This window comes from Dipodomys merriami, unplaced genomic scaffold (assembly GCF_024711535.1).
Source record: "Dipodomys merriami isolate MVZ:Mamm:240054 unplaced genomic scaffold, mDipMer1.0.p SCAF_49, whole genome shotgun sequence".
Lineage (NCBI taxonomy): Eukaryota > Metazoa > Chordata > Mammalia > Rodentia > Heteromyidae > Dipodomys > Dipodomys merriami.
Window position 1 is genome coordinate 1,521,019 of NW_027206057.1, and position 144,179 is coordinate 1,665,197.

Below are 144,179 nucleotides of genomic sequence, written 5' to 3' on the forward strand. Positions count from 1 at the left end.
AGAATGGAAATAGCATTGCCTATACCAATAGAATTATGGCAAAGCTTATCATACTTGAATGTTATGTAATAAACATTAATAAATGTTCCACCATTTCTGCCTTTGGCAGAATGAACCCTAAACTCTGAGGTCAGGATCTGGTATTTCCTGGAGCCCATTACATGCACCAAGAATACTTGTTGCATGAATACTTCACACCATCACTCTCTCCATCCTCTTTTGCATGTTTAACCAAATATGCAACTTGATTCTTGATGCACAAGCTGAGTTACCTCTTCCTTAAAGCGCCATGCGCTCTCTCTGGCCTTGTTAAGCAGGAGTAAGCTGTTAACTTCATTGTACCCAAGTCCTGCCCGGTGACACCTTCCCCTTCGAGCTCACCAAGAGGTTTATCTCCTTCCTCTAGCCCCTTCCTTTCTCAGAGTCAACTGAGGATAGGCCCAGGAGGCCAGACTAGCTGCACAGAGATAAGGCATTAGTAGCATCCGCTGCTTTGTGTCTGGCACCTGCGAGCCCATTAGATGACAGTTATTGCTATTCCATAGTAACCCTCTTTACCTACTCCTAAGCAGATCAGCATTTTTTTAAAAGCCAGTGGAAGAAGAGGCAGGTGTAGAGAGGTGTGTGTGTGTGTGTGTGTGTGTGTGTGTGTGTGTGTGTGTGTGTGTGTGTGTGTGTGTTGGGCTGGGGGAGATGAGGTGGGGTGCAACATCACCAACTGTTCTCCCTTCTCCGCGCGCTTCCCGAGCTACGCTAGGTGCAGGAGTCCCCGGGGCCCCGGGGCGGGCGGGAGGTCTGGAGGCTGGAAGAAGGGCCGGGAGAGAGGCCGAGAGAGGCGGCGGACGCATCCGCCGCCACCGCCGCAGGAGGCGGAGCGCTGCACCTGGCGGCGGGTCCACGGCGCTCAACCCTGAAACGGGTCCAGCCGGTCGTGAGCTGGGACCGCGCGGGTGAGGCCTGGGCCGGGAGAGAGGAGGAAGGACGGGAGGAGGAGCGGGAGACAAGGTCGCGCGGGCGGGTGCGCGCTCGGCTCCCCGCCGTGGGCCGCCCCACCCGGCCGCATCCGTCGTCCACGCCGCGCCCCGCCCCGCCCCGCGCCGCTCCCCGGGGGAACGAACGAGCCCGCCGCGCGCGATGGTGCGCCCGGGCCCGACAGCCGCCGCCCCGCGCCCCGAGGAGAGGGCGCCCCGCGCCCCGCGCTGCTGAGCGCCGCCGCAGCAGGTGAGCCAGGCCTGGGTGCCCGGGGAAGGGGCGCTTGTGCGGCGGCCCCACCCCAACCTCCCGGCCCGCGGCCTCCCCGCCCCGGCTTCCCGCGGGGGACGGGCGGCGCACACCTGCCGTCCCGGAGGGGGCTCCCGGGAAAGGGCCGTGGCGGGGAGGGGGGGCCTGTCTTCGCCCCGCGTCTCGCTCGCCTTCGCTCCCTTCTTCCCCTTGGCCCTCCCTTGGGCTCGGGGGGCTGTTGTCATCTTTGTGGGGTGCCTGGGGGAGGCTGTCGCCGGCGCCCCCGGCGTGCCGGGCTCGGGCAGCACTTCCGCAAACGTAATTGGAGTCGGGGAAAACAAAGGCGCTACCCCGGGATCTGTGACGGACGCCAGCCACTGCTGCCCAAGGTGGGAGATGGGGGGCGGGGGGGGGGTTGGATCCACAAAGTCCAGGCCCCTCTGGGCCCCCACCCGTCTGGCGCCCTCGCAGTAAACATCCCTGGGCAGGGGAGGGGGGCGGTGAGACTCTCCACGTAGCCCCAGTGACAAGGACATGGCCACTTGTGTGGGAGAAGGAAATTGACGTGGGCCCCTGTCCAGGTGAATAAATGCCTCTTGCTGTGGCCTGCCGCCATCGGAGGAGAAATGCTGCACCTTGTGCTTGTGTGCTTGAACTTGGTGATCTGTCCTGGAGCTCATTTGAAGATAGTGATTGGGGGTGGGGTACGGGGAGGTTGTTGTTAATCCTTCTGGGTCCTATCGATTTCATAGACAGTCATTTGAAGTCGGAGAGTGAAAAATCCCATACACAACTTTCCCTCTCCTCCTCCGGCTCCCATGAGGCCACGCAGGTGGATTGATTACCTTTGAGGCTGGTACACAGTGCTTTTGGTCTCTCCCACACACATTGGAAACCACAAACATTTCCTTCCATCTCAGAGCATTCAGTGAGCACCTCACAGAACCACTGAATATCTGGCGTCTTAGGAGAGAACCTTACCGAGTTGAAGTTCCTATTTCAACTGGTGTCTAGTTTTGTGTCTTGGGTTTGTCGCATGGACCTGGACTCCAGTTTTCTCTAATGTCAAAAAAAAAAAAAAGATGGCTGGATGGTGTAAGACCCAATTTCCCCTTGACCTTTCTAAGAAGTCCGTGATACTGCGTAAATCTAACCTCTTTCATGCAGATAAATGTGAAGAGTGGGTGGGCGCAGAGTTTAGGGATGACAAGCAACGTGTAATAAAAGGAAATGAATATTTGTACGTCTGTAGTTTGGGCAGAACATTCCTACAGGGCACTAGCCAGCGAAAGGTGCATGCATTATGGATGACCTTCTTAAGTAAAAAGAGAGGGTAGAATCATTCGCCTTGGGAAGCTTGGCTTTTGACACTTCAAGCTGCTGGTCATTAGCAGACATGGATGGTATTTTCAGTTATTAGTGGCAATAGGATGGATGGCGATGGTGGTTATCGCAGGTTGTAAGTAAAATTTTGTGTTTTGCTGAGGAAAAGGTGGGACTATTGTTAAGGCCCCTATCTTTTTGCAAGACATACTTGAAGAGTACAAGAGTACAAGAGTACAAGAGTACATATTTCAATAATTCATTAAAGTTACAAAGTGTGTATATATATTTATATATACTAATTTATTTCTAAGGTGTTTTCCATGTCTATCCAAGTAAGGTAAATATAAAAACATGAAGGCAAACTGAAACACAAAGACAAAACAATACGGTTTGCATGTATTTGGTGGGGTACGGAATCACCAATGACAGCTTATATAATTTCTGCAGTATTAACAGGAATAAAGCACTTTTTGAACATTTACTATGTTTAAGACACTGTCTTAAATGAGTTAATTTCTAAATCTCTGTGAGTTGTCATTCTCCTAATTTTGTGCCTGATATAAAGGAAACTCAGAAAGGTTAAGCAACTTACCCAAACCCTGTAATCAGTAAGAAGTGGAATTAGATTTGACTCTGTCTCTGGCTCCAAAGCACAGGAAATTTCCACATGGTGTCCCTTCCTGTTCAGTACCCATTAAGCCTCACCACCTACACAGATGCTTTCCTTTGCTATTTGCCCTTGAAAATGAAAACTTCCACATAACATGCATTTCATATGGTGGCATTTATCCATGTAAGATAATCTCTATGCTTATGCATGTGTACTTTCATTTTTCTTCCATTTATAGATGACAAGCAATATAAAAGCTAATACCACAAAAGATAAATTTTATATTAGGCTAATGATGGACTTCTTTGTTTACTTCCTCTGATACTAAGTAAATCTTGATTTAACATTCTTATTGTGGGGAAAGGGAAATATTTTAATCTATATATGATTGCTAGAAATCAAGTATATTAGGTAAAAAAGAGCAAGTTGCAGAAGAGATGTATGTACATTTACTCAAGTCTTCAGGCATATAGCTCCAGTCCCTCAACTATTCAAAGTTACCACCCTAAAAAAGTTTGGGCTTAAAAAATTGGAACAAGTTTATGTTCTTTTATCATATAAACTAAAAAGAAAAAGAAAAAGGGTTGGGAAGGTGGCTCAGTGGTGGAGCGCTTGCCTTGCATGCCTGAGGCCCTGGGTTCGATTCCTCAGCACCACATTAGCAAAAAGAAAAAAGCCAGAAGTGGTGCTGTGGCTCAAGTGGTAGTGTGCTAGCCTTGAGCTGAAGAGCTGAGGGACAATGCCCAGGCCCAGAGTTCAGGCCCCACGACTGGAACAAGAAGAAGAAGAAGAGGAAGAGGAACAGGAAGAGGAGGAAGAGGAAGAGGAGGAAGAAGAGGAAGAAGAGGAAGAAGAATAGAATTAATTCACTTTTTAAAGAGCTCCAGCCTTAAGTGAAAAAGCTAAGGGGAAGAGCTCCAAGGCCCTGAATTCAAGCCCAGTACTACTATGCATGTACACATATACACGCGTGTGTGCGTGCGCACACACACACACATACACAAAATAATTCAAATTGAATGAGCCTAACTTCTGTAGTGTCATTAAGGAAATAAAACTGAAGAGTTCAAAGAGAAAGTTGGTGTTCAGGGAAAAGTTGATGTTCAAAAAATAGTCTCAAATGACTGACTTTTACCCTTCTAGCATATTATGCTGCTCATTAGTGTTCCTTCTCAATGAGAATACTTTGGTGCATAGCAGAGTTTGTGTTGAATAAGAGTCCTTTTTTCTTGGTCTGGCTTGTGTGTAGAAGCATGGAAACATTTTTCTTTGCAAAGCCATCTGTAGCATGTAGGAGTCAGAACAGTCAGTTTACCTGCTGTGCCATCTCTGATGACTTCAGCTGTAATTATTTTTAGAAGTTTAATTTCAGGAACAGCAAATGATCAAGCCAATCTAGTCTGATGCATATCTATTAAATATAATACCATTGTTCTCCCTAGATCTATGTAAAATTAACAAACATCAATGCTTAGAATCTTCACATCCTAAAATTAATCCAGTTTACTGTTCAGATTTAGAACTCCAGAGCCAAATATATCCAGGCTTTTTGGAATCAAGAAAACACGCTTTTCTTGTATTTTTTTTACATGAAGGAAATCCAAATGAACTTGATTTATAATAAATGTGGTAGGGAATCCAAAAGGAGGTCATTATGAAGTTTTTGTATAGGAGATATTCTGACAATTTTAAGTGTCATCCCACATGTCATTATATATTTCATTTATATTATTTTCAAGTTATGTTTCAGATAGAAAAAAATAACATGGGCTGGGAAGGTGGCTCAGTGGTAGAGTGCTTGCCTTGCATGCATGAGGTCCTGGGTTCAATTCCTCAACACCACATAAGCAAAAAAGCCATAAGTGGCACTGTGGCTCAAGTGGTAGAGTGCTGGCCTTGAGCTGAAGAGCTCAGGGACAGTGCCAGACCCAGAGTTGAGACCCCACAACTGGCAAAGAAACAAAACAAAACAAAACAAAAACCTCAGTCCTTTAATTAGGAAGCTCTATTAAGTCAAGTTCAAAACCCTACCCTAGTACAAAGCCAGGTTTTATGAAATAAAACAAAACTGTCTTCTTCAAAGAAATAGCATTTTCTAGAGCACATCATTTTGCATTGCTGGGAGAAGAAAGCATGTCTGATGTGAATTCTCTGTAGAACAATGAAAACAACTTATTTTCTCTACCTAGAATAGCCCATTTGGCATCGTAATTCCTTCATGGTTAGTTACTCAACAGAAGCTGTCTGTGGCCATTTACTGGGCTGACATTTAAGGATGAATGGGACTTATGTCAGTCTGATATGTTTTCCTAAATCCTGAATGACACACTATCCAGTACATGGCCCTCTCGGTGGGCTCGGTACCTTTTGCTTTGTACCTGTTTAGATCCTCTGTTTAGAAGGCATTTATTTACTGTTTTGAAAAGTAGAATTATCTCAGGTTCACTGGTTGGCCAGCTTTTGGAAACTACTGAAGTCCTTTACTAAAGTTTGATTTGTTGGTTCAGAGGCCAAAACAGTAATTAAAAAAAATTAAAAAGTCAAGAAATTCATTCTTGAGTGTAGGTGACATACATTGGAATGTGTCTGCTGTCAGCCTTAAAAACTAGTTGTTATTTGGATCAGTAAAAAAAAAAATGCATGCACACCCCATCTCCCAAACACATACACACATGCATGTCTACCTCAGCATCAACAAAAGCCTGTTCGTCTGTGCTGTGTTCATGGCAGTGGCCATAAGTTTTGGCACAATGCAATGTAAATGTGGCTAAGCCATGATAAACTAATGAGTGTTTGAAGGCATGTTAAAAACTGGGAAATACAAATGAGATATCTGTATAACTTTATGGCCAGGTGGTCCTATTGCATTTTAGGATGGTGGGAGGTAGAATGGAAAATGATGGGGCAAAGATGAAAGAAAGTCAGGCTTCTAGAAAAGCATACTTATGAGGTATGACAAAGCATAAATTAAGGGAGGCAGGGACATCTTTCTTGACAACCGTTCTGAATATGTTTGAAAATGGAAGACTAATTCAGGAAACAGTTTGCAAATAGAAAATAGGAAAGTCCAACTGTAACTGTGAAAAATAAATGTTTAGAAGTGTTTTGGTCTGAGACCAAAAGAGACAGTGGGGAAAAAAGAAGGGGGATGGGAACATGGTGAGTCAGCTGTGGCTGGAGGGAGCTCTGGTGTGGCTTTGTGGAGGATAAAAAGGAGAAGTAGAAAGAAGAGCTGGTGCTGTCTGAACAAGTCTGATTTGTGGGTTCACCATGCCAAGGGAAAGTGAGTGACGAGTCTGGACTGATACCTGGCTGCCTGTGTGAAGTTACAGAGAACCTTCACTCCACATCAGGTGCTCTCTACTTTGCTCAGGTCTGGCCCTGCATAGGCCTCAGTTAACTCATGCACTATCTGTGCCTTAAGCCCATGCACACCATTGGAGGAAGAAGGAAACTAGGCTAGCAGAACCCAGCAATAGTGGGAGCAGTGCATCCTATAATATGAGGGAGTTTTCTTCTAGCCATTCTGGTCACTTCTAGGGACAAAAGTTAATACACTTGTGCCCAAGGCAATGTTTGTTTCATACATAGAAAAACATGAAGCTCTCAGACCAAATATATAACCCATTCTGTCAATGACTTCTAAGAAATTTGGAAGCAACTGTGGCTTATACTGTCATTGTAGCTGCTTAAAAGCTGAGAATACGAGGTGGCAGTTGAGGTACATCAACCTCACGAGATCCCATCTTAATCAATAAAAACCTGGCACAGTGGCACACCTGTCAGCTATGCAGAAAGCATAAATAGTGGGTCATGGTCCAGGATCATGGTACATGCAAATCTGTGTTTGAATAAATGAGTTAAATGGATGGTGGGTATGGTTCAAGTGGTGAAGTAACTACCTAACAAGTGAGAAGTCCTGAATTCAGACCTTGGTAACCACTACCAAAAAAAAAAAAAATCCATGTCAGTGAGGTAGTTCATGCCTATAATGTCACGCTCTTAGAAGGTGAGATGAGGGCTGGGAAGGTGGCTCAGTGGTAGAACGCTTGCCTTGCATGCATGAGGCCCTGAGTTTGATTCCTCAGCACCACATAAGCAGAAAAAGCCGGAAGTGGCGCTGTGGCTCAAGTGGTAGAGTGCTAACCTTGAGCTGAAGAGCTGAGAGACAGTGCCCAGGCCCAGAGTTCAGAACCTACAACTGACAAAAAATTTAATGAGACCCTATATTGATTAAAAGAAAAACAAACAAAAAACAGAAAACTAGGTGTGGCAATATAGATCTCTTATCCCAGGAAAGTGGAAGGCATAAGGAGGTGGGTTACAGACTGTGGCTATCCCTAGGCAAAAAAAAAAAAAAAAGCAGGAAAGCCTATCTAAAAAGTAACCAAAACAGGGGTTATGGGTGTGGCTCAGTTGGTAGAGCACAAGCCTATGAGTAAATGCATTGGGTATCAAGCTCAACTCTAGGACATTAAAAAAACAAAGAAGAAGGCAAAAAAAAAAAATAACTAAAACATAAAGTCTAAGGCATGGATCAAATTGTAGAGTACCTAGCAAGCACAGAGCCCTGAGTTGAAAACCCAGTACAATAACAACAACAACAACAATCCTTGAGGCTAGGTGCCTGTGAATGTTGCTCACACCTGTAATCCTAGCTAATCAGGAGGCTGAGATTTGAGGATTGCAGTTTGAAGCTAGGCTGACCAGAAAAGTTCCAGTGAGACTCTCATCTTCAATTAACCACTCAAAAGCCATTGGTAGAGCCCTTGTTCAAAGTGGTAGAGCAATAACCTTGAGCAGAAAACCTCAGGGACAGTATCCAGACTTTGAGTTCAAGCTCCATCACCACCACCACCAACAACAAAAATTCCTTGATACAAATGAGTTTCTCCCAAAGAGTAAAGCTTCTTCAGCTGTTATGAAGTGCCTACCTAATTTTGCGACCAAATGCTGTTTCCGGAATTGTGTTTACCTAATGGACAAATGCGCCCTCAGTTCATCTTTATGAGGGAATTCAAAATACTTTTCTTTTGTATTTTTAAAACAGTAAAAAAAAAGACGCATTTTATTTTTTATATAATAAAGCTCTCTATTTAAGGTATAAAATCTAGAACCCTTTAACAGCCCTTTTGAATTATTTCTATATGACTCACAGCCTCATAGGTCATCAGACTTCAGTTTGACAACATTGATCTCCCAGAAACTCCAAGGTGTCACAATGACCATGCAAATGTTTTGCATTTAAAGCATGTATTCTTTCTTTACCACTTTAAAAATAAGTGATAAGCTATACAGTGTTGACATGCATGCTAGCAATGACTTTTAAGATATATAGGCTGCCCAGGCCCAGAGTTCAAGCCCCACAACCGACCAAAAAAAAAAAGATATATAGGCTCGAGTTGCATATAAAAACTGATGATGCTTATTGAGGAAAAATTTAGCTAATTATAAGGAAACTTAAAGTCAGCTCCAGTTGTACTACACAGAGGTAATATCCTCTAATAGCATTTGGGTATTTTCTTCAAATCTTTTATTTCTAAAATATATTTCCTAAAATGTATTTATTTTCTAAACTATATATCTAAAGTAAATTAATCTATGAAGTTCATAGGTTAAAGATAGCAACTCTTACTGCACAGAGAGTGGAGCCCTGTTTCTCTCAGTGTGGTAAAATTACTCCTATATTTTCCCACCATGTAAGGACATAAGATTCTAGCACCTCATTCATTTAAGTGTCTCTATTGTTTATTGCTTACTCTGTTTCAGTTTCGATTGTTATGAAGCAAGTATGTCAAGCTTCATCCTTCTCAGTAGTAAATGTTTTCATGGTAAAAAATATTAGAATGGTATGTACCTTAAAAGTATTTTTTCTTTAATAAGTTCAATAATAAAACTTTTTTCCTGAGGGAAATTATATCATAAGAACTGATAGCACATAACATCTGTTACTATTTTCAAAACTCTAATAGCACAAGAAATAAAATTAAATAAGTTTAAATTACACGTGCTAGGATGTAGTAAGTACATAGATTATTTTTAGTCAATAACGCATTTAAGAGATGTAAGTAAAAATATCGACTCTATGTGTATAGGAAAATATATTTTAAACCTTGAAATGTGTACTCTAACTGCAATTGTAAAGTCATTAAAAAAAAAAGTCTTAGAAGGAAGCACCTATAATGGTCTATTCTAGCACCTATAAATTCCTTGTCCTGTGGATAAATTCTTTCTTTAATCCTTTTAATTTCTTAAGTGTCTAGCATTATCAGCATAGCCAAATGATAATATAGGTCTTTTATGGTACATTTATTAAAGACCCATTGTAAATACAATATTAATATAATATTTAAGGTAGTACAGTAAGCTAATGTAATAGTAATACCTGGAGTTTTGTTCTTATTTTTTATTATAACTCTTATTTTCCACAGTCTTGACTTTTCAGAGTTCCAGAACTTTATATTTTTGACCCCATAGTTCTGTCCTATTCATAATTACCAAATTCAGCCCATTTCTGAAAAGATTTAGAAAACATGGTTTACTTTTGGATTAAGGAAGAATTCACGTAAGTGGATTGAAAAATAACACCTTGTACCATTCAATTTGAATTGTAATTTATCTTATTTGAAAAACTGGTATATGTTCTATATAAATAGTCTTATATGGATTACAAAATGTAACTTATTGGGAAAAGTTTTCTCTAGTGATTTAAATGAATAATTTGCTTTCAAATCCAACCTTTAAAATACTCCTTTAGCGGGGCAGTGGTGTCTCACGCCTGTAATCCTAGCTGGTGAGACTCTTATCTCCAATAAACCACTAGAAAACTGGAAGTGGTGCTGTGGTTCAAGAGGCCGAGCACTTGCCTCGAGCTGAAGAGCGCAGGGACAGCGCCTAAGCCCAGAGTTCAAGCCCCACGACCGACCAAAAAATAAAATAAAATAAAATAAAATATTCCTTTGTTTGAGGCCTGGAGGCAGGGCTCCGGTGATAGAGTTCCTGGTTCAGCAGTAAGTTCGGCTGTAAGTTCAAAACCTAGTACAGGCAAAGAAAAAATAATCTTTGTTTTGTACTTTGAAGATAAGAAATCTAAGATCTTCCATATTTGTTTACTGGTAATGAAAGAAATTTATGTTAATAAAAGTAAGTCATAATTTGATAGCTTTAGTTGTCGTTGCTGTGTCCCCTGACCTCTTTCCTGTCCTGCACCTGTAAGGCATTTGGAGACCAGTTTGGTGTGGAGTCCCATGCTCCCATGATCATTTTTGCTCCTCTAGAGTCTACTATCTGAGAAAGCACATGAGGCTAGAGATGCATTCATCTTTATTAGCGAAATATGATGTTAATATGCATATATCTTTGAAAACAAGCAGAGCACAAATGTGTGACCTATTTATTCAGGCTTTTATAGAGCTCTGGAAGTAACTCATGGTTCCTAAAGGTTAGAACCATGAAGATTCTAGTGGCTGGCCTTCCCAGGCTGAGGCTCTGGATGGAGATATCTTGGAGACATCGTGCTATGGATCCAGATTGAAAAGTAAAAGAAATTGCCACCGGGCGCCGGTGGCTCACACCTGTAATCCTAGCTCCTCAGAAGGCTTAGATTTGAGGATCGAAGTTCAAAGCCAGCCAGGGCAGGAAAGTCTGTGGGACTCTTATCTCCAATAAACCACTGGAAAACCGGAAGTGGTGCTGTGGTTCAAGCGGTAGAGCGCTAGCCTTGAGCTGAAGAGCTGAGGGACAGCTCCCAGGCCCAGAGTTCAAGCCCCACAACAAAAAGAGAAATTGCCAATGGTAACATTTTAGGTTCTTAATATTCGGTTTAGTTATCTGAGTACTCCTACTGTTTATAATATTATTTTAGTGGAGGAATAGTTCTTAAGTACAGTGTATTTTGTAATCCCTGCCTCTTCACTTGCTTGCTTCTCTGAAATGACACACTTCCTTGTCACACCTTGATGTTAGTCTTTGTTTAGGAAGGGGCGAATATAAACTTGGCTTCCACTTTCACATAAACTTCTGTTGACCTCTTTAAGTCCCTGTGTAGTAATCCTTAATAGAGAAATATGCACAGTATCACCAGGGATTCAATTAATTGTACTTCCCATTCACATCTATTAGACTATTTTCTTCTTGAGAAACTCAAAAGATGTAAATGTTTTCTAAACTATCTTTTTTCCTACTATAATGTAAACTGTTCCTTGCTATTCGTTCCGCCTGCTGGGTTTGTGTTAAGACAGGAAATTTATTTGAAAACTCGTAGCAAATGAGGTTCTACAGCCTGCTTCAGATTTATATTATACATTATACATTGTACAGTAATCAAAAGTCTAAAACAAATAGGAATCTACTCTTATGATGATTGATAAAGTCTAAAGGACCTACATTATAGTTTCTTTAAATTAACATTTAATTGTTTCTTTCCACAAACTAACACATATATCTACTTGATGTTTTTATTATTAAAGCCACCTTCATGGTTAAAAGAGCCCTCCTCATTTTGAAAGATCAAAAAAATCAAATTAGTATTTTTTTTTACTCTGTTGGCAGATGAATGGAAACTAGTAAGAGGATCTCAGCTTCTTTCAGATTTGTGACGTTACAAATATAAGTAGAATGTTTTCACTGAGGAATGTCTCTTAAATGCCTACTTATTTCTGACTAGAAGTACTAATTTATCACTCCAGTCCATAGTGCATCCATGTGTGCCCCCATATGGTGCTCTCTGCCTCCCCGTAGATAGGCAAGGCTAGGTTGTGGACTAGTACTCCAACATGGATGCAAATCCATGGGCAACAATGGTTAAAATGCCAGCCTAGTTCAGGGTGATGTCATAATTCTAGGACCATCACTTGAAAAGAATACTTTTGGCATAACTGCCTAAACAGTAGAGCCTGGAATAAAACTATAGCTATCACTGCTGCCACTGCCAAACAGTGCAAAAGGGAGGACAACATTTAATCTATTCCAGGTATTATAAATTGTTGCTTTAGATGCAGCTCGCAAAATACCATTGGTTCTGAAAAAGATATTGTCACAGCATTTTTCTGTTGCCATTAGTGATAAGATCCTGCACTCCAATAGAAGTTGAAATGTTAGGACATCGTTGGTGGGATTGCAGTAGTAAAACCATGCTGATTTATTTCCAGGCTGCAGCTGTGATGAAGTTTGTAAAATGCAAATGTGGCCATCTACTCCTCTGCTTCATTCGCTTCAGTGCCTTTCCATTGCTCTAAAACAAATGATGCCTTTACATGGCAGGCACTCTGCTAAAGAGTTCCAAGTGCCATACGCTTTTCGTCCTCAGAGCTACCCTGACAGAAAGTGTGGAGACAGTATCAATTTGTCAATGAGAAAAATCAAGACTTGGAAAGGCTTTAACCTTTTTAGAATGTGAAAGCTAGTCAGTAGGACTCCAATTTCTTCTGTTGTTCACTCCACAGCAACTCCTCGGAATCTATACAGACTGTCTGGATCAGGTTCTCCTGCTCTTCTTCTGAGCTATTCCTACATCCTTTAAAGCTCCCTTAAGACCCTCACCCCAGGACTTCCACATCACCCATGCTTGCACCTGGTTTAATGTTTGGCACAGTTCCATTCATTGTGGTTGTCTTTACCCCCACAATTCTCTCACCACTGGACTTGAGACCAGAAACTTTGATCTTCACCATATGAACTATGGGTCGTCAGACAGTAGATGGAGCATTACATGATGCCCCATCTAATAGTTGGTGCTCAATTTCTAGCAGTTGGGTATAAAATATAATGTCTTTATTTTCGCTTTTTGTCTCTAACATTGTACTTGTATTATATCATTCTTCAACTTGATAGTAAAGGTCCTCTGTAATCCGCTGCTGCCCAGTTGCTACCTATGTCCCACAGCCTGCTATAAATCTTTAAGCAGCCACTGTCTGCTTCCCATTTCCTATTCTAGAAGATTTTTCCCGCTCACCTTTGCCTGAGGCAAACTCTGTCCATCTTTCAAGGTTCAATTTAAATCCCTTATTCTTGTGCCAATTCCTGTCCCTTGCTGTAAGCTCTCTCAAGTTATATCAATAATATTCTGGCTTGAAAACAGACATTTAAGTGTACAGCTTCTCTACTACATCCAAGGACATTATTGTAAAGATCAATCGAGTTGCTGCTTCTGTGTCTATAGAGTTGTTATTAGTTAGATAGTGATATAGGACTCGTGTTTCATTCTTTTGACTTGTGATTTAGCTCAGTGTGTGTGTGTGTGTGTGTGTGTGTGTGTGTGTGTGTGTGTGTGTGTGTTAGACTCATCTTGTCTGCTGTAAAGCAAGTGTTGACACATAGACCAAATATTTAACATTGATGTCTAGTACCGTCCATCTAGAGTACAGTACAACTAGAGGCATGACCTGCTAAGGGCTCAGGAAGCCTGGGTCTCAATGTCAGCTCTTCTACTTACTCCCCATATAATCTTGGGCTTGTTACTTGCCTTCTCTTAGTTCTTGGCCTATAAAATGGGAAGATAATCATACCCACTCTAGAGAACTGTTGTGAGGATTGAGTTAACTTGTTTGCCCATTACAAGAATTAGCTTGTGTTTAATGTACCTAGCAGTATTCTGATGAAAATATAGTGCACTAAGCCCCATTAAAATATAAATATGCCATCAATGTCTGGATCTGTTTGTGATCTAGCAGCAAGTTTTACTAGGATCCATGGAAAGACTCTCAAGAATGGCAAGGGTGGCCACCCTAGTTTCTGGGAGGAGGCTCAGTCCCCATAGAATGCTGTGGTGGCAGCTCTGGGGAGCCCTGCAGGCAGCACTGATTGTTTACAGGGCTTGGGCTGGAATCTGGACTGGCAGGACAAGGACCAGTCTAGCCTCTTGACAGTTTGTGAAAAAGAGCCATGTTACAATGTGCTGGAAGGAAGAAGAAGATTTCAAAGTAGTCATTCACTTCTATACACTTCATTGTCCTGTGCTGTGCTTTGTCTGACTTACAAAACCAGTTCAATCCCATTGTTTCATGACATTGGCTAAATGTATAGCAAATGTTAAAACAATTCTGATTTTAGAAAAAGATCTTTTGGACTGACATACCAAGCTGTGCTTCTTATGAAAGCTTCATTTCAGGAAATGCTAGGGGTACAAACCAAATGTTCAAGAGTGTAGCATGTGAACACTTAAGATTCAGGCTGGTTTGTACTGATTTCTCTTTGTCTACCCTGACACACATCTCAGAGCTAGTAAGAATGAGGCTTTGGGACTCCGTGATTCAAAGATATGGAAAATGACCAGTAATAGCAGGCAAGATAAATCTAGCTCCCAGGGTTCAAGTAGATTTCCCTATGCCACAACTCTGTCCCTGCCTCCAGCAAACACTGAATTACAATGGCAATGGCACAGGTAGAAAGCCACTGCCATGTTAGTCAGGGATGGTTTCCTCTCTGCCTTGGATAAAGATGTCACTGCTGTGTTCACAGCACACATTCTTACGGTCTTTGTCAACTGACATTGACAATCACTGTCCTAAGTAATATACTTTATTTTTATATGATGCCTCCCCTCCCCCGAACTTTAATCTACTTCCATACCCATATAATTATGGATAACAATGTGTTTGCTCCATCTGAGTTTAGATACTTAATGAAGACAACCATCAATTTTAGCAAGAATGATTTCATTGCCTCTCCTCAATAATTCAGAAATAGCTGCCATTTGAATGACTCAGTGCAGGTACTGGTAGGATACCTTTTAATGCTGTGTTATATTTGTACTGTAGTGGTGTTGATTACTATAATTAGACTGTGCTAGGTGAGAAAACTTTTCTGACTCTCTAAAAATTAAGCATAAATCCTTCTTATCCAATTATGCCTGATGCAAACCTGTGATAGGGATTTATTGAAGTTTATAAATTTCTGTGTGTAATTTGAAATGTCTTCTCATTCTTTTTGTTTGTTGGTTTGATTTTTTTTTGGCAGTATCAGAGTTTTACTGGGCAGGCAGTCTTCCATTTGAGCCATGTCCCTAGCTCTTTTATTTTTTTAAATAAGGGTCATGTTTTTTTCCTCAGACCATAATCCTTCAATGCCTACCATGTAGTTGCAGTCACAAGCACACACCACCACGCCTGGTTGGTAATTTAAATTACAGATGCATGCCATGCCATACACAACCCTCACTTTTTGTCTCTCTTCTTTCTTTCTCTTTAAAAAGTAATTTTAATTTTTGAGTTCTAAGTGTATTTTAGATATGAGGTCCTTGTCTGTTGTATGGCTAGTGAAGATCGTTTCCCAATCCATGGGCTTTCTATTGATCTTGCTAGCTATGTCCTTTGCCATGCAGAAGCTCTGCAGTTTCATGCAATCCCATTTGTCCAACTTTTCTCTGATTTGTTGTTTCTGGGTCTTTATTAAGAAAATTTTGGCCTGTACCAAGGAACCCTGGAGTTTCTCCTATACCTTTCTGTAATGTTTTCAGGGTGTCTGCTTTTACTTCAAGGTCTTTGATCCATTTGGAGTTGATTCTTGTGCAAGTTGATATATAAAGATCTAACTTTAGTTTTCTACAGGTGTTTTACCAATTTTGCTAGCACCATTTACTGAAGAGGCTGTCTTTCTTCCATTCTATTTTTTTGGCTCCCTTATCAAAGATAGAAGTTTATTTCTGGGTCTTCAGTTCTACTGGTCCTCAGGTCTGTTCTTGTGCCAGTACCAAGCTGTTTGGATTATATGGCTTTGCAATAGAGTTTGAAGTTTGGTATTGATATTCCTCTAGCACTGTTTTTTTCTGCTAAGGATTGTTTTTGCTATTCAGGATCTTAGTGTACATCTAGGATAATCTTATCATATGAGCAGAATAGCTTAATAGCTATGTACATATGACCATATAAGATGATGCTATGTGAAATTAACTCCAAAACATGGACACAATAGGTTTTTCTTTGTTGTTATGTGTGATTTTTTTGTTTCTTTTGTATGTTCTTCCCCCTATGGTATATCCCCTGTTGTCACTGTATTTGATCCAGCAGGATGATATCACCACCTAGTGCCCCTTATAAGTCCAAAATATGCATCTGTATAGTCAAACTGAGAGTTGGAGCTTTGATTTTAAAATTTGGAAGAACACAGATATTCAGTTCATATCAACTTCATAAACAAAGTTTCCTCTCACTGTGGAAATGTTAAATATATAACTCAACCTATATATTACCAATTCTTACATTTTCTCTCAACTTGCAGTAAGTTAAATGTAGTTTAATTTATAGACAGAGATCATGACTTTGGACCATGCTTAAGTTTTTTAAGATATAGAAGTTACTTCTTGTTTATTTCTTTGATCCTCAGTTATGTTATTACAGAGATGACTTCAGTTATACTTTTATTTCATAGCTGTTATAATGATCTCTCCAAGTTTTCTTCTTCTTTAAAATCTAAAGATAACATGAGGATATCTAAAAATCAATGTCCTCTACTCATATTTTTTTTTAATTTTTAGATTTGAAGGTCATATAAAAGTTACCCGAGTATGACTTTTATACAAATGGATCTGAAATGTTATAGTTAGGACATTTCCTTACCTAACTGGAGTTTATTAGTATTCTTCCCCACCCCCAATTTTTTTGAGAAATCCTTAATATCAGGACTTATGTAATAGGAGAAATCTTTTACAATTTTATAATCAAAAGGATTTTGAATAAAGAGGTGGAAAGTATGGCTCAGAAGGGTGACACACACCATAAAAGAGATTTTATGTCTTTGGATTAGAATTCAGGCATCAATTCTCCAATATAACTTCAACAATTCATGGTATTTTTCCCTTTCAGGAAGACGTTTTGTCCCCCTCTAATCTACTTGATAATGTCTTGGCAGTTGATTTAGGGAGCACAGTTAATTTCTTAAAGGCCAAAATATGGCCCCTGATTAGAGTTCATGCAATCAGATACTCTGTGCAATTCCAAAATATAGTTTTAGTCAGAGATGGAAAGATACCAGTAGCCAGTTTAAATTACTGTCACTTGCAAAGCCATAACATATCTGACTGTATATAGTTTTCTTCTTTCTTCCTTTTTAAATTCAAGTTAGTGTTTTAACTCTTCTGTAACAAGTATTACACACTTTAATGGTGCCACATTTCCATATACATAAACACTGCACAGTGTTTAAGTCTGGTTAAACATAATTTATTATCTTTTATTAATTTATTATATATTATAATTTATTATCCATTATATAGAATTCAGAGTTAGCTCACTTCCCTGCTCCTTATTGTATATGCCTACTAGGTCTTCTCTGTTACCCTTTGGGTGGCAGTTTGGGTGAGTTCTGTTATCATTATTTACACTACTATGAAGGAAATTACAGCGGAGATGTGTCACAAACTGTGATTATTTTCTCTTCCTGTGAACCTTTTTCTTGTCATGTTCTGTTTACTTAACTTCCTCTGTACTTATCACTCACTTATCTCTGAGCCCTGTACAGGTTGCCTAAAATTTCCTCATAGGACCTGTTCAGATACATTGATATCTCAGGGATATCATTTAGCTGTTAGTCTCTCATGGAACTTTCTAGACCTGCTAGACCGGTTGCCATTTGTGCCTGGTTCCCAGCTGTTATTCTGGCATCTGTTACGAGCCCTGTTTTCCTGTGCCTGTCTCCCATGGCAGATGACTGAGTTCCTATAGCCCATATTTTACTGTTTCTTGGGGTGGCAGCATACACCAAGACAGAGAAATTAACTTTTTGAAAACTTACATATGTAAAATGACCTTAATTCATTGTGGCTATTATTGCTCTTTAATTCTTTATAACTTGGATTATGTCTACAAAAGTATGTGTTTATTGCCATTTTATTTGATTTAGGGAAAGAACAAAGCTAGATATCTATAATGTTCCCTGTTCACCCATTTATACATTTCAAACACAACAAACATATCTTTTAGTTTTGAGCAATAATCTCAAAGGGGAATTATTTGTTCTTTTAAAGTGACAGTGAAACTGGAGCTGCTGTGTTGGATAGCTAGATACGATGAAAGAGAAATAAACTGGGCACAGGTAGCTTCCTGTGATTCTACATATTTGGGAGGCTGAGATTGGGAGGATCCTGATTCAAGCAAAAAGGTTCACAAGACCCCTTCTCAGCCACTGGCTTGTCATGATGACATGCACAATCATCCTAGTTAGAACAGATGGATCAGCATCCAGATCCAGGTGTGCACCCTGGGAAGAAAACAATCCCTGTCTTAAAAATTGTCAGCATCCAAAGGGGCTGGGGGCATGGCTCATCAGTAGAGTGTCTGCCTTGCAAGTGTGAGGCTCCAATTTCAAACCCTAGTATCGCAAAAGCACAACATTATAGAGGTTGGGAGAGAGTCTTTGATGGCGAGGCAACTGATAGTGCTAATCTTTCATATGAAAAACTTTGTCTCTAAAAAAGGATTCATAACATTATCTAAAATGTGGTATTTGGCCATTTTGTTTAGAATATTAGAGTAGGTATTTTGAAGCTCGGGTTCAAATATTGGCTCTACCACTTACACTTAAAGGTGCAAGGCTTCATTTTTCTCCTCTATAAAAGGGACAAGGTGGTTGCCATGGTGTGATGAATATAAATTAATACAGATACATTTACCCATAGAGATTAAGTGCTCAATGAGTGGTTTTGGTGTAACACATTAGGAGATTGAATTTTTCCATCTTTCATCCCTCCCTCTCACCCTCCCTCCCTCCTTCCCTGCCTCCTTTCTTCTTCCCTCCCTGTCATCAAACCAGAACCTCACGCAAGATAAGCAAGCACTGTTTCACTGAGCTACACCCTCAATAAATGTTATCTCCTGTTTTTTTCTTAAATATAATCTGTGAAACCATATCTAGAGTATCATTAAAAACATATCATTGATATGCATACATAATGAAAAGAGTTACCAAAATGTCTTATGTTTCTAGTAACTAATTTAAGTCACAAAAGTACAGTTAGTTGTCATTCTTATTACATTTGGGGTTGTGGTTAAGTGTTCATTTCTGTTTTCTTCTAAAAACTGAATAGTTTTGGCTGCCTTTAATTTCTGAATAATTTTAGGCTTCTCAATGCAGAGTTTGTTTGAGTAGTAAAATCAAGAATCTAGAAGTAGTTTTTTTTTATTTTCAATGTAATCCCTAACACTTGTAGACTTCCCCTTGGAATGAAAAATAAAAGATTTAGGGTGAATCTAAGCATTGAATAATGTAATGAGTCATTCGCCACAAAGAGTATTTAATTTTTAAGCTATTTTCCTTTACTAGGATTGAATAGTTAATGATGAAAATCCTCCCCAATTTTATTTTAGGTGTATCCTGAATTTACTCATCTTTCAGGACAATGGTGAAATTCTGTTTGCATATTATTTTCATTACTAAACCATCTTTTACAATTTACTTTGCAGATCACCCATCCAAAGTTTGAAGGTCATCAGTTTTCTGATGGTGGTGGTAAGCCATGGCGGCAGATGATAAAGTTGCTATTTTAACTGATGATGAAGAGGAGCAGAAGAGAAAATACGTGCTTGCTGACCCCTTTAATGGTATTTCCAGGGACCCAGATCCACCCTCAAATGAAACACCCTCCTCCACAGAAACATCTGCTATTCCCGAGGAGGAAATAGACTGGATAGAAAAACATTGTGTTAAAATAAACAATGATCTTCTCATTTCCAAGGTTTTTTATTTTTTCTTTTACTCTGCCTATGGCTCTCTTTACCCACTTTTGCCTGTGTATTATAAGCAGCTTGGAATGTCACCAAGCCAGAGTGGACTACTTGTAGGTATTCGATATTTTATTGAATTCTGTAGTGCCCCATTTTGGGGTGTCGTTGCAGATCGCTTCAGAAAAGGCAAAATTGTCCTCCTCTTTTCACTTTTGTGTTGGGTTTTGTTCAACCTGGGTATTGGATTTGTCAAACCTGCTACCTTGAGATGTGTACCAAAGATTCCCCCAACAGCTCGCCCCACCAACGCAAGTCATCCAGTAACCATCCTGCCAATGAATTCCTCTGCTGTCTCTTTCCTTACCATGTCACCAAAAATACGTGAGAAAAGAAACATGCCTCTTTCCAACTGGTCCACAGTAGAAGCCGAGCCTGACAGCATAGTTCCTGATATCTATACAACAGCTTTGCCCAAGACCAGTGAGCCCACCCTGCAGCCCCAAACAGAGGGCATTACTGACCATATTATAGAACTGATCTTGAATGCAAGCACAACAATCCCTGTCCCCACAGGAAATGTCACCAGGGAGACAACCACTGCTATTGTCACTACCACCAAATCTTTACCATTGGACCAAGTCACTCTTGTCTATGATCAGCAGGAAGTTGAAGCAATATTCTTGGTGATCTTGGTAGTTGTCATTATAGGAGAATTTTTCAGTGCCTCTTCTGTAACGATTGTGGACACGGTGACACTACAGTATCTGGGAAAACACAGAGATCGCTATGGATTGCAGCGCATGTGGGGCTCCCTGGGCTGGGGCTTAGCGATGCTGTCTGTGGGTATTGGAATTGACTATACCCACATAGAAGTGCTCATTGATGGAAAGGGATGTAAGCCCCCTGAGTACCGGAACTACCAGATTGTCTTCATCGTCTTTGGAGTTCTTATGACCATGGCCTTGATTGTGGCTACTCAGTTCCGGTTCCGCTACAACCACTTTACAAACAATGAGAGTAAAGGTAAAGAGGTAGAGATCCCTCAGGTAGAAAGGAACAACTCCACGGAGTCCTCTGAGGAGACACCCACCACCACCAGCCACTCCCAGGCCTTCAACTTCTGGGACTTGATCAAACTTCTCTGCAGTGTGCAGTATGGCTCAGTGCTGTTTGTGGCTTGGTTTATGGGTTTTGGATATGGCTTCGTGTTCACCTTTCTTTACTGGCATTTGGAAGATCTGAATGGAACGACAACCCTGTTTGGAGTGTGTTCAGTCCTGAGTCACGTGTCTGAGCTGACAGCTTATTTTTTCAGTCACAAGCTTATCGAATTGATTGGCCACATCAGGTAAGAAATACTTACTATGGCAAATGAACTGTGTTTTATGGGTTACAGCTCCCTGTATATTTTAGCATATAAAAAGATATTGTCATTAGGATTAGGGTTAGGATGAGAATGTAGCTTTTTGTTGCTCTCTGTCCTTAAAATAGAAACAACAGGCAGAAGGCATGATTTGGCTAGATTATTTGAGACAGACAAACAAGCAACAAAAGTGGCTTCCTTCTTTCTCCAACTCCACAGAAAAGATCTATAAGCTGCTTAGCCATGTGTTAAGAGTCTGCCAGGAAACATTTTCAGGTATGGACCATCAGTCTAGTGAGCTGTATGATTTATTCTATAGACCTTGAAGAGTCACCTGTCTCTGGCATTTATGATGAGGAAAATGAATTATGTTTTTCTAGCCTTTATTTATTCTCAGAAACTTAATAACATAGAGGTTTGATAAATGGATAAATATACAGATAACCTGGGCATGGAATATAGTTCAGTGGTAAAGCACTTAGAATATGCACATGGCTCTAGGCTCTATCCCTGTCCCCACCCCAAATAACTTGTATTAATACTCCAAGCTATTACATGAAGGAAATTGTACGTAACTTTTAATTCTAGTGGTTATATGAATCTGCAGTTATGTTTGTCAAGAAGACATCCACTATTTAAGAATCTTCCTTTTTTCCAAAAAATTTCCTTGTAGGCCTTATAGTGGTTTATTTTTAATAAAAAAGAAAAAATAGACATGCTTACTACTGCAAGTAAATGTTACCTTTTTTATGGGATGTAACTCCTACTGTATCTTTGTTGAATAGGATTTCTCACTATTGATGTTTGCCTATTCCTGATTGAAGAAGTCCTTTTTCTTTAGAGTGTTTTTTCTGTTTTATATTTTGATCAGAAATGTGAAGCCAGTCACACTTAAAATATTCTTGCCTTGTAAAAAAAATAACATCTCTCTCTCCAAGATTTCAAGTTTCCATAGCTAAAAGCAAGCTTTTGAACATGCTGTGTGTGTGTGTGTGTGTGTGTGTGTATGTGTGTGTGTGTGTGTGTGTGTGTGTGTGTGTGTGGTGTGTGTGGTAATCTATAAATTTACTGATTCTGCAAGACATTAAAAAGAAGAAATAGTGACAAGATTTGGACAATATTGATCTTAGTCTATCTTCCCTTTAACATCAAGGAAAGTTTTCTAATTTAAAATTTCAACCAAGAGTTATGCTTTTCCTCTAAACAACTGTGAATATTTTTCCTTGTTTGGTTTGGTTTTGCTTTGGGAGACTATGTCCTGTTCTTTTTTCCTCCTTCAAATCTTTGACCCCTTTGTTTTCATTAAACAAAGTCAGGCACTGTGAGGATGGTTCCCAGACCACAGAGTCCCTGAGGTACAGCCAGTGGCACCATTCTGAAAAAGCACTTGTAACATTAAGGACCCAGAATGTCCTTTAACCTTGGGCAGGTCGTGTTTATGTTCTCTGTTCTGTGTGGATTACCCTTCCTCCTGCATATGAGTCGATCTCACACGAATAGTATTTTCAAAATCAGTGCTTTATTCCTAAAAAAAGATGTCCAGTTAGGTGTTACCAGTGAGTGGAACTCCTAGACAGTACTATGTAATGCACCATCAGTTGAACAGTGAATCAGAACAGAATTTACATACAGGTTCTGTTTTCAGTGCTAGTGTTACATTCTTCACGTGAGCTAAGAAAAGAGTTCCTTTCTGCATTTGTCTTTTTCCTCTAGAGCTTGTAATTCCATGATAGCATCCTAATAGGTAACTATCTGCTTTGGGTAAAGGTATGCACTTACATTTGTGTTTTCCTTTCCTGTGAAATATTGGTTATTACTTGTTTAAACATTTGCAGTTCCTGTAACCTTAATTTTCTGTTTTTATTCACCACAATAGCACCTCTCTTTTTCTTATTTAATGATGTGATGGAAGAAAGTAGGCCCTATGGTCACATGGTTGTTCTGGAGACCCTGCTGGGGTTCTATCAGTATGTGTCTGTTCGCCTATTTTGCATTTCTAATTCTGTCAATTAAGAGATATTCATTACTTAAAATAGTATTAAAGGATTCTGATACTGTAGCCCACAGTTATACTCTGGCAGAATGGATCTATTTTTCTAAGAGATAATTGTGGGAACTCAGTTGGGTGGTAGTTGTTGAGATTTGAGAGCTTTAAAAATGTGTAGCTTATCCTACATTAAAATGTTGAAGGGATCAAGCACCAGTGGCACATGCCTGTAATTGTAGCTACTCAGGAAGCTGAGATCTGAGGATTGCAGTATTGCCAGCCTGGGAGGAAAGTCCTCAAGACTCTTTTTTTTTTTGGGGGGGGGGGTCCGGTCGTGGGGCTTGAACTCTGGGCCTGGGCACTGTCCCTCAGCTCTTCAGCTCAAGGCTAGCACTCTACCACTTCAGCCACAGTGCCACTTCCAGCTTTTTTTTCTTTTTTTTTTTTTTTTTGCTTATGTGGTGCTGCATGCAAGGCAAGTGCTCTACCACTGAACCACCTTCCCAGCCCCAGTCCTCAAGACTCTTATCTCCAATCAACCACAGAAAAAGCTGGAAGTGGTGCTACAGCTCAAGTTGTAAAGTGCTAGCCTTGAGAAAAAGGAATATAGGGACAGAGCCCAAGCCCAGAGTTCAAGGCTCAAGACTGGCAAAAAAAATGCTGAAGGGATGAAGGTATGGCTCAAATAGAGTGGCTTCCAGGCAAGCACTGGGCCTGGATTTCAGACCCCAGTACTACCAAAATCCAACCCCCCCAAAAATGAGGAAATTATCTTTCTGAAGAGTGTCTTAGTGTTATATCTTCCTTGTAGGACCACAAAGGAAGGTCTGTCTGTGGTTTGTATGTATTCTTATACATTTTTCACCATTTACTATTCTAATGAGACTGAACACTACCATAAAAACTATAAATACATTGATGTAGTTAGAAGTGTGTTTTCACAATTTCTTTTTTTTAATAAGTTTTTTTATTGTGAAAATACTGTACAGAGGGGTTACAGTTACATAAGCATAGTAAGGAGTACATTTCTTATCAAGCATTGTTGCCTCCTCCTTTGTTTCTATGGATTCATAATGGACAAAAATTCACACCAGAAAAACAGTTTGTAAAAATAGCTTGTCTTGTTTTGAACTGCTTGATATTTTAACAGTTCCAGAAGTTAGGCTCTATTTTTCAGGAGTCAAAATTCTCATCCACACTCACTCACAGAGAGCAAATGATTTCTGATTTTGACCTTGGATTTTATCCTTCTTTGGAAAGTTACTCTTTGGGCAAATAAAATAATGCTTACTAGCTACACTGAAAAAAGTCAATGTCTTTTTATTTGAAAGTATAAGATTTTGGAACTTATAGCAAGTATATCTCTAGGCCTAATCATGAGAAGATGATTAGGGATACAAATATATCTTAAGGGTATGTTTACTTGGCTGAATATTTAAAAGACCATGAATAGGGTTGTGACCAAATAAACTGCAACAAATCATTTGTAATTTATAAGTACTTATTAGTCAAGGTCAGGCTATCGCCAATGTTATTTGATTTAAATTAATTCCCATTTTCAGAGGCACATGGAAATGTAGTCAATTCAACATTTTATCTTGAAATTCTTATACTTAGGCAGAGGGAGTGATACATTACCTGTTGTTAGTTATGAGTGACTACTTCATAGTAGCTAAGCATCCGTCCAAGTGGGCCAGCCAGTGAATTCTGGAAAACAGAAATAGATGATACAATAGCAAGAGGAATGCCAAGCTTTTCTGTGGGGACACTACAAGATGCTGGGTTATAACTCAGCTCAGAACACACTGGAAGTAGCCCACAAAGGTTGTATAGCATGAATACTCATAGGAGGAATAACAGTAAGCTACAGGCAGAAACTCTACATCCAGCTGGGGTATCAGTTTTATTTGACCCCAGAAAGACTGGTGGCGGGGGTTGGGTGGAATAGGGGTGTAGGGGGTCAGCTCTCACATTTTGCCTTGTCTCTATTCACCTCTTTGTGCCATCTACAAATCCTGGATCTGCTAGCTATCAAACTCTCACCCTATCTTGAAGAATGCCGATTTCTGCCAGACAAACGTCCTATGATCCAAAACTCTGTCTTCTGCCTGGTTCAGCCTAAAGTATCGGTTCTAAATTAGTAGGCTCATCAGGAGGGCTTTTAAAGTCCCCTGTTTGTACCGTGACTGTACTCAAACCAATGACATCCAGCTGTCCAGGCATTTGTGCTTTTCAAAATCTACAGGTTTGTTCCAGTGTGCCGAGCTAATGAGAAGAACAGGCAAGAGAGAGTCAAGGGAAGGACCCAGGGCATTGTTATTTCTCTTTATCTTAGGCAGAACATGTATATGAGGTTAGGAGAGTATTCCTTTAGTTCCTCCAGGTGATTCTAGTAATTTCCTCACAAAATATCTGGTTTATACTTAGCTGGACTCTCTGGGAGCCTTCTGAAAAATCTCTGCAAGTTTTCTTTTACGGGTTTCTCTACTCTGGTACCCTCATCCCAACATTTCCCTGCTTTCCTAAGTAGGGCCATGTGGAAGCTGCTTGTGAGCGTCTGACAGAACACTGGTGTCTCAGCTATCACTATCACCCCTAATTGGTCCATGAATTAAACAGATTGGTGCCTGCTTCCTTGATTTGATGCTGACTCGTTCAGCAACCTTCTTTGCTTAGGAAGGATTTGGTGGTCCTTGCCACAGTGAAGAAATAGCATAGAAATACAACAAATTCATTCTTGATTAGTAGAAAAAAATGGTGGGCCTTGAATTGTTTTCATTCTGATTTCTTAGGGAAGAATTAGTTCTTCCTTAAAAATATTATTACCATCATAAAAATGTTTTAGGACTTTGATTTTTCACAGTAAACTTGAAATTATATCACTTGTATTCTAGAGGAGCAAGTATTACTTTATATTATTTAAAATCAAAGCTCTGAATATTTATTCAGTTTTGTTGAATGGTAACTTAGGCTGAGAAAAATCTCAATTACTAGGATGAAGGGATTGAGTAGTAAAGAGAAGGTGTTTGGAACCACAGGGATGCTAAAAAGCCAAGTAGATGCTGGGACGAGGAACGCAACTTTCTCTGAAGGCAAGTGGGAGCCATTGCAAAGGTCAAAGCAGGGAGGGCCATGGCTTTAGTCTGTGCTGGCCATCCTCGTGGACACTGTTCAGGGTAATTTTGAAGCAAGGAGCCATGCTTAAAATCATCCAAATGAGACGCAATATAGGCCTGAACAATCGCAGCTGCAGCAGAAATGGAGAAAGGGGCTGGGCTGGAAGGTAAAATTGCTAGAATGGTTTGAATGTAGGGATTTATAAGTGGGCCTGAGACATAAATAAAATTAAAAACCAAGGACTACTGGCTCATAGCTATAATCCTTGCTGTTCAGGAGGCTGAGATCTGAGGATCAAGGTTCAAACCAACCCAGGCAGGGAAGTCTGTATGCTAATATCTTTAGCTACGTTCTGTCCTCCCTTACTAAAATACCACTCTTAATTTTTTTAATCTTTGAAAAAAGAAAAAACAACAAAATACAGTATGTTCAGTTTAAAGGACTAGAATATTCAGTGTGTGTGTGTGTGTGTGTGTGTGTGTGTGTGTGTGTGTGTGTGTGTGTGTGTGTGTTGTGGTTTGTCAGCCTTTAACTAGTGCTCCTTGGAGCCATGGAAGATTGAGAATGATTTGTATAATTCACTTTTCAGTTCTGTCAAGGATGGTACATAACCAGCACCATCCTAGATGAATAAAAAAAGTAATTAATTTCTTACTGTGGATGACTTAGAATAGAAGATCTTATTCCCCTCCTAGTACCCTCCTTTGTAAAACCCATTTGCAGAATCAGCTGGAAAAAATGATAAATATTGTTTCATTAGAATAGTTAGATTAGGACCATTCATAATGTGATATTGAAGAGTTTGTGCTTCCTGTAATTGTGCACAAAACCAAGGTAATTTTCCCCTTCTACTTGAAGCTCAGGATTACTGAGCTGTGACTTGAAAACAGTCCTTTTATGTGGGCAAGTGATTTGTCCAAAGAGACAGTGTCTATTAAACACTAGTTCAGGAAACAAAATATTACCTTACCTACCTCTTAATCAGTGAAAGGGAATGAATTTTAATATTTAAAAAAAATTCTGGTGGTCAGACACTAGTGGACCACACCTGTAGTGTATTCTTAGATATTCAAGAGTCAGAGATCAGTAGGATCTTGGTTCCAGACCAGCTCATATGAAGTTTTCAAGACCTTTGTCTCAACAGAAAGCAGTGCTGGTTGTGGTGGTATATACCTGTCATCCAAGCTTTAGGGGAGGCATAAAATAGTAGGATCACAGTCTAAGCCAGCACAGGAATTTTTGAGACTTTATCGCAAAAATAACTAGAGCAAAAAAGAACTTGCAGGTATGGCTCAAGTGTTATAGAATGCCTCTCTAGTAAGTATGAAATCTTGAGTTCAAACCACAGTACTGCAAAGTGAGCACACAAGCAAAAACCTTATTGTGAATTAATTTTTAAATCCCACCCCAGCTGGGTATCCGTGTCTAATCCTGTAATCCTAGCTAATCAAGAGACAGAAATCTGAAGAACTGTGCTCTGTGCCAGTCCAAGCAGGAAAGTCTGTGAGATTTTTTTTCTCTCCAATTAACCACCAAAAAGCTGGAAATGAAGCTGTGGTTCAAGTGATAAGAGAGCCTTGAGCAAAAAAAAAAAAAAAAAAAAAAAAAGACAAAACAAAAAATTCTCAGGGACAGTGCCAGATCCTGATTTTAAGCCCTGGATCAGCAGAAAGACAGAAACAAAAACAATCAAAACACTGGAGGTGGCCATTGGTGGCTCGCACCTGTAATTCTAGCTACACAGGAGGCTGAGGTCTGAGGATCTGTTTGACTGTTCAACGGCAGAAGTCAATGAGACTCTTAACTACCGAAAAGCTGGAAGTGGCTCAAGTCATAGAGGACTAGCTTTGAGCAAAAAAGCTCAGGGACAGCAGCAGTTCCTGAGTTCAAACCCTGGGACAGGCACACACACACAAATAAAAATCCCACCCACCCAAATAGCAACTCTCCTGAAATGATCTTCAGGACTTAGTTCACGGAGACTGAGCTGAGAATTAGCCTTGCTGGGTTTCATGTAAATTCTGGTCATCACAGAACTATTATGAGCTCTGTAAAATATTTTGTCAACTAAATAGCTAGACTGTGGCAGTATGTTTCCCAGGCTGCCAGTTGAGGAGTCTTCTAGCCCTCTTTTTCCCCTGGTACATTATTCTATTCAACAGAAAAGAGAGGCACTTTACTCTTAAAATCTTATAGTTCCATTTGCAACAGCTTTTTAACTTTTTGAAAAATAAATTCAGTTGAAAGATAGTTCTGGTTGCAAGAAGTGCTGGGCACCGGTGGTTCATGCCTGTACTCCTACCTACTCAGGAGGCTGAGATCTGAGGATCTCTGTTCAAAGCCAGCCGAGGCAGGAAAGTCCCTGAGACTCTTATCTCCAAAATAAACCACTCGAAAACCGAAGTGGTGCTCTGGCTCAAGCGATAGAGTGCTCGCCTTGAGCTGAAGAGCTGAGGGACAGCGCCCAAGCCCAGAGTTCAAGCCCCATGACAGACCAAAAAAAAAAAAAAAAAAGAAGAAGAAGAAGAAGAAGTATGTTTCAGTAGTAAGATGAGCCTAGTAGTTCACTGGGATCAGAGAAAATTATTTGGCAATACTAGTGATGTTTCTGAGATTGAAGAGGAATAAAGACCCACTCTATTTATAAAGAAGCAAATGAAATGTGGACTATGGACTGGAAATCTGGAAATTCCAAGTTGGCCAAAGATAGAAATCTATAGCAGCTGGATATGTATTGATATGTGTTCTGAGTCTAACTCGGGACTGAATATTGCTGGGGGTTACCAGAGATAAATGCTTGGTTCTAGTCTCTTTGTAAATTATTCTCTGGCTTTAAAGCTGAAATTAAATATCATATACTTAGAGAGAGCTACAAAGCTATGCTGATTCTAGTTTTTAATGAGTCAGATTTTAGGGAGTGAGAAACTTAGGGGATGGGGATTTGGGGACTCCCAGTGCACTGCTCTCTGAAAATATGGCCAGTCTGTGTGAGCCACTAAAACAGGTCATACACCATCATCACAAACATTCATTCAGAGACCTCATGTTTAAAACAATTTAGATGTTTCAGAAGAAAATAAACAGACTCTCTTTTCTCACTGTATGTATGCAAGTACACATGTGTATGATTCATAAACACAGTAAAAAATAACTTCAAAGGATGCCTTGACATACAAATATTGATGCATCTGGGTGGATCTGAGATGGAATTCTTATGGTAACTCAATGGATAATAAAGAATGGAGTTGGACCTTTTCTAATTATAGAACACAATATTAGCAACTTCAGATTTGATTTGTTTTGATTTTAGCCCAGAGTGCAAATTTTCCTTCTTTTCTTAGATGTGAGGAATTGTGAGGATAAGCTAGTGCAACTCCATCATTTTGGATTTTTTTTCATTTGTGCAAATTGGAGAGTGTTGGAATTTTCAATGTGAGTAATTCTGGGTTATTCTTGTCTTGCAAAATCCTTAATTAATCCATGGAGGACACATAAGCCATATTTTATACATATCATCTATATCATAGAATTTAAAAAGACAAAAAATTAACAATCTTCTACAATGTTGCAATGTTATCCATATTATAGAATTTAAAAAACAAAAAAATAACAATCTGTAACAATGGTGATAAAAAGAGGCCACAAAAAAATCGAACTGTTTATATAATCCTTAGTATTATGTTTTAAAGTTGGTGACTGTACACTACCATCTTAGAAATGGTTTGCATACAATGTAAACATAAGTGTAGCTATTATTATTTATATGGGGGTAGTTTCTATTTTCCTATTTCTCATTTTATCTTGGAAAATGAGGATAACCAATTTTATAGGAAAAGCCTTTTAGAGCTATTTCAAGTATAGATTGTTAAGATGCAGGATCTCAAAAAATAGACAAATTTATGATCAGGAGTTGAAAGGGAATAATTTGTTTTTTATACTGCCTTGAAAGAACATCTGCAGAGAAATATGTTACCATATTATATCATACCTACCAGGATGACTTATTCATAACAGCATTACTGAGAATTGAGCTAGTCATCATTCACAACAAAAAGCCATTGTTGCAAAGTAATGTAAATGAATCCTGGGCCTTTGGTTATTGGTGTCTCTTTTAGTTTCTCTTTACCTTGAGTGGCTGGCTTGATGGGTTACTATAGTTTTTGTGGTTGCAGGCCACCCATCTCATAATGAAGGTGGTATATACTGGACAACTGTAAAGATGGCTCTTCCAGTTGTTACCTAGGCTGTCACTGGATACTAATTAGCAGTCCATAATAATCTTAAATTGGATGTTCCTAATGATTTGAATGCTGCGTTTTAAGGGAAAGGCTTGCCTTATGCATGTGTAGAAATGTATGTGGCCATGTGTATTTGCTCATTATGTTTTCTTACAATGAAAAACAGAAACAATGTAAATGGCCACCAGTTGAGGAATGGGCACATTCAATATACTAGTCATAAAATGGAATAGTATGTAGAGTTAAAAAAAATAGACTAAATATCAATGTTATGTTAAATAGGAAAAAACTCAGACCAATATACAGCATGGTACACTGATGCAGATTTTAACAATGAATTTTCCACTTGGGCCATTGTGCTACTTCCAGCTTTTCAATGGTGAATTGGGGATGAGTCTCATGGGTTTTTCTTACTGGGCTCACTTTGAACTGTGATCCTCAGATCTCAGCCTTCTGAGCAGCTAGGATTATAGGTGTGAACTATAGGCACCCAATTTCCTGGGTTGTTCTTAAAGAAATGACCAAAATGATAATGTCAATGACATTTCAGTTCTTCAAATACTTATATAAAAGCAGGATTTCATATTCTACAGGCTTAGTCTTAAGAAAAATAGAACAGGTATCTTGATGCTATAAATAAAAGTAGTAACAGGTCCTTTTAGAAAGACCCCATATTCTAATATGATACAATGATAGGAAGTACCAAAACAATGAACAAGTTCTTGTACTTTTTTCAAGTATCATTAGTTCTGGTATTGACGTCTTATACTGTTAGGAAGAACTCTTTGTTGGTGTCTTAGATGAGTCACAGAAGCAATGAGTCACATGTCTGTAAGCAGTGGGAACCTTGATACCTGTAGTAATTAGAATGAATTTCTGTATGGCATTTTCATGCCAATTTAGAAGTGTTACATGTATCCATTTCCAATTCTCTCTCCTTACTTATCACATGTGATTAGATTCAGCCTGGCTTTAAACTTCTTCTGCCCTCCCCTGGTCTCCAGGCAAGTTGCTCTTTTCCATTCCATTTCCATTCTTGGCCCAGGCTATTTTCCTTCCTATCTTTCATCTCTTGCACTGCCTCTCTGGCCATCTCCCCACCTAGCCATCAGGCAGGTGCTGAAACTGAGAAGCCTGCACAGCTTCTATATGGCGGAATAGACCAACCATAGATCAAAACTGGAGCAAGGCCTATGAAACTGGGACTGTGCTAGGCCTGTGTGGACTGTTCCCTGTCTACATTTCCTGAAAAATACAGGGTAACATCTATTTTCATGTTTCCTTTGTATTAAGTCATCTAGAGATAATTTGAAGTCTACAGGAAGATGTATGTTGGCTAAATGCAAAGACTAGGCCGCCTTATGTAAGGGGCTTAAGCATCTGTGGACTCACTGTCTGCCTGGGTGGTGGGGATGTGGGGGCAGGGAGCAAGGCTTCTGGAACCAATCTCTTCTTGGATACCAAGGGACCACTGTATTTATTATAATTGAAATCTTAAACCCAGGGCAGGAATTGTACTGAATAATTCCAGCTCTAATCAATGGTATTTCTCTTCTTCACACCTCCCTCAAATCTATCTTTAACTATTTCTTAAAAAAAAAAAAACATTTTTCTGGGGCTGGGAAGCTGGCTCAATGGTAGAGTGCTTGCCTTGCATGCATGAGGCCCTGGGTTCAATTTCTCAGGACCACATAAACAGAAAAATCTGGAAGTGGTGCTGTGGCTCAAGTGGTAGAGTGCTAGCCTTGAGCTGAAGAGAAGAGGGACAGTGCCCAGGCCCAGAGTTCAGCCCCATGACCAACAACAACAACAAGAAAAACAAAAAAATTCTGAAAAAAAGTTTAGCATTTTTATAGATATACCAATATATTTAGACAAGCACAGAAGTTGGGAGAGGAAGAACATATTCTAAACTTACATTACAACTGACTTTGGGAATGGGAGTTAAAGAGACAGGGACACAGAAGGGAAATCAAGCAATGAGGAACAAAGAAGACCTGAACTTTGTTGTAATATTTTTCAGGAAATAAGAACAATTATTTATAATTTTCTATTGCTTGGTGCTACTTTCTACTTGTTTTATTCCATAATTTGTATTGGAAAAGAGCTTGAAGCCCATGTCTACTTATAATAGATCAACATAATAACCATGCTATAGAAGACCAGGTAGTTTTATACATACATATATATATATATGTGAGTTATAATTATTTTAAAGAGATATATTTGTCCAACTAGATCAGGTAAGCATTGAGATTTTTGTCTTCTCATATATACAGTCATATATTTTCCATAAATAGCACAAACATAAGTGATTAAAAATCTATAACGTTATATGACTACGATGGCATTTCTTTTCTTTTTAAAATTGAGATCAAGTCAATGCCATAGTATTAATTATTAATATCTAATAGTGCCTCCAAATTGTAGTTTGAGTAGTAATTAGAGCTTTTTTTTAATTAAAAGAGAGCTGGGGTAGATAGCTCAGTGGAAGAGCATTTGTGTAGTGTATATGAGACGCTAAATTTAATTCTTAGTAGTGCAAGAGATCTGAGAAGGAGAAAGAAAGGAGAAGGGTGGGGAGAGATAGTGAGAGAGTAGAATGCCAGAAAGTCAAGCCATGAAGTTTATTACCATACATGTGCCTGCACCAGCTATTAAGTGTCTTGAGTCAGTGTCAGTTTCCTGCCTTCGTATTATATGTCAAAAGCCTAAGTGATTTGGTTAATTATATTTGTACATATCAATGGAGATATTTCATAAGTTGCAATTAAATAATTTCATAGAATACTTTGGAAGATATGATTTTAAAAAAGAAATTTCTTTGAATATTTATTTCATAGCACATTTCTCCAAAGTCTGAAAAGTTCCATTTTGTTCCTAAAATATTTGGCAACTATATTTTGCCTTTTTTTGCTGAAAATATGTTGGACTAGTAATCTATAGACAGGGAAACAGTAACTAAATGTTTCCTCTGCTTTATAAACAACATACAGATTGAAGCTTTGACATTATCAGAACAATAAATTTTTGGTGTCATTTATGGTTCTACAACTTTGGCGCATGGTACTGTTTATTGTATTTGACAGAAGAAGAAGACAAGAATTGCTAAGTGATGGAATGTCAGTGGATCGGTCCTAGCTTATCACTACTGGCCAGACCCTGCATTCCATTTAGGAGAATGAGACTGAGAAGAGAATAAATTGGTTGAGGCCATCTTCCTATGCCTAGATAGATCGTTTACTCCTTTGATTCTACTTTTTTGCCTCTCTGTGTTGTGGGGGGAAGAGGGTGGTGAATTCGATTCAGATCTCTTATTCTGACCATGGATAAGTATGTAATTTAGTTTTGCTAAGTGTCAGGTTCTTCATTGGTAAAATGGAGATAATAATTGTATCTAACTTCAATAGCAGATTTTAAATGAAATGATATGTAACTTATACTAAGTGCTCATCTATGAAGAGCAGGCAGTATAATTACTTCTGTTGCTAACTCCCTTCTTCAGAAAGTATGTATTCAGCACATGCTAGGTGCAGGGCTCTTCTGTGGACTGTGGGTATGGAATATGTAATGGGATCTAGAAAAGCAGACCTCAAGGGACTAACATTCTATTGGGCTGAAGGATAAACAGTAAACAGATCATTTTACTTCTTATGATGAATGACTTAAGGCAAAAATAAAGCAGGATGAGGAGTTCTGGAACAACAGAGGAAAGACAGTAGTTTTAGCTGGGCCAGCTGGGTGACTTTGTCAGAGAAATGAGTCCTCCTTTCAATTGAGTCCCCAGGGAAGAGCTGAGGACAGAGTAAACCCTGAGCATGAATGGCCTGAGAATGGGAGGGATAAAAGCACATCAGCAAAGGGGCAGGGACCTGCCAGGCCCTAAGCATCCCACTGACCATCCCCATGTGAACTCAGGGAGGCTGAGTCTGAGCAAGAGGTAACATGAACAGACATCTTCTCTGATGGGTTTTGGGGACATGAATTGACTAGTTTTTTGCTTGTCCTAGTTCAGAAAGGTCCATTTTACTTCATTTTTTGTATTTTAGAAAACTTGAGTTTCCTTCTTTCCTTGAACCATGAGCTGATTATTTGTGTACTACCAACTCAGTTCAACGTTTTTCTTTTTGTTGTTGTGCTTTGTTTTTGCAATATCAAGATTTCAGAATGTAGAGGATAATAAAAAATAAAATAGTGAAAAAAACTCCAACCATAACATAGACTATAAAAATAACTGCAGTAGTCATATGATCATTTGAATACTTGTTACATTTAAAATATCTGCAAAGGGTGTGGTACACGCTATAAGCCTCATTTAATCCTCCGAAGAATCTTGTAAGTTGGGTATTGCTACATCCATTTCAAAGGTGAGAATTTTAGTGTTTATATACTTTGCCCATAGTGACACAGTTCATAAATAATGGAGCTAGGATTTCGGCTCAGGCCAGTAAGACTCCAAAGCTCTTTTCTCATCTGTTGCCTTACAGATTCAAGATACTAAGTAAGCTAGGCAAGTGTTCTGTTTCTTTAAGCAACTCATTCTTCTCTGTTCTGACCTATGTCTCCTACAACTTTTTCAGCTTGCAAGTGTACCTGAGAGAGAAGTGTGTTGCTGTGGACTGAATTTTATCTTCCCTCCTCTCATGTGTTGTGGTATCTGAAGATAAAGTCTTTGGGAGGGTATGAGGTTTAGATGAAGTCATTGCAATGGGGCCCAAATTACAGAATTAGTGCCTTATAAGGAGAGGTACTGCAGAGCTTGTGCTATTGTCTTCTCTCTCCCCACTCCCTTCAGCTCTCCTCCCCCTCCTCCCTCCTTATCTTCTTGCCCAATCTGCTGTCATGTGAGGACATTAGAAATAGGTCATCATCCCAAACTAGTGAGAGAGTCCTCATGAGGCCCCACCATACAGGTCCCCTTTTCTCAGATTGCCAGGCTCCAAAACTGTGAGACAGAAAATTGTGTTGCTTAAACTACAACAGCCTGAGAAAATCATTGTACACATCTTGAAGAGAGAGTCAGAGCAGGGAAAGCCTGAAGTCGGGATAGAGGTTTGGGATTTCCAAATATTCTAAGAGTCAGACACTAATGTAGGAAGAGTCATATTAGGAGTGAGTTCAGCAACAACAAACATTTATTTTCCTGCATGTGTATGCATTCTAGCAACATGAAAACCTAGAATAGATCAGCCTTACATGGTTTACCCAAAGTCTGCTTTTGTGAGAGGACAATGGGACTTCAGCTCAGGTTTTCTGATTTATTATTTCCATGGTCTTTCACATACATCAGCCACTGATGTTAGGTTCTTCAACGTCAACAAAGACAAGTGCCATTACTATTTTATTAGCAGCAGTCCTATTGCTAATAATTACCAATTTGAATTCCTTACCTATTGAGTCATTCTTCCTCTTGTTTATTCTTGGATTTTGTTAGAAATATAGTATGTTTTATATCTAGATAGAATATTATAGCAAAGTGAAAGTAAAGTGGGCATTAATTTGTGTGTGTGAAAGAAGAGCATCTTTATTTTTTCCAAATCATGTCTGTTTATGAGGACAGCTCGCAAATTAGAAAATCAATTCATTTTTTTTAAAGAAGAGCATCTTTTAAATTTCCTCCAAAAGTTCATTATTGGGGTGGGGAGACTTACCTGCAGAGAAAAGGGCCTGGGACTCAGCAGCAGAAGATGAATCAGATCTTCTTTCTGCAGTTCATCTATCTACATAAACCTGGCAACTCTCACCTTGCAACTCTCACCTCAAACCTTGCTTTCCTCAGCTGTAAAATAGTTCAGAAAATTATGGTGGGAATAAACGAAGTACTAATTAGGAAAAGTTTTTAAATAATAATAATTGGAGAATATGATAGAAATGTTAGTTCTTGGTGGGAGGCATACTGGTTCTAGACATTTCAGAGATTATGGAACTAACTTGCTGCTTTCTTCTTTAATTTGAAAAAAAGAGGGCCAAGAGTGTTCGAGGAAATCTACTGTTCAGTTAGAATTCCTCATTGAAAAGTAAGAAAGAAAAAGTTCTTGTCACAAAAGTTTACTAGCTTAGGTTAAGGGTAAGAGTTCCTTATAGTTGTATTTATGCTGTTTTGTCCTTGCTTTAAAAATCCATGGCTTACATTGTACTTCAGATAGGAAAAGTGCTTAGCATTGTCAACGGGGGCTGTATTAAATTAAATCTGAAAGGCAGTGAAAGTTAAAGAAAGAGAAGGAGATGACTCAAAGCTCAGTGTTGTCTGTGGTAGTTAAGACTCTCCCTAGAAGGCTACATGGAGCTAGCTCAGGAATGGGAAAGATCAGGGCTGTTTTCAAGCCCTGGTGGGTCGGCCTAGCTCCTAAACCTTTCCAGACTGCTTTGGAGACCTGCTGGGTTGGTGGATGCAGCCTGTACCTGTGGTCAGAGAGGCTCTGATCAGCTGTTTTCTCTGCCCATCTCTCGGGGCCAGTCTCACTGCTCCCCTCTCTCTGCCCTTTCCTGGGTGTGCATGTGGAGCCCCTTTCTGGTTTTCTGCCACTTCCATAGCAACAAATCAACTTCTGGTTATTTCAGCTGCCTGCATCTTGTTGTCCTCACTCACCTGCAGGTAAAGGGTGGGAAGGCTAGCTAACCTTTCATCCTGCCTCCATACTGCTACCGGTGGTTTCTGTGGCTACCTCAGCAGAAAGGGCTTTTTGGCTCATTTCATCTCATAACAAAAAACTTCGCTCCTGGGTAAACTTTTCTTTTGTGATCCAGGATATTGGACAGCTGCTGGATGGCATTTGCTTTTCTTCTATCCTCTTATCCAGCCTTCTCAGTGATTCGTAAAATTTTTAAATGTCAACCGTCCTCTAAAGCCAACACAAACATACACCCAACTTCATTAATCTAGATGCACAGCCGTGTCCAGCAGTATAACCACGCTGCCACTACCAGCCTTCCACACAGGGACCTTTCCCCAGGAGTAGGAAAGGAGCACATTGCTATTACCTCTGATGGAGCACTGTGGGCAAGGTGGAGAGGGTCTTTCACTAAACAACAAACCTTGTAGCCCTGTGTCATCTGTTTGGACATCTCTTTCCTTGTTGCTATGAAATGAGAGGGTTAAAGATGATGTTATTGTTTTCTTTAGTTCCAATTTGATCTCTCTGCTTTGGTTAGTTATAGTATGAAGAACTGCACACCAGATCTCTCCTCTCCCTGTCCATTCTTATCCATTACCCAAATACTCAACTTGGAGTGGTTTTTTTGTTAAGTGAGGCATGTGCACAGAGGCATTCATGCAAACTTGTATATGCCAAGCTGTGAAAATAAGCTAGCCAGTAAAAGGAAGCGTAACTTAGGTTAGCAATGCTGCAATTCACATACTTAAATTTTCTTCTTCTTTTGATTTTGGTAGTACTAGGGCTTGACCTCCAGGCTTTTTAGGCTTGCTACCTGTCTCAAGCCCTGCTTTTTGCTAGTTACTTTTGAGCTAGGGTCTCACTTCCTTCCTAAAGGGGAGGCACCTATCCATGCCTGAACCTAGACAGGCATGCATTATTTTGTTCAGCTTTTCTCTGTTGAAATGAAGCCTCTCAGCCTCTCAGGTGGGCATGCATTATTGTGTTCAGCTTTTTTCTGTTGAAATGAAGCCTCTCAGTCTTTTCTTCATGGGTTAACCAGGAAGAAATTTCATCCACCACATAAAAGAGAATGATAGGCATATACCACTGCACCCAGCTATGGGTCGAGAAGGGGTCTTGAAAGCTTTTTTTTTTTTTTTCTGCTTGTTCTGGTCTTGAACTATGACCCCTGCATTTATAGCCTCCAAAGTAGCTAGAATTACAGGCATGAGCTACTGGCACCTTAAATTTTCTTCAGAACCAGTTGACCCAAATGGAAGTTAGGACCCCCAAATCTTAGATAATTCTCCCATGTACCAAATCAGGAAGAACTTTCAAAAGATGTGATTGTTCTTGCCAAAACTCTTGTACTTTATAATAAAATCATAGACTTACCCAGCTATAGAATGTTTTATAGGTTTCATTTTTTTAACATTTAATCTCTTCAAAACTCCTCCAGTCTAACCAAAGCAGTTGTTCCTACTTCTAAAAAAAAATCCCACTTCAAATATGCCTGTGCTATGGATTCCTCCACCTCAGCTGGAGTGCTGTGCACCCCACCGTGCTACCCATTGTGAAGACACACTAATTAACACTGTTTGTACAAGCCTTTTGCTTTATATCAGCCACTGGAAAAGTAAATAGCAGTCCTCCAGATAAAGTAAATGAGTAAATATGGCTGGATTAGGTTATGCAAAATGCTAACAATCCTCCTCTAACGAGAGAGCTTCAGTCTGACTGCAGAGGCCAAGGGAAGCTGTCACACGCTCCATTGTGAGTCTGTGTGGTAAATATTCCAGGGAAAAACTAAATGTTACTATCTGTTAGAGTTTTAAGTGATGGGAGGATGCATCTTGTGAGCTCAATTATGTCTCCCAAGACATAATGTTCAAGTCATAATCCCTAATACCTCAGAATTTGGCTGTTCTTGCAGTTACGACCTTTAAAAAGGCAGCTAAATTGAAATGCAGTCATTTGGATGGACCCTAATCCATTGTGGCTGCTGTCCTTCATTATAGGGAGAGTAGGACATGGATAGTCACAGACAGAATGCTTCGTGATGCCAGATGCTGGTGTGGCTCACACCTGTAATCCTAGTTACTCAGGAGGCTGCGATCTGAAGATCATGGTTCAAAACCAGCCTGGGGCAGGAAAGTCCATAAGACTCTTCTCTCCAATTAACTACCAGAAAACTAGAAGTGATACTACATGTCTCAAAGTGCTAGAGTGCTAGCCTTGAGCCAAAAAAGCTTAGGGACAGTACCCAGGCCCTGGGTTCAAGCCCCATGACCAACAACAACAATAACAACAACAACCACACAAAAAGAATACTTTGCGATAACCTGATCTTGAAAACAACTATCTGAAATGCTAGGAGGGAGCCAAGGAAGAAACTACGCCCTTAGCTCTCTGATCTTGGACATCTAGACCTGATAATTTTGAGACCTTAAATTTCTGTTGCTTAAATAAATCACCCCGTATATACTATGGTATTTACTATGAGCAGTCCTAGCAAAGTAGTCTACAGACCTGGATCCCTTGTTTCAACCCTTCCCTCCAATCCATGGCAGATGGCTACCTAGACTTTACTTGGCCACTATTGGAGATGTAGAACTTTCTGCCTCACAAGGCAGCTCCAATAATGTCACTTGGAACTCTCAGTTGAAGAGTGGCTTAAGCAAAACAGGAAATGTGTTATGTAATTGAATAGTCAAAAAATGTCTGTATGTTTAATTGTTTTAATTGGGGCTCAGATGATATGATGAGACCTGGCTTTTCTCTTTCTCTTAACTCTGTCTTCTGTTGGGTAGGCTGACTCAGTCTTGTGCTGAAGCCCAGACAAAAATAAGATCAAGTCCAGCTAAAGAAGAAAGACAGCAAGGACAGCAGCCTCCACTGTGCTGACTGTTCCTGATTCTGATTTTGAGCCACATCCTGTTTGCAGAAAAGTTCTTCACCTTCTTGAATGGCCCTCTGTAGTGTTGCTTCTTCATTTCCCTGAGGGCTTTCTTTCTGATCATCTTATCCTGGACTCTTCTCTTTTTACTTATTCTAGGTCTTTCTCTCTCCCTCCCTCCCTTCCTTTCTGTCTCTCTCTGTTTAAATCAGTGCTCTCTTAAAATGTTGTACCTTTAATTATAGCCATTTCTCCCATGATCTGACCAAAACTTCAAGAACGGTGAGATTTTTGATCTTGGTAAGCGTGTGGCTTGAATTTGAAATACCTTATTTAGTTCCCTCACATTAAGCTTAGGGACACTAAAAATTCCTGAGGACTTTGTCACATTTATCACTATGCCAAATGTCATTGATTTTTGCTTGCAAATTGTAGCAACTGTATGTGTATTTCAGGCCATATCAGGAAAAATTTTAACAACATTTTGTATGCATATGTGCGCATGCACAGGCATATGAGGGTGTACGTGCACATGGTCACATACTCCTCATTTTTTTCCCCACTTGGACCTAACATGGTATATAGTTTATAGTGACATCTATAAACGTTTATTGAAAAATTCATATGCCTTGTGGTTTTGTGTAGCCCTTCAGGGGCATTTTTGATAAATTTAGAAAAGTAATACATTCTAGTGAACCTAAACTGCTTAGAAATCACAGAATGATATCACAAATAGTTTTATCTACTTTATGAACATTATTGAAAAACTATCAGTTTAATTAGAACTCCAATTAACATGAACTGCTAATTTTCTTAAATTGTGGTTGTATAAAAAACTTGGAATCCTATAAGTAATTTTTCTCCTTCTTTTATATCCTGTAGATAGTTGCTTCACTTTATACCAACCATCTGTTCCATAATTTCTTGTTTCTTGGTATCATGTTAGGAAGAAAGGCAAGTGATGATGTTGTTACCTTTATCACTATAGATGTTTAATAGGCATCTGTATCTCACTAAGAAAGAAGCATTTTCAGACTATTGTTCTGTATCTCCAGACGTCAGTGTCTAAGGATATTCTAGGACCCAATATAAGTTCTATATTCAGCATGAAGAAGAATTTGGCTGCTCAAGGATAATCTAATGAAATGTATTATAAATTCCTTTTTTTTCTTTTTATGGTTATGGGGCTTGAACTCAGGGCTGGGTGCTGTCACTGAGCTCAAAGCTAGTACTCTACCACTTTGAGCCACAGTGCCACTTCTAGAGGTTAATTGGAGATAAGAGTCTTATGGACTTTCCAGCCTAGGCTGGCTTTGAATCTTGATCCTCAGATCTCTGCCTCCTGAGTAACTAGGATTACAGATGTGAGCCACCAGCACCCAGCATAAATTCCTTTTATGAGCAAATCCTAATTTCAGGAGAGTGAATGTGTTGGTTTGCTAGGGCTGCCGTAATGAAGTACCACAGATTAGGTGGCTCAAACACAGACAGACATTTATTTCCTTACAGTTCTGAGGGCTCAAGTCCAAGATCAAGGTGTTGGCAGACTTTGTGAAGGCCTATCTCCTTGGCTTGTCCCCTACTGTCTTCTCCCATGCCTATGTTCTTATAGCCTTCTCTTCTTTCTAAAGATACCAGACACATTGGATTGAGATCCACCTACATGACCTTGTTTACTATAGTTATCTGTTCAAAGGCTCTGCCTCCATATACAGGTGCATTCTAGAGGGACGGGAGGTTAGGACTTAGGATTGTACATTTGAGTTGGGAGCACAATTGAGTTTACAGAAGGGAATGCTATGGCTGCTTGAAAGTCCCATTCAGATATTAGAGTCTTAGGTTGCTAAAATGCTAATGACTATTTAATAAATATATGGGTATGTATTAGTCTTTTCTTAGATGCAATTGCTGCCTTCTTTTCCATTGATATTCTTTAATCTTACTAATTACTTAAAGCTACTAGTTTCTCCAAAATGACTGGTGAATGGTGTTATGGCTCAATCTCTTATACCTGAGATACACAAATTAAAAAGGAGAAACTCATGGATTCAGATGAAACTCATGGATTTGGCTCATGGATTCAGACCATGGTCATTTAGTCTCATTGCTTTGGGCCTGCAAAACAGATAGGGAGCGTGCTGGAACCTAGCTGTCATGGTGGCCAAGAGGCCATGGTAATGAGCTCCCAATATCATCTAGGAAGACACTCTGCCAATGGCCTAACTTTTCCTACTAGGTCCCACCTCTGAGCAGTCCTGCCACCTTGCAGCACAACCATCAAATGAGGATCAAGCCTGCAACACATGAGACTGAAGGGGAAATTTAAGATCCCAAATCGAAAAGATGACTCTCTCTTTTGGAATTCTGGGATAAATCTTTAACCAGAAAACAAAAGGAATCTTGGGTACTTCTCTCTAAAATAGTATAATTGAGTATTTATTTTGTTTGCTCAAGTTGTGGTGTTATAACTTGCTCCTTAAATTTGGAGAGTAGATGTGTAAGGAATCTAAGTCCCTCCAAATGGAGTAATTTGTACTGGATACTTACTCCACTTTTGTTATTTTTAGGGTACCTGTTCATTCCTAAACAACTATCAATTATGGCATTAGAAATATGGGAACAAGGTAAAAACTACATCAAGTTCATACACTTGGTTTGTATATATGGCAGTCTAAAGACCTAAGGGTCCCAGAAGATATGGACCAGTAACTCCAAAGACCAAATTCCACATGAGTAGAGGTTTGAAGGCGAAGTAGATTAGGGTGGTTGATTTTGGGGTTACTTAGTGCAGGAGCTATGGATTATGGCCTAGATTAAATATAGTTGTCATGGTTTAGATGTGGGCTCAAAAATAGTTGGAGGTAAATAATATTAACACTAGAGTGGTAGATTACCGAATTCGTTTTATAATGAGATGATGAAAGAGTATTGGTGGAAAAGAGCTTAGAATGAACTACACCAGTGGCTTCTCCATCTTAGTGTCAAAATAACAAGAATAGCATTCAAAAACACCAGAACCAGGTTTCAACCTTAGAGAACTTTACTTAGATGGGCGTGGTTCTTGACATCTGTTTTTAAGTTACTAGAGTAAATCTGTTTGAGATTTAAGTGAAGGGGTTGGGAAGGTAGCTCAGTGGGAGAGTGCTTGCCTTGCATGCATGAGGCCCTGGGTTCAATTCCTCAGCACCACATAAGCAAAAAGAAAAAAGCTGGAAGTGGCGCTGTAGCTCAAGTGGTAGAGCACTAGCCTTGAGCTGAAGAGCTGAGGGACAGTGCCCAGGCCCAGAGTTCAGGCATCACGACCGGACCCCCCCCCCAAAAAAAAAGCAAAAACAAAAAAGTTTTAAGTGAAATCAGGGTTTAAGTTTATGGCTTCACAGCCAAATCTTGGCCGCACAGCCTCCCCTTAAAATATTTTTACTAGAATATATTAATTGCACATTGTAGTATTTGCATATATGCATATAATATGCCAAGATAGAACTGAGTCATCAATCACTCTCTTCCCCTCCTCCTTTTGAAAACAATCTCAGCAGATTTCCTTGTTCTATTTTCATAATCCATGTGAAGAGGTTCTAGCACTCACCCTCTCTGTACTGTTTTCTGTATAACTAGGAATGGTTTCTGAATTTTGAGATAGTTGGAAAAAAATTGTAAGAATAATGTTTTGTGATACATGAAAATTATAGGAAAATGAAGACTACGGCATCACAATTCAAATTTGGTTGGAACATAGCTCATTTATTTGCATTCTATGTGTCTGTAGAATACAAAAACTGTACATTTACATTTTAATGTGATTTTTATCCCTTCTAACTTCTATTTCCATTCCCTCAACCCTCTTTTAGTCTTATTTATGATCAGTGCCAGCTGAGTACCAAAGAACATTTCCTTATTCAAAATTTTAAAGAAGAGAGCAGTATTTATAGGAATGATTTTAGTATCAAAATACAGTTTAAACAAGAGTTAAAAATTGAAGTTTTCTTATTTCTTTTGCCTTATGATTTTCATCCACTTGGATTGAGAAAACAAGAAAAATATGAAGGTTAGGAAAATTAGCATAAATGGAAAACAACGGAGAAAGCTAAATCCCTGTTATTAGGCCATGTATGTACAGAAAGGCAGCCACCATTTGCTTTTAAACCAGCCCATTCAGTTTAGAATGAGTGCATCCTTATGCTTGGGTACACTACTGTAGACCTTTGCTTTTTTGTTTTTTGACTTATATTTTTGGCGGTAGTAATATTAGGGGTAGGAGGAGTCTTAATATATCAGTTTTGTTAGAATAGAATCATAGGTAATTTTTAAAATGAGCATGTACCAATTGAACTGACGGGAAAAAATTATTTCTAAGTAGTTTATTATTCATCATTAGATGATAATTATCAGTGACCTTGAGAGTCTCCTTGTAAAGCTGTTGGTATTATAAGGAAGACCATATTCATATTCACATGTTCTCATTTTTATCTGCTCCTACTCCCCCTCCACACACAGTTGTGAAGTGGCTACAGTCCCAGGCATATTTATCCTACAGCCACCTGGAAGGAGGCCAATAATGTCATTACGGATGGCAGAATGCCCAGACAATCTTAAAAAGGCATTGTCTCTGCTACTAATTAAGTTTCAGGAAGGATGTTCGCTTTTATATTAAGCATTTGGGAAAGGCTGAAGGCAGATATGTTAGAAGCAGTCTTCTTAAATTCATGCTTAAATTTTGTTGTCCTTTAGCAATCTTGTAGGTATGGATCATATGTTTGATGTTGGATGGTTTGGGAAGAAAAGAAAAAGTAGGTAATATTTGTATGTTTTATATTTCATGCTGGGGCCTCAGTTTATTTTCCTATACTTTTTCAGGGTTCTGTATATTGGTCTGGCCTGCAATACTGCTCGCTATATTTATATTTCCTATCTGGAAAATGCCTGGACTGTGCTCCCCATGGAAGTTCTTCAAGGTGAGTTAACAGATGGAATTAGAATCATTTCTAGACCAAATTAAGCAGTGACTATTAAAAGTGCAGTGGCCTCTGGCACCGAATTATACAAAGGAAGGGTGAGTCTACTGTTACAGGATTTTGAAGTGGTCTGTTACAGAAGAGATGGCGTCAAGGGTACTGGTCCCTTCAGTTACTCCAAGTGCTGCTCTGTGAAGAGCAAAAAAACCTGGATGATTAAAAAGACAAAGAGGAATTCTTAGAATAAATGTGCTGTTGTTAAATAGGAGCATACAAAAGTGGGCTTAAATAGAATACATTTATTTTCCAAAGGTTTAGGTGCTTCTGTTTTGTCAAAATTATTTTATCTCTTCAACTATTTTTTTTATTGTATCTGGTGGTTTATAACCAAAGCTGTATAGTCACACTATTGTTTTGTATGAATTGTCTATGTTCAAATATTCCTGATCCAAATTCTTCTTCTTACTTCAGTAAACTACTTCCCATCAACACTACTTCCCAACAAAATTCTTGGAAGCGCTTTCCATGTGGCTGAAGAGCTCTGAAAACATGGATTTGTATTTTAGCCCATATAACTAATCCTGATTAGATCCTGAATAATAACTAAGACCACTATGGCCAACATAGTGATTGGCATTATGAGTAGATAGGATAAGATCACTAGAGTTGAATGGACTATGATAGTGTAGGCTCCCTAAATCATTAATTTTACTAACTTTCATTAGTTTTATTAAGCATTGCCATTATCATCTTACCCTCACACTAAGGATGCAAACACAGTTTGATGAACACAATTTCTTATCATTTAAATCCTTTAAGCTGAAAGAATACACACAATTTGACATCTAAACAGAATGTTCAAAATTCAAGCTCACTCATCAGATTCCATCATGACAATGAAAAAACGAAATACTTAATTGAATGATACACAATTTATATTCATATTCTAATTATGAAATTTGAAAATCAACACACTTTAAAGAAGCTTTTCTTAGAGCTAATGCAATGGTGTAACAGTGAAAGGAGATTTGTTTATAAGCATATACAAAATTAGACTTACAAAAAGGAATTATTGCAAACAGCCCTGAATGGCTCAAGCCTGTAATCCTAGCTACTCAAGAGGCTGAGATTTGAGGATCACAGTCCAAAACCATCCCAGGCAGCAAACTCTGAGATTCTCATCTTCAATTAACTGCCCTAAAACAGGAAGTACAGCTATGGCCCAAGTGGTAGAGGTCTAGCCTTGAGCACAATAGCTCAGGGACAGTGCCCATGCCCTGAGTTCAAGACAGTGCCCATGCCCTGAGTTCAAGGAAGTTACTGTTGTTTGTAATAGAATTCTGAAAGGGTCTTAAGATGAGGTTCATATCTCAGCACTGTGTCACTTAAAAACGTAGAGAGGGACTTCTCTGAAGAGGAAATAAGAATGGCCAATAGACACATGAAGAAATGCTCAACTTCTCTCGCCATAAAACAAATGCAAATCAAAACAACATTGAGATTCCACCCCACCCCAGTTAGAATGACTATAATCAAGAAATCTAATAACAACAGATGCTGGAGGGAATGTGGCCAAAAGGGAACCCTACTGCATTGTTGGTGGGAGTATAAACTAGTTCAACCACTCTGGAAAGCAGTGTGAAGGTTCTTCAAAAGACTCCACATAGAGCTCCCCTATGACCCAGCAATCCCACTTTTGGGCATTTACCCAAACAATCACAAACAAGGCCACACTAAAGCTACCAGCACAACTATGTTTATCGCAGCATTATTAACTGTAGCTAAGATATGGAACCAACCCAGATGCTCCTCAGTAGATGAATGGATCAAGAAAATGTTTTATATATATATATATATATATATATATATATATATATATATATATATATATGTATATATATATGGAATTCTATGCCTCCATCAGAAAGAATGACACCACCCAAATGGAAAGAATTGGAAAAAATTATATTAAGTGAATTAAGCCAGACCCAAAGAAATACTGGTCCCATGGTTTCCCTTATTTGCAATAACTAGTATATGTCTAGGATAATCTTATCAGACAAGCAGAAAATGTCAAAAGCTATGTACATACGACCATATAAGATGATGCTAAGTGAAATGAGCCCCGAGATAGGGACACAAGAGTTGTTTTTTTCTTTGTTGCTGTTGTTTTTAATGTACTATTTAATTTTTTTGTTTATTTTGTATATTCTTCCCCCATGGAATAATCCCTGTTTTCACTGTATTTGATTCCAGTGCCCTGCATCTTGTATAGACATTTTTCTAATTAGGGGAAGGGAAATAACAAAATGCTCAAACAAGGATACAGGTTGACCCATTGTAACAATGAGATTTACATTGGGCTGGGAAGGTGACTCAGTCGTAGAGTGCTTGCCTTGCATGCATGAGGCCCTGGGTTCGATTCCTCAGCACCACATAAGCAAAAAGAAAAAAAAAGCCAGAAGTGATGCTGTGGCTCAAGTGGTAGAGCGCTAGCCTTGAGCTAAAGAGCTAAGAGACAGCGCCCAGGCCCAGAGTTCAAGCACCCCGACCGGAAAAAAAAAAAAAAAAAAACACCCAAAACCAATGAGATGTACAAGACACTATGTTGAAATGAACTTTACAACTTGGGTGAGGGGGTGGGAAGGGAGAAGTTGGGGAGGTGGGAGGGAAGGCATGGTAGGGGAAAAACAAAGGAGGGGGTATCAATGCTTGATAGGAAATGTGTTCATTATCTTACTCATGTAACTGTAACCCCTCTGTACAGTATCTTTACAACAAAATTTTTTTTTTAAATAACAAGTCACTAAACATGAACTACAAGAAAGAACTGCATAATAGCACAGTAGATACAACCCAGTCACTGGGATTTCTTATTCCAACTCCATTCTCTCCTGTCTGCTTATTTATTGATTGTCCCAGAGTGTGAGATTTGTATATCTACTGAAGAATATATTGCAATAACGTATACATATACTTATTTTTTCTCCTTTTAATATGAGTTAGATGGATGCATTTGCCTAAGAAACTCAAGAAAAAACAGCATTCGTAAATGGCTAAAAGAACAACAGGAAATTTTTCTAAAAGGGAAAAATCAAAATGCTATTGTGAATTTAAGAATCTTTTACTGTTAATTTATCAAAGATGAATTAAGTGGCTGAAATCCAGGCAACATGTCGAATGTATGAAACATATTTAAAAAATAATAAAGGCCTTGAGGTCTCACCATGTGTTCTGGAAGGCAGATGTGTAAACACATAATTACTGTTCAGTATGCTAGGTAGAGTAACAGAAAAATTGCACTAGGTAACAGACAATTTGCTCAGCAGAGGGAATAATTAGCTTTGTGAAGCAGGGAGTGAGAAGACAATTTACTGAAAAACTCCCTAAGGAAATAACATATACGCTGGAGTTTGAAAGGCTTATAGGAATTCACCAGGTGACCTAAAGAGAACAGGCATCCTGGCACATGGAAAAGCATTGTACCAATGTGTCAAAGGGGGAAAACCCAGAAACTTCAACAACATGGTGGTGTACTGTGGTCAGGGCTCAATAGATTTATCATGCCATGCTGCTCAGCTACGACATGCCAATACTCAGGGCATGTTATCTCAGAATTTAGGCATCTGAATATAATGTGTATTTAAAAAGAATTCTACTTCCTGTGGCCAACTACAGTTTATAGTGTGTTTCTATTAGTTTTCCCCTGTGCCTTTAGAAACCTACTTATCAAAAGTAAGTTAAAACAACAAATAAAAAAGATCTGCACAGCCTCCTAGCCAAACAGAGGGTTCTGTGACCACATTGCACAGAGCTCATTGTTTCTCAAGCTAGAGAGATTGTTTCATTTCCTGGCACAAGTGAGTGCTGCAAAGGTTTTGGCTGCACAACCCAAACAAAATTCCTTGCCTTTGTTTGACCCATGCCTAGCCCACAGAAAACAGTGGACCATCTATGTAGAATAAATCCTGCATCACAGACATCTATTTCATATTGTTGAAGCTTTGTTTTGGCAGTTTTGATTCTGCTGCCCATATACAGGCTTGTCTAAATGACCTGAAAGTCCCTATGCTTAAAAAGGGGACTCTACTTAGGAAGCAATAGAAACAAGCAATGCTCATACCAAAACATACTGGCCTTCTATCTTGATAGATACCCCTTATTCCACTGACTGGGAAATTGTGCCTTTTACACATGCTTTAGGAAGGAGAAGGCTGGAAATGTGTGTTCCTATCATGTGATGATCTTGACACTGAAAAATCAGCACTTTAATTCTTTTTTTTTCCTTTTTTTGTTGGTCGTGGGGCTTGAACTCTGGCCCTGGGCACTGTCCCTTGCGCTCTCCAGCTCAAGGCCAGAGCGCTCTACCTCTTGAGCCACGGTACCACTTCTGGTTTTCTAGTGGTTTATTGGAGATAAGAGTCTCACAGATGGGGGGGGGGGGTGGTGGAGGATGGGAAGGGATGGGAAGGGTAAGCAAAGGAGGAGGCTACAATGCTTGATAAGAAATGTACTCACTATCTTGCCCATGTAATTGCAACCCCTCTGTACAGTATTTTCTCCTCGGGCTGGCTCTGAACTGTGATCCTCAGATCTCAGCCTCGTGAGTAGCTAGGATTACAGGTGTGAGCCACCGGCACCCAGCAGCACTTTAATTCCTTGTTAACCAGTCACACTCAAGAAGGTCCTCTTTAAAAAAAATCAGCAAAGATGATTAACCTTTTATCTCTCACCTGAAATGAAAACTGATACTACCCAATGGGTAGCTAGACACAAAAGCTGTGCTGTAATTCTTGTTACCAGCTACCATCTCATCCATCGCATCCTATTTGGAGATTACATGCAACTAATGTAGGAAAATTTCTTGTTTTACCTCATTTCTAGGAGCTCTTGATTACCTTGTCATCATTGGTCTCCTTAAGCCATGCTGATAATAATAAGCAGTTAGGACTGTCCAAAATAGCCAAGTTATGGAAACAGCCCACATGCCCTTTAATAGATGATCGGATCAATTATACACAATGGAATTTTACTCATTCATTAGAAAGAATAAGATTATGTCATATGCAGGGAAGTGGCTAGAACTAAGTGAGGTAAGCCAAGCTCAGAGAGACAAATGGTGCATGTTTTCTCTCATATGTGGAAGCTAGATCTAAAATATAATTGGCCATGATAATGAATATAGACTGTAGACATTCACACACAGACTAAAGGATGCTACCCTCAGGGAAAGAACACAAAGGTATAACTCCTGAACACATAAAATACTATTATCAAAACAAACTCCAGGAAATGGAAACAGGGCTGTTGTTGTTGTTGTTGTTGTTGTTGTAGTGGTGTTTGTTTCTGTTTTTAGGTCTTTGTTTCTTTTTAGGGGGTAAATGGGGCACAGAAAAGGAGAGAGGAAGGGTGAACAAATCCAATCGTGTTATTCAGTAAACAATAGGTGGCAAATGAACTATGTAATTTGTGGGCAAGGACAAGAGGGGAAAACTGGGGGGAAGTGAAAGAATAGGTGACATTGTCCAAAAAATAAACATAGTCATTACCTGACTTATGAAATGATTACTTCTCTGTATAATACCTTAATAATAACATTAAAATTATATTTAAAAAACTTGCAGGACAATTCGTAGAATGACCATTAAATTCATTGTTGATTTGATACAAATTCCAGAACTTTAATTCATAAATAAAAATCCTCATTTGATATCCTTAGACTTAAAAAAATTTTAACTTAGCACTTAGGATGAAAAAGAGGCGAATTTCCTTTTCTCTAGGTTCATAGGCAACAGGCCATGCAGGCATCTATTGAAAGACATTGGGTGCTCTTTGTGATTATGAGGTCATTTCTTTCTCATGATCTTTACCACATTTGGTGGTACCTTATTCTTTCAGCAACTAATAGCAGTGTGTGTGTGTGTGTGTGTGTGTGTGTGTGTGTGTGTGTGTGTGTGTGTGTGTGTGTGTGTGTGTGTGTGTGTGTGTGTGTGTGTGTGTGTGTGTGTGTGTGTGTGTGTGTGTGTGTGTAAACTGAAGACGTATTTCCTGCTCACAAGATATCTGTAGTTCATTTTAAAAAGGTCTAAGCACCTTAAGTCTTTTGCTGCATGATGGTAACAGTGTGAAGATTCATTTATATTTACTAATGAAGATCTCATTAAAAAATTAGAATTTTACCTTTACATTTGCACAAGAAGCATTTAAACATTCATGATTTTGATAGAAATATAAACGTGATAATAATCAAGCTCAAATTTGTTATGCTTCTTTTCTGCTTGGGGTATTGGTTATAGTAGTTGTTATAAAACTCAAGAGATGAAAGTGATCAAAATTATTCTTGCTATTAGAATGTGCTTAAAGGATAGTAAAGCCAGACCAGAGCTTCTACAATTAAGAAGTCCTTTTGAGTCACTTGAATTAATAGCTACAGCAATGAGCAGTGAAAATAAGGTCTGAGTAAGATTTCTCCTTGTAAGATGCTCTAGCAGTGGGGGCTGGGTTAAGATTTTGATGAAAGATGGCTTTTTTAATGTCATAAGTAGGAGGGCCTGAGCTGTGACATTTATGAGGCTTTATTGTGTTTGATTTATACAACATGCCTATTCAGCTAAATAAGAACCATGTCTTCTTTCCTCTTGTGTTCTAAGAGAGTGTAAAAAAAATTATAAGAGGATTACTATCTAGCTCTTACCTAAATTGAAATACTAGACATGATACTAATCTGTTATCACCTAGGTTAGAAATTTTCTCTCTGCCTTATTAACCCTTAAAGCACAAGTGGTTTGCTACAACTACAATAGACCAATACTCTGAGTTTATTTCAGTTGATAAACATGTACAGAATTCACTGGTATTAACTTTTATACCCAAATCTTATGAAATACAGTAATTTTATTCTTTATCACCCTCTGTTTTACAGATACTTCAAGTTCTTATAAAACATTTTCTTCAAAGTAAAAAATTACTTTGTCCATATACTATTCATTTGAAGTATCTTCTACCCCAAATCCTTTCCTGGCAGTTGTATCCCACATTATCTCTTTTTCTGAATTGTTCTCAGATGTATGTAATTGCATCCTTAGTTTAGCACTCACTTGTAAAACTCCTAAGACTCTGAAACTTAACAGATTCATTCTTTTATTGATGTCCTATGAAAAGCACTCTTAATGATATCCACTACACTGATGTTTCAGAAGCATTTTTTAATCCCTGCACTTGGGAAGTTCATTGAACCGATTAAGAGATATACTTTGGTCTATCAGTGGAAAAGGTTTGCCACAGCTGATTCTGTGTGCAGGTGCTAAAGGAATAATATATTTTATTCAGTGGGCATACTCCACTAGCAGAAACAAGAAAAATAAAATAATACCAGTTCCCAGTACTTGGATGTCATTATGACATGAGTCCCCAAGCCAAGCAGTGTCTTACACAAAGCAGCTGTCTACGTGAGCAAAGGGGACTGAAATAGAGCAATCCTGTGGACTAAGATTGGACAACTTTGAAATACATGTTACAGAACATGTACATGGTACAACTGTTGAATATTGTAAGGTTATGAGTCCTGGGAAATATACTAAAAGTCTGATAATCTATAAAGTGTATCAGCTCTTTAGGGAGAGGAAAAGGTAGTAAAATTATCTGTTTAAGAAGGCAGATAAGAGCCAGAAGCTGTTGACTCACACTTGTAATCCTAGCTACTTGGGAGGCTGAGATCTGAGGATCACAATTTGAAGCCAGCCTGGGCAGGAAGTCTGTGACACTCTTATCTCCAATTAATCACAGAAAAAGCCAGAAGTGGCTCAAGTGGTTGATTACTAGCCTTGAAGTCCCAGGCCAAAAAAAAAAAAAAGAAGCAAATAATTGGTTATGTTTGATTTTATAAAACTTTGTTTTATAAAACAAAACTTCTCAAAACAGATAATATTATAGAATATTGGAATAGTTATTATGAGGACATATAGTACAGCATTTAAACATTTCTGATCTTAAGACAGCTTAGATTCAGTGACTGTAACATGGAACAAAGCATCCTAATCTCCCTATACCTCAGTTTCCTTTTTTAAAAATGAAAAAAAATAGTGCCTGTGATTAGAAGTAAATGAAATAATCTGTGCAAAGTAATATAATTCCCTGTAAATCAGATTGTGAAATATTAGTAATGGAAAGTGGCATTGTTAATTATTTTTCATGATTCTGGATTATTCAAGTGCAACATAGCAATAAACAGTTGTTTCTGGAAGTAAGTATTATGGAAATACCTCTATTTCCATTAGGCCTCAAAGCTAATCCTTACAATCCTACTCAAAGGTAAGAAAAGATAGATACTAAGTTTGCATTGAGCTATTTGGTCTTGAATAATTATTTTCAGTCACATATTTACTAAGCGACTATCACATGAATTGATGACAAATCATTATTCAAGTTATATCTGTAGATTTATGACAGATCACTAAGGAAGCATTAAGACATGTTATAGGATAGTTAAGTTGATGTTAGGACAATAACAGTTGGGACAATAACATCTTTTTTTATTGATCTAGGAACTTATCTATCTCTTAAAGGCTTAAAATTCTGTAGGTCTAATGTACATGATACAGAATTACTGTATTTCACTTCATCATACAGAGAGTAATCATCTCTTCCTTTTTCACAGTTCTCTAATAAGAGAGGAGAACTATTTTGTTTTCCTAGCTTATGATATTTTTACTTTCTGAATTTTACAAGGAGGTTCTTTAGATAGCACAAGTGCTATGACTTCTTTAATCTTGTCTAATGGAAAATGGTAGATTGTAACATCAGAGGACCAGAACACAACTGTAGTAAAACACTGGCAAGAGTTTGAGATTATTAATAAAATCTCTGGAGAGGGGCTTGCTGAAGTTGAATCATAAACCAATAACTCCACAACTGCCTCTTGAGGAGTTATTACCAATCCAATCCCTTCAGTTCCTTAGTTCTTCTAATTATTTTTTATGATATGGGATATGTTTAATTGATTTTTCCACTGACACAATATTTTTAAATAAGTTATTTCATAGAAATTAATTTTACTCATACATCTTCTGTGGAAGATGTTGGAGCATACCAGCAGAGTAGCTTTTCTTCTGCTAAAGTACCAGAGGGGAAAGAATTTACTATATGATTTACTGTCTTTCCTTCAGTTAATTATCTAAGTTACTAAAGTATGTAGCTCTTGATTACCTTAATCAGTCCCCCCAAACAATAAGGAATCTCTGGAAATTCAACTGGCAAGAATCATTTACAACTGCCACGAATGCCAGCCAACACATTCTAAAAATAGCTTAGAAGTATCCTGATTAAAGTCATTGTGCTGGAAAATACTTTAATTATCTTAGAAGACTCAAAGTTTTAGAAAACTCAGTTCTGAAGAAAAAGTTGAGGGATGAAGGGAGAGAGGAAGAGAGCCCTATTATCAATTTTTGTGTGTGTGTACACAGCCTTTGTGCTTTACAGAATAATTTCAAGAATTATATTTGATGTATAAACAAAATATATTTTAATGTTTTATATATATATGTATATATATATATACATATATATATATACACACATAAGATGGGCACGGGCCCATCTTAGTCTACTTGTAAATACTGCAACTGATTGCTCATAGTCAGCAGTCAATTTAACCTATAGCTATTTAATGTGATTTCTAGTCTTAAATCATTTCTTTTTTTTTTTTTTTTTGCTTATGTGGTGCTGGGGAATTGAACCCAGGGCCTCAGGCATGCAAGGCGAGCTCTCTACCACTGAGCCACCTTCCCAGCCCTTAAATCATTTCTTAAACATAATCCACAAATTTAGTTTATTATTAAATCTAATTTTAAATAAATTAGTTTTCTTGGTATACTTTTGAAATTTATACAACAACAACAACTACTACTAAGTAGTAATGATATTGAAAATAATAAAGGTTTGAAAAGAAAATCAGCACCATCTCTTTATTTCTTTTGGTGGTACTGGGGATTGAAATTACAGGGCCTTGTGTCTGTTAAACAGGCACTCTACCACTTGGGTCTAACCTTTAAGATTACTTAGATGACTAACTCTCGTTTCTTGCATGGGAAGCAGGAAATGTTTCTCTTTTTCTATTTCTCTGTATTGTAAACTTGCTATACTAAAAATAATTCTTTTAAAACTTATTAGGGGAGAATAGAGCAATGTGGAGTCTAGAGATGACTTTTTAATACTAACAAAAAACCCCTTTGAGTGCCAGACACAGGAATCTAGAATTTTTCCAGTTTAGCTATTGGGAAGTGGTATTGTTCCCACTCTCATATGGGTTTGGAGTATTGTCTATAATGCTATTAGGTAGTTCTCCGCCTGGCTTCAGAGAGCTTCTCCACATGCTTTTAAATACTTCACAGGAACTGACAGTATCTGGAGTTTGGGGGCTTTTTTTTGTCTCCTCCTCTGTCCCCCTGAAGAAGTACTGCCCTCTCTGGCCTTCTGCTTTGGCATTCTAACATCATTCTCTCTTTAGACTTTTCACTAGAACCTTCAGAGATTCTTCTCCATACCCTCTATCTTTTAGACTCTTGCCAAACAGAAACCTAGAGGATTCCTCCTCTGTCTTTCATTCCTCATGGATTGCTGTCCTTGACACTGATGATGGTTGCACAACATTGTGAGTGTACTTAATACCATTGGATTGGATATTTAAAAATGGCTAAGATGATACATTTTGCTATGTATATTATGCCACAGAATATGTATATTATGCTAATATATACATGTGATTATTCTATTCTATAACAGGTACCTAGGTAAATAGTTCACATTTCAGAACGTAAACATTCTGAACAGACATTCAAGCACTCTCATTCTTCCCCAGGAGTGACACACGCGGCCATCTGGGCAGCATGCATTTCTTACCTCAGTGCTGCTGTTCCCCCTGAGCTGAGGACATCTGCCCAGGGCATCCTGCAGGGCCTTCACCTGGGTCTGGGGAGAGGTTGTGGTGCCATGATCGGAGGCGTGTTAGTCAATTACTTTGGTAAGAATGGCTTTTTCTTTTTCCTTCGGTAAAAACATGTTTGGTTTTGAGCAATACCTTAATAAGCATTGAAATTATTACTAAAGACTGCCAGAAACTAAACTCTAGTATGTGTATTCTCTTTCTGGATTTCATGGTAGTCATATTTGTAAAGCATATATTTAGGTTTTTAAGATTACAGCCAATTAAAAAGCTACAATCAACTCACAACTGTACAACTTGTGACAGTAAACAAATACCTCACAGGAGCTCAACAGATAATATACTTGTGTGCTTTGGGTTTCAAGTAAGGTACTCCAAACCTGCTGGTAATAATGTGGAAAAGAAAAGGAATTCATCACTCTTATCTGATACCATCAGGAGACTTTGAACCAGAAAAATGTAACTGTTCACTGATGTTGTTCATGCCATTACATCTGTGTAACACAGCCTGCAACATCAGACTTCCTTTATTGGAAATACAGAGCTAAGGTGGAACATTATTCTGCTCTGGGGTTCTTGACTACTCTGTCATCTGCTCTGGGAATTTATATATGACGTAAGCTCTGCTGTTTCAACTATAGCTGAATCTGGCTGTTTGTTCCTAGGTGGGTGTGATTGAATATTACATGTCATGATGGAAGGCACTTAGGGATGGCCCTTTATACATAGTTTTATAAACTTATCAGCCTCAGAACCAAAACCAGCACCAGGGTCTCCTGCCATCCATTTCCCCATGATCTGGAGCTAATGGAAGGTGCTTTCTCTGTGCTTCCTTTGGGTAGAACTTTAGAAGACTGAGTTATAGATGAAGTTTTTTGTATTTCCTGGAATGACTCTGCAGAGAGCTCTGTTTGTTTTCAAAGGGGCTGCTGCAACCTTCCGAGGAATTGGCATGGCCTGCCTGGTGATCCTCCTGCTCTTCGCCTTGATCCAGTGGCTGGCAGTGCCAGATGAAGAAGAAGGTAAATTCCCATTCTTTCTCAAATGACTCAAACTACGGGAATTCAGCCCCCTAACCACCCCACCCCACCCAACCCCCAAAAGCCCTGTAAGTAGTAACTATGTCCCACAGGCCTGCCTAGTGAGATTTTCTAATGTATGCCAATGAACTCATATACCAGCTAGACAGAAGCCATCTACAATGCTGAAGAAAAATATTAGTTATATTGAGTAGTAGTTTGAAATTTTCTTTTTTTGTTTTGTTTTGTTTCTCAGTGCAAGCTACTAGAGAGGCTCTGGGTTTAAACTCCTATGGTATTCTGAAGGGGGTTCAATTGCAAGTCACATACATATAAAGGTAATAGTAATTTTACTGCTAGGAATAGCAGTGGTGTTATTAATCTCTATGCCTTTACCCTCCCTCAAAAAAGAAAGTCTAAACCTGAAACTTCAAGTTTCCCCTGAACCAAGTATGGCCTTTATTAAATCCCCCATATAAACTGGTGCCAGCGACTCAGCCCTGGAATCCTAGCTACTCAGAAGGCAGAGATCTGAGGATTGTAGTTAAAAGCCAGCCCAGTCAGGAACGTCCATGATATGCTTATCTCTGATTAATGACCAAAAAGCCAGAAGTGGAGATGAGACTCAAGTGGTAGAGCACTAGCCTTGAGCAAAATATAGCTCAGGGACAGCCCTGGGGCCCTGAGTTCAAGCCCCAGGACAAAAACAAAAACAAAACAATCCCTACTATGCAAAGGGGAGGTTATATCAAACGTAACGTGTAGGTGAGAATAAGTTACATCAGCTTTTTAATGGAAAAGACTGACCAGCAAAATACCGTGTCCTTGTTCAGCAATTTGGTCCCATCATAGGACTTGTCTTCTTTAGGTGTCCTGTTCTCTCAGGAGCACCAATCTCAAGTACCTGAAGTGCTTCTGTTAAGAGAAAAACTTGCTGTTACAGAAGCCTCTATGAAAGATTTTAACTGCATTGAGTACCTTAGGAAACATGACCAATACTAGTTTTTCTCATTTTCAGCCGCCCAAGTAGATGGGATTACAGGAGTGCATCACCACACATAAGGCCTTTGGTTTGCTTCTTTTAATCTTTGTATAAATGTGTAAAAAAAAAAACCTCTGGAAAATATTATCAAAATTTTCTCCTCAGATAAGACAATGTTGGCAGAAAGGATTCCTGTTCCCTCCAGTCCTGTTCCCATAGCAACCATTGACTTGGTACAGCAACAGACAGAAGATGTCATGCCGCGCACTGAGCCCAGGCTTCCACCCAAGAAAACCAAGCACCAGGAAGAACAAGAGGATGTGAACAAACCAGCCTGGGGGGTCAGTTCCTCTCCCTGGGTAACCTTTGTCTACGCACTCTATCAAGTTAAAGAGTTGATACAACTGACCAGAGACAACCGTGCTTCTGAGATACAGCCTTTACAGGTAACCCTCAGCTGGGCTAATATGTTACCTTCACTTGCTTGTCTTTCATTCATCAAGATTTATTGAAGGCCTAGAGGGAAAAAATAGACATGCAAACAAATAACTGTTTATAATAACTGTGTTCTAAGAGTGTTTACAGGATCCCATAGAGGGAAAATTTTATCTCTTGGAGTTCAGGAAACTTTACAAAGGTGTTGACAATTCTTGAAAGAAATAAATCATTCCAGCCTTGTATGTGTCTTTAAAAAATTATTAAGGGGTATACCAAAGGGTTATAATTCTGTAAGTCAGGTTATGAATACAACTGCATACCTACTTTTAAATTTCAGTGTAGATGTGTACCAGCTGCAGCAAGAATGTGTAGTTCTTGCTCTTGGAGGCCATATTTATCTCTATAATTCCGCTACTCCAGTGGGAGATTATGTATAGGAGGAACGCAATAAGTATCTCTTAAATTAACTAACAACTTAGCCACTGTATGGATCTGATGGGACACCTAATTCAGTGGAACATTTGCAATAGCCTTACCTGAAAAACAAGTGTTCCCAGAGGGGTGTTCTTCCAAAGTCAAGTCAAACCACATTGACTCACTTAGAATTGTATAACTATATCCTAACTTTGGATAATGAGTGACTTTTTGAGCAGTTTGACAAAAGGAATCAATCTACTTCCCCCTTTATTAGTTTCTGTCTTTTGCTTGATAGGCCATGTCAGCTTTATATTTAAGTAGTTTTAGAGCATCCAAAATTTTATAAGAGAGGAAGACTTTAAAATAAAAAGAAATTTTGTATTCAACTATTGGAAATGGCGTTCCCTAAATCAGAATCAATCATTGTTTAAAGCATGTTTCCTAACTTACAAAATGAATATGACATTTTATGAAAATGCACTGGACTGTGTATACTCAGTCACTTACCATTGATTACCTAAGTGCTTGCTTATACTTGCTGTTCTTTGTGACATGTATGACTTGTGAAATCACAAGAATACATTAGGACTGTTAGAGGACATTTCTTTTCATAGCTGTCTCTAAGGCTGAGAATCAATTTCTTATTTACTTACTAATGGAATGACTTCTCACTCTTGTATTGTGAAGTCTTAGCAAGTGGCCTAGTTTGTCCCAAGGCCCTTGTCTAGTGACTTGCAAAATGGGTAAAACAGCTCAGTAACTATTTCCTATGTTTATTTAGTAGTAACAGACATTTTGATGATAATTTTCTTTAATGCACAATATACGTCTGCTTATAGTGTTTATGTCTTTCATGCGGCTCTGGCAGTTGCACTTAGGAAAGGAGATGAAAGGTAAGACATTCAACTCTTACTCCTCTATTCCTTTGTCCCTGAAATGAGCACTTCAGGATGATCTCCCCATGTCTGCTGGCTTGCTTAACTACACACGTGGGTTGGATTTACTTGCTTTCTCTCACCCTGGGGCATCTGTTTTCCTTCCAGGGGATCAGTGAGAATCGGGAAATTTCTCCAACTGGTGGAGCCCAGCATGTCCCACGTGAAACTCACTCCGACCCACCTAGGAACCAGCCATCCCCTGACACAGCAGCATCTCAGACACAGACCAGCCCTGCTCCCCGCAGTGGGGCCCCTGGAGTGGAGGAAGGTGAGGAACAGCGGGCTCAGACTGCCACTGCAGGACACTGAGAACAGCCTCCCCATCTCTCACCTTGCATGGACTGGGCTCCTCCTGTGGGACACCAGAAAGCGCAGCCCCCAACCCAGAACATGCCTCTTCATACACCTCTGAATATCTAAACTCATCATCATGGAAACACAACACACATGTGAGCTACAGTACATGTAGGCAGGAAAAGGGAAGTTTCCACAGTTCCACTGGAGTTAAGGGAAGCAGCATTTAGGAAGGGCTCTGAGTTCTTTGTGAGTTATAGCAATGTGTAGGTGCGGGAAAGGTAGAAGCCACAGTTTACACTAAGTAGAGGGAACCAAAGGATTTCATGGTGGAGACTGGTATAATTTCCCTCTTCTGATTATTTATTCTGATTATTGGGTTCTCAATACAAACTGGGAAGAGTACATGTATAATTTTGTGTCTGTTGAAAGGAACCATTTAAAACTTGTAAGATATATTTAAAAAGTAGCCAGATAAGTTAGCAGTACATATGCTTTTTTAAGTTGAAAACTTCACAATAAATTTTACATATCTCTAGCAAATGTATTTTTATATATGTATGGTATGTAATAAAAACCAGTCAACTCTTGGAGCAAAAAAAAGCTGTTACTGACTACTGCAAGCTAAGGTGAGCTTTCAAGCTTAAGTTGGGCTTTAAGAATGACCAGAAATGGGGGAATATTTCAGAGAAAACAACTCAATATCCTGTGGCTTGATTGACAAGGGTTTGTTCAGCATATTGACATTACAAATAGCCTCTATCACTGCTTAATATTTTGTAGTGATTTGGGCTCTAATTAGCTGATGAAATAAAACAAGCAAAAACCACTGAATTCCTAAGGGTTCTTTAATTAAGCAGTACTATTTACAAAGAACAGTATAAGACATAAGTGCCTGGGGGAAGGGATATAATTTTTAAAAATTACATTGTAAGTCAGTTTTGTTTGTGAGGTGGTAAGTAGGAAACTGGAATGGAAAGGATGTGAATAGAATACTTTCTAATGACTAAACGAATGAATCTTGGTATGGTCTTGCCCAAGAAGAGTCAGACACTGGAAAATTGGGATTTGGGTATACAACTATATATTACCACCACCATAGAAAGTGGCTGGTGAATCACACAATGTTTGCTGCTAAAAAAAAAAATGAAAGTGGAGGTTAGTAGGAAGCCTCAGGGAGGGCTGTGGAAAGGGAATACTGCTTTAGCTGAATGAAGATCAGTTCTATCCTACATAACAGCCGTGGCTGAGCACAGGAAAGAGCAAAGATAGAACTAAGCAACTCATTTAAATTCACATTTTGACTAAACAGGATTAGTGTAAACTGAGGGCTTCTCCACAACAGTTCTGCGTGTGGGAGAAGAAATTCTACATTTGGAGTCTAGCTTCACCACAAAACACAGCTTAAAGTAAGTGAAAGAAAAAGAACTAAGCAGACAGTTATTTTTGCACTTGAACTGAATCGTACTGTACTGTAAATTATCATGACTCATTTTAAGTGACCTTTCAGATCAGATGTATTTATTATGCTTGTGTAATTATAGAAACAAAGAAGTGGGTGACAGGCTGAACCTCACCTATGAATGTACAGTATGTGGATTTGTGAACCTGACTGTAGGAAGTCAAAAACTTGTTTCTTGTGTTTACAGTTCTTATTCTTTTAAAAAGCCTGCTGTTTTGGAAATGCACAAGTGGACATGTTGAATTAGAAATAAATATGATTTTTAAATATTTCTTAAGGGATGAAGATGTGACCAAACAAGTAAACGTTCTTTACTCTGTAATGAATGAGACCAAATTCAACATGCCTTTGTTAAGAAATGTTTACTGTGAGCGTTGATCCAATAATGCAGAAATGTCCAGCCTTTTGAGCTGACACCCTTATGTTTGTGGACTTTGTGACTTTTTCTTCCTGCCCTCAAAGTGCCATATGCCACTTTAAAAATATATATATATATATTAAAGTGAATTCAAATTAAATATTGATTTGGGAATTTTATAGTCCCTCTTGGGATCACTAGAAATACTCAGGGGTGTCAAAAAGCCCAGGATAGTAATCACTGCCTTCCTAGCTTTGCTTTCTGCCATTTCATCTATGATCATAAAAACAATTACCCCAAGTGCTGAATTTGTACAGATCCAAAGAGGTTAACTGCTAATTATTAAGCAATTCCTTAAAGCCTTAAGCAAAATAAGAACTATAATACATCTCAGTAGGCAATATACCTCTGAAAAAGCCTAAGAAATTCATTGGAAGAAGAGTGTTGCTTTACTTAGCCTGTTAATGGTGCCACAGCCACATGAAGCAGAGAGTTGGCTGAAAGCTGCTCAGGATTTTCTGTTTCTTCCACATGGGGTGCAGGCTATTGGCAGTGCTGGGGACCAATGCTTCAGTAAAATTCCTCTCAGCCAATCTAGGGTTAAACAGTGAATATTTAAAAAGATAACTGCATCCATTATTGCATCCTTGTTGCGTGCTTATGAGATTATCACTTTGTCCTTACAGAAACCACAGATCACTATTTTATATTTTTGCAGTACTAGGGATTGAGCCTATGGCTTTGTAGTGAGTGGCCCTATCACAGGGGCCATGTCCCCTGTTTTTATAATTTATATATAATTATTATAAATATATACGTAGTTTTTCTACTATGGATTTCTAGATAATCACAAAGCAAGCATCATCAAATTTGTGATGCCTTAATTATGAGATGATCAGAGATTTTACACTCTGGAGGTAACTTAGATATCTGGCAACTCTACTCTTCCCCAAAGGTTAGCAGACATTCGGAAAACCAGAGCCATTGGAGTCAAGAAGGGCAAGCCAACACATCCCCAACTTTGCATCCAAGGTGATAGTATTTATAGATTCTAAGTCCAATAGATCTTACTAAGGAGATGATAAATTCTGTTAATACTGTATTGGATGGTCACCATGAACCACATGAGGCAATCCAACACTTGGTTTGTGTATCTGAGGAATCAAGACTTCTGATTTTAAACAGCCACCGGTGGTCCACGGCCAGCACATTATGCAAAAGAGATATGGAAGAAGTGACTGCTTTGTTATATAGCCTCTGTTCCTTAATTCCTTTACCTTACATTGTTTTTCTGTAAAGATGAGGGTATGCTTGTGACAGATGATTATATGGAAGAAAAGAGGTGATTTTTCCATCCAGAAGTTCATCAGCCTTTTGAGGCATTGCAACAAGGCAAAGGCTACTTCAAAAGCCCTTAACTGCTTCCATGCTACTTCAGCAAAGCTTTAAAGGTGCCACTGTGCAGCTGGGAGAGAGACTGATGCTTAGATGGGGGCAGAACAGAGACATAAAAGGGGAGTCTGAAGTCATAAGGTATTGTACAACTTGCTCCTGTCTGTGAGAGAAAATGGGAGCTAGTCCTGGTGGGCACCTCACTCCCCCAGCTTGTAGCTGCTCTGGCAGACCTATGGCAGCTCCAGGACAATCTATTTTTAAAGGGTAAAAGGATCTTTTTTAGAACTAGGGTTGGTAATATGGGCTTTGAGACCAGAAGGCTATCTAGATTTAAGTCCCCAAACTGAATGAACAATGAGGCTTGCTCAAGCCTAACAGTTGAATGATATGATTGCTTAAGCATAACCACCCTTTTCTGCTTCGCAGCCACACATTTAGTGTTGAATAGCATAAGCAAGAACACATGAAAAAGTTTGTTTATACTCAGTAACTACACACCTGTGATGATGTAAAGCTCAGAACTAACATCAATTACCTAAGAAGGGCACTGTCATTTTACTGCTCATTTAAACTACTTAAAGACCTTTAAAAGGACTGAAAAGGAGGAGAGAGGGGCTGGGAAGTTGGCTCAGTGGTAGAGCGCTTGCCTTGCATGCCTGAGGCCCTGGGTTCGATTCCTCAGCACCATATAAGAAAGAAGCCGGAAGTGGTGCTGTGGCTCAAGTGGTAGAGCGCTAGCCTTGAGCTGAAGAGCTGAGGGACAGCGCCCAAGCCCAGAGTTCAGGCCCCACGACTGGACCCCCAAAAAAAAAAAAAAAAAGGAGGAGAGAGGAAGACAAAAAAAAGGAAGTGAAGAAGGCAAGGAGGGAAAAATCTGCACATTTCTTGGGGATTAAAAGTATGATCAGTAATAAATCCAAATCAGAAAAACACAATAAAAACACATCAAATATACCACCAATAATGTTTTTAATTGTTTAGCTTCTCATAGTACTCATATAACAGAAGCTGATGAATCCAAACTTTCTCTAAAATTAACATGGAAAATAATATCCTGAAAGACACTTTCCCCTTTGTTCTTCCCTCTTTCTGTAGCTGTTATCATTGTGATGGTTACAATGGCTTGCTGGCCCACTTGTAGCCTGTAGCTGCTTCTGCCCCATGCAGCCTCTCTAAACCTGGCTCAGGTGAGGCTCAGGGCTGTCCTGGAGGAAATGGACCTGGTAGTCTCAACAGATGCTCAAGTGTTTGCTGTTCAAACACATTTTATACTACAAACTGATTCTTAGGAAATGAACATGGTTAACACCAGCATTGGCACATCTGATGCATTTACAATACAGCACCAATAAATACAATTATAGAACATAATAATCAGATTAAACTTTAACAAAAATAGTGTTAGGACTCCTGTTAATGCTTATACAAATAAGCAAATTAAAAAAGTGTTCTTTGATTCTTTTGAAATCAAAGTTTATGTGAAGGCACAGATTTAAAATAGTATTAAAAATTTTTTAAAGGCTCATAATATTAAAAGATGTCTGGCAAAACAGACCTATAAAAAGTGACATACGGCTTCAAAAGAGGAAATATAGTTTGAAAATCAATCTAGAAAGTTCTAAATGGTTAGCTTCATTCTTATTTAACAACTCAGAAAAGCTCTAATAAATATAGCTCAGAAAAGTGAGTGACAAAATGCTCTGCATTATTCCATCTCTCTGCCCTTCTCTTGATAAAAGGGATTCTTCATTGTTTATGATCCCATCACAGGACACACACACACACACACACACACACACACACACACACACACACACACACACACATCTTGTTTATGATCCCATCACAGGACACACACACACACACACACACACACACACACACACACACACATCTTGTTTATGATCCCATCACAGGACACACACACACACACACACACACACACACACACACACACACGAGTAGATTCATCTTCTATTGGGACTTTGCTTGTCTGGTAAATGCTGTTTCTTTTCTTCTCACTTGAGTTATTACATACTTTCACACTCATGCCTCATTGCCATGGATTTCATTTTTCTAGAACCTGAAGATAGAAACTGTGGTGGCCTGCTGTGGAGCTGTAACTAGCAGGCATTGCCTGCTAGAGTTAAAAGAGAGGTGTAACAAAACAGGCTCTGCCACCATGATGATAAGAGCAGAAAAACTAGTATCCGTGTAACCTAGCAGGCAGCACAAGATGTTACTCTCCAGAGAACCAGGAGAATCCAACTTCAAGCTGAAGAGCTGAGGGACAGCGCCCAGGCCCAGAGTTCAAGCCCCACAACTGACAAAAAAAATAAAAATTTAAAAAAAGGGCTGGGAAGGTGGCTCAGTGGTAGAGCGCTTGCCTTACATTCATGAGGCCCTGGGTTCGATTCCTTAGCACCACATAAGCAAAAAGAAAAAAGCCGTAAGTGGCGCTGTGGTTCAAGTGGTAGAGCGCTAGCCTTGAGCTGAAGAGCTGAGGGACAACGCCCTGGCCCAGAGTTCAGGCCCCATGACTGGTGTCCCCCCACCCCTACTCCCCACCGCCCCCCCCAAAAAAAAAAAAAAGCAACCATGCAATGGCACCAACACCACCTGCTGCAAGTCACTGGATTCACCACCCCAGCCAGGCCTTCGCGCCAGCACTCTTCCTGGACTGGAACCCATGCCTGCAACTTTAGCAGTCAGAGTAGTTGGCTATTGAGCATTTGTTTGAAGGAAAAAGAAAAACAAAAACAATTTTTTTTAAATGAATCACAAAATGCCACAAAAGATTAAATGCCTTCAATATCAATATACACAAAAAGTGTAGCAGCCTCTCAATGTCTAATCCTTAAATATGCATAAAAATCTTACCAAAACTTTAAAATATAATCTTGTTTCCCTTTATCACAGTTATCAAGTACTGGTTGGCCAATATAAGATATTAAAAAGATGCCAAGAGACCCAAGGCTGTAAGAAAATGGTGCTCCAGCTTTTACATGAGTCATAGGACACACCAGGGCTGGAGTCCTGCCAGTGCTGCCTTCAAACAGCTCTGAGGTCTTGAATAATTTATTTACCATCTCTAAGCTTCAATTCCACCATCACTGTAATTTCCAAACATGTGTTCCAAAGATCATTAATCTCATAAATAAAGTCTGTGGTCAAATGAAGTAAAAAAACCTATAGACTCACAATACATTAATATCCTTAAAGCCTTAAAGTCCTGCAACATATTTAATTTTGTATGACTCTTTGTTGAATTTGTTTACTAACACTTATTAGTATTCTGTACTTTTTGGAAAACATTAGTCCAGCATATATCAGATCACTCCCACCACTGACAGTGGTGAAATGTATGAATAGTAATGCAGTCTTTCTTAAGAAAGGATTTAGCATTTTGATATGGAGAAGGTACCTGGGTACCTGTTCATGCATCAAGAAATTTCCGTTGTTCTTAATTAGTCTACATTCAAGGAGAGTGGCAATAACTATCATTGATTCCGGAAGCCCACCTATAGCACAACTAGTAGCTGAATTTGCCAAAAATAGTAAGTTCTCTTTAATACAGGTTAATTTTCCTTTCTAGTGTGTGTGGGTTTTTTTGTCCATAGTACATGCTTCTTCCACTGATTATCAGAACTGTAATAAGCTCCTTGCCATTTCCCACTTCCTTGACCAAACTGAAGTCAACTTGTTGGTAGACTGTCAGTCTGTAGACTAAAGAGCTGCTCTTCCAAGAAGGCACCTCCGAGGCCATACTGTTCTTCATGCAGCCTGATTTCATCAGGTGTTAAGTGGCTTGCTCCAAGAACAAAGTCTGCAAATCTAATAAAAAAAAAATTACAAAGGTTTATTTGGAAGAAAATTGTGTGCCCTATTTACTCCCTTTAATTAAATTTGACTTTGTGTCAATAAAAGTCACATTTACATTGTGAATAGAGAGGGAAATGGCTTATGTGATCTTTTTGGAGGTAACGATTTGGGGAAAGGGTAGAGAAGAGGCCAGATTTAAGTACAGTGAGATGTGCCCACACCTGTTTGCTAATTCCTTCTCCATTTTTATAAGTTTAGTTTTATTATTCATTGCTTAATGTCAGTACCTAACAACAGACCAATATGACACATCAGATCAATATTTACTTATAGTTTCTACAAAGTCAACACTGAGGAAAAAAAAACCTCAGATAACTTTGACAGTATCTATGTTCCAAGGAAATAGCTTGTTTTACAGATGAGGAGTTTCACATTAATAGGAACCCAAGTTGTGGCTGCAGGAGCTGGGTAGGACTTACTTTTTAGGAGCCTGGAGTCGGGAGACAGCCAGCCAGGAAGGAAAGTCAGGACGGCAGCAGGCATGGCGAAGCTCCTCCAGAGCGCTGTTTGTTTCGGCCTCAGCTTGTTCTCTGTACTCTTCATCTGAGAGATACTTAAATACCAATCGTTCTGATTTAAACCACCGCTTCAGTTTCCTAAAACAAGTGGCATTTGGTTGCCAGATTACTGCCCAATTCAATCCTTAGGATTTATATAAACACATCTCTATACTGTACTTTCCCATGGTCATTACTATGACTGCAGCATAGCAACATACAGTTTCAGCCTAATGTATGCTTCTCTGTTTATAAGGAATGTTCTAAAGCCTTTGAAAATCAGTTTCTGAGTGGGACATTTTCCACCTCTAATATTTTTTCTTTTGATCGGTTGTGGAGTTTGAACTCAAGAGTCTGGGGGTCTGTCCCTGAACCTTTCTGCTCAAGGCTAGCACTGTACTACTTTGAACCACAGCTCCACTATCAGTTTTCTGTTAGCTAATTGGAGATGAGAGTCTCAAGGACTTTTTTGCCCAGGCTGGCTTCTTCAGATTTTCAGATCTCAACCTCCTCCTGAGTAGTTAGGATTACAAGAGTGAGCCACGGGCACTGAGCCCACCTTTGTAATTTTTAGCTACACATTCAGATAATTAAAAGTCTGCACTCTTGTGCTAGGACTGTTGTTTTTCTTAGGTACAAAGAAAAGCAAGCTTAAAAACATGTTTATTATAAAGGAGAGGAGCAGAGGGGTTACAGTTACATTAAGTCAGGTAATGAGTACATTTCCTTTTGAGCAGTGTCACCCCCACCCTCATTCTCTCCCTGTTTTTCCCCTCCCGACTTTCCTCCCCCCAAAGTTGTATAGTTCATTTCCAACATCGTGTCTAGGGGGGTTCACTGCTGAATTGGTTAACCCTTTGTCCCACCTTTCTGTGCTTTGCCTTCCCCTCCCCAAATCAGATAAACTTATATACAAGACAAAGGATACAGAAATCAAAAACAGAAGGGTATAAACCATAGAAAAAAAGGAAAGAAGAAAAGAGAAGTAAAAAAAAAGAACTCAAAACAGTATTTAAAAAAACCTCTTTAATTTCTTGGAGTTCATTTTATATAATCTTATGCACAAAGCATTTGTAAGGACACGGAAGGACTTGGAAAAAATTATACTAAGCAAAGTAAGCTAGACCCAGAGAAACAAAGGCTACATCATTTCCCTCATTTGTAGTATCTAGAATGTGCCTATAAATCTACAGGTCAATCCAAAAAGTAAAAGACAAATAATTACACTTGGACATGATTAATTAAATAACAATCCAAACATAAACATAGTGAGAACAAAGGATGATATTCTTAGGAGAGAATTGCAAGGGCTTAATAGCTATATGCATAAGATCATATAAGACAATGCTAATCAAAATGAACTCCTATGTCCTTTTACAGAGCTCCATTAGGACCACACTCATCACTTACTCTGTGTAAATCAAGCTGGATTGTGGGGTAGCACTTCCACCTAGTGGTGGCAAATGAGACTACGCTCAAGGAAAACAGAAAAAGTCTTTTATGTACAAAAACATATTCATTCTTTCACTGCATGTTGAGAGGCACATGACTGGAATTTTTTCTACCAGGAAAATTATAAATTTCAGAAAAGTTAATAATCCAAGAATACCATAGAGTAATAATGATAAAAATGTTTTAGGTATTTGTGTAATATTTATCAGTGATGTTTTTATGTCTTGGTATGGTTTTATGTCTAAGCAAAGATTTCCAAAACCTCATTGAATTTTTTTTCTTAAATTTTTTTTCTTAAACCTTAAATCTGACTGTTGATGAACTGGATTAAGGAACAAGAGACATTATCTCCTTCTTTTATGAGTTTCTAACCCAGTTCAAATGCCTCTTCATGAAACTGTGGCCTCTGAGCCAAAAGACTGGGATCAGCCCTGGCTGTCAGCTTACTCACTGCATGGACTTGGGCAATTCCTTGCTATGGCCAGTTTTATTCAACATCCACCAGCTCTCTTTTTAAGCCATCATTTCACTCTAAGTCAGGTCCTCATCAGTCCTTGTGGGATCACAGGTGATAGCTAAGGATAAGTTTCCTGCCACAGGGGCTTCTCCCTCTACCCTCCTAGCTGTGTAGAAAGACACCAGGCCAAATCCCACCAGCCCATGTGTACTTACAGTCTCCTCTGATGTTTGTTCATTGGATGTATCTTTACTTTAGTTGGATTAGGTGCCAATATTTAAAACTTGTGAGGATTCATACTCTCATGGCAATCCACATCTAGAAAGCCAGAAGATTCTGGCAAGGCAAGACCATATTCCCACCAGGCAACTATCAGCTCAAAATGAGTGGTCATGCCTCCTTTTTCATGAGGATACAGTGCAGAATTTCAGTCCTCAGGATCACTCTGCTTTCCCCCTATCTGGACACATTTGGATTTATAACTTCTGACCAGGCAGTATCAGAAGACTACTGAAATAAGTCCACTGTGTTCAGAGCCAGACTAGATTCTCAGGATGGCCCGTGATGCAGCCTAATTCAGCCCAAGCCCACCTATTCATCAAGCTACTTATGGATTTATTCATCCACATTTATTCACTAGACTATTTTGGTTCATTATTTAAGATCCAGCTCAGTGATAGCTCCTCCTAGGATGCTTTCCTAGACTTTCTTTAGTCCCCAGGCAAGGTTTGTCTTAAAGCTTAAAAAATGCAGAAATCACTGGGCACTGATGTCTCACATCTGTAATCCTAACTACTCAGAAGACTCAGAGCAGGAAAGTCCATGAGACTCTTATCAGCCAAAGGAAAATTGTGGCTCAAGTGGCAGAGTGCTAGCCTTGAGTACAACAGCTCAGGGACAGTGCCCAGGCCCTGAGTTATAGCCCCAGGACAGACAGACAATCAAACACACACATGCATACACACACACACACACACACACACACACACACACACACACACACACACACACACGCATGCACGCACGCACGCACGCACGTTCCAGGTACCGGTGATTAATGTACAAACTTAGCTACTTAGGAGGCTAAAAACAGGAGAATTGTGGTTAAAGGTCAGCCCAGGTAGAAAGGTTCATGAGATCCCTTCTCAACCCATAGCTGGGTGCACTGCTCCATGCCTATCCTCGTTTTTTGGGAGGATAAAATTGAGAGGATTGCAGTTTGCAGACAGCCCAGACAGAAATTGGGGAAACTGTCTTAACCAAAGAAGCTTGATACAGTACTGTACACCTGTCATCATAGGTAGAACAGGAAACCTAAAATAGGCAGATCAAGGTCCAGGCATATTTCTGGGCAGGAAGTAAGACCCAATCTCAAAACTAACTAGCACCAAAAGGAGCTACAGGTATGGCTCAGCAGTACAGTACCTTCCTAATAAGCATGAAGTTCTGAGTTCAAGCCCCAGTAAAGGAGATATAGAAATAAGTGTCTCTGCAGGTAGACCTCAAAAGCAGGGATTATCTCCCTGTATACCTGACACAAAAACCGATGCTCAGACCCTGTGACTGAGGAGAGACAAAACAATGTTACCTTATCTTTCTTTCTACACTTAGGAAATGCATAGTCTTAAAAGAAAATCCTTAATAATGGACTGCAATTTGCAATTATTTATGATCCTTTCCTCTGCCCCACTGTTATAAGCACAGTTTTTGTCTTTAAGGAAATGAAGAATGAAATCAATTTTTTAAGTAAGCTCAGCCCAAGACATTTCACCACTGATTTTAGTGAATTCTGAGTGAGTTCTAAGTACCAAGCAATTGGTGGCACAACTCAGAAGACAGTGGGATCAGATGCTTAGATGTTTAATCTTCAGAGTTCTTACAGTGATATCTCCAGATTAAATGTATTTAATTATGATAGCAAATAGTGCTCAAAAATGTCTCCCAAAACAAGAAGCCAAACCAGGGCATAAAATGTCAAATTCAGTAGTAACAAAAGATACACACCGTCTCATATAACTGAATGCTTTCAGTGGGTAGCACAGGCACTGGGAAGACAGGAGGAAGACCATAACTGCATAAGCACACTGAGGCATGGCCATCCCAGCATAGATGAGAACCAGGGAGAGAAGCCATAGTGTCCATGTCAGCAGACTTCTGCTCTTGTCATCAACAAGGGGCCCGTGTTTGTAACATGCAGTAAAGCTGAAAAATCCAACTACCAAAATGTAGCCTGGAAAAGCACAAGGTATAATAATGTAAATTTGAACTTGAAAAGTTATGGGCAAAATCTATGAGAGCCTTGACTTAAAGGTAAAATCTATCAAACAACCTTAGTTTGTTTGGTTTGGTTTGGTTTTGTGCTGTCCCAATGAAGTAAAGTTGACAAACAGCATATATAGAGCTGGTAATTTCTCCTGAAGGAGACACTTGAATGGCTTTTGTAACAAGTTAGGATATGTAATAATTATTAGGATGACACTTAAGCATGTCTGGTTGTAGTCAAATGTCTAAAACAGGTATATGTTACCATGGTTGCTTGTTTTCTGGTCACAAAAGGAAAATATTGTTTCAACAGTGGTGGAATTGATCAGATGAACATCTTCTTAATCTAATCCAAAGATCAGCCCATCATTACTAATGGAGTGACCATGTAATATTATGTCTCAGCTGGCATCCAATGTGAAATACACGTTGCCTCTAAGTGCATTCTAATGCCTCTAACATAATCATGAAAAGTGATTTGCATCTAAGAAATTCTTGAGATCTAATTTCCTGTTTACAGGAAACATGGCAGAGAGAGGAACAAGTTAAATTATGCTACAAAGGAGTCATCAGACAAATCCAGAATGCAACCAGTTTATAGGACAATTAGTTCACTCTCCTCCTCATACCAATGTGATCAAAAAAGGAATTGTTAAGGATTAAAGGAGATTTGCAGAACATAACTGATACAAAATGTGGTTCCACACTATATCCTCGTTTATATACATCAGCCATTAAAGACAACTGGAAAAAATTTAAGATGGCCTGTTTAAAATAATTTCATATAATTATTACTTTAAAAAATTTAAGGGACTGGGAAGGTGGCTCAGTGATAGAGCACTTGCCTTGCATGCGTAAGGCCCTGGGTTCGATTCCTCAGCACCACATGAGCAAAAAGAAAAAAGCAGGAAGTGGCGCTGTGGCTCACGTGGTAGCGCACTAGCCTTGAGCTGAAGAGCTGAGGGACAGCACCCAGGCCCAGAGTTCATAACCAGACCTCCCTCCCCCCCAAAAAAAATGTAATAAAAAAATGTAATAGCGGCGCTGAGCCTATGGCTTAGTGGTGAGCACATGCTTACCATACTTGAATCTAGGTTCATTCAGCCTCCAGCATCAAAGAATAAAATGAAAGTTAGTTGATCACATAGAAATATGGTATTGAATAGGTAAATATTTAGGGAAATGTGATTTTAATTTACTCTAAAATACTTTAACAGAAAAAAGAAAAATGAGCTAAAACAAAATTTTCAAGTACAACAAAAATTGCTTTTATTTTAGAAGTGTTATACAAGAGACTTGGTACTAACAGTTCTCTCAGCATCCATTATTTCCTAAGAAAAACAAGCAAAAAGGACTTTTTTTGTAGCCTAAAATGAGGTAAACTAATTTTTTTAGCCTGTTTCTGAAAAGTTGTTTTCATTGGTCATTTACATTTATAATGTCTTATCTTTCATACTTAAAGTATCAAGAAAAAGAAAATAAGGAGTCATGTATAAGTTTTTAAAAAATGGTTACAGCTGGGCACTGACAGTTCATACCTGTAATCCTAGCTACTCAATAGAGTGAGATCTGAGGATCACAGTTTGAAGCCAGCCCCTGCAGGAAAGTCCCTGAGTCTCCAATTAACCATCAAAAAGCTGGAAATGGAGTTGTACTCGAGTGGTAGAACACTAGCCTTGAGCCAAAAAGCTCAGAAATAATGTCCAGGCCCTGAGTTCAAGCCCCAGGACCAGCACACACACACACGCGCACACACACACACACACACACACACACACACACACACACACACGCACACACACACACAAGTTAAATGTAATTAGAACTTAACCAACTTCAGAAGTGCATTCAGTCAAATGGGAGAAATCTGTTATTTCTGCTTTTTTTGATCACTAGATTAGAAAACTAAGATTATTGAGAAACAGTTTAAAATAAGATCTAAATGAAATGAAACCACCAAGTATGGGAATAAAATAAAAAATATATTATTTTTAATAGCACTCTCACCTTAATTTAAAATAAAAATCTAGATGCTGGAAAGGCATGTCAAAAAGTCTCTCTAGTTTTACTTTAATTTAAAGCTTCACCAATTACAGAATGTGTTTTTTAAGACATTTACCTACCTAATAGATACATTCTGTGTTCATACCAGAGCCACTTCAGATCTTCCATCAACTGGCATACAAAATAAACTGAAGCAAACCAACAAGCAACCATTAGAGCCCCAAAGGTGCTATACTGTGTATGGAAGAAAATAAATGACACAATTTTTTTTTGGTTCACTTACTCTCATAAAAATAGAAGCAAACAAATAAACCCTTTGTATTAGAAACTTCTATCTCAAACTGAAGTCAACTTTAGAATCCTTCTGGAGGTTTGCTGTTCAGAGCATGGCCCACAAAACAGAAAGATCAGTATCACACAGAAGCTCACCGGAAATGTAAGCCTCTACTAAACCAGAATTTTAACAAGAGACCGTAGGTGGCTAGGAGGCACAGGAAAGGAGGAGAAGCACTATTAAGAAAAAAGCTATCTCAAAATAAGGTTGATGTTTCAAACTTTAATTGGTGATTGTAGCATTACCACTATGAATTCATACTTATTTATTCTCAACTAAATTCAAAATATTACTAAAGGTGTATTGGTGAACAGGAGAAATCCCCAGAGTTAGCAATGTAGTTTTTCAATGCCCTGAAGGTTCAGCAACATTAGTTTTCTAGTTCTGCCAAGATAAGAAAAGTTTTCACTCAATATAGAATCAGTCTCTTCACTCATTAAAAAAAAAAAAAAAAAAAAAAAAAAAAGCTGGACACTGGTGGCTCACACCTGTAATCTTAGCTACTCAGGAGGCTGAGATCTGAGGATCGCTGTTCAAAGCCAGCCCAGTCAGGAACATCCATGAGACTTTTATCTCCAGTTAACCACCAGAAAACTAGAAGTAGCACTGTGGCTCAATGGTAAGTGCTAGCCTTGAGCTGAAGAGCTCAGGAACAGCGCCCAGGACCAGAGTTCAAGCGCCATGACCGACAAAAAAAACAAAAAACCACAAACCTCATACTACCTCAAACATATAAAGGTCTCAAAAAAAGTCATCAAACCTTAATACATAGTAGGTAAGCCTAAACATTACCAATAAACATAAAAATGGACTCTCCAGAAAGGAATACATTTTGAAGTTAGTTTATACAGAGGAACAATTTGAGTTAGGAACTATCATAACATGAATTAATTTGATGCTTTTCCTATCTATGACATTTTGGTTCCCTTTTTTTAAAAGTTCAACTGCACAGAGTATTCCTACCTTAGGAATATATTGTCTCATCAACAGCAGGACAAAGATTAATGTCATTAGAATACCTAGCATGGTCCCTGAAGAGTAATAGAAAACAGGGCTTCTGTCAAAACAAGCAGATAAAAGCCATTTAAAATCAACCAACATGTTTACTATGAAAAACATGTTTAACACAGCAACAATAGTTATAAGGTATAACAAGAATGAAAAACTCAGAAGGCAAGTCTAATTACATTCTACCTTCCTTCCTTCCTTCCTTCCTTCCTTCCTTTTCTTTTCTTTCTTTCTTTTCTTTCTCTCTCCCTCTCTCTTTCTTTCTTTCTTTCTTTCTTTCTTTCTTTCTTTCTTTTTCTTTGTACCTATCATGGGGCTTGAACTCAGAGCCTGAGCACTGGCCTTGAGCTTTTTCACTCAAGGCAAGAATTCTACCTCATAAGCCACCACTCTACATCCGGCTTATTTTTCTGGCTAACTGAAGATAAGAGCCTCACAGACTTTCCTAACAGGCTGGCTTTGAACTACGATCCTCAGATCTCAGCCTCCTGAGTAGCTAGGGTTAGAAGCATAAGCCATGGGTGCCCAGCACATCCTATATTCTTAAAATTGAAATTAGTATTTGGAAATTTATGGCAAAAAGCTTGGTACTAACTCAAAACAGAATGTCTGAGTTATCTTTAATATTGAAAATATGATTCAACAGTAATAACCAGGCATTATCATGTATTACCATGCATTCACAGCTATCCATGTCTAAGTTTTATATAGAGAAAACCAAGAAGTTAAAGACTAAGAAGGTAAAAGACCTGTCCAAGACAACATCTGGTAGCTGGAGGATTCAGGATTACAGATCAGCTCCTCAAGAGTCCAATCTTAACCCTTCCCATGTACTTACTATCCAGTTTATATTTATGAATGATATTGAACATACTTGACTTATTCTCTAAGAAAAAGTTAAAAAATAAACAAGGTTAGGGATGGCTGATGAATGTTGGGTTCTAGCTAGCAGAGCAAGAAGTAAAACACTGGAAAGTGTTTGCATTAAAGAAACTGGAAGAAACGAAATATCAAAATATTGTTCTTATGCAAGAGGTAGATATTTGTTATATTCAACCTTCTATATCAGTCATAAATCTAGGAAATACATCTAACAGAGAGAGCAAGCTCATAAAACCTGAGCTGAATTATGGCCCCGAGAAAAACTAGTTGTGAAATGATGGATAAGGATTTTCTCATTGATAAAATAAAAGCAGCAATATAGAGCTCACATAGTTATGAGGTCTAATAAAAATGTTAATACATAAAATAATGTATGCAAAAGCACTTTGTACCATTTGTATGTACAAGTAACTGTTCTATCCATCAAGATCTTTCAAATACTACCTTCAGACCTGTCATTGCAAAACCTAAATAAGAACTACAAATGCCAAGTAGTAGGAAATATTTACCTTAGAGTTAAAAACAACCCAAATACCTTTCAAATAACAATATCAAGACTGTAAAAATGAATACTTACTGACTCAAGGTCTCTGCATAAAAGAAAAGGAAAATGCCTGCCACAAACACAAGGAAGAGTTTGAAATCTACAACTGGAAGAAAAACAAAAGACACACACACAATGAACATTTTGTGTCAATGTACTGCTGCTGAAAGAAAAGACATATCCACTTATTGAATGTGATTGCAGAAAAACTGAATTCAGAAAGAATAAAAATAAACTTACTATTTCGATTCATGCTTATTGTATAAACGAGTATCTTCCTGACAGGCTTTACTGAGAAACACACAGTCTCCCCATATGGGCTGATGACTATAGTTAATTCTTTAGACTCCTTTGGTGCCCAAAAGTTATGAATCACACATTTGATAAAAGATACAACGGTATCTGGATACTGGCAATTATGACTGCCTGTGATATATTCAATACTGAGCATGCTTGAGCTGTTAATTGTCACCTACAAAACAAGAACAAATAAATCCATAAGCACAGAAGTAAAATGCTTCTCATAAGCCTAAGAAGAACAAGGTGAGCCCAAAATTGGATTAAGGAAAGAATATGTAGATGCACATGACTGGTTTCTGGTCCCAAGGTAGACCTTTCATACCTACATTTAGTCTAAGCACATGCTGGTACACAGACATGTTTGAAAGTGGACATTTCTGACAGGAGTTGTGATTGACTTAACTTTTCTTCCAGCAAGTCATTGTGGCCAAGAGGCATACAGAAAATGGATCAGATAGAAAGAAAACTATCTGGCCATAAAGATAAGAGAAATAGCGTCTATATCTCTACCCTCTTCTTCAGTGCTTAAGAAAAACCACTTCAGCAGAGCTCTAGTGGCTCATGCCTATTATCCTAGCTACTTGAGAGGCAGAGAGTAAGAGGGCTGCAGTTCAGGCCAGCCTGGGTAGAAAAGTTTGTGGAGCCATTCTTAATCCACAGCTGGGTGCAGTGGCACACACTGTCATCCTACATTACATGGAAAACTGAGGTTAGAAGGATGATAGTATCAGATCAGTTCAGACAGAAAAGTCTGGAGACACTGGCAGACTGTAGTTCACATGTGAGTTCTATTCTAAAAATAACCAGTGAAAAACAGGGCTAGAGGCTACTCTGCAGCCATCAGGTCAAACTAGCAAGTACTAGTCCCTAAGTTCAAATCCTGAGTACCACAAAAAAAAAAACAAAAAAAAAAGAAAGAAACGAAAAAGAAAAGTAAAAAGGAAAAGCACTTCCTTCCTCTGGATCAACTGAGCAGGTATACTTCCAGCTCTTCTTATTATGTCCACTGAAGAAGGATCAGAACACAACCTCAGATCCTAGTTACCTTTTTCTTTAAAATCAAGTTGGCTTCCATTATTTCCTCATAATAGTAAAAACAAATTAATGCAGTCCTTTTCTCCTCTCTATCTAAATTCTCTGTCTCTTGATTTTCAGCTCTCCACATATAAAAATGCATTGCTGCTTATTTTTGCAAGAAGGAACATAGGAAAGACACCAGAAACTATGATTGCTTGCCTATAAGAGTTGGAATAAATAGAAGAAATGAGGATGAGTGGTATTTCTCTGAAAATATGTTTTGTTTTGTCAGTCACGGGGTTTGAACTTAGGGCCTGGACACCGTCCCTTAACTCAAGGCTAGTGCTCTTACCACTTTGACCCATGCACCACTTCTGATTTTCCAGTGGTTAACTGGAGAGAAGAGTCATATGGACTTTCCCACACAGGCTGGCTTCGAATTGTGATCCTCAGATTTCAGCTTTCTGAGTACCTAGGTTTACAGGCATGAGCCACCGGCACCCAGCTTCTCTGAGAATACTTCTGTGGAGAGTTTTTATTTTATTATTTTCCAGTCATGGGGCTTGAACTTGGGGCTTGGGAGTTGTCGCTGAGCTCTTCTGCTCAAGGCTAGTCCTCTATTACCTTGAGTCACAGTACCACTTCCAGTTTTCTGGTGGTTAATTGGAGATAAGAATCTCACAGACTTTTCTGCCTGGGCTGGTTTCCAACCCCAGCCCTCAGACCTCAGCCTCTTGAGTAGCTAGGATTACAGATGTGAGCCACCAGTGCCCAGTTTATGGAGAGTTTTAACTTGTAAGGTATTTTAATTTTTATATATTTAAAAATATTGAAATCAACCATGATGTTAATAAAAATTTGAAATGAATACAAATAAAAACAACTATGTGCATGTGGCTCACATCTGTAGTTCTAGCAACTTAGGAAGGAGACTGAGATCTAAGGATCACAGTTCAAAGTCAACCCAGGCAGGAAAAGTTCCGGAGACTCATCTCCAATTAAACACCAAAAAGCCAGAAGTGGAGCTGTGGCTCAGGTAGTAGAGTGCTAGCCTTGAGCATAAAAGCTCAGGGACAGCACCCAGACCCTAAGTTCAAAGCCCGAGGACCAGCACAAAAAACAAACTATACTTTTAGTGAATAATATAGCCATTTGGACAGGGTAGGTAAGAATAATTAGCCCAAGTAATTTTTTCCCACAATATTAAAATTACATCCTTGACCAACAGATAAAACATTGTAAATAAATATTTAATTCCTACTACTGTTTCTTTTAGCAGAACTCATGACTTTGAATAAGAGATAGAAACATATGTATATGCAGGTGTATGAGTGTTCATATATATAACAGTGGTATCTTAATTGTAATAAACAACTAATATTTAATGCTCCACAAATGAAATGTATTGCAAGGTTGGGTCCAGGAAAACACAACATAAGCATGCAACATCTTTTTGTTAGAAAATAAAGAAGCAATAAAAAATGAGTCATGAGTTAAAGGAACTACCTCAAAAGAATTCTTCTGTCCAAATTTAGGAGACTATGAGTTTCAAAATACCTAATGAAAATCCACAAAATAATCTGGCAATTCATGAAACTGTTAATTAATAGGAGGAAAAAACACTTCTGTATGGTGAAATGCCAATATTTGTAAAAGAATAATGGAATTAGAATATTAGCTGAATCAGGTAAACAATACCAATGAATGATAAAACTAGGGAGTTTAAGTTTGATGAGGAACAGAGTACCTACAAATTATTGCTTCAAATTATCTCCTCAAACTACTCACCCATTAATGAAATTAGTCATTTTAAAGTAGGCGGACCTGCCAGATACCACACCTTAATCAAGTGATTTAAGAGTCTATGGTATTGGAAATGGGACATATAAGTGTCATGTGCTTCCTGGTATAATGTTCAAGCCGTACCCTTAATCTAGAATATTCTTTCCCTGGGTTCACTCTTCAGTATCTCACTGTATTAAAATCTTTCTTAAATGTCATCTTCTCTCACTAAGAACGATTCTGATCGCTCTTTTTAATGCTCTATCCTTCCACGAAGAAGACACACTGATTACATGTTAGTTTTGAATGGTCTGAGAAGGGGTAGAGAAACATATGGAAGAGTTAATGTCCCCTCCCACATCACCATCCATGGGTCACCATGTGTGACCCTCATGACAGCTTTCATCCTGACACTCAGCTATATGTCCATACAAAATGTACTTTTTATTTTCAAAATACATTTTCATTCCCTGTCCTTCAGACATGATTTAAAATTGGGCCCTTACCTGTACTGTTGACCACATATATGTCCACTTCATTTGGGACATTTGATTGTAGCAGTAACAGTCTGACTCTGAAGCTATAATTTTATCTGTTTCCTTCAAAGCTTTACATCTTGGAACTAAGATAAAAAAAGAAATGGTTTTCTAAATATTTTATTGCCAGAATCTTTTTAAAAAATTTACTCAGAAATAATTTAATATTTCAAAATCAATAAATTCCAATTACAGCCCTATAGTCTTTTCAACCTACAAAGATACATACAGAAAATATCAAAATCAGTGTCAATACTTCTATGATACATGAAGGATATGCTCTGGGCATAGAGAAAAGCTTGCTTTCAATTCTGAAGTAGAGGGCAGAATTAAAGGCAGATTCCCAGAAAAGATGAAATATGGGTATAGAGGACTGATGGAATCAGTTGGAGGCAATAAGAATTGGGTTGAGGGGACAGAAAATGAGGCAGATTATGGGAGGAATTCTTTTAGGGGTAAGCGAAATGGATGGGGGTCCAGCAACAGAATAGCACTCACAGCTATAGAAGCAAGCGGTGGTTACTATGACAGAAGAACACAGATTTCATCCTGAAAGCACAGCACTGAAGGACTTCAGGTAAGTTTCAAAATCTTAACAGGAAACTGTGGACACTAAAAAGAGCTTAATTGAAGACTTCAGTAAGGTGGTGGACAGAATTAAGGCACCAATTATGAGGCTTTGTGATATTCCCAGGCACCCACATCAGCAGGAAGCTTGTATCACTTCTAGCCTGAAACGACAAGGGAAGGACCCCAGATTACTGAACTATGAGCTGAAGAAGGAGAAAGCATAGATTCAAGAACTCTTAGAAAATGAACTCAACAGGCTTTGAAGGAGAATGAGAGGCTGTGAAGGTTTGGATAAGTGGAGAGATCATGAGGCCTTTCACCTGGATGGGAAGAAGTTTGTGAAAGAACAGGGGTGAGGGGCTGGGAAGGTGGCTCAGTGGTAGAGCGCTTGCCTTGCATGCATGAGGCCCTGGGTTCGATTCCTCAGCACCACATAAGTAGAAAAAAAAGCCAGAAGTGGCACTGTGGCTCAAGTGGTAGAGCGTTAGCCTTGAGCTGAAGAGTTGAGGGACAGCACCCAGGCCCAGAGTTCAGGCCCATGACCAGACCCCCCCCCCAAAAAAAAAAGAAAGAAAGAAAGAACAGGGGTGAGTTCAATTTTCATATATGCATTCACTTTTCTTTTGTGGAACCTAAATTCCTGTCTAATCCTGATCCAATGAAACCTCCTGGTGGCAGATGTAGGCAGACTCAAATGTATCACAACAATCCCCACATAATGTATCCCATTGTAATATCATCATTCATTTGGGTGGAAGGGAATAATACCTGAAAAGGGACAGCTATTTTCACTTGAGGCTAAAATACATCCCCACAGTGGGTGGGGGTGGGGGTTGGGAGGGGGGGCGGGTGCTATCCTGACTATGGCAAGGCAGTCTCTAAGAGCACCCCCTTCCTTAACTCCTCAGTTGTAGTCCTCAGTCCTCAGGAGGCCCTTTGGTCCTTCCAGCACACCTGACTTCTGGAGAAGAGTATACTTCTGGACATTGTCCCCAAAGTTCAAAACAGGATTACCTGAACCAGTAACATACAGTCACTTTAAATGCAACTCAATTTATAAATATTAAACTAATCTTAGAACTACAATAGTCCCTCTTTTCATCTGCAGTTTCATTCTCCATGGTTTGAGTTACCTGTAGTCAACCACAGTTTACCATAAGACAAAAATATTAAAAATGAAATTTCAAAGCAGACAATTCATAAATTTTACGTAACTTCAACTGCAGTATACTGTTAAAATTGTCCTATTTTTATTATTAGTTATTGTTCATCTCTGTGCCTACTTTGTAATTTAAACTCCATCGCAAGTACGTATACATAGAAATAAAGCGTAACACATATAATATGGGGTTCAGATACACTGTCGTGCCAGGCATTACTGAGGGTCTTGGAAAGCATTCCCCACAGAAGAGGGGGCACTACTGCACATATGGTTAAAAAGGACATCTGTACCACCTATTTAATAAGTTAAATCTGAAATTACTCCTTTATATGTCTAATTATATATTAAAGTTTAAAAGTTTAGTCATGCATATGGTAAAAATATGCAGTCAAAACTTTTGAAAAGTGCAGGTAGTACTTAAACCTACTTATAGAACAGTCTAAAAATGAAAAACACAAACACTTCTCAAATCTTAACAGTTCTTAAATCACCTTCCATAAAAATTATTTCCTCAGTGTTCCTCCTGAAAATGTAACTTCCTATGGTTCTCTTATAAAAAAAAATTACCCTCAAAACTGTAATAGAATATAAGCACTTATTAAATCATGCTGCCATTTTCTTTGGACTATAACTATGTTTCTTTTGAGAAAAGGAAAGAAGAAAATCATGAAAAACAAAAATCATAAAGCCAATAGACCTTCACTTATGAAACCCAGTGGTTTCAGATGCAGTTAGAATTTTTGTTGGTAATTTTGATAGGTTATTTTCAAAGATGTTAGTTACAGAAGTAACTCCTCTATTGTATAACCCCAGTTTGTCTTGTTTTTAACCTGAATATAAATCCTGAGTTTTATTCCTCCAAGAACATGGGAATGAAACTAAAATTAGCACATCCTAATGTACCTTTAGGTCTGATTTTAATGCCTATACAGCTTTTCCTTTGCCACAGAGGAATTTAAAAGCTGCAGATATGAAATGAGTTGTTGGCTGTATTCAAGCCTGGGAAGCCATTTCTGTAACATGAACTTCATTGCAGGAAAAAAAAGAAATATTTCTAGGGACCTCACTCACTGGTTACAAATTACAAGTGATACTTGACTTGAAATTACTCTTGCTCTCAGGCAGACAACTACCTGTGTCTCTTGTGCCAACTGCCTCTGACTTTCCTCCAAATAAGTTGCAGAGAGCTGGCCTCAGTCTGAATGTTCTCCATTCCATAGGAGGGTGTGTGTGAGTCCAAGACAGAATTGCAGAATAGTATGGGTTCTTAAGTGTCACTTAATCCAAGCTTTTCATGTCACAGAAGGGCTCCAGGTAAAACAAACTGAATAAAACTGAAATGAACACATCCTAATGCACACTCAAGCACAGATTTATCTTATGTCTTGAACAAAATTGAGAACCTTTGCCACAGAGAATGCAAAAATTTGATAAGCATTAGGTTCATTAAAGGAAATCAGGAAATGAAAGGGAGGAAAGCCAGACACTAGTGGCTTATGTCTGTTATTCTAGCTTCTAGGGAGAGTAGGAAAGGGAGGTTAGTGAACCAAGACAGCCCAGACAGAAAAGCTGAAAAAACTCCTTTCAACCAATAGGTAGACACAGTGTCTTATAAAGTATATGGGAAGATTAGATTAGGAGTTTGAGGCCAACCAGGACAAAAAAGCCTATAGCTAAAATGGGAAGCCTAATATAAACTGGACACCCACACACATTAAAAGGGGATGGGGAGCTGAAGATGCAGGCTCAGTGTTAGGGTACCTGCCTGGCAAGCTCAAGCTCAAGCTCAAGCTCAAACTCCGCATAGTTCTGGGGAAAGAAAAACCTGAGGAAAATGTTGAAAACTTCAGCAAAAAAGAAAAGAATCTCCATTTTACTCATTCAGAAAATATGGTCTATATAAAGTATGGTACTGGTTCAAAGTCATACCACCTGGTGGATGAATATAATAGCTGAAACTAGAACCTAAGTTTCTAGTTGTTGGTCCACAGATACTTCTAATTGTGTGGTTGTTGCCATGTCCAAGAACCCTCCTCCTTAGCCTGATCTATGTTGCATTTTCTTTCAGCAATGTATACTTGTTATATTTCTCACAACCTATACTTTTTTCTAATCTACTAATATGGTATTATAAATGGTTGCTACCCCTATGAGGCTATTAAATGGTCAGACAATGATTGAGACACTTTTAGCTGCCTAATGCCTAGTAAAACACCCAAAACATATAATCTTAGCTACTTAGAAGGCTAAGATCAGGAGGATAGCAGTTTGAATACAGTCAGACAGAAAAGATTGAGATTCCTTCTCAACCAACAGTTGGCCTGGTGTATGCCCGTCATCCTAAGGCAGAAGAAAGATGATACTGGGAAGGCTGTGATTCCAGGCCAGACTTTTGGCAGAAAAGCCTACTTATCAAAACAAGCAGGGCATTATGATACACACCAATTTCTCAGCTGTGGTGAGAAACAGAATTGTGGTGTCCAGACATGCAACCTGAGTAGATAGCAAGTGTGAATCTACCTCAAAAATAAACAATGTTGAGGGATGGAGATGTGGTTCAGTGTATAACTCCTGCCTAACAATCTTGAGGCACTGAGTTCAAACCCCAGTACTGTCCAATGAAAACTAAGAGTTTCCCAAGACATAATTTGCAGCAAACAAACTACTTGACTGACCTGTGAGTAGACTTAATGTGGTAGCAACTAAAACTTTCCTATTTAACATCCATTCTCACCTTCATCCTTAGACAAGGACCCAGACTTTGTTGGGAACAGTGTGGGTCCGGCTAAAAGTTCATACCTAATGGTTTCCCACAAGAGATGTCCAATGCAATACGTGCAAGTTTGTATTGAGTGCATCTGTGAAAAGTAGGTGTATGGTGGTCCTGAGGCTTGAACTCAGGGCTAGGGCACTGTCCTTGGGATTTCTTGCTTAAGGCTAGCACTCCATCACTTTAACTACAACTCCACTTCTGGTATTTTTGTGTTTCATTGAGATGGTAATCTCACAGACTTTCCTAGCCAGGCTAGCTTCAAATTGTGATCCTTAGATCTTGGCCTTCTGAATAGCTAGGATTGCATACATGAGCCATCAACACCTTGCATTTGGACTGAATGACAAAGTGAACGTTAAACTTACAACAAATGACAAGTAATTAGAACTGCATTTTGAGACTTCCCCTAATGTGTCAAGATCTTGAGAGCACCCCACCAACATACTACAACCCTACCAGTGGATATCAGACATTGTTTCTCACAAAGGAGGCATATTGCATAAATCACAAATCAACAGCTGTATCATTATCTGTATATGACATGTGACCACTTACCAGGTCACAACAACCGGCCAGGTCCAGGAGATTCTCCATCTCTTTCTACACCTGAAGGATTACCTCCTCTAATCTTCAGTTTAAAGAATAACTGTTGATGTAATAAAGTTTTAGATGCAACCCGAGAAACTATTTACACAACAACACAAACCTAGACATTCACCCACAGTTAAGACCACAGGAGAGGAACACAGGGGCACGCTGCCTAGGCGCACGGAATCAGTATTTGTCTAAATGAATTCCAGGAAATGGGAAAACGAGCCAACAATCACACTGCAAGTCTAGAACCTGGGCCGGCTGCGGCAGGGCCTAGTTACGGGACGGGACGAAGGGAACGTCTCCTGAGTGTTGGCCGCCTCCGTAACGCTGGGAGGAGGGGATCCACCAGGCTCCGAACTTGCAACAATCCTGTGCGCAGGCCCGCAGAGACCAGGGCCCGGAAGCGGGAAGGCCGGGCCCGGCCGGCAGGAGCCGCGCCCACGGTGACCCCATCACCCAGACGGGGTCGCCCACGGCCGGGGGCCCGCGTTACCTGACATCGCCGTGGCCTCTTCGCGCTCGACGCCCGAGGGCCGCGTGGCCAGGGGCGACAGCCAGAGCAGAAGCCACCACGGCCCCGGGGGACGCATCCCCGCCGGGGTTCCCGGGGTCCGGCAGGGCCCGAAGCGGCGGAAACCAGAGCCAGAGGGGGCGGGGCGGGGACGCCGGACGCGGGAAAGCGGAGAGCCCGCCCCCTGAGTGGGCGGGGCCGTCCCCGCGCCGGTCTCTAGGGCCGGCTCGGGGCAGGATGGGGGGGGACGGGCTCTAGGGGGCGCTCTAGGCCGTTGCGGGCCCAGACCGTTTGTCTGGGGAGGGGAAAGGGGTGGAGCAAAAAAGAGGGAGAGGGAGGAGGTCTTTCAAGGGGGAGGGGGAGGAAGAAGTATTTCCTTAAAACAGGCCTGGTCTAGGGAGCCAAAGATCTACAGTGGAATAAAAGACAGCCTCTTCAATAATTAGTGTTGGGAAAACTGGGCTTCCCTATGCCTGTTTGTCACCATGCACAAATATCAACTCACAGTGGGTCAAAGACCTGTCAGACCTGAATCTTTGAACTACTGCAAGAGGGAGTGAAGTCACAACTCACAAGCATAGGCAGAAACTTTTGAATTCAAAAGCGAACCAGGGGTACAGCATATAGGAGCCAGACTTGACCAATGGGATTACATCAAACTAAAGTTTGTGCCCAGCAAAGGACATAGTTAAGATACTAGAATGACAGCCAACAGACTTTACCAGCAATACATGTGACAAAGGCCTAATATCCAAAATATACAAGGAGCTCAAGAAACCCCTCCCAAACGTAATAAACCAATCACTAAAATGGGCAAAGGAGCTAAGGAGCCACTTCTCAAAAGAAAGGGTAAGAATGGTGAAGAAACGTGAGGATATGCTCATCAACTCTAGCCATAAAGGAAATGCAATTCAAAACAACTCAGAGATTCTATCTCACCCCAGTTAGTTTGGCCTGTTTGTTCATTTATATGTTTTGGGGAGGTGCGTACAAAGCTAGAGGGACAAAGGAAAAAATGCAGCAGGGATACTTACTAGACACTAGGTTGAAAATGAACTCTACAACTTGTGGGTGGGGACTAGAGGGAAAAATTGGAGAGAGGGAGGGAAGGGGTGACATCATCCAAAAAGAAATGTACTCTTTACCTGACTTATGTAACTGTAACCCCTCTGTAGATCACCTTTATAATAACAAAAAATTTAAAATCTGAATTACATCTTATTTTAAAGGAAATAACTTTTTATTCAAGTATAGAATAAACAATAGTACAGTTGAAAGCTGTTTGGTTCAGTGAGTCTGGCTCCTGAATCTCTCTGGCTTTCTGTAATTTCTTCTTTAATTTCTTCTTCTTCTTGATGTGCCTACCATAATGTCACCATGCATGGTGGTGCCCGGCCATAAATGGCTTTTTCAAAGTTCAAAACGTTTTCCTCTTTTCAAGGGACTCTTCAGGATTGTGTTAAAAACAAATATAAAGGATGGTGATTTTAAAAAATAAGCCATTATTTTCATTCCAGCATTGTCCCCAATTCTTCTTTCAGTTCTCCTGGTTAGGTATTTGCCTCCTGAGAGACAGTTTTTTTGTCTTAACTACATTCATTTTGATGTGTTTTAATTTTTGGTGGCACTCTTTTCTTTAAAAGGCACAAGTAGATTGCCAAGTGGCTATGAGTTTCCTGTGTCTGATATGAGAAATAAGAGGTCAAGAAACAATGTGCCAAATATTTACATTGCTATTTATATAGAGAGTCTTAGTAAATAGTAATAATGAAACTTTACCAAAACTTGTCAGAGACTATAAGCTAGACAGGATGGGTTGATGTTTTTGATATAGAGGAAGAAAAAATACTACCAATCCAGAACTGTATACCCAACTATAATATCTTCCAAAAATGAAGACAAATGTTGCTTCCCTTCTCCCATTTCCAATGGACTTTTACTATTAAAAACTAACTTTAGGGCTGGGAAGGTGACTCAGTGGTAGAGCGCTTGCCTTGCATGCATGAGGCCCTGGATTCGATTCCTCAGCACCACATAAGCAAAAAGAAAAAAGCCGGAAGTGGCGCTATGGTTTAAGTGGTAGAGTGCTAGCCTTGAGCTGAAGAGCTGAGGAATGGCACCCAGGCCCAGAGTTCAGGCCCCATGACCGGACCCAAAAAAAACAAACAAACAAACAAAAACTAACTTTAAAAGGAAGTCTTCATACTAAAGGAATATGGTAAATGGAAACTGTGTAAATATGAAACTGAGGTTTTAGACCTCACATCCAAATTGCAGGAGTTTCAAATGTCAAGTTCAGCCATTCATCTTTATTCACCACATAAAGAACATGGAGAAAGGCAGAAAAAGATTTATTATGTGGTGCCCAAGCTATAGAATGACAGCATTTTGTTCTATCTTCAACAGAATTCTGGGTAAAGACATGAGATATAAGTTTAAATATAGAACTGGAGACAGGGAGCAAAAGATGCATAGTTCAGAGATGTCTAGAGGCAGTCTGACAACTCATCTTCTCTGGACTGGTCAACTGGGGCTTGTGACAATAAGAGTTATTAATATTTGTCTCGTGATGGTATGCTTCTACCTGGTGTTTACGGTGGCTGCAAAATGACTGAAGGAAGAATGGGTTGGAGCAAAGGACATATATTTTAAATAATGGAGGCAGAAGTGACTGGCTTTTATTCTCTAATTAATTTGTGGGCTCACATAAGTGATTAATGTCTCTTAGTAAGAAAGTAATTTAAGTACTTCTTATAAAGACACAAAGATACATAGTTCTAGAAATTATAAAAATGAAAATAAGTCAACTTTGCAATTATTTCAATCTCATTAAAAGATAACCATCTAAAGTAAAAGTTATAAGCAGTATGAGATTTATATCATCTTAGAATTAAAATGTACATCAATAATACAAAGAATGAAAGAAAAAATGGAAGTATATGATAGGCCTCGGGTTATGAACTTAAATGGCTCAACAGCACTTGAAATAGAATGTAATATGTTAAAATATATATTGTAAACCTTAGAAAAAATTAAAATCTTTTTAAAAAAACTAAAAGAAACTGAGCATTGTGGCCCATGCATAATCCCCGTACATGCCTAATTTCAGGAGGATTATGAGTTTGAGGTCAGCCTGGGCTACAAAGCAAGCTCCAGCCCAGCCGGAGTTAATAGTGAGGCTCACAAAAAGAAGAAGGAGGAAGAGGGAGAGGAAGAGGAGGAAAAGGAAGAACAGAAGGAGGAGGAGGAGGAAGAGAAAGAGGAGGAAGAGGAAAATAAACTAAATTTTTAAAATAAAAATAGAATAACAAATGATTAAATAAAATCTAAATAAAAAATAAAATAAAACAATAAAATAATCTAAAAAAAGCAAGGAACAGGGAAAAACAAATTGTCAATTAGAAAACAATGGAAAAGATAGCTTTTAATCCAACTGTATTTACTAACATTAAATATAAATAGTCTCAACATCCTACTGAGAAATCAGGCCTTGTCAACCAAAGCAGACATTGTCAGCTGAGAATATTTATGCAATCTGCAAGAAACTCTTAAATGTGAGGATTTAGACAGATTAAAAATAAGAGATGGAAAAGATATTCATATAAATACCAATCAAAAGAAAGCTGCAGAGAAAAAGTACAGCCCCCCCAAAAAGTAGACCCCATAGAAAAAGTAGGCCCCAAAAGAAGAAATATTATTCACAATTTAGTGAGTCAGGGAAGGTCCTGGCATCTAACAAACTCCCCCTTCCAAGGACCATATCTTGGATATAAGTCATTAGAATACTAAGAACAGAATAAAAACAAATGGAAAGATCTCAAGATCCAATAGGTTGGAAAGTTCAGCTTATTGTATTATCCCCTTTAGATGTTCACAATAGTGAATTTACTGTACATAAGCATCCACTACATAACAGTGCTTTGGTCAGGATAGACCTTATGTGTGTGTGTATATGTGTGTTTATAAATATATATTCACAAATATATACAGTATGTGTATACATGCATATAAATATATAGTGTATATATACACAGTGTATATCTCTGTGTGCATATATAAATGCATTTATATGTATGTGTGTACATATGCCTGTATATGTACACACACAGAGATATATACTATGTAGCTCAGGGATGTAGTAGGCTATAAACTATCCCAGATTATGTACAGTAAATGCACTCTATTTTGTTTATACAATGGTGAAATCACCTAATGGTGCATTTCTTAGAATATACTACTGCTTTTAAGCAATATGTGACTAATCCTTAAAACACATACAGTAAACAAACCTGCACTAGGCAGCCTCTAAGATGGCCTTCAATATTTTCTTTCACCTTCTGGCAATCATGTCCTTGTATAGTTCTCTCCTCTTGAGTGTGGGCTAGAAATATTGACTCATTCTGAATGAATAATATACAGCAGAAATGATGAAATGTCACTTCCAACATTAGATTATGAAAAGGTCATAGCTTCTAACTAGAAAGCTGAGAGGAAGCCGCTACCATGTTGTGGAGAAACTCATGTTGGTGAGTGCATGCTTCCCAAAAGAGCCTTGAGATGATTACGTCCCTAGCTGACACCTTGACTGTGCCTTGAGCCAAACCCACCTAGCCCTTGAAAACTGGGAGACAAGAAATATCATTGCTAACTGGTAAGATTTAGAGTAATTTATTTTGCCACAGCAGAGAGTGAATTCAAAACTAATGTTCTTTACTTAGTATTTGGAGCCAAGGATTGGATAGTTTTGCCCTATGGCTCTGTGTTGTTTCCAGAAAAGTCTTTCTTGGTGTTGAAGAATTACAGGAGAAATACTTGGTTTATGTTTCAGCTCCACCAAGTTTAAGCCATAATGATTATTTTTTTCAAAATAAAATCTACAAAGATCCCGTGCAGAAAATTTAAAAAACATCATACTATACCTTTAATAAAGCATTATTTTGAAATCAAACTTCAACTTCACAAAGAGCTTGAAAATACTTATACCAGAATATTAAAGATGTTAATAGGTGAATATCATGTATAAGTTTCCTGATAATAACAATGACTCCCCTATGATGCAGCAATCCCCCTTTTGGGCATTTACCCGAATGATCACAAGACCATGCTAAAGCTACCAGCACAACTATGCTTGTTGCAGCATTATTTACCATAGCTAAGATATGGAACCAACCCAGATGCCCCTCAGTAGATGAATGGATCAAGAAAATGTGGCACATATATATATATATATATATATATATATATATATATATGTCTCTCTCTCTCTCTCTCTCTCTCTCTCTCTCTCTATATATATATATATATATATATATATATATAATGGAATTTTATGCTTCCAAAAAGAATGGCACTGCCCCATTTGTTAGGAAATGAAAAGACTTGGAAAAAATTATATTATGTGAAGTAAGCCAGGCCCAAAGAAACATAGGTCCCATGGTTTCCTTTATTTACAATAACTAGTATATGTCTGAGACAAGCAGAAATGGTCAGATAAGTTGATTTTAGGTGAAATGAACCCCAAGATAAGGACTCAAATGGTCTTTCTTTCTTGCTATTGTTTCTAATATATTTATAAGATGATTTCCTTGTTACTTTGTATGTCACTCCCCCATGGTATAACCCCTGTTTTCACTGTATTTGATGTTGGTATAATTTGTGGAGGGGAAGGGAAAAACAAATTGTTTAAATAGGGATACAGGTGGACCCATTGCAACAATGAGATGTACAAGATGCTATGTCAAAAAACGAATTTTACAACTTTGGCAGGGGAGGAGTGGGTGTAGTTGTGGAGATGGAAGGGCAGGGATGGTAGCGGAAAAACAAAGGAGGAGGCAACGATGCTTGATAAGAAATGTACTCATTACCTTACTCATGTGACTGTAACCCCTCTGTACAGTATTTTCACAATAAAAAACTTATTTAAAAAATAACAATGAGGGCTGGGAAGGTGGCTCAGTGGTAGAGCGCTTGCCTTGCATGCACGAGGTCCTGGGTTCAATTCCTCAGCACCACATAAGCAAAAAGAAAAAAGCCAGAAGTGGCGCTGGGGCTCAAGTGGTAGAGCGCTAGCCTTGAGCTGAAGAGCTGAGGGACAATGCCCAGGCCCAGAGTTCAGGCCCCATGACTGGACCTCCCCCCCCAAAAAAATAATGAGTCAAAACAAAAAAGGAGAGAGAAAAGAAGAAATACAGGCAGCTAGAGCTTAAATTGTGGTCAGATTTCAGAAGACACTCATGTCCTTTGATGCCATTATATATAATTGCTTTCTTCTCATAAGAACTATGTGATAACAAACTAATTGCTACAATTGTTTTTGAGCTACATCAAAATTTGTGTGCTAGAAGATGAGCAATACTAATTAAAAAATAAAATAAAACCAAGACAGCACCAGTGGCTCATGCCTATAATCCTAGCTACTCAGTAGACTTAGATCTAGAGGATCAAGACCTGAAGCAGCCTGGGCAGAAAAGCCCAAAAGTTTTCATCTCTAAAATAATCAGCAAAACATCCAGGCTTTGATGTAGAGCTCTAATAATCAGTAAATAAGTCTAGTGAGTTCAACCCCTTGTACCAACATCAGCCAATTAATCAATAGGAAAACAGGGCACCCAGCACACCTGTGAATTTCAACACATCCAAAATATCTGTTCAAATTTTTCTGGGCATTATATTCTTTTTTTAATCTTTCCACTAGAAAACAGAAACATTTGCCAATATGTGATTCAGTACAGTGAGAAAACTGGAGTTGGAAGTTGCCTAGACAAGATTGCCTAGACAAGATATAAGACAATTGTGATTGGTATTACTAGCTCATATATGTACACTAAAAAGAAAAAGGACAGAATTTATCTTCTATTTAAAGCAATTATTCACTTGCATTTAAGGATCCTAGCTGGAGTCTATTGGTAAGTACTCTGTGTTTATCTCTTAGGATGAAACATGGCATCCTAGAGGATCAGATGAAAAAGTTAGCCTCTGTTGGCAAGCTAGCAGCAGTGTCAGTAATAACAAATGTTTAGTATTGTAACTACAGACTCTCAGGCATATCCTCCAGAGATTGAGTCCCTAAGTAATTTAAAAGCATTAGATTAGTAAAATGGAGTAAATATATAACATGTTAAGTTTCCTACTTGATAGATACCTGAGACAATTTTAAAAAGACGATTTTCCAAGTGACAATGGCACTCCTTTAACCCTAGCTGCTCAGGAAGCTAAGATTTGAGAATTACAGTTCAACACCTGGGCAGGAAAGTTCATGAAATTCTTATCTCTAACCACCACAAAAGCTGAAAGTGGAGTTATGGTGCAGGTGGTGAGTACCAGCCTTGAGCAACAAAGCTAAGGGCAGTCCTTGAGCCTTGAGTTCAAGCCCTAGTACTGGCACACACACACACACACACACACACACACACACACACACACACACACACACACACACACACAAATTAATAAAAGGAAGATTAATTTTGGCTCATTGGAGTCTCACTCCATGGTTGGCTGGCTCCATTATTTTGAGCTTGAAGTGAGGCAGAACATCATGGCAACAGGTGCATGTGGCAGATTTCTGCTCATCTCCATGGCAGCAGAGAAGCACGGAGACATAGGCGTAACAGAGTGGGGACAGGATGTATCCATTAAAGTCAGGATCCCAGCAACTCATTTCCTCCTGTCAGAGCCCACCGTGCACAGTTTCTTCAACCTTCCAATAATCCATTCAGTTATAAATCCGACAGTGAGTTAATTCATGGATAAAATAAAAGCTTGATTACTTTCCCAGAGGCTTACCTCTGAATGTAAAGAGGGAACTAAGTCTTTAGTACTTGAGACTTTGGAACATTTCATATCCAAAGCACAGCACTATCAATTTAGACAAGCATGTAATCACAACTAAAGTAGTATATACTTACGTTAGGTAATTCAGCTTATTATAATATGACATGCAGTATTGGGAAAGTAATTAAATAATAAAGATTTTCGGAAAACATTATTTTAGCAACCCAAGTTCTTAATTTTATTAGACTATAAGATGACAGTTCACTTTTTTAACCTCTGCATTTTTATTTCTAGAATTCTTGCTACTCTTCGTAACTAATTAATTTCCCATAACTTTTAAGGTCATAGTCACTGTGAATCAGAAGAAAAACTCAGCTCATGTCAGAATTTGTCTAGAAGCTTTCAATTGGTCTCCATGTAAAACATTTAATTAAATGAGTTAGAACAAAATAGGAAAAGTTCTACTTTTATAAACAAAGGTTTAGTATACTACTACAGTCATACTAGTTAATGTCATGAAGATTATAGAGACTATATACTATTATTTCTAGTTAAACCCAAATTTTTAGAAATTTACACATGTAGATAAAAAGAATTCCCAAGGTTTCTAAGTTAAAAAGCAAGAATAAAAGTATAGGTTGACTTACTGGATTACATTTCTCAGAATATTTCATTTTGAAAATATTTTGAAATTGACTTGCCATATACTAATTCAGTAATTTCATTTATTTATTTATTTATTTTTGTCTGTCGTGGGGCCTGACCTTGGCCTGGGCACTGTCCCTCAGCTCTTCAGCTCAAGGCTAGCGCTCTACCACTTGAGCCACAGTACTACTTCTGGCTTTTTCTGCTTCTGTGGTGCTGAGGAATGGAACCCAGGGCCTCATGCATGCAAGGCAAGCACTCCACCACTGAGCCACCTTCCCAGCCCCTAATTCAGTAATTTCAATAGTAACTAAAATCATATTAAAATTAAAGATTGATAATTTTTAGTATGGAAAATGATATTTGGAAAAAGTGAAATAAATATGATTTGTTAAGAAATAGGTAATAGGTTTTCAATAAGAAATTACTAAAAATCTTGGTTAAAAATAAAAATTGGTATTGAGAAAATGTAAAGTTTACCTTATGTATTCTGGGCTAGTACTCTACCACTGAGCATAACCCCGGAAGTGTGGAATTCTTTAAAGCAATAGTTCTCAAATTTTGGGTTTGGATAGGAGATATATCTCTAAACATTTTTTGGGGTGGGGGTCCAGTCATGGGGTCTGAACTCTGGGCCTGGGCACTGTCCCTCAGCTCTTCAGCTCCAGGCTAGTGCTCTACCACTTGGGCCACAGCGCCACTTCTGGCTTTTTTCTTTTTTCTTATGTGATGCTGAGGAATCAAACCCAGGGCCTCAGACATGCAAGGCAAGTGCTCTACCACTGAGCCACCTTCCCAGCCCCTCTCTAAACATTCTTATCCAATAGTTCTGTTAGATATCTTAGGAACTTGCATTTCTGTTTCCAAGGCATTATCTTCTGACTAGTGTTGGGGAAAATATTTCAAAAGATATTGGTGGTTAGTGACTGATGGCTAAAAAGTGGTATTTATGAGAAGAGAACAGTCTAACTTAACCTGAAGGGGGAAACAAAAAAATTGAATAGTTATAAGTTTTTAAGAGTTCATTTAAGGAATTAGGGTACCGAGAGCTGGTGGCCAATTATTTGTTATTATTTTTTAAATAAGAAATAGAAATAAATTATAGTAAGTTTAAGATTGCACTATAAATACATTTTCCCAGCATTGGGACCTTTATTTCTCGCTGTCCTGGCCACCATCCAATCCTGTTCCTCCACTTCACTTGATTCCTAAGAAGCCTCTGACACAGTTCTGTATGCAACAAACACCCCCATAGGGAACATTTTTCTTAACCAGCCATGGTTGCACAGTGTAGTTGCTGCTCCATTTATTGAGAAGGCGAATCATATTGTAAAGGTATTTGCTCTTTCAGAGAAAGAAAGCTATAAATAGTCAACATCCTTTGAGCTTGCAATCTTAACAGTGTTTATTAGACACACTGACAATGAAAAATATTTGTATATGATTAAGGAACCCTTCAATTTAGTTAAAACATAGGAATTTTCTCTTCTTGCTTTCAGTTCTTTGATGCTCACATCAAAATATTCTCCACAGTCATAGTCTACCAAGAAAATTGTTCAATCTATTTTCTGTCATGATTTTTTTGAAATAACTCAAATATTTTTAAAAGCTGTGGGCAGATGTTGGGAGACAACAGTCTCAGAGTTATTCTTTTGTTAGTCTATTCTCTTTTTTTCCTTTTTTAAAGTCGGTTCTCAAAGCTTTAACTTCCAATGTTACCATCACTTTGTTTTTTATAGCTAACTAGATCAAAATGTATTTTGAAGTTGTACATATTTTTCATGACCTTAGTTTTTTAGCAATGTTATTGTTGATCACAGGAGTAGAATGTCAGAGAAAATGTAGGCAGCTGTTGGAAAGACATTTATAACCTAGAAGTTCTAAACATTTTATTTCAGAAAGAAAATTGATAGGAGAGTTCTGAACTGTTTCTGTAACAAAATCACAATTTCTAGATTAGTCATATCTCAAAAGAGATCATGAAAAATAGAATATATAAGTAATTCCCTAGTACACTTCTAATTTTGCTAGAGACAAAGACTTTCTCCTTGAAATTAGATATATTTTTACTTGCACTAGGCTATCTGTACAATTAGATGAAAAAGAATAACAACTATTTCATTCAGTTTAGTTTCTTCCCATCTCCTGCTGAGATTTTCAGGCTATGACCTGTCAATAGTCATGAATTCTACCTGTATCATCAGGCTTTGAATTATGTACTATGTTTCCAGTTAAAGGATCAGAATGACAATTTAAAAAGTCTTAAGCAATAGAACATTTATTATGTATGTCACATGGAAGTTAATCCCAAGATGCCCTGATTTAGCTTAAGCGCACTAATCAAGGACAGGCTTGTTTAAATGTTCTGTTTCACACTCAGCTTGTCCTTAAGCTTTCTTCTTCATAATTGAAAAAAGCTGGGATAGGGTTGACACCGGGTCCTCATACAGCTGTGACCAAGTTGGGGCTGAGAGGTGAGTCTCTCCCCTCCCAGGCCTTTAATGGGAAAATGAAGCCTTTCTTGGAAGCTCTCAAGTCCCTCTCATAGTATATTTCCCTGCTAGCCCCATTGGCATGTTACCAGTCCATACCCTTGTGAAGTGTAGTGGAGGTTGCTAGGAGGAGGGAAAAAGAGATGCATGTCTATAATCCTAGCTACTAAAGGAGGCTGAGTTCTGGAGGACTGAGGTTCCAAGCCAGCATAGACAGAAAAATTCTAGAGACTCCATCTCTAAGATAACCACCAAAGGGCCTGGCTAGAGACATGGCTCAAGTGGTAGAATGCCAGTGAGCAAAAGCAAGCAATCCAAGTAAGTGTCAACTCCGGCATTCAAATCCCAATGCCATCACCAAAATTAAAAAACAAAAAGAGTGGTAGAGGGAATTGTCTGACTTGTGGTGGATGTGGTATCATAGAAAATAAAACAAAACTAGAATAGTATTTGACGGGAGAAATACCATGATGGTGATGGTGATACTTTCTGACAACTCTCCAGAGCTTTTATAAATGTGTGAAAATGGTAATCTGGAATTTTATGGTGGTTTAACAAATGAGTTGTATTCATTATTCTAAGCTTTCTATTTTGAAATTTTTGCACTGACTCAAAATGGGAGTTACTTCTGCACCGATATGGATCTTCTTGGTAGATTATGCCAATCTTTCTGAATCATCCTCTTTCCTAAATAGCAAACATTTTCTATTCTTATAATGAAAGAGAAAAACATTTAGTAAAAGAATCTATAATGAGGAAAGTAAATGAAAGATAGGATTGGCAGAAAAGATCAAGGCAAGAGAAAAAGAGGGGTGAAGGAGAATGAGTTGTAACTAATCTGGATGGTCTAATATGGACAGTTAAGCTAACCAGGTCACTGACTGCTAGGAATGATGTTCAGAATAAACCATTAACACTCCAAGCAAAAGGGAAGAAAGAAGGAGGAAGCAGACTGCTTTTCTAGGCATGCTGTATGCAGGTTTGAATCTGTCTCTCCTAACCACAGAAAAGGTGTGTTCATATAATTTGTCTTTAGGAATCTGGTGGCACTCCTTTTTATTAATTTTTTTCACTAAAAGATAATTTGCCTAAGGCCAGGTATTGATGCCTCATGCCTATAGTCCTAGCTACATGGAGGATAAAATTAGCAGGCGATTGAGGTTTGAAGTCAGATCAGGCAAAAAGCTCACAAGTCCCATGACAACTGGTAGCAATAGTGTATGTCTGTAACCCTAGCTTTGTGAGAGGCCAAGATCAGAAGGATCCTGTTTCTAAGCAAGCCTATGCAAAACAGTTCACAAGACCCTGTATCAACTGAAAAAAAGCTGTCATCACAGCTAGAGAGGGAAGCACAAATAGAAGGATGATGATCTAAGAAGGCCCAAGCCAAAAGTGACATTCTATCACAAAAATAGTCTGAGACCTACATCTCAACCAATAAAAAGTTGGGTGAGGTGGTGCACACTCATCATCCCAACCATGTGAGAAGTATAAATAGTATCACAGTCTGGACCAGTCTACACATAAACTCAAGATAAAACTATAACCAAAGGACTGGGGGCACATCTTAAGTGGTATAGTTTTTTCTAGCAGGAATAAAGCCATGAGTTCTTTTTTTTTGGGGGGGGGTCCGGTCGTGGGGCCTGAACTCTGGGCCTGGGCACTGTCCCTCAGCTCTTCAGCTCAAGGCTAGCTCTCTACCACTTGAGCCACAGTGCCACTTCTGGCTTTTTTTCTTTTTGCTTATATGGTGCTGAGGAATTGAACCCAGGGCCTCAGGCATGCAAGGCAAGCGCTGTACCACTGAGCCACCTTCCCAGCCCCTGAAGCCATGAATTCTAACCCCAGTACCACTCAAAATAAGTCCATAATGGGAGCACTAATGCTTAGTGCTTCTGAATTGGTTATGATTTCTGAGGCTTTTCAGAAGCAGAATTGTGAACTCTCACAAACACTAATGTTTCCAATTAAAATTCAGGGTGATGCTTTATTTTATTCAGACATTTTTTGTGACTCTTTTTGCCTCCATATGAATATTATTCCTAGTTCCTAGTGCAGATGATAGTCCAGTCAGACAGCTATAACAAAATGCATAATCCAAGTAGCCTATAAACAAGAAAAGTGTGTTTCTCATAGTTCTATAGGCATCTAGGAAGTCCAAGATCAAGGTACCAGAATACTGCTAGTAAGAGCTCATTCTCTGGTTCAAAGATGGCTCCTTCTTACCATGTCCTCACATGAGACCTTAGATATCTTTTTCCCAAGCATGAGGCCTCTTAATGAGGACTATTTTCGCGATCTAATCACTTGTCAAAGGCCCCACTTGCTAGCATCTTACCTTGGGAATTCGAATTTTAACATAAGAATTTTGTGGAGATACCAACTGGAGTAGATGGATTATCTCATATTAGTCCTCTATTTTGTTCCACACTGTGCATACAGCAAGCTCAGAATTAGCAACATGTATACTACCACCACTGACGTAAGTACAAAAACCACCTGAAAATATTTGTTCATTATCTCTTCCTTTTCTTACCTTACTTTTATTTATTTATTTAATTGTAAAGATACTGTACAGAGGGGTTACAGTTATGAATAAGGTAATGAGTACATTTCCTCTTGAGCATTATTACCACCTCCTCTGTTTCCCCCCCTCCCCTAGCCATCCCTTCCCTTCCCATCTCCCTAACTCCTCCCTCCATTGTCCCTGAAATTGTAGAGTTCGTTTTTTGTTTTTTTGTTTTTTTTGTTTTTTTTTTTTTTTGTCGGTCGTGGGGCTTGAATTCTGGGCTTGGGCGCTGTCCCTGCGCTCTTCAGCTCAAGGCAAGCACTCTACCGCTTGAGCTACAGCGCCACTTCCGGTTTTGTGGTGGTTTATTGGAGACAAGATTCTCAGATCTCAGCATCTGGAGTAGCTAGGATTACAGGCATGAGTCACCAGCGCCTGGCAAGAGTTCGTTTTTAACATAGTATCTTGTACATCTCATTGTTACAATGGGTCAGCCTGTATCCTTGTTTCATCATTTTGTTATTTCCCTTCCCCTCTCCAAATTAGAAAAATGTGTATACAAGATGCAGGGTACCAGAATCAAATACAGTAAAAACAGGGGTTATACCATGGAGGAAGAACATATGAAAGAAACAAAATAAATCACATAGTACATTGTAAGTACATTAAAAGCAACAGCAACAAAGAGTCACAAGAGGGTTTATTTTTGTTACTTCACTTTTTATAGCTGTTCTACTGTCTACCTCATGTGAGAATGTAGCCTTTATCTATCTTGCTTGCTCTAACTCATAGTTAATAGCTGTGCTCAGATAATTCTGTCTTTAAGTGGACCAGGAATCTTTGTATTTATGTTTGTCTAATTGTTTTAGTTATCTGAAGTTCATTCACTTTTTCAGGAAAGAGTGAATTAGAGAACAATATTCTTCTGAGGTTTTGCATATGAATAACTGCTGTCTTTTGCCTTTACACACAAACTTTTTTTTTAATGTGGGTCAAAATTTTGTATTCATGGAATCAGAGCTACATTGAGCAGGAGAAAGCAGAGAAGCAAGGAAGCATGACAGACTCACAGACTTAAGCATGGAAAAAGCCCCAAATAGCATTCCTTACTTATGGGTTGTTCTTTTGCCCAGTCCATAGATTGTGAGTACAAAGTTGCAATATCTGAAGGTGCTAAGTACCTAGATGCTGTGAATCCTCACTAGAAACTGACCTGGCAAATGTTCCTTCCTGACCAGAGTGCCACACTGAACACAGTGTTCAGTGAAGTAAAAGTTGAGCCAAGTATCAAAGAGAAGTACTGAAAGAGATGCAGATAAAAGCTAGTGATGAGGCTGGAGGTATAGCTTGGGGGGAAAATATCTGCCTCGTTCAAGGCACTGGGTTTGATCTCAGTTGACACTTTTTTTTTCTTCCTGGTATGGGGCTTGAACTAGGGCCTCCTGCTTGTTAAGCAGACTCCTGTCTCTAACCAGTTTACTTTACCACAGAGGGCTCAGCTTTGCTGACAATCCCGAGAGGCACTGAAAGAAGAGATTGGTCTAGCTAGCTCCAGCAGTTCCCACTCTTTGGCGCCCCATGGAGTGACAGGTACTGTAGGCAGATGATTCTCACCATCTAGTTCAGAGACTTCCTACAACTTTAAAGTCTATGACACATGTGGCATTTGAACCTAGACTGGTTCACCCTGTGGCTTGCTTTTTCTTGCAAGCCATACACACACACACACACACACACACACACACACACACACACATTTTGTAGATCAACAGGGAGTTTGCATGATCCTTGGCAAGTCTAAGGGGCATTAGTAGCTCTGTGTGACATATCTATACCTGCTCTGCCTTTGGCTGGGCATGGGTACTTCCATTCACATTGGACAGAAGAGGACAATGTCAGAGCACTGCTGATGATCTGACAGTGTTTTCAAACACTCCACAGAGGGGGCTTCTGTCTTGTATCTTTAGGAAGTCTTTCTTTATAGTCTCTCCTACCTCAAAATTCACACAGATTTTAAATTGTTTTGCAATGTATCTATGCTCTTTGAATACAAGAAATATTTCCCACTACTTAACAGCAGGTAAAATTGTTACTACAGATAGAATAGCCAGACGTTCTTAGTATTTCCTGACATGTTATCATGTAACCCTGAGGGTTTTCTGTTTAAAAGCATTAGGAGTAGTGGAGGAAAACTGCTGCAGTGACATAACAGGGCAGTGAGGGCTTTGTGAAACATTTGGATCTCTTCTGTAGAAACAGAAGAGCCAATGAAGTATTATAGAAAGAAAATAAACCAGATTCTTGGGTATCTTAAAGGAATAGCTTTCTTTGGTCATATCTATTCCACGTATTTTACATGGAAATTTGCACACCATGTTGTATATGTGTGAATGTATATACAGATGTATATGTAAAATAAAATACGATGAAAAAATTTTACCCTTGTATTTTTAATTCTAACTTACTACATCTAGAAAAGGTAATGTAATTCATTAAACTGGTTGTACAACTCCTACTAGGCTGTTCCTCACAATTTTTATTACTTTGGTGGCAATATACAGGAAGGATTAGCCAGAACAATTAGAACACAAAGCAACTCAAAAATCAATGGCAATAATGAGAAGAGCGCTGCTGAAATCAGGAAAGCAACTCCTTTTGTAATAGCCCCACAAAAAGTAAAATACCTAAAGGTTAACTTAACTAAAGAAGTGAAGGATCTGTATGATAAAAACTTTAAAAAACCTGAAAAAGGAAATTAAAAAAGAACTAAGAAAGTGGAAAAACTGCCCATACTCCTGGATTTGGAGGATTAACATCATGAAAATGGCAATACTATCAAAGGCTATCTACAAATTCAATGCCATACCTATCAATATCCCAACCTCATTCTTCAAGGAAATAGAGGAAACAACTGAAATATTTATATGGAACAATAAAAGACCCCAAATAGCAAAACCAATCCTTAACAGAAAGAACAGTGCTGGAGGAATACCAATACCAAATTTCAAACTCCACTACGAAGTCATATTAATCAAAATAGCTTGGTACTGGCACAAGAACAGACCTGAGGACCAATGGAATAGAACTGAAGGCCCAGAAATGAACCCACAGGCTGATAGCCACCTAATCTTCAATAAGGGAGCTTAAAAAAATAGAATGGAAGAAAGACAGCCTCTTCAGTAAACGGTACTGGCAAAATCGGTTGAACACCTGTAGAAAACTAAAGCTAGATCCTTTTATATCACCCTGTACCAGAATCAACTCCAAATGGATCAAAGACCTCGAAATAAAAGCAGACACCCTGAAAACATTACAGGAAGGAATAGAAGAAACGCTGGAGCTCCTTGGCACAGGCCAAAATTTTCTTAATAAAGACCCAGAAACACAACAAAATCAAACAAAGCTTGGACACATGGGATTGCATGAAGCTGCAGAGCTTCTGCATGGCAAAGGACATAGCAAGTAAGATCAATAGAAAGTCCACAGATTGGGAGAAGATCTTCACTAGCCATACAAGGGACAAGGGTCTCATATGTAAAATATACCTGGAACTCAAAAAATTAAATGCCCCAAAACAAATCCTCAAAGAAACAACTTCCCATTAAATAAGTAGGCTAAAGACGTAAAGAGAAACTTCTCTGAAGAGGACATAAGAATGGCCAATAGACACATGAAGAAATGCCCAACTTCTCTAGCTATAAAAGAAATGTAAATCAAAACAACATTGATATCACCTCACCTCAGTTAGAATGGCTATAATCAAGAAATCTAATAACAACAGATGCTGGAGGGGATATGGACATGTTTGTTTTGTATGTTCTTCCCCCATGGTATAATCCCTGTTTTCACTGTATTTGATTCTGGTGCCCTACATCTTGTATATACATTTTTCTAATTTGGGGATGGGAAGGGAAATAACAAAATGCTGAAACAAGGATACAGGTTGACCCATTGTAACTATGAGATGTACAAGACACTATGTTGAAAATGAACTTTACAACTTTGGGAGGTGTTGGGGAGGTGGGAAGGGAAGGGATGGTAGGGGAAAAACAAAGGAGGGGGTAACAATGCTCAATACAAAGGAGGGGGTAACAATGCTCAATGGGAAATGTACTCATTACCTTACTCGTAACTAGAATCCCTCTGTACGGTATCTTTACAATTAAAAATATATTTTAAAAAAGAACACAAAGCAAAGCAGTGGCAGTAGAATGGAGCTAAACTACACAAGAACTAGTTAACAATTTCTAATGAGGGAAGTTTTGGATTTCTGGCAAGTCACTCTATTCACATATAGAAAGAAAGCAGAAGCCGGGCGCTGGTGGCTCACGCCTGTAATCCTAGCTACTCAGGAGGCTGAGATCTGAGGATCGCGGTTCAAAGCCAGCCCGGGCAGGAGAGACCGTGAGACTCCTATCTCCAATAAACCACCAGAAAACCGGAAGTGGCGCTGTAGCTCAAGTGGTAGAGCGCTCGCCTTGAGCTGAAGAGCTGAGGGACAGCGCCCAGGCCCAGAGTTCAAGCCCCACGACCGACAAAAAAAAAAAAAAAAAAAAGAAAGAAAGCAGAAAATATTCACTTGAAAAGGAATTCCATTTGGAAATAACTTTGTAGTATAGGCAAGACATCTAATGGATGACTAGATAGGAAAGCTGAAATTGAGGGAAATGTGAGCAGGAGGAAAAGATTTGGGACTCTTATGCACAGCAGTCTTAATTGAAGCAAAGAGAACAGAGATCCTATTGCCAGGGTAAGTAAGAAGTGAAGAGAAGAAGGCCAAGAAGAGAACCCTAAAGAGCATCTTCATTTAAGAGGAGGAAGGAAAGAGACACCTAATCAGAAACTGAGAAGCAATCCAGGAGAGTGGAAGGTTGCCTAAGCTGAAGGAGAAAATATTTCCAATGTGGAAGCAGCCAACAGTGTCCAATGCTGAAGTAAGGCCTACTAAAGTGAGATTTAGCAATTAGGAAGATATCACATCCTGGGAGTTAGCAAAAGAGATGGTGGTCTAGGGAAGCAGTCTTGGGAAGAAGTGTCATGAGAGGTGGGAAGGGGGAGGATTGGAGTAATCTAACACCTGACAGATCTGGGTATATGACTAGGTAAGAATGGCTCTGCAGAGTGGTAGCTAATTTCCAGGAGATATGCCAGTGTGGTGCATGATTGCAAACTTCATTTTGGGATTCCGAGCAAGTCTGCAGTTTTTATAAAGGAGGTAGCTGAAAGTGAGCAGGAACAGTCTGAAGAGGATGGCGGGTCTAGCCAGGCGTCCTTGACAGTAGTAGGCCATAGCAGCTCTATACAACTACAAGGCACCAGACAGAAGTAGACTCAGGAAAAAGGCAGAGGGCGACATGCACATACAGATGCGTAACTGCTGGGCACAATGAGGAATAAGGTGACTTAATTGCTGAATCTCAGAGTTATCAGATAAGAACAGTTCTTGCTGCAGGGACTAGAATACCTCAGAGTGTTGGGAATAGGAGACAGAGGCGAATAATGAATTCAGTGTCCTGTGGGTAGTGGTCACTACCAGAGTGCACTTCTTCATTCCATTACCAGCCCCTTTCCCTGACTTCTCTCACATGTGCACTGAACTGGTTTTACTATCTTACTGCTCTCTTATTTTCAGTGTGTTGAATAAAAGCTGTACGTATACAATTCATTTGTTTGCTTCTAAGTCATGTTATCATTAAAAATTATACTCAAAAATATATATAATATAAAAAAGTGAAAGAAACCGTAACATTTGCCCTAACCTTTGAATGCCTTCTTTTTCCCACCCCCACTTCAGTCATGGGACTTGAACTCAGGGCCTGGGAGCTGTCCCACATCCCTTTATCCCTAAAGGCTGTTGTGGATGAGAGCTTGTAGTTCATCTGTATGTGTTGTGATTAGCTGATTGTTCAACCAACCACTGGTCCACTCCTTGTTCAACTCCCTTTAAAACTCTCTAAACCTAGATTAGCATGCAAATTTGGGGGTTCGTTAAGATAATTTCTTCAACTGTTTTCTACTCCGACCTTATGATTCTGGGCTACCATTTAGGACGTTTTTGCAGATTAAAAAAAATCTTATAGCTATAAAGAAAGAGGAAAGTAACATTTTCTTCTCAGGGCTTTTAGGCTTAATTTGGATGGAAACTTTAAGCTCACCTCAAAGCTGAGTCTTTTTCCTCCTCTGCCCTGGGACTCTAATTTCTAGAGGCAATTCTGAGTTCACTCTTAACCACTCCTACAAGTTGAGACATTCTCTCAATGACATGGGTAGGTTGGCCTCCCATTGTCAGGCTGGAGATGCATCCATGTTTGAAAAGCCCGGTTTCACAAAGTGCAAAAACGACTGTCTGCAAGATGGCAGCAGGGAAGTTTAGCTCTCCCTCTTTTGACTAGAAGTGCTGCTTGTTTTCTAAGGTGCTTGCTTCTTTTTTAACTTTTAATCCTGGGGAGTATTTCCTCATCACTTTCACAGTGGCTTTGCCTTTTGTCTCTTCTGGCCACGCCCTTGCCCACAGAACCTGCCCCCCTCCCTCTGACTCAGCTCCCAACTCCTCCTACACAGCTCTGCTCAGTGACCCGGCCTGGCCACCCCCTCTTTGGCTCTCCCCCAAACCCACGCACCGCTCTTCTCTCTTCCCTCAGGTACACGTCTTCTCACTCCCACCGCTCAGCAGACAAAGAAAGCACAGCACTGATCTGGGGGAAGGGAGGGAAGCATTTTGTTTTGTTCCTAATGACCGTTAGGAGTTTTTTCCCCCAGTCTTTGACAAGCTGTGCGCACCAGTAGTAGTTAGTTGATAAACAGCTATTTTACTATTAGATTTTTTTTTTCATCCCAACTCCCTCATATATAGAACTGGATTTGCTATTTTTGAAACCTCTACCGAAATGCATGTACTTTGGGTAGTGCAACTCCTTTCAGTGAGAACAGATGCCCCATCTTTTTGTCCAAATGAAAATATTTCCCTCACATTTGGTAGTGAATGGCTGCACCCATGAGACGGTGGCTAGGAGGGTGGTGGTTGGTGATGTTGGGGGTCTGAGCTACAGCTGGCATCAGCAGGCTGCCTGACAAGATTAATTGGCTGTGAATTATGCCAGAGCAATTCCAGAGCCAAAGCCAGAAACAAGGAGCAGCCCACTCATCAAAGCCCTGCCAAGGCCTCCTACAGTCGAGCCGCCCCCGGCGGGGAGGAGAGGGGGGAGGAGGTGGGAGACCAACCCCTATTGCTGTTCTGTGATTTTAAGGCTACTAAAATGGCCTTCCCCAAATCACCCTGATTGCTATGCCTCACATTCAACAATGTTATATTCATTCCTGAATCGTGTCAGTATTTAAAGAATGGAGAATCAGAAAGATGTTGCTGAGCATCATCTCATTCATGGAAATTATTTTTATCTTTTTCAGTCGCTCAGACTGTATGCCACATGGTGTGAACGGAACAGATTCTGCAATATTACGAATCTACTCTTTAAAAGGAAAAATGGCAAAAATAGAGGATTGTAAAGAGTGAACAATTGATTTTTGCAGTTATGCATTTTTGTTGTTGTTTGACTGTTTTGCTTTCTCCATCATAACTGATGTGAACTCTTAAGGAAAGGCAGAAGCAATTTTTCCTCCTTTTGTTTCTCCAAGGTAGAGGACAGTGGCGTGTAATACTCAGTCCATAACTAGAAAGTTGTTTCCTATTACTGGTAATTTCTCATAGTAGCCCTAAGCTTCATGGCCAGTTTTTAGTCTAGTTTCTATCTACCAGTCTTTTTATTTTGAATGTAAGTACTGATGCACTTAAATTTACACATGACTTTATATACTTTATCTTTTCTCTCTTGTATCCTACTTAATCTTAAATTCTTATTGGCTCACCAAGGCTTTTGAAGCAAATTGCTGTATGATTCAAGCATATATTCTCATACAGAGAAAAGTTTCTCACATAAAAATATCCATACATACAAGACAAGAAACTATTCCTTCCTGTCCCATTTCAAGGCCAAGTTGATGATTTAACTGTCACCAAGGTTCAAGTTATTAATTTCTAGCTAAAGATGACAGAATGAAGGTCTGTGCTTTCTCCTTTTGACACTTGCTCCATTGTATCATCCGCCATGAAGTGAGATAGCCAAGGAGCCCCACAGAGCCAGCATCATAGCTAGATCTAGAACTGTGACCTAAATAAAACTCTTTTTTTTTTATGTATTACTTGGACTCAGATGTTTTGTAATAGCACCAGAAAACGAACTAACACAAATACTTGTTGGGAAGACAGTGGAGTAGGATTAATAGTCCTAACAGTAAAAGAAAAAAATTTAAGAGCCACAACCCAGTTATAAATTAGACATTCCATTGTGAAGAACCTTAATTATTAGGATTTGAAGCTATCTCTTTGGTGGGTGGTGAGTTATGGGTATAAAGTCTGAGACAAGTTGAAAGCTTATACAGAGAACAAATAACTGCTTTTGTGCCCCAGGCACACAAAACAGCAGCCAATCTAGTCCCACCTGCCTCTGGAGAAAGATGGTTGTTCTCAGGAAACTAGAAGAAAGCCAAACATCAGAGAAACCAGGCCTGGTTTCAGTGGATCAGCAAGTGAGGATGTAACAGTGAACCTAGAAATCTCCATGGAGGATGCGGGTTCTCTCCCCTGTCTCACAATCAAAGCTCTGTTCTTTCAGGCCACTAAACCAACTTGGGCAAGTGTTTTTCAGACTGAGTTGTGAAATCAGTTATAATTAGTGGATTGTAAAATCAGTTTAATGGATCATAACCAACATTTTCATGGGTGTAGTTCCTCAAGAGTTGAGAGTTTGGAAAGTTTATTAGAAGGTAATTTTGGGATTAACATCCATGAAATAATAAAGAATTGGACAAAAGGAGAAGCAAAGCTGTGGTGCCAGGCCCATTATATCAATAATCAGGCAGTGAGGATAGAATAGGCCTCCAGAAATGTTGCAGTGAAGGCCAATCTGGTGAGGTCTTTATCTCCTGTGTAGATTCAGTTTTAGCACTCCTTACTTCCCCAAGGTCTATGTTGAAGTCCCAGTACCATAGACTATAACCTTATTTGGAGAGAAAGTCTTTGGAAAGTTAATATAGTTAAAAATGAAGTTGTTAGGGTGGGGCCCTAATCCCCAAAGATAGTGACCTTTAGAAGAGAAATCAATTCAGCACAAAGAACACATGCACTCGGGAAAGGTGATGTAAGGACACAATGAGAAGACAGCCATCTGCAAATATTCTTGAAGCCTCTGGAGAAACCAAAACTGCCAACACTTTAGTTTTAGACTTTCAGCAACCAGAGCTATGAGAAAACAAGTTTATGATGTTGGGGGAGCTATGAGAAAACAAGTTTATGATGTTGTTGTTGAAGTCACCCAGTCTGTGCTATTTTGCTTTGGCAACCTTAGCAAACCCATACATCCTTGTCAATAGCTGTGGCCACAGCAGTATGGTCTTGGACAAAGGAGCTGTATGATGAGCTCTAAAAGAGCTAACACTTGACATTGCACCTCAGCAACACTGACAGCGATGGTGGCACTTAGTCTCTTCATTGCAGCACATCTAATTAATGAATCTCAAGATCTAGCACACATATTAAGATAAAATGCAATTGACTAGATAGAAAATATCAGACCATCATATGTGTGAAAATGAATATTGTTTCATGAAACTTTTTTGCATATGTTTGTAAAGTAATTACATCTTAAGAGAAAACAATTTCTGGTATTTTATTTTATTTTTGAGACAGAGTTTTACTGTGTACCAAGCTGGCCACAAGCATGACATTCTTTTGACTCAGCCTCTTGAATGTTGAGATTACAGATATGAGCCATCAATAATTGATGGAAAATAATTTTCTTACTGTCAAAACCATTCTGGAGTCACTTTCTTGAGCAAGAAATTAGAGGAATTTTTTTCTGAAAAAAAGTAAACAGACCCAGAAAAGAGAATACTTCCTCTACCATTCCCAAATGATACTCATTACTCTATAACCTCATTTACCCACACAAAGCCCCTTAGCTGTTTAGCACTCATTTAAAAATATATAAATGTAAAAACACATCTCTAACCTATAAAAGAGGACTCAGCATTAAAAACAGAAAGAGAAATACAAGAGAAAACTATAAACACTAGAAAAACAGTCTAAGTGCTATTATATCCTTCAAATTATGAGACTGTGTCTATAAAAGTAGAAAAGCAGAAGACCAATTAAGGAAAAAGAGAAGAGTAAATCAAATATATGAATTAAAAATCTTCATTAGAAGGATTGGAAGATAAAGTTAATGAAATTTTCTTATTGCTGAGAAATAAGAAAAGATATGTGACTTAGAGAATCAATCCAGTAAGTATGAAATCTGACTAAGAATTCCCAGACGAATGGAGACCACAAGAACTCAGTTCTTTTTATCTTTTTTTTTTTTTTTAAAAACTGGTTCTGAGCCTTGAACTCAGGGCCTGGACACTGTCTCTGAGCCTATCTGTGCTCAAGGCTAGCGCTCTACCACTTGAGCCACAGCACCACTTCTGGCTTTTTCTGCTTATGTGGTACTAAGGAATTGAACCCAGGGCTTCATGCATGCTAGGCAAGCACTCTACCACTAAGCCACATTCCCAGCTCCAAGTACCCAGGTATTTACAACTGGAGACAGGTGTCAACAGTGAGTTCCTTCCAAACACTCAGCACAACAACAACAACAACAACAAAAAGGTCCCACAGAAAAATACATTGAGGAGTGTAACACTACTCAAAATAATAAGTTTCTAAAAAGCTTCCGGAAAATGAACAAAAAATGAGTCTTCTGCTTATTCTTTCAGAATCCATTAATTAGATGGTTGTTCTCTCCTGCAAATAGAATGCTAGAGAAATTCCTTCCAAGTCTAGCATGGTGGCTTCATCATCACCACCAATCCTTGCTACTTTCAGTTGTTGTTCTAACAGCTCTTCAGGGATCACAGGCCAGGTCATCCACACCCCAGGCAGCAGGGAGGAGGTGGGGGGGACTGGGAGGGGGAGGAGGAGGAAGAGGAGGAGGAGGAGGAAGAATGCCTTTCCCCTTTAAGAAGATTTCCCAGAAGTCACCATCCTGTTTCCATTTAGGTTTCACATTGTGAAACTAGTCACATGGCCACAAATAGCTGCAAGCATGCTTGCCACTTGTGTCCTTTAGGTGGTGGCAACTCGGTCATATTACAATAGAAGTAGAGAGAAAGAGAAAAGGGGTATTTGGTAGGGAACCAGCAGTCTTCACAACATGTTTTAGTAACTACTATGTAATTCACTTCAAACAAAACCAATCTGTTAATTAGTTATTTTATATATACCACCAGGCTAACATAAATATCAATGAATGCCAATTAGCAAAATCATTATTTGTAGCTTTGATTACATATTTTCATTGGGTTTAATAATTCATGATTAAAGCAGTGCCAGTAGGGAGTAAAACCTTGGATTCTAAAGCAGATTGTCTTTATTAGCATAGGAAAAGTACTTGAAGACTCTTTTTGGTAAGAGGATGGTAGTAACGCATGTATCTAATAGGTTTTTAGAAGTATATACATATATATGTATGTGTATATATATAAAACTAAGAATAGATAATCAACAAATACTAGTTTGTAATATAACTTTTTCTTGAATTGTTTTCCTTCAGTCAAGCACCAGTCCTAGCTATTTAAGAGGCTGAGATCTGAGGATTATGGTTAGAGCCAACCTAGGCACGAGACCCTTATCCCCAATTAACAACCCACCACAAAGCAGGAAGTGAAGCTGTGGCTTATCTGGTAGAGCTCTAACCTTGTGCATAAAAGCTCAGGCCCATCACCCAGGCCCTAAGTTCATGTCCCAAGACTGGCACAAAAACCAACAAACAAATAGTTAAATAGTTTTTCTTCAAAATCACAAGTAGACATGATAATCTGATTCTCTATTAAGAATTTCCAATTACAAAGAAATAATATTTGATAGTATATGTGCTACCTAAATATTCTGAATCAGTTATGACATAATACCTACATATTCCAAAATATCACTGTTCTCCATAATTATATGTAACCAATGGATCAATTAAAACATATTATTCCTAGATATAGCCTATCACGTGTGTGGCCCTGGGTTTCATCTCCAGCCCTGGAGAACAAAAAGGGAAAAATAAAAATGAAAAGAGCTGATTCCTGGAGACAAACCACAGAGCCTTACACCAGCTAGTAAATGTCACATGCCATAGTAGCTGGTGGGAAGGGAAAGGAGACATTCATAAAACTTAACAATAACTAGTTTCTTTTTTTTTCACTTCTTCCTACATTTCTTTTAATGGAAATTCCCAGTAATATCCTCCCTGCTGCCCCTAATAATAAACCCCTTGCCGTCTGAAAGTCTCCTTTTGCCCCAGGGATGTACATGGTCATGGGATATCTACCCCAGCACCACCACAAGACCTACAAATAGCAATTTTTAGTTATACTCTGCAGTGATTTCTGGTTGTTCAAAAAGAGAAAACAGCCAAAATTGTGGTAAAATGTTATTTTCATGTGCATCTCTGATTTTCTATTTTATTTTGTTTTCTGCACATTTTCCTTAAACACCTTCACAAATATGAAAGGATCTGTTAAGAAAAAAATGTTGGGGTTGGAGGTATAGTTTAATGTTAGAGCCCGTGTTTAGGACAAGCAACTGTTAGCACCCCTCAAAAGGAAACAGCTAGCGGGGTGTCAGGGTGGTTCATTCCAGTAAGCCTAACTGCTCAGCAGGGTGAGATCTGGAGACTTATTGAGGCCAGTCCAGGCAGAAAAAGTATGCTAGACTCAATTTCCAAGTAGCAAAAAAGGAGGACTAGAGGCAGGTCTCAACCTAGCAAGTAGAAGGCCCAATGCCACTAAAAAAAAAAATAATCTAAGATATACTTTGATAATTATATTAAAACTTTATTAAACTTCAATTTTAATAAAAAATTGGATTAAAGACCGTGTGTGTGTGTGTATGTGTGTGTGTGTGCATGCGCACACACCAGTTCTAAGCTTGAGGTCAGTGTGTAGCTCGCTTGCTCATGGTTAGCACTCTTACCATTTGAGCCACACTTTTCAGCCTGGGTTTTTTAATCAGTTGAGATGGAGATGAAACTCCACTTGACATTGAATCTCAAGGACTTTTCTGCCAGGGTTGACTTTCGACCTTGATTGTTTAAAGTGTCAACCTGTTGAGTAGCAAAGATTACAGGCATGAGCCACCAATGCCTGGCCAGAAGATTTTTTTATGTATATATAAAAACAAAGAGTATTTCCATAACTTGTGTGCTTCATCTTTAAACTTAATTGCTTCAGTTATTTCTGGTTTCTTCTTTAAGAAAGGATAAGTAAGGCACACAGAATGTATGCCTTATTATCTTGGGAGGCTAAAACTGGGAAGTCACACACATTACTTATGTTTGTATTTTGTTGGAATGAATTTGATCATATAGTAATGCCTAGATCCAAGGAAGGCTGGAAATTAGAGCCAGATAAGCCTGTAACCACTCAAACTGGAGATGTGTGTCCTGGGATTAATAGGAGGAAAAAAAAAAAAGCCACAAATAACCTGTTAGCAGTCTCTGCCATAAGAGATTATGCAAATCTCTTATTAACTTTGTAAAGTACTGACTTTGTCAGTCATGGGGGTTCACACCTGCAAGCCCAGAACTGAGAAGGCTGATGCAACAGGATTGAAAGCTTGAGTCCAGCCGGCTCTACATAGCGAATTCCAGGCCAGTCTGGCTACACAGAAAAACTTTCCCAACCATTAACCCCCAAAAGTCCCCCCCCAAAACCCTATAGGATAATAAAAAAGTAATTGAAATAAAGCAATACATTTAAAAAATTAAATACTAACTGTACAATATTCGTTGAGAGTATAGGCAATAAATTATTTAACTCTTCATATTGTTGAAACAGTAGATTCTTTCCAGTTCTTCCGCCATTCAAACAATGTCACAATAGACCTTTTCATAATTTTTTTTTTATTTTGGGGGATGATTCCTTTAGGGTAAATTCCCAGAACTAAGATTAGTAGGTCAAAAGGGCATGTGAACATCTTATGATTCTTAATGTTTTTGTTCCAAACTAGTTTCTGAGAAGGCAGTTACCAATTTGTTCCCAAAGAAACTGTGCATATTTTTCTATAAATGTAGAGTGGGAGACAATTTCACAGACCCTTGAAGGTAGAACATTTTCAGTTTTCAGTCTGGTGAAAACAACTTAGGACAATACAGGACTTTGGTTTGAATTCTTTATTCTGTCACTTGGAGCTATTAGAAATGAAGGCAAGTTCTTATGTTCTCTGTGTCTCAGATGCTTTCTTTATTCTTGATTGTAAATCGATTCTACAAGTGTTTCACTCATAATCTTATATTGTAATTATTGTCTGTTGACATATATTCTGTTTTCTCATCTTCTATGCACACTAGAAATGCCATTCCCAGTCATAATATCATGACAGAAATGACCTTATCACTTGTTTCAGCAAATACAGTAGAAGCAGAAGGAACACACGTTATTTCCAGGCATATTTTTTAAAAAAAATCTCTTTATGATTTGCCATTCTCTTTTCCCTTTGCCATGTAACTGGAAATATTCCAGAAACTACCAGAGCAGAGACTGAAGCTAACTTGCGATAGATTTGCAAATGAGTGAGAAAACTTTGAGTTTTTGAAGCCACCAAGACTTTGATGTTTGTTCATTATTGCAACATAACCTAGCAGTGCACTGACTGCTGCAGGTTTTCTCAAGATTAATGATGTATGTATATGAGATGTTGGGCCAATGGTAGAACTTCAATATTCATGCTTTACAATAACAATTACCATTTCAAATGTCTCTTCATGCCAACCACTGGTGGCTCACGCTTGTAATCCTAGCTACTCAGGAGACTGAGATGTGAGGATTACCATTCAAAGTCAGCCCAGGCAGGAAAGTCTGTGAGACTCTTATCTCCAATTAACCAGCAGGAAACCAGAAGTGGTGCTGTGGCTCAAAGTGGCACAGTACTAGCTTTGAGCAAAAAAAGCAAAGTGGTAGAGTGCTAGCTTTGAGCAAAAAGAGCAGGCTTTGAGTTCAAGCCCCTTGATTGACAAAACAAAATGTCTCTTTGTGCTAGACATTTGTATACATTATTGTTAAAATTCCTGGCAACATTGTATATAGTAATCCTCTCTTGTCTGAAGCTCCATAGTCTGTAGTCCAAAAGTATTAAGTGGAAAATTTCAGAAATAATCCATAAGCTTTTAGTAGTATGCTGTTTTGAGGAGAGGGAAAAAAAATCTTGTGCTATCTTGCTCAGTCTTGCCCAGGACACCAGCATCCTTATGTCTGGTATATCTGCACAGTACATATGACCCATCTATTAGTCACTAAGTATCTGTCTCAGTTGTTACAGACTGTCACTGTGTTGCACTCCTAGTGTTTAAGTAATTCTTAGTTACTTAATGATGGCTTCAAGATGCAAGATTAGTGAAGCTCATGATTTTATTACAGTATAAATTTTATCATAAGAAAAAACAGTGCTTATAGGGATTGGAATGATCCATGATTCCACTCAAGATCTTGCAAATATGTTCTTAAAGATAAGAGGGAACAATTGTATTTTTAAAACCTCCATCATATAATGGAGAAAAGCAAAGTCCAGAAAGGCTGATTTGGTTCTGCTTCATGTTGTTGAGGTAGGAAGTTGCAGATCAGATGTTTTTCCCTATCTTTGTCTCTTTTTGTTGTCTTTAGAAGGCTATGGCTTTATTTTGCTATTGTTATTTACATCATTGTGTGGTTTTCTTAACATTTGTGAACTTGACATACATTCTTACAACAAAACCTCTATTTTCTTAAACTTGTTGCAAGATAACAAAACAGAAAAAAATTGAGTCAAAGCTACAGTAAGCTGCAATTCAAGCCCTTACTTGTCCTTCAGAGAGCTCATGAACTCAAATACCTTTTTCATTTTTCTTGGCACCAAGATGCTGGAGAGCAGTTGAGACCTAGGTGCTTAGGGGAGGAAAAAAGTTTCAAATGGAAGTGAAATGAGTCACACAAGAATGAATTAGATGAGGCCAGGCGCCGGTGGCTCACGCCTGTAATCCTAGCTACTCAGGAGGCTGAGATCTGAGGATCGTGGTTCAAAGCTAGCCCCAGCAGGAAAGTCCGTGAGATTCTTATCTCCAATTAACCACCAGAAAACCGGAAGTGGCACTGTGACTCAGGCGTAGAGCCCTCGCCTTGAGTGGAAGAGCTGAGGGACAACGCCCAAGCCCAGAGTTCAAGCCCCACGACGGACCAAAAAAATAAAAATAAAAAAAGAATAAATTAGATTCGATTAAGAAATTCTTCATGTCCAACATTGACTGACTGTCTTGGTACTGGGGATTGAACTCAGGGCCTGGAAAGTGCTCGGCAAGCCTTCTACCATGTGGACCATATCCCCAGTCCTTTTATTTTTTAATATGTTTTTTAGTGTAAAAATACTGTACAGAGGGGTAGTTTGTTTTTTTGAGATAGGGTCACCTGCCTTGGTTTATTCTATAGAGTGTTCATTGTCACAGAAAATTATTAATAAGTTGTTGAAGGGGCTATATTCACACCTGAGAACTCCATTAACTGCAACACAGGTCAGGGAACAATATTCCCTAGACCTAGCAACAGGTTTCAAGGTTTGTGGATGGACAGGAGTCTTTACACTAATATATTTTCCACAGGTTAAAGAAAACAGGAAGCAACAAAATGCAGCTAAATATTAAGGGTATGGGAGAAATAGGAGAGAACTGTTCCATAGGAAAGAAGACGTTAATGAAACACATGACTCTCTCAATGCCCTGAAGACACTGAATTAACTTGTTTATTGGGGGTCTGGTTCCAGTCTCTACTTGTGCATTGCTGACTTGTCTCCTGTGTGTTTTGGATACGTGTAATGATAGCAACCTCTGAGCCTCTGGTAAAACCCAATCCAATGATCTGTGAAGCCTGGACATGTGAGCTTGAACAAGCACATCCTAGAGCCATGAAATCTGTGAATGTTGTTGGGCAGGTATGGCAACAGAAAAACACTATTGACATAAAAAATGCTTAGAGGGCAATGACTTAATGTAGAAATAGAATCAGCACGTTATAGGCAATATGACACGCCTTTTCTTTATTCAATGAGCTTTTCAAATTCTGATTGCATTCTAACTCTACCTGCCTAGTTCTCATGAAGCTTAACTTCAGCAAATGTTTATATAACAACTACATTATGCAGAACAACTGGGCTGGGAACTGTGAAGGATATAATGAAGAAACGACAGGTCCCCAGCCTCCAGATTCTGTTGAAAACCACTGGCTGTGTTTATTAATGGAGAAAGTGGAAGAGTTAAAATGGTGCACTGGTCCTAGATTGCTAGGTTCTTAAAGAACAAATTTATATGCTATTGCTTTATTCTTCATAAGTGGGGACTCACTGAACATTTTTGTTTTCTCTCTGTGTGTGTGTGTGTGTGTGTGTGTGTGTGTGTGTGTGTGTGTGTGTGTGTGTGTGTGTTTTGGTAGTAGTGGGGGTTTAACTCAGAGCTTTGTACTTGCTAGGCAAAAACCCTACTATTTGAGCCATGGTCCCAGTCCTTCTTGCTTTTTAAGTTATTTTTCAAATAGGATCTTATGCTTTTTGCCACAGTTGGCCTTACCCTTTGATGCTTCCGATCTTCACCTTCTGAATAGCTAGGATTAAAGACATGAATCACACTAACTGTTCCCCAATTGAATTTTTAGCATTAAACATACTTCTGGCTATTCACATTTGTATGTGTGTGTGTGTGTGTGTGTGTGTGTGTGTGTGTGTGTGTGTGTGTGTGTGTGTGTGTGTGTGTGTGTGATGTAAACTTTTTTAGATGATATATTTTAGTGAGATAAAGTCTCTACTTGCTTATTGCCCAATGTAATGTTCTATTTCATTTATGTAACTAATAGTGGTTATTAAAAATTCATGTGATCTCAGTACGGAATTAATAAAGACTCCATCTTACCAAGGAATAACAAAAAACTCAGGTAACTGGGGTAAATCATTTGCCCCAAATCATTCCATTCATTCATTCATTCATTATACCTAAACTTTATTCTAGTTCAATCTATTTCATTCCTTGTTTCTATATGTCTTTTTAAAAATTTTACAAAATAAGAGGTTTCATCATGACATTTTCATATATGTATAAAATGTCTTTGGACAAAGATGAGTTTTTTTATTGAGATTAAGCGATTACATAAATTTCACAAAATTCACAGTATTGTGGGATGGTGATACTTAGCTAAAGTCACAAACACATTTTAACCTTCATGAGGTGCGCTGTCATTATCAACATCACTTTTAAACCCTAGTGAGGCTGTATGTGGCCTAGGACACAGAGACAGCATCTGAAGGCCAACAGCACACCAACTATATCCTGATAGGTGCGGTTTGTTACGGGCCCAGCTTTTTCAATCCAGGGAACTAGTGTATATTCAAATCACCTAAGATTCTAGTTAAATATGAAGTTTTACATACCCCTCTTCTAGTGCCCTTTTTACCCTCTATGAGGTTTCCTGGCCTTGAGTGACTTGTCATCAGTGAGGAATGTCTCTGGACACAGATACCACACAGTAACTCAGGAAAAAATGAGCAAGGGGCACCTTGCCATAGGGCTATGAGGTAGAATGATGGTGACCACTGTGACCACTGGAAAGCTGAAATGCGTCCTTTAGTAAGTTAAGGAGGTAAAACAAGAGCTTTGTAATTTCCAAAAATAGAACTGACTGCCAGCTTCTTCCCTTCCTCCCTCTTAGGCTTGCTGCAGAAGACAAGCAGGCACATGCAGCTGACCACTTCCCAGCTAAGGACAGATTGCAAATGTGAGCAATGAGATTATAGGACCAGCATTCCCAGGCCTAGGGAACGAAGGGTCTCTAGTAGTAGCTGCGATTAGTGGGGAGGAAAAGTGAAAATAATAAGCCAAGGAGATCATGAGAAGAAAAGGAAGTGTTGGGTGGTAGATACAGTGTGAAGGCGCTCTGAGAAGGCTGAGGGGGGAATAATAGCGAGAGAGAGAGAGAGGGAATAATAGCGAGAGAGAGAGAGAGAGAGAGAGAGAGAGAGAGAGAGAGAGAGAGAGAGAGAGAGAGAGAGAGAGAGAGAGAGAGAGAGAGAGCCCTTGGGTGTTTGTCTGAGAGTTACGTGGGTGTGTTTGCAGAGGAAGCTGTGAGGGTGTGTGTGTGTGTGTGTGTGTGTGTGTGTGTGTGTGTGTGTGTGTGTGGTGAACTCACAAAGAACTAAGAAGAAAGAAGAAACATAAGCTAGGGAGGGGTTTTATAGATGTAGGAGTGGGAGGGTGTGTATGCCGTAGGGTGTGGAGTGCGGGGGTGGAGAAGGGAAAAAAAAAGTGCAGAGGAGAGAAGGGAGGACTGTTCATGGAGTGCCAGGAACACCCATTACACAAAGGGAAATTGCCAACTGCCAGGGAGTCAAATCTTTGTGGGAACAAATCTGCTCCCCATAGTAGCTGCTGGCCTCCCGTTCGACCCCAGGATGTTTACCAAATGTTTGACTTATGAAGGGAGGAACACAGTTTCTGGATTTTTGCCACACCCTGATACATGATCTTTCCCAGGGAATGATGTTTTTGCTCCTGTGTTATCATGGTGTTGGTCGCAGAGAAGCAGTTCTTGGCAGGAAGTCTAATGAATGGGGCTGTAAATTAGAAAAACGCTTTATAGTAGAGTCTTGGTTTCTTCAGTTGCTTTTTTTTTTTTTTTGACAGGCTTCAGAGCCTCCTGTAGTATTTATATGCCTTGATCTTCATTTTTTTAAAAAGTAACCACAAAAAATAAATCAACTAGTTAAAGAAATGGTGTAGAACTCATAATTGCAATGAATAATTACATAGATTGATAGCTGAGGAATTTAAAGTAATCTGAGAAATAATTTATACTTATTATAGTTATTTCAAACCAGAAGCAATTGTCCTAGAAGGTCGTCTGTGTCATATTATAACACACATTTGAAAGAACAACTCGTTGTTAGGTTTGAATCTGAAATGTCCCCAAAGGTACATTGGTTAAAGGCTTGGATGTCAACTGATGGAACTATTTGGAAGGGATTAGATCACTGATACAGTAATAATTTGATGGCATTGCTGGGAAGTACTAAGACTTCAGAGGTGGGGCTTAGGTGGAAGAGATGGGTCACTAGGGAGTATCTTTGAAGGAAATGTCCTCCTCAGCAACTGCTCTGTCTCCCCAGTTATTGGGTGTTGGTGAGAAATTCACCTGTGGATAAAGCTGTATTTAAAGCATTCTGAAACCAAGTGTGGTGGCACATGTTGGTAAGCCTAGCTACTCTGGAGACTGAGACAGGAGCATCATTAGTTTGAGGCTGGCCTGAGCTACATAAGGAGACTATCTGTCTCTCTCTTTCATACACACACACACACACACACACACACACACACACAAGTACTATGAATAATTTTATGTAAAAACTTAGATGTTATGATTCTAGGATTAGATATGGATTTACCCATTATTTTAAGAATATTTAAATATTAAGTGTTTTAGATATGAAAGTATATACAAAATGTGTATTATGTGAGTAACACCATTATTAGACAGACTGCATGTACAGCATATAAACATAGACAGAAGTGACTCATTGTAATCCCAGAACAAACAAAATCTAGAGGACAGATGTTATGCTATAAATCAGGGAGAAATATTTATTTAAAACCAGTCAGAACTCTTTTTTGCAGTTTTAAAAATTATCTTTAAATAGTTGCACAGAAGAATTGCATTTAACAAAGAAGTTTATGAATACAATGCATCTTGCTCAATGTTACCCTTTCAACATTCTCACCCATCCCTCCCTTACTCCACACTTCTTAATTTTGTAGGCTATACATTGAATTCGTGGCTGCATCCTCCCCTTTTCTTCTCTTCATTCACCTACCCGTACCCTTTGAGTCCATCCCACCTCTTTTAAGCACCCACTTCCTAAAACCAGTCTGAACTCTCATTAGTCATTCATTCCTGAGTAGCCTCTTTCTATTGCTATGAGACATCCAGTCCAAATTTATATAGCACTGAAAGAATGCTAGAACTTTTCCTTCAATGAGGAATAACTTTCAGATGTTAGTTGACCGCCCACTCTAGACACATTAACAGGTGCATATTTGAGAGATGATACATCAATCCTTGGAACTTCCCTAGCTTTCTAAGCACTTCTTCTTCTTCTTCTTCTTTCCTTTTTTTTTTTTTTTTTTTTGTTGATTGTGGGGCCTGAACTCTGGGCCTGGGCACTGTCCCTCAGCTCTTCAGCTCAAAGCCAGCACTCTACCACATGAGCCACAGCACTACTTCCAGCTTTTTCTGCTTATGTGGTGCTGAGGAATTGAACCCAGGGCCTCATGCATGCAAGGCAAGAGCTCTACCACTGAGCCACCTTCTCAGCCAGCACTTCATTTTTTAAAATTGACTTTATTGAGTAGTTGTACAATTGGGTTTAAGTTCCAGAAGGCAGATTATTAATATAATGCATCCTGATCAATGTCACTCCTTCTCTAAGCACTTTTGATAAGACTTCTCATCCTTTACTATGCATTCAAATCACCTGATGAGTTTTTTTTTTTTTTTTCTGATGAGCTCTTAAGATTCTGTTTCCTATGCCTGGGATTTTGTAATTCTAAAAGATGCTGCTGATGCTGTCCACAGGCCATTTGAAGAAGCAAAGCTAAGCTGGACATTGGTGATTCATGTTTATAATCCTAGCTACTCAAGAGGCTGGTATCTGAGGACCATGTTTCAAATCCTGCCCAGGAAGAAAGTCCATAAGCCTCTTATCTCCAATTAATTATCAAAAAAAGACTGGAAGTGGAGTTGTGGGTTAAGTGGTAGAGTACTAGCCTTGAGCAAAAGCAGCTCAGGGACAGTGGCCAGGTCCTGAGTTCAAGCCCCAGGACCAAAACAACAACATAAAAGAAACAAAGCTAGAGATGAAAACAGTCAGACAATGATAGTAATTTGTTTATTTTCCTGGACAGGGCACAGAATGAATTGAGGCGGAAAGGGTAAAATTCAATACTGTCCCATCTATATATTCACAAAATTAACACTAATAAGAGAGAGAAAAGGGTATTTGGCGATGTGATCTAAAAACCATAATTTGGCTCTTTTCAGTGGCTTATGAGAGGAAGTAAAAGATCTGTGTGGGCAGGTTTGAGTGGTGATGATGAGGTGTATTGGGTTAAAAGTCAGGGACAACATTAGAATTGCAGCCTATGATCTAAAAAATATAGCTTCCCTTCTACTGCTTGTCTCATACTTCCCATAGTAGGACCTTCCCTAATTTCCTTAAGAGTTTGCATTACCTAGTAGTCTTGATCTCCTCTAAGAGTAAAGAATTTAAGATGTGACTTTGCCTATTTTTCATTTTTCTTCTGTAGGAGAAAGCTTCTACGGGTAAAATGGTAAAATGTTAGACTCTGGGACAGGTAAAGAAGTGTAATGTGGGTAGGATGGTTTGTTAAATGCCATTCTAGTTTCTTCCCAGATTGGGGGAGAAGCGCCAATGTTGGAAGGGGTCCAATGAAGGGTCTAGATCTTGTTCTAACTGGTCAAGGAATGCAGGAGAATTATCTTGAGCCAAATAAAAGACATTTGAAGATATAGAGTAGTCTTCTCTGTTAACCGTACTCTAAATAGTTATTCATTTATTTTGCTTCAATGAATCAGAAGTAGTTGGATTCCACCCTGTTTCCCATCTCAGCATGGACAGAAACTAATGTTGTATAACATATTTTAAACTGTACTAAGAATGTAGGAATTATATCCTTCTATTACCCACAACTTTAGTTCTCTAGTAGTGTTGTCCATCTGGAACAAAACTAAATTATGTAAAAAAAATTCCCCAAATAGACAAAATAGTTGCTGTTAAATTTATTCATTAAAGCTCATAAGCATTTGATGTCTTAGTGGTTATATAATAAACATTTTCCACTTAATAGCAGTAATGTACTACGGAAAATCAAATGTTCTACATGGAAAAAGCCAATTTCCCATCATTTTCTTTTTTAAAAGAAACTGTTAGTTGTTATTATAAAGGTGATGTACAAAGGGGTTACAGTTATATAAGTCAGGTGAACATTTCTTTTTTTGTTTTCTGGTCCTGGGGCTCAAACTCTGGGTTTGGGTGCTGTCCTTGAGCTCTTTTTTGCTCCAAGCCAGCTAGCACTCTACCACTGAAGCCCACTTCCAGCTTTTTCTGTGTTTAATTGAAAATACGAGTCATAAACTTTCCTTCTCAGACTGGCATCAAACCAGGATCTTCAAATCTCAGCCTCCTGAGTAGCTAGGATTACAAGCATGAGTCACTAGCACTGGGCATTTCTTCTTGGACAATGTTATTCCTTGCCTTGCTGTTTCCCAGTTTTCCCCTCCTATCATTTTCAACATACTGTCTAGTGAGTATCACTGCTGCATTTGTTTGCCTTTTGTCCCTCCATTCCTGTGCCCCCTTACATTTCCAAAGACAGATAAGGTAATAGGCAAGACAAAAGAAAAGAAAAACAGTAACAAAGAAAAAACCTCTTATGGGCTGGGAAGGTGGCTCAGTGGTAGAGCGCTTGCCTTGCATGCATGAGGCCCTGGGTTCGATTCCTCAGCACCACATAAGCAAAAAGAAAAAAGCCGGAAGTGGCGCTGTGGCTCAAGTGGTAGAGCGCTAGCCTTGAGCTGAAGAGCTGAGGGACAGCACCCAGGCCCAGAGTTCAGGCCCCACGACCGTTTAAAAAAAAAAAAAAAAAAAAAAGAAAGAAAAAACCTCTTATTTCCATTTCCTGGAGTTCATTTCAATAAATATTATTTTATATGATTAGATGCACATAGTCATTGCACCTTTCTGTTCCATCATTTTAAATGGGAAAAATTATTATTATGTGTTACATATCAGCCTTAAACTAACAAATTTCTTACTTGGTAACTAAAACATGTTTCGTGTAAAATGACTTAGAATAAGATATTTGAACACAGATTTAAAAATGTGTCAAACAAAAAGAAGGTAAATTAACCAAAATAAATTGGTAATAAAGCATTGTCTTAAACTTCTGAACATCTGAAGACTGAAACTTGTGAGTCACACTTAGATTAAGCCATGGAATCTGTTTTTCTACTGAGGATTAGATTCTATCATCTAGGGCACGGGGTAGGCAACATTTCTTAAATGAGACCTCCATTATTGTCTATAAAACTTCCTTCCAAACCACAGATGCCTTACTATGCAAGTTTTGATTCTCAAGCTTGATCCTACTGGAAGGTGTTCGTAGGAGGTTTTAGAAAATAATAGATTCATACTCATTGTCTTAAAAAATCTAAAATACCTTCAATGTCCCCAGGTAATTTATTTCTTGAAACTGTGCAGCTGCCAATCTGATGTATGTATGTATACATTCAGGTATGTATTTATGAATGTATGTATGTGCATGAACTCAGGACCTAAGCCCTATCTCTGAGCTTTTGTGCTCAAGACTAGCACTCTATTACTTGAGCTACAGCTCCACCTTGGCTTTTGCTGTTTAATTTGAGATAAATGTCATGGATTTTTCTGCCTAGGTTGACATTGAACCAGTATCCTGAGATCTCAGCCTCCGGAGCACCCATTTATTTATTTTACATAATACATAATGGTACCTATTTATGGGGTACAGTGTGATCTTTCAGTGCATGTATATAATGTACATATACTTATACACTTATGTTATACATATATAATACATTTACATAGTATATATTAAATAATGTATTGTTATATTGTATTATATTGTATTATAAATAATATTGTATATATTATATAATGTGATAATGCATATATGTATAATATATATGTATAATGTATATATAGATACAGGTAATTAGTTTATCATCTCAAACATTTATCATTTCTTTGTGTTGAGAATATTCAACACCCTCTCAATCAGCTCTCCTGAAGTAAAAATTGTTGCCCAATTATAGTTAATCATATTACAGGACATTAGACAAATGTTTCTCATATCTAGGTACACCTCTATAACCAGTAACCATCCTCCGTCCACCCCCCTCATTCTCCCTCAATCTACAGCCCTTTCTTTTAGCTTCCGCATGAATGTGACAACTTGTGATGCTTGCCTTCTGTGCCTGACTTACTTTACTTACCATAATTTCCTCCAGGATCCTTCATGTCGTTAAACATAATAGGACTCCATTCATTTGTAGCTAAAAAATATCCATAATTTCTTTATCCATTCATCTATCTGTAGACACTTAGGATATAAAGTTGGTTGTTATGAACGATGCTGCAATAAAACACAGAGTATAGGTATCTCATTAAAAGACTGATGTCCTTTCCTTTGGAAATAAAGCAGTAGTAGGTTTGTTGGATCATATTGTAGTTCTGCTTCTAGGTTTTTGAAGAACCTCCATACTGTCTTCCATAAGGTCAGTACTAACTTACATCTGCAGTGCATTACAGCCAAGCCCTATTGGCTCAAGCCTATAATCCTAGTTACTTAGGAGGTTGAGACCTGAGGACTATGCTTAGAAACCAGCCCAGGCAGGAGACTCTTAACTCTACTAAACTACCAAAAAATTCTGAAAGTGGAGCTGTGGCTCAAGTGGTAGAGCACCAGCATTGAGCAAAAGAAGCTCAGGGACAGTGTCCAGGTCCTACATTAAAAAAAAAAAAGTGCATGACAGTTTTCCTTTCTCTATAACCTTATCAGCCTTTATTATTTTTATCTTTTTGATGATAGTCCAATAATATGTCAATGTGGTTTCAATTTTTATTTCCCCGATGATTAATAAGGGTGAACTTGTTGACCATTTGCATATCTTTTGGGAAATATCTATCAGGCAGGTTTGTTTTCTAATATATCAGCTTCTCAAATGGACAAAGTTCTCCTAAGCTATGAGGCAGCTGTCATAAATGTTGCTTGAATGAGATTATAAAATGTCCTGAATTCAAGGATGTTGAGATGTAAAAAAAGTATATTTTAGAGTATTTTTTAAATGGATGGTTACAGTTACATGAGTAAGGAAATAAGTACATTTCTTGTTAAGCATTTTTATCCCCTTCTTTGTTTTTCTCTTACTATCCCTTCCCTCCCCTACCTCCCCTACTTTGATACTTTGAATGAGACTTTAAAGATTTTTTTTAAATGATGGGCCAAAGAAAAGGTAGAGAATCCCCATTATTTCAAAGGTATGGGAAATTTTTTATCCCTAGAATTCATCTTTACAAAACACTGTTCTTTTATTTTGGAAAAAGTATCAGAATAAGCAGTTTAGGTATTCAAACAAGCATAAGCAAGACATTGTACTGAATTGGTGATTTTCCATTAGGGTAACTGTTAGTAAGCATCTGTATTACAACTTAACAGCAGTTAAGTCTTTTATGTCTGTTTTGTAGTATATAGGATTATAGTTTTCATATGTCCAAAACTGGGACTTGAACTCAGGGCCTAGATGCTATCCTTCAATTCTTTTGCTAAAGGCTGACATTCTACCACTTGAGCTACAATTCCATTTCTGCCTTTTTGGTGGTTAATCAGAGTTGTCTCACAGACTTTCCTTTGAACCATAATGTTCAGGTCTCAGCCTCCTGAGTAGCTAGGGTTACAGGTATGAGCCACTTGAGCTCATACCTGTTTTCTTATGAACTTAGATTTTATGAGGTCTGAAGAGTATCATTTGTTCATTTAGAGATTGGTGTGGATTATTATTCAGAAGCAAAATTTGGAGACTACATGAAGGCAAGATTTGCATTACATGCCTATAGACAGACTATATAAACAAACAGAACAGGGACTTGGTAGAGCTCAACCAAGCTTGACCTATTGATATCCAGGTTGAATAATTTAGAGGTTGGATTATGTGCTTTGATGCATAAGATCTATTGGGCACCATAGGATAAGTCCATGATTCCATTTATCTGTCATTTTAGGGAAGTCAGATGCTGGTATCATGAAATGATGAGCAAAGAAGTGGGCTTAGGAGGTAGAGAGGAGATATCTCCTTTTATCTCTGGAGACTGGTTATGGACTAGAACTTTGGTCTGTTTCTGTGGTTGGATTGAGCTGAACAGAGATGGGAACTAAATGGATAGGAGCATTCGGAATGGGTCCAGACCTGGATCCATCAATAAGCTTATCCATAGTCAAGCCTAGCAGTAGTGCCAAAAGATGCTTCTCTTCTGTTATGCCATAACCTTCAGGCTAGCTTGTAGTTGCTCTCTGGGGTTCTAGACAGAGAAGTAACAGACATTTCTGTTTCACACTGAAGTGACATGACAAAGACGAGACCAAAATTCTTTTCTCTGAAAGCCTGTTCACAATAGTGAAGAAGAACTGAAGAACAAAGACGACTGAAATTTTAATTTGAAGTTCAAACACTGAAAGAAATGATAGGAAAAAAATCCCAACATAGTTCTCTGAGATGATAAAGTCAATGTCACATATCTTAGTAGACATCCTGTGTTGTAAGAAAACACTCTGACAGCCCCGGAAAACAATGGTTGTTCATTATGCCAACTCTAATTTCTCAAGCAAGATCTAGTTTGGTAAATTTGGTTTATGATCCTATTAAAAAGTCCAGACAACCACTGAAAAAGATTTCACACAATTTGTTAATAAAAAGAAAATACTTATAGTATGATAGTTTTATTATAAGTAAGTTATAAGTAAGTAAGTATTATAAGTATATGGTATTGTGGCTGTTGATTTTCCTGAGATGTCTGGATAGCCAGAGATTTTCTGTGTTCAGTTTATAGCCCAGCACTGCAGGACACTTTGAAGACAAACATGGTATTTTCCCTGAAAGCATTTGGAGATATTCCCTATGTGTTTCTAACAATGCTCTAGCAGCTCATATGATTCTAACAAGCATGAATTTATCTGAATCTTTCTTTATCCTATTTATATTTGTGGACCATGCAGCATCTTGAGGATAATGAGTTCCATATGTTTACTACCCACTGTATAAAGTAATGCCATCTTTTATTTATCTTTAAACTACTTTCACAGAATTTCAATGGTGCCCTGAGTTTTAGCATTCTAGGATTCAAGTATGTTCTCACTACAGGGCTGCAGCCAGCCCGTGTAGGTGTTTAGATTTTTAAAAAATGGTACCCTCCCTGGGCATAGTTCAGAGTGGTAGAGTACTTTCTTAGTATTCAATCACCAACACCCCTACCTCACCCCCACAAAAAAAGGGAAAGACATGCTACTTCTGTGGTTCTGTGGACAATTAATTTAGGAATGGTGCTTCCTCCTTTAAACAGAAATAGCCTTGCGCCCAGAGAACAGCTCTGTGAAGTGGAGGCTAGACTTTATCCCAGTCTGGCATTTTTACCCCTACCTCATACCCTTAGCTTAGTATCCTTGCGGGATACAAGTGGTATACTGGTATACTGGTGTACATCAGCTCTAGGTGATGTCCTTTCTCACAAATCTTCCTTTTTCCATTTCCTAATTTAGAGTGGATCTTTTCCTGTCTTTCTCGAGATGTAAGGATCAGGCTGGCACAGCTCAGACACTCCTCACTGTCCTCAGGTCCCTCCAGATGCTGTAATGAGCAGTGGACTATTGGGATAGGGGAAGTTATAAGGTCAGGGCTACAGCAAAGACAGGAAATCGTGGAAATCTTGTCAATATTGAATTCCCATTTCTAGGGGTCACATAGATAATTTAGGGGTGATAATCTTAAAATTATAGACTATGCTAATTATTTTAGACTCATTGTCTGCTTATTGCCCATGCCAGAAGTTGTCAGAAATTTCTATACATTTTTTAAGCTTGATGTAGGTAGACCTTCTTCTTTATCTCCTCCTCCTCTTCCTTCCTTCCCTCCTCATCTTATTAATTGTTTCTAGGTGGTGGTGGCTCATGCCTGTAATCCTAGCTATTCAGAAAGCTGAGACTTGAGAATAGTAGCTGAAAGCCAACTAGGTCAACAAATCCCAGAAACGCTTAGCTCTAATTAACCAGAAAAAAAAAAGCCAGAAGCAGAAATGTGGCTCAGGTGGTACCAGCCATCCTTGACTGAAAAAGCAGAAGGCTCTGAATTCAAGCCCCAGTTCCACTCCACATACAAAAAGAAAAAACAATTGTTTTGTTCTTCATTTTACCATATCAGCCCCAAACTGTACCAATTGTACTGGTTACCATGTAATTTACAGATTTCATTCTGTGTTTCCTTCTAAAAACACAGTCAAATCCTAAATAACATAAAAAGATTTTTAAAAAGATTCTAAGTCTGGTTATTTATCTGGTTATTGTGTTGGGATTTGAACTCAAGGTTACTCTTCAACATAGCTTTTTCATTTTGGTTTTGAGAAAAGGTCCCATAGTGAGGCCAGCATGACTTACAATCTTCCTTTTATACACCTCCCTACATTCAAAGTTGGGCCCACAACTGCATGAAATCATGCCCAGCTTTTTTGTTGAGATAAAGTCTTACACTTTTTTTGGGGGGTGGGGGGACTGGTCTAGCTTCAAACTGACCTCCCTGTATTTATGACTTACATAGCTTAGATTACAGTCATAGTCACCATGCCTGGCCTAAGATTGTTTTCCTTTAAAATAAACTAACTTAGCAGAGTATCTGATATTTGGTTAAGTGTCAGTGAAAGAATGAATGGCTAGAGCCCTAAACATTACTTTGTTTGGATTTCATCTGTTGTTATAGATAAAATCTGCAATTTCCTTCTCTCAGTGATGACTGGAACATGTGTTATATAGGAAACCTCTTATATATTGGACATAGGAGTTAGTCATCCAGATTGTCTTGTTTTGTGATTATCCAGCTATTCCAGGTCCTTCCTCCATATTATATATATATATATATATATATATATATATATATATATATATATATATATAATACCAAGTATTTATAAAACTGAATTTTCAATTTCAATTATGAAAAGGTATGTATAGGTGAAATGTTCATATATTTTTTCTTTCTTATATAGTACAGGTTTTGGGGAAAATGTTCCATACCAAGCACTACTAATGGAGTCTCTTACCCTAAGCATCTTCTCTTTAGTGGTAAATTCTGCTACTTCAAATTATTTGTTGTAATGCTTTATTGTAAACATTTAAAACACATAAAAATAGAGTAAATGTCAAAAGGCACTTCCATCATCCTGATTAAATAATTATCAATAGCTTTTACATTTAATTAGTGACTTTTAAAAATATTCTTTGACTTTTACTGTCCATTTTAGGTTGAGGTACTTCCTCCTGAATTATGGGATTTTTAAAAATATCTTTATTGTAAAGGTGATGAATAGGGGGTTATAGTTTCATAAGTAAGGCAATGAGTATGTTTCTTTTTAAATACTGTTACCCCCTCCCTCATTTTCTTTCCCTTATCCTTTCCTACTCCTCTCCCCCTCCCAAATGGTAAAGTTAATTTCCAGCATAGTGTCTAGTAAGTATCATTGTTGCATTAGTTCGTCCTTTTCCTGCTGTTTCTGTGATTCCCTTTCCCTTCCACAGATCAGATAGAATTATGGGATTTTTATTTCAACCACAGGTAAAGATTTATCTAAACACAAGCTCCCCATACTTCTATGTACTTTATATACATAATCACCAAGGTGCTGGTTCAACCTCCAATCACCTAGTGTCTTGGGGCTGTTTTCATAAAGTTTCTCTATTCCAATGTAGACACTTCTTAATGGGTATCTCATATTTCTGCACACTTGATGAGCATAGCACTGACTGCCCCTTTATTCCTTTAAAATGATGTGTATAGTGAAGAGTCTTGAAAGTTAGAGGCAGTGACTCTCTGGGGTAAAAGACAGGCATATTTACCTATCATTATATATGGTTTGAATTTCTGAAGTTCAAGTTTTCTTCCTGTAATTCAACCTATTGAGCTGACAAATATCACCTGCTCCTTATTGTATTTGTAATTGGGACTTGAACAAATGCAAAACAACTTGGATATTCTGGATATTGTTATCAACATAAGCATAAAACTGTTCTACTTTTCTTCTATCTTAGAAATCTTGAGGTATCTATGAATACCCATAAAACTATGACAAGTTTATTTACCCATATGCAACTAGGTAAATGTCAGAGCCTTTATTGTTTTGACCATGATGGTTCCATGCTGACAAGACATAGCTCTCATAAGAGGAAGACAGGGGAAGTCTGCAGGAAGCAGTAATGAATTGACAAAACTGCATGGACAACAGGAATAAACTACCCTCTGCTTTGCTGCCTGCTAAAGAGAGAGAATTGGGGAAGTGACTACAGGTTGTTTCAGGAAGTAGGTTCCAGAGATAACTGCCGGCGAGCAGCTACCTCTCCTCTGGGGGAACTTCCTCACCAAATGGGAAGTCAACCTCAAATCCATCCCCATTTTAAGAGGGAGCATTAAGATTCTTCCTGGGTGGCAGATATGTGCCACCTTCTTTCAGACAAATCAAAGAGATATACATATCTACAGTAGGTATGAAAGGAGGGCAGTTCAGGATCACTGTGAGCAAAACCTAGGCACATCATTAGATTTGGCTTGTTTGCTTAGGAAACGAGGGAGTGGATATGTGATGCCTATTAAAGAATGACAACATCTGGTCTTCCTTACAGCTCAGCCCTTCCTGAGTCTATACCATGAGGCTGAAATCCACTTTGACATGACAATAAAAGATATCAGACTGGCTTTTGGTAGTAAGTTCTATCTGCTCAAAGGGAATTTTCTTGGGGAGGAATTCTCTGAAAGACAAAAACTCCTGTACGAAAGTATAAATAAGAATTGGCTAAGATACAGACCATTAACTGAGTTTATAATGTTGTTGGATGAGAATGAGAAAATGATTCTCTTCTTTTCTCCTCCTCTTCTTCCTCTTCCATCTCCCCCTGCTCCTCCTCTTCCTTGATCTCAGCCAATTTAAAGAGAAATGATCAGAAGTGGGCAAAGGAGAATTGGAGCCCATCCACAGCCATCTCATTCTGTTGAGTAATTTCGGGAGAGATAAAGGAAACCAAATTTGATGCTGCTAGATATAGAGACCTACCCCAGCCTGTGGAAGGAAGAGACATACAGATTCAGCTAATAAGGTTTAGGCAGGGTTCACAGGGAAAAAGGAAGATGGTTTTGTGCATGTGGCCCTTTAGGTTAATCTAGTATTCTGTTGTTGCTTCAACACAACAACATACATAAAGATTTGATACTGTAGTTACCTGTCTGGCTAGAAGTATTCTCTTAGTTGAGAGCAACTGCATATGCAGGGACTCATACACATTAGTGATTTCTAAGGAGTTTAGACACCTCTTAGAGGAGCACTAAAACATATATATTGGAAGCTTTGCTAAAAGTGAGTTTATTTTAATTTTTTTATGTAGTAGACAAGGTTTCACTATGTTGCTCAAGCTGACCTCCAACTTAGAATCCTCCTGCCTCAGCCTAAGTGCTGAGAGTATAGAGATGTCCAACATTCCCAGCATATGAATCTTGATCTTCAAGTGCTGGTGCTTTGCTATCAGTTTGTGAAATGGATTTGGTTTCAATCACAATGCCTCAAACAACTTGTGCCATAGGAGTAACAATTAAATTTAGTTTCCAGCGTGCACATCAGGATTTAGGAAGTGCCTCTACTTCTGGCTGTCAAAAAAATTATATAGATGATATCCAGTTGATTGACAAATCAGAAGCCTCAGCTTAATCACCCCAATTGCAGTAGTACCATACCTTTGGAGGTGGCTAATAAACCTTAACAAAATTCAGGGCACTGCTGGCCAAGGAAAATTTCTTGGACCTATATGGATGAATTTAGAATACCCAGTTTCTTTGGCATTCAAAGAAAACCTCCTGTGCTTTAACTCTTACCTCCAAGAAAACAGTCCCACATTGGACTCTGAAAATTAGAAATGGCATGTGTCTCACCTGAGAGTTCTATTTGACTTTTTTCTGTGGTTGAGTGGGACTCAACTAATAGTCTGAGAGATGACCTGCAAGTTATAGCCTACTCTCTACTTTGGTGTTCTATAACTGTAAGGACATTTTTGAGCTACAAGTCTCTATAACTGATGATAATGATGCTTTTTTAAAAATTATTGTGGCCTCTGGCAAAGGGAACTACCCTTCACCCAGAGATTTCCCCTTGGGGTTTTAAATGCATCATCTCACTGATGTAGCTACCAGGAACACCCCTTTTGAAAAAGTAGCTATTATCTCACTATTATACTCATGTCAAAACTAAATGACCCACTGAAGCATTGTGACTTGGTCATGCTTTTTCTACTTGAGGGTGAGTCAATTGGATTCCATGACTAAACAAGTGGGGAAGGACTAAAGAAGCTTCACTAATCAGATAAAAATGGTTCATTCAGGAACATAATGAGCTTGTCTTCAGGAACAGCCAGGCTTCAGACATAAGAGGGGTACCTCTTTCTTTGGGGATGGGGAACTCAAGGCTTTTCATGAACCTTCCATATTCCCAGACATCTGTGGGCATCTAGAATTGTGAAATAGTGGAATGGCTTCCTCAGTATACTCCAGTTCTACCTCCTTCACCTCCTCCTGATTCACAGTCTGTAGTAAGACAATTTTATTCCTCAATACAACTCTGCAGAACAGGATCATTTCCCCTCAGGTTCCTCCAGGGTAAGGAAGTTCTATAGACCTATTTTGAAAATTCAGGACTCTTGCCAATCCATTTCTGGGTGTGAGGCTTTTATTTTTCTCTTAATGGCAACTGCAGGCCAGTCTGTTTGGTTCACCTACTGTTGCTGCGAGGAATAAACCATTGTCTCTGTTTCTTCATATGTTTTTATCTCTAGTACTAGAACCCATAAAATAACCACATTTTTCATACTACTTTGCCACTATCCCTATCTGAAAAATAGTCTGATTATAAAACAACAATCATAGCAAAGAGCCTTACAGAATGATACTTGTTTTTCTTGCAACTTTCTGCTCATTGTTGGCCAAATCAATAGCAATAACTCTTGTTACATGTTCTTATGGACTCAACAAGATTATGCTAAAAACATTTTGACAACAAAAGAATGGAAATGAGTAGGATTCTGGTACTATTTGTTCCCATTGTATTACCTACCATTCAGGGGAAGAACTTTTGTGTTTCCTTTGCCAGTTACCATCATACTTATAAGGACCAGGTTCTGATTACCTATGGGAGATAGTGCCTTTTAATGACACAATTGGTGGTGACACAATGGGTACAACAAAGAATCTAATTACAGTAAACATTGTACGCAGCTCAAAGATCTTAGGTAGCCTAATTGAATCCAGTTTTGTTGCTGATCGCTATGAATATTTTAAAGAATTCGCTGTGAAAGTTCCTCTTATATTTACTATGGTGATTCAGTCTCCATGTGGTGAAATTACAGGTCAGGAGATTCCCGGTACTATAGGTATAATGTCAGCTTGCAGTGTGCTTATGAGACTTTGTGTGTGTGTGTATATATATATATATATATTTATATATATATTTATGAGAGACAGAGACAGAGACAGAGACAGATACAGAGAGACAGAGAGAGAGAGAGACAGAGAGTCAGAGAGACAGAGAAAGTCTCCAGAATCCTTTCATACACTCAAACCTAGGCAAAAGAGAACTCTTTTCTCCTTTAGTATTATAAAGCATGACCACAAAAGGCCTGTGTATTCATTATGCAATAATTCTGTCATACATGTTTGGGGATATTGCGTGTGTGTGTGTGTGTGTGTGTGCGTGTGTGTGTGTGCGCGTGTGTGTGCGCGTGTGTGTGTGTGTATGTTGATATTTTACTATGTAGACCAAGTTGGCCTCAAATTTGTGATCCTCCTTTCTCAGCCTCCCAAATGAGGTTATGCAGCATTTGACATATAGTACTTCATTTGTCTTTATGCATGTGTCATAGCTGCTACTCATTGAAACTCACAAGGCTTTGGGCCTGGTGACTGAAGAGAGCCCAAAAATAGTGTCTAAAATTAGAACATTGACCCTGTGATAAGAAAGGAAGAAGTGCAGACAAAGGAAAGCATAGGGGAAGAAACTTTTACTGTAAAAAGGAGACTTTCACTGAAAGTGACATTATACCTCTAAAGAGATATGAGACAGGCAACTTGGGGAAAGCCTGAATACATCTCCCCCAGCCCCCCAATGTCAAATTATCGATATTTAGTCTTTTATTCTGTAGTAGGGGAAGGAAATCAATTGGTAACAACTTTTCTTGGCTGTCCTTAGTTCTACCTGCATGCGTCAGGGCATGTGAACAACTCATCTGGCTGTGTAGACCCTCATAGAAGGGTGTTGTTCTTCTGGAGCCTAAGAAGCTTATTAGATTTGGGGTCTCAGACAGTAGGAGACAAATTTCCTGTCCTATCCATGTAGTCAGTCCTGGGCCTGGAACTCAGGGCCTGGACATTGTCCCTGAGCTTCCTTTGCTCAAGGCTAGCACTGTACCACTTGAGCCACAGCGCCACTTCTGGCCTGTTCTGTTTATGTGGTACTGAGAAATCAAACCCAGGGCTTCATACATGCTAGGCATGCACTCTACCACTAAGCCACATTCCTAGCCCTACCTCTCTACTTTAACAAAGGTATGTAGAAAATTGATGTATCTGTTTTCAGAGGATGATACTTTGTTCATTCTTTCAGGGATTTAAGGGAGATTCTCCTTCCCTTCTCCTCTCACTTTGCTACTAGGGGATTTAGCTCAGGGGCCCTGGCCCATGCTAGGCAAGTGCTCTACCACTTGAGAACTTGCCTCACTTTTTTCTCTTTCTCCAGCTCCTGCCTCTGCTCTTCTTTTGTGCCAGTACTGGAGCTTGAACTCAGGGCCTCACGCTTTCAGTATTTTCCCTCCAGGCTGGTGCTCCACTTGAGCCACACCTGCACTTCTGTTTTGTTTTGATTTTTTTAAATTGGCTAGTTGAAGATAATACACTCTCTCTCTCTCTCTCTCTCTCTCTCACACACACACACACACACACACACACACATACACACACACACACACACACACACACACACACACACACACACACCACACAGAGTGGGTTGGGCTTTAAATCACAATCCTCAGATTTTAGCCATCTGAGTAGCTTGGTGTGAACCACCAGTGGCCAGCTCTTATTCTTTTTTATGATCCTCACAAAAACTTACCAGCAGGATAGTGTTTTACCCCATCTGAAGACTATTTTTTATTATACTATTTAGCATAACTGAATTATTAATTTAATCATGCATGTAGTACCTCTTTAGAACCTTGAGACACCTTTTTAATTCCTTAGAAAAGTGTTCAAATTCCACTTACTGCTATCAAATGAGCCTAGTGGGCTATAGCCACTTTATGTGGCATTCAATATAGATGGAGCCATAAAGCCTACTATGTAGATGTTTGACTGATGAGTAATTAATCTAAAACATAAAGTTGCTCAAAAGTTACTGGCCAAGAAATCAAATCTTTTATCTGTGTCTTTTTTTTAAAGAAAAAAATCAGTTTATCACACATTGAAGCAACTTAGAGTTCTTTATTAGAACATTCCTTTATTATGCACTGTGAATTTTGCCTGAGGTTAGAACTTTCCCCAGGCTTGAAGATGGCCTCCGGGCTTCTGGCTAAGTTAGTCTCTAACTAGCTTTTCTTTCAGTTGGCTCTAAATTCTTTTCATCTCAAACAAGAAGGCACTGAAAAGACTTTATTTAAGAAATGCTGAGCAGCCACAGAGACATTGGTCTTGGCCTAGATTTTTGACTTAAATGCTTATAGAGGTTTTCACACAGAATAGAAAATAAGTGGTACTAATCAAAATGCCCCAGCATACATTGTGACTCTAAGAAGACAGAAGTTAATTTTTTCCTGTGTGTTATATAAGTGGAAGGTAAGAAGTGGGAGCCATCCAGAGGGTTCCATCCCATGAGGTCACTTAGGGAAGCAGGTGCCCCACTTGTGATATTCTACTATGCTCTAGGTTGGCATTTTGGTCAAAACTGGGTTCCGGCTCATGGGAAGAGTGAAGTTTTCTCTCTCGTGTCTGTGTTCCTAAGGAGATAACCTAGATAACCTGCACATATCACTTCTGTTCATTTCCTAATGGTTCTAGTACTAAGAAGAGATGGGAAATGTTGTTTATAACCCAATGACCTAGATAGAGCTCAAGAAGCACTGTTATAAAGAAAAATAAGGGGAGAATAGATACTGAGAGATCTTAGCTGTACTCTATAAGAAAAAAAGTTGAAACAGAATACTAGCTACATAATGGAAAAATAGACTCCCCCTTTACCGAATTTTTTGTTTCCATTTGAGAGCCATTTTCCTAATTTAAGGTTTAGAGTGTTTCTCTCTGTTCTAGCTGCATCTTCAACTGCATTCTGACTGGTATTACTGCTGACATTTGTGATCTATATATTCTAAAGTTAGCTCAGATGTCCATGGAACCTTTATCAAATATGTTATAGATTAAATATGAAATGTCCTCTATAGAATCATATGTTGAACACTCGGTCCTCATACAGTGCCATTATTTAGGGTTGTTTTGGAAACTTTAGTGGGTAGGGCCTAATTGAAGGAAGGAAGTTACTGGGGAATGACACTGAAGATTATACTCAGTCCCTAGTCCCTTCCTGTCTCCACTTCCTGTCCTCTATGAGGTGAACATCCTCCTTCTCCACCTACTCCCATCACCATGACATTCTGCCTCATCACCGGCCCAGAATCAATGAAGCCAAGGATGACAGATTGAACTTTCTGAAATGATAAACCAAATATTTCCTCCCATTAGGTATTTATGTCAGGTCACAGATACACAACAGTTAACATGAAACGCACACTAGACAATGTTACTTCTTTCCTAATGACTTATCCATGACTTCTCATAGCAACCAAAATCAGTCTAAACTTGTTTCCACAGTCTGAAGACTTCTCTTTCGGCTTCTGCTTTTGTTCCACTGTTTTGTTTTGTTTTTTGTTTGCTTTTGTTCTTTACTATAATCTTCCAGTTCTTATCTTGGTTTCTTTCTTGATGTTTCTTTTACTCAAAGTCCTGTCATCACAAAGCTACCTGCCAAATTTGATCTCTTCAATGAAGACTCCCATAGATTTCCCAGATGAGGCAGCCACACGCTTCTAGTCACTCTGTGTGACAGTACCCACAAAGACCCTTCACAACACACATCATGGTCTTATTATTTTTTGCTTTACATGTTTGTAGGATATAAACTCCTAGTGACACAGACATTGTCTATTCTACAGTACATCCAGAGCGTCCACTGGTATTCCATGAATATCTATTAGTTGAAAAGCTTGATCTTTGTGAAGTAGTAAAACAATTTATATGAGAGCTATTAGCACAGAGCCTTGCATAGAGCAGAGGTTCAATAAATTTTAATTGAATGTAGCTGTGAAAATTCTAGTGAATCAGAGGGACAAATAGTTGCATGTGAGAAGAATTTTTTTTATTGAGACAGAGTCTTTAAAATTTGCAGCCCAGGCTGGCCTCAAACTTGGGATCCTCCTCCTTCAACCTCTCAAATTCTGGATTACAGACATGCACTACTATGCCTAACTGGGAAAACTTTGCATAAACTCTGTGCTAATAAATACATTTTAAACATTAAACAAATAAATATGCTTTGTGAAAATCTAAGTATAAAGAAAAGTCTCATTACTGAAATAAAATCATTAAAATCTTGGTAATATTCATATAGGTTTTTGCTCACATACACACACAAATTTTGAAAATTTATATCATATCATGTATGCAGTTAAAGTAGAAAACTTGCCAAGTACACTTGCCAAGAAATAATGCTTATTTTAAAGTATGGAGATGAACATGAAAATAAATTAAGTTATGTGCTTCATCTGCATATTTTAGGTGGTGATTATGGAAAGTACGGAATAAGGCTCACATAGACTTATCTATCAGCAGCTGTAACTATGGCCTATGCCAGGGACCCTCTGTAGCACGGGGGTGGGGAGAGGAGGAATAATGTTCTAGAAAATCTTGTCAAACCTGAGCTGCAACTTATTTTTATTTAGATCTCCTTCCTTTTCACAGAAGAACACTGACTGATTCTCTTTTCATCTTTTCTAGCAAAAGATTATGAACATAACTGAAAAGAAACAATCAACTCATGCATTTTCCCCTTCAACCTAAGCCTATAAACAGTTTTAACTCCTATAATGGACCTGTGTGGTTATGGATATGCTACCAAAATAACAGAGGTGCTGCTATCTTTCTGGAAGATGAGGGAAAACAGCTAGATTTGGAAATCCAGCATGCAAATATATATGAGTACAAAAACGATATTTATAGATCCCAATACACCCATGAATATACATAGTTGACATCGTTACAATGCATAAAAAACGTTGTGGCTGTTTACAACTTTTTTTTTAAAGAAAGGCATTACTTGCATTTTATAAAGTTTTCTAATTTGCAAAGTAGTTTGTTCAAGGAACTGAGAATTTTGGGCTAATAGATGAACTGCTGGGAAACAATTGGAAAAGTCTGCATATGAATAACACAATCTTTGTGTTTTGCCTTTTATGATGTGGAGGAAGATTCATTTTGTGGTTCCACTTCTGACTCTGATTAATTCCCTGGGTGAGTTTGGCCAGGAGGTCCCATCCCTGTATCTTCATTTCTTCCTCCTCACAATAAAGGGGGAAAAAGTAAGGAGAAAGAACCCCAGCAAGAATTAATCACGTATCCCACTTAAATAGTTTAACATTCTGTGATTCTTACTTTTCCAAACCATATTAACCATGTCATTTTGTACAAGTTAATTATATAGATATTTATTATTTTTTTCTTTTGCCATGTGTGAAAGATATTGGTAAGTAATGTTGCTAATTGGTGTTTTCTGCTGTAAATTTCTTGCTTGCTATCTACTAACATGACTGACTTTTCTAGTACCTGACAGTTGTACTTTGAAAGTCTCTAATGCCTCTTGAGAGGAGCCAAACCCTCCTGAAGTGGGATTAAAGCATAGGGGTAGGCGCTGTTCAACCAGGAAGTAGCAGACAGGCTGCAGATTGATCAGGCTGGGACCTTGAGTACAGTGAGTACAGAGTTCTTATAGGTGGGATGGGGGCATTGGTGGAAAACAGAGGTGTGTGATAGGTTTTTCAAGATACTTGCTAAAATTGACAGTTGGTATGATTCAAATCATGTTCATGTCACCTGAATCTTAGTAATTACCAGACTCCATTACTGGCCACAAAACTACTTTCTTGAAAGTTTATTCCCTAAATATTATGGGCTGTCCAGAATGAGGGCTTGGAGAGTGAGGAGGAAGAGGAAAGAGAGGTGGGGGGGGGGCAAGAAAGATAGGGAAAAGGAAACAGTCCATAAGCCAAACAATATTGAACAGAGTAGGATGGGGTAAAAAATGTCTATGCAGCAATAATTGTTTTTTTTTTGGGGGGGGGGGTCTGGTCGTGGGGCCTGAACTCTGGGCCTGGGCGCTGTCCCTTAGCTCTTCAGCTCAAGGCTAGCGCTCTACTACTTGAGCCACATCGCCACTTCCGGCTTTTTTTCTTTTTGCTTATGTGGTGCTGGGGAATCGAACCCAGGGCCTCAGGCATGTAAGGCAAGCGCTCTACCACTGAGCCACCTTCCCAGCCCACCAGCAATAATTGTTAAAATATACAGTAACAGGTTCAGGACCAAGAAGAATATTCACAGAAGTACCAATATTGTCTCCAAGAACATTCATCCAAGGTAGAACCACACTTTGAAAAACCTTGGAATAAAATAAACAGTCTTCCTAATTATTTACCCTAAGGCTTTCCCCATTGTTCTATTTATTTTAGAACTTTCACTTGAGAAGCCGGGTTGAGGCATAATATAAAATCAGATTTCTCTGAGCTTTCCTCACACATCGAATTTGAAACCTGAGTGTCCCTGGAAGTGCTGATATATAAGGCCACTAGCTTTTGTGGGTTTCAAAGGACTGTTAGAATTCAAGTATGAAAATATTTACTTGTGATTTATATGCCCCTGCCCTACTCGAAGCCAGCATTTCTCAGTCTCTAAACAATTACGATAACTTTTTTTGGGGCAGTCCTGGGGCCTGAACTCTGGGCCTGGACACTGTCCCCTCCGCTCTTCAGCTCAAGGCTAGCAACTCTACCACTTGAGCCACAGCTTTTTCTGCTTATGTGGTACTGAGGAATTGAACCCAGGGCTCCAAGCATGCAAGGCAAGCACACTACCACTGAGCCACCTTCCCAGCCCTTGATTGTGGGGCTGTCTCATGCATTGTAGCATGCTGTTCAGCAGCATCCCTGACTTCTATCCACCAGATGCCAATAGCACCTTTCCCCTTCCTGTCCCTCTCCTCCCATGTGTCAACTAAAAATGATTCTAGTCATTGCCAAATTCATCCCAGGGACAAAATCACCCCCAGGGGAAAATATCACTGCTTTAGGGTGATATGAAGACTTTTTAAGAGAGGTTAGATAACCAGAGAGAGAGTCGGGGGGGTAGGGGAGAAATGGGAAATGAAGCTTTTGCTAGAAGTCAGATATTTATTCACAAATTATTCTTTTTATAGGAATTACTCAAATATGCTTGCAAGTGTTTTTAGGAAACTGATCTTATTCCAAGGCAAGCCAATAGTACACATATTATTTAAAGCTTTAATTTAAAACTGCTTTTCTAGAGAATGCCTTAATGGAGTCAAGCCTTTGCCTTCAGGAGTGCTAGTGAGCTATTCATTGCTTCCTAACCATGGCACTATTGGCCTTCCACTTGGACTTGCTTCAGGAGATATTTTGTTTTCTTCTCCTAAACTTTGCAAACCACTTTGATGCATAATTGAAATTACATTTTAGAAATATATTTTATATTTTATTGTGATTGTCAAATTAAAGAACCGACTTTTCTACCAGTTAGTAGTGTAACTATTTAATGACCAAGCCTCATATTTTAAGCATGAGTAGAAATTAATATACCTAATTTAAAGCTTAAGTAACACTCTTATTTTAGACTAACATCTTGCCCTGACTTCTATTTTACTCGCAAATGAGAGGAAAACACTGCAAATGGTTAACATTGTTTTTAGGAATAGTCAGGGTCCCAACTTTTACAGTTTATTTTAATCACTAATTGCAGCCTAGGACTTGGACCAATTTTAAACAGATTTCTATTTTAGTATTTAAAATCAGATGCATGTCTTTTAAAATCAAATATTTATGTAATCATTTATATGTCATTTGTTAACCTATCAGGGATTCCATACATTTATATATATATATATATATATATATATATATATATATATATATATATATATATATATATATATATATACATACATACATTTATTTATATATATTAAGATTCTTAATTTCAGATGGAAACACAATTTAAGATGGCTAAACAAACATACAAAACATCACTAGTTCAAGGTTGAAAACAATAAGATATAATCAGAGTTCTCCTGAGTAAAGAATCAGTGTGAGAAAGGTAGAGACTGTGGAGACAAGATAAGAGATTTATTTTAAGGAATTTGTTCATATGTGTAGGGCAACTTTAGGGCAGGCTAGCCATTACAAAAGAGGTGATATTACAGTCTTGAGTCCAAATCCTGCAGGACAGCAGGCTGGAAAGTTAGTTACTGTATCACAGTCTGGAAAATAATTTGTCTTTAGGAGATCTCAATTGTTGCATGGATTGGATGAGGCCTACTTACATTGTGAGGAGCAATCTGTTTAACCCAAAGTCTACTAACATAATAAATGTTAATTGTATCTAAAATGAAAGCAAATACATTACAAAGTAAAAGGACTTCACAGCAACATCTAGACAGGTGTTTGACCAAATAAATGGATGCTACAGTCTATAAGTTGAAACACAAAATTACCTAATTATGATAGGCAAGAGCAGAATCTAAGGAATACTCTAACATCACCAGGAACATCCTCCACCCCACCTTTCTATTCTGCTTATTCTTTTGTCAAGGATTAGACTGACCTGTCTTCCAGATGTGTCCATGCCTGAACAAAGTTCTGTGGCTAAGGGAACACATTTCTGTCATTGTGAGAGAAGGAATGTGAGCATACAAAATCTAGAACTGTTCATTAGAAGGATTTCATCAACCAGAGGTTAAAAAAATAGGGGAATATAGTTTTATAAAAAACAAACATATTTTGTGTTTAAATACTTCCTGGATAATTAAGAGGAAAGGAAGAAAGGAAAGACTATCTGGAGAAACACAGGCTCTTGCTGAAATGTCCTATCTAACCCCCTGAAGACACAGCTGATCACTAGAGACCACCTATAGCTACTGTGTCTCTACATCCTTTAGTTTGATTTAAACTACGTTTGAATCTTATGAAATTTTCCTTTGTGGAAAATTCAGGTATTGTTCCCCCCATCTCCCCTGGCCTTGACTTACAGTCAGAAATTTCTGTTTTGAGCACAAAATTGCTTTTAATTATAAACCCATGACATTTAAAATTATTTAAATACAAATATTTTTATGCCCAGGAGTGTGGAATACGGGGTGTGGGAAGTGAGGATGGAAGCAATGAACTATTTCCCGCACAAAAACCGTGCTGGAAAAAAAATTTTTTTGGCTTAGTCATTGTTCTAAAGAACCCTCCCTCTCAGATAATGCTTGCTATTTAAAATGGAAAGGAATTGGCATTTGGGGATTTTTGGATAACTCAGCTAGACTTGTTACAGTGATTATTTAAGAACTGCAAATAGGTCAAACCCAGTCATTGGGGAAATTAATAAAGATGCTTGCTTGTGACAAGCTCATCTGCCTCCCAGACCCTTGCCTTCTGCATCACCCCATTGCCACCTCCATTTTTTCCCACACTGGAAGCCCTGTAGGACCACATTTTCATTCCCTCATGGGTTTGAGATCTTTCATGAAGTGCATCACTGTGCATTGAATTACAGTAGGTGCTGAAGTCTGGAAAGTGGAGGCTTCCAGGATTGTTCTGTAAAGTCTCAGAGAAAAATGCTCCTTAGAAAAAGTGTGGAAAAGGTGAGTGTTTTTTTTCCCTATTACAAACACCTACTTCTGGAACATAAAGATCTATTTTTCTAGGACTAGTTCCACCTTGCCTTAACTCAGATACTTTAGCCAAACAGTCTCTTCCCTTGCCCCTTTCTCTATTTTGCACACAGGTCACTCGCCTTCCTCAACTTTAACTCAACCATTCCCATCTATGTAGTTGAACATCAAAGACTACAGTATGCTGGCCTTGATGGTGTTTAGCTATAATCCTTGCTACTAAGAGGCAGAAGTAGGAGGATCAAAGTCTGAGGCAGGCCCAGGCAGAAGTGTGATACCCTAGCTGAAAAAATTCCTTTAAAGTAAATTTTAAAAAGACAATGTGTCAACTCAACCTGGTATTGTTAAGATTTTGCACAGTGTTGATAATCTGAACACATCATATGACTGATTAATATTATCTCAATTTAATATGTGAGATTCACAGGGGGTTAGGTCACACCCTTGAGATCATAGTACTAACTGGCAGAGTCAGGAAGTTTGAGTTTCTTCTGCTCCAAAGTCCATGTCCAATATACTACTCTCCTTCATAAACATGCTTTAATGTTGCCTGGCAACAGTAGTGCTACCATACATACATATATATGTATACATGTATGTATATATATGTATATTTGGTATACACACACACATATATATAATCTAACTCTGGATTCTCACTATTCATTTTGTGGGTGTCCTAACTCTTCTTTCAATCCATTCTCCATGTTTCTTTCAAAACAATTTTTTTTCTTAAACACATATTTAATTATGTCAGTCTCTGGCTTATGAATACATAAAATAAAATCAGATCTCCTAGTGCATATTTCCTTCAGGGTATAGAAGACCTTTCACAATTTGGCCCTTACGCACCCTATTATTCACTAAGGTGATGGCTTAAATTTATCCCCGCCATTCATGTATTGGAACTTAATCCCCAGTACAACAGTGGTGAGAAATGAGACCTTTAAGAAGTGAGTGGACC

At 38.8% G+C, this 144,179-nt stretch overlaps 2 protein-coding genes across 5 annotated transcripts; one reads left to right on the top strand and one right to left on the bottom strand.

Annotated features, from left to right (window-relative positions):
- The first annotated feature begins 916 nt into the window (after window positions 1–916).
- Window positions 917–61,968, top strand: Mfsd6 (major facilitator superfamily domain containing 6). Of its 3 annotated transcripts, XM_069995669.1 has the most exons (8): window positions 917–1,221; window positions 19,552–21,160; window positions 44,864–44,961; window positions 55,817–55,978; window positions 56,824–56,922; window positions 58,067–58,347; window positions 59,625–59,649; window positions 59,800–59,892. In XM_069995669.1, exons 2-8 carry the CDS (start codon window positions 19,605–19,607, stop codon window positions 59,808–59,810), a joined length of 2,232 nt encoding a protein of 743 aa, XP_069851770.1. In that variant the 5' UTR covers window positions 917–1,221; window positions 19,552–19,604; the 3' UTR covers window positions 59,811–59,892. The 3 variants fall into 3 exon arrangements, with proteins under 3 accessions (XP_069851770.1, XP_069851768.1, XP_069851769.1); XM_069995667.1 differs by lacking the exon at window positions 59,625–59,649 and having other exon boundaries at window positions 919–1,221; window positions 59,800–61,968; XM_069995668.1 differs by lacking the exons at window positions 917–1,221; window positions 59,625–59,649 and adding an exon at window positions 1,552–1,610 and having other exon boundaries at window positions 59,800–61,968.
- A 4,028-nt stretch (window positions 61,969–65,996) lies between these two features.
- On the bottom strand, window positions 65,997–85,884 carry Nemp2 (nuclear envelope integral membrane protein 2). Of its 2 annotated transcripts, XM_069995671.1 has the most exons (10): window positions 85,753–85,830; window positions 85,221–85,311; window positions 80,131–80,246; window positions 76,766–76,997; window positions 76,559–76,631; window positions 75,055–75,148; window positions 73,877–73,991; window positions 71,496–71,721; window positions 67,505–67,681; window positions 65,997–67,037 (listed from the first exon to the last, which is right to left on the bottom strand). In XM_069995671.1, exons 3-10 carry the CDS (start codon window positions 80,170–80,172, stop codon window positions 66,899–66,901), a joined length of 1,098 nt encoding a protein of 365 aa, XP_069851772.1. In that variant the 5' UTR covers window positions 80,173–80,246; window positions 85,221–85,311; window positions 85,753–85,830; the 3' UTR covers window positions 65,997–66,898. The 2 variants fall into 2 exon arrangements, with proteins under 2 accessions (XP_069851772.1, XP_069851771.1); XM_069995670.1 differs by lacking the exon at window positions 85,221–85,311 and having other exon boundaries at window positions 85,753–85,884.
- Between the last annotated feature and the right edge of the window lie 58,295 nt (window positions 85,885–144,179).

Excerpts from the sequence above, each read along its gene's own strand:
- Mfsd6 (XM_069995667.1), top strand. The coding sequence starts at position 19,605 with ATGGCGGCAGATGATAAAGTTGCTATTTTAACTGATGATGAAGAGGAG. Across the intron at positions 21,161-44,863 it reads GAATTGATTGGCCACATCAG|GGTTCTGTATATTGGTCTGG; the intron begins GTAAGAAATACT and ends ATACTTTTTCAG. Across the intron at positions 55,979-56,823 it reads CGTGTTAGTCAATTACTTTG|GGGCTGCTGCAACCTTCCGA; the intron begins GTAAGAATGGCT and ends TTGTTTTCAAAG.
- Nemp2 (XM_069995670.1), bottom strand. The coding sequence starts at position 85,849 with ATGCGTCCCCCGGGGCCGTGGTGGCTTCTGCTCTGGCTGTCGCCCCTG. Across the intron at positions 80,247-85,752 it reads AGAGGCCACGGCGATGTCAG|TTCCAAGATGTAAAGCTTTG; the intron begins GTAACGCGGGCC and ends TTTTTATCTTAG. Across the intron at positions 73,992-75,054 it reads TGAGACAATATATTCCTAAG|TATAGCACCTTTGGGGCTCT; the intron begins GTAGGAATACTC and ends TTCCATACACAG.